Source organism: Myodes glareolus, chromosome 3 (genome assembly GCF_982192425.1).
Source record: "Myodes glareolus chromosome 3, mMyoGla1.1, whole genome shotgun sequence".
Taxonomy (NCBI): Eukaryota; Metazoa; Chordata; class Mammalia; order Rodentia; family Cricetidae; genus Myodes; species Myodes glareolus.
Window position 1 is genome coordinate 94,835,988 of NC_142028.1, and position 135,649 is coordinate 94,971,636.

The 135,649-nt window shown below is 39.7% G+C and overlaps 1 protein-coding gene across 2 annotated transcripts; it reads left to right on the top strand.

The window, feature by feature from the left end:
* Window positions 1-32,277: 32,277 nt before the first annotated feature.
* On the top strand, window positions 32,278-106,871 carry C3H1orf87 (chromosome 3 C1orf87 homolog). Of its 2 annotated transcripts, none has more exons than XM_048453454.3 (12): window positions 32,278-32,411; window positions 34,175-34,311; window positions 49,444-49,678; window positions 62,944-63,084; window positions 63,686-63,949; window positions 68,743-68,864; window positions 72,131-72,320; window positions 79,706-79,803; window positions 90,110-90,174; window positions 96,407-96,480; window positions 99,555-99,762; window positions 103,840-106,871. In XM_048453454.3, the coding sequence occupies exons 2-12, from the start codon at window positions 34,205-34,207 to the stop codon at window positions 103,998-104,000; spliced, it is 1,665 nt and encodes a 554-aa protein (XP_048309411.3). In that variant the 5' UTR covers window positions 32,278-32,411; window positions 34,175-34,204; the 3' UTR covers window positions 104,001-106,871. The 2 variants fall into 2 exon arrangements, with proteins under 2 accessions (XP_048309411.3, XP_048309412.3); XM_048453455.3 differs by having other exon boundaries at window positions 49,444-49,516.
* Window positions 106,872-135,649: the final 28,778 nt, after the last annotated feature.

A 135,649-nucleotide genomic window follows, 5' to 3' on the forward strand; every position in this document is an offset into this window, starting at 1 on the left:
TGACTCTAATTTTGCACAGGATAGAAATCACTTTCAAATAAGTGCAGTACAGACAAAGTGGATGCTTATATTCATTAAGTTCCTTTCTCCTTTGATAATGTATTCAACATAAGTACATCTCCCATCTAAATATAAATGCTGACTTTCTCAGATTCGAAACCTACAAGACAAACATAACATGCTCGTGGAATTAGAATGAACTCACTTCTGATGTTCTTAAATAATGGTACCATAAAACTCATCGGCAGCTTCAGTAATCCCTAATCAACGTTTTCTAACACATTAGCAGTTGGTGTCTGGAGTCTGACATTTGCTGTGAATGAGTGCCTGACGGTGTTTGTTGTGAGTTTCGGCTGCTTTTGCCTAGCAGTTTGCTCCCTGTTGCCTTGGGGTAGGGAACTTTACTTTTCACTGTTACAGGAATCTCTCTGGATTCAGTACTCCACCATCAGTGAGAGTGGAAGAGAGAAAATGCAGTCATTGGTGGCCTGAAGCCAGGGGAGCTCCTGAAAGACTTGGGTTCCAGTCCAGTTTACATTCTCATTCTATACTCTAAAACTACAAAGTGGGGTGAGCAAGCAAGCAAGCAGCCAAGCAAGCAATTGTAACTTTCCATGGCAGGTAATTTTGAGTTGGGGGAGATTTCTATTGGTTTTTCAGAGGCATATGTACAGTTGACAGGTGTAAGCTTTTGTGATCAGGTTGCTGAAGGCAACAACCACCTTGGGATTTAGGCTTGTTAATCACTTTGACCTTTCTCTTCCAGGTAGCAAGATAAAGTCATGTTTGACAATAAGCAGTGCAATCAGTGCTTTCACTAAATAAGTCAGTATCTAATAATTGGTCTTTTCTACCTTAGTCTACTTTGCTGAGCTACCCTTCACAGTGCCAACATCCGCTTTCCCAAGCACCCCAGAGCTCCTCCTCAGGATTCAAGGATAACTACAGTGAAGCCACCTTCATGATTGCTCCCATTCTGTGCTTACACAACATTTCTTCTCAGATATACCCACCAATGTATGCAGAAAGTATATAGAGAACCTTTTCTTTTCTCAGGACCATGAAGGCATGAGCTGGCTCTTTTATGAACAGATGATAAACAGCCTGTGGTATGCATAACTACACATAATGTATATGCGACTACATATAACACACAAGAGAACATACTACTTACTTTCTATACCTCAAAAAGCTTAGTAAAAACATTGAGAATTATGGCTAAGAAAATGAGGTTGCTTGCACCTTTCCTATTTTTTATCATTATCTAAACTTTCTCTCTCTCTCTGTCTCTCTCTCTGTCTTTCTATCTCTTTCTCTCTCCCTCCCTCCCTCCCCTTTCCCCTCTTTCTCTCTCCCTCTCCTTCTCTCTTCTCTCCTCTCTCCTCTCTCTCCTCTCTCTCTCTCTCTCTCTCTCTCTCTCTCTCTCTCTCTCTCTCTCTCTCTCTCTCCCTTCTGGATCCTCTGCTTCTGGATCCCCTGCTTACTTGATATGTCTGTTTTGTTAAGAGTACCTAGTCAATGAGACTTGAACTGAAATTATCTTCACTGTGGAGAATAGCAGAAATTATTCATTGAATTTAAGTTCACTGACCATATTTCTGTGTAACTCCATCACTCTTACTGTATATACATGTCATACACACTAATACTGTATACTTCAGCCATACCATGCAGAGAAAGAATTTAATGAAACACTTGTGACCTTACCAAATAGTCAGAAATGACAAGAGGATATGGATAGAAATGACAAGGATGTGGCCCTCAAACAGCTCACTCCAAATTCTATTTTTTTAAAAAAAATCATCCATTGGTTGAGATCACACTTTGTTGTTTTACATGCTGGTGGAAAATTGTGGGTTTTGTAAGTACAGAAAACCAGAGATAGCATCTTCATTTCACGACTAAGGTACCTAATCCACGTTAGGTTGTTAAATAGATTACATTCTCAATAGTTTAATGTCTTTTCCTTTCAAGTAATTAGTGGGAAATGAATTCCAGGATAGTTATACAAATTATAATGTCAAGAAGCCATAAATACATGTATTGGATAATAGAAGCCTTTCCTGAGCCAGATGTAGGAGTATACATTTACAACACTTGGGAAGCTGAGATAGGAGGATCTCTAAAAGTGGCCAACCTGGGCTACATAGTGAGTTCCAGACCAATGAATGCTACACAGAAAAAGAATGGAGTGAGGGAGATGAAGCCACTCACTCTTAAGGGATTGCATGTTTTATGAATCAATAGAGAAAAAAAAATTCGACATGCCAAAGTAGTTACTGAAAGGCATAACTTGGGAATAATTAGGAAATAAGCTTTTATTTCTATTAAAAGTATAGAATAAGCCAATGTCTGTTAGTGTTGGAAGAGGAAAAATATACTTTCCTAGAGAGAAAGAAAGTGACAAATTTAGGCAGAGACAAGGAAACTATGCGGGTTTTTTTGGTTTTGCTTTTGTTTTTGTCTTTGTTTTGTTTTCTTTTTGAAGTGACTGCACGGATCTGTTTAAAACCGACCAAATTGCAGAACCGTGGACTGTCCTTAAAACCAGCTCCAAAGGCCGTATGATTTGCCTGCGCCGTGTGAAAGGATGAACTTGAGTTAGGTACCTGGCAACTCTAGATTTTCTGTGATACCTGTCCTGCATTTTCATCATGTTTAGTTTCTAGCACTTGGATTTGTATTGATTTAGAATTTGACAAAAATAAATTTTAGTATTTGAATAGAATAGTATTTGAATAGAATAGTATTTGAATAGAATACTTCTATATCCATAGAAGCTTAAGTTAGATCGATATTCAGCACTGTCATGAGGCCCTGTCTCAAATTAATTAACTAACTAATTAAGATAAACATTTAATTCTTGAGAGTAATTCACTATGTTAACAGAGTAATAAATATATCTATTTATTGTCTAAAAATATATTTTCCTAAAATTCCCAACATCTAACTCTGAATTTTTTTAATAGTCATAGAAAGAATATCCTCAACTAGGTGGAAAGTATCTACAAACACACCCCAGTTGGCAGCACTTAATGAATGATAAAAGATCATTTTTTTTTCTCCTAATATGAGAAAATTGTCAAGGGCATTTGTTTCACTGTGTCTGTTGGAAATAAAAGACGTTGCACTAGCTCTTTCTTCTGGAGGGTGTACCAAGGACACAAGAAGACTTTGGAGACTGACACAGTGGTGGTGATGGTTTCATTCCAGACGTATCTATATCTCAAAACTTGCCGAGTATATACCTTAGAATGGTGTTATATAAGTCTAACATATGCCAACCACACACACTTGCTCCACTTGATGGGAAACACTCTATGACCAACAGTCTGATATTCTTTAGGCTGGAATTAACCTGAAAGTTGATGAGCAAAGACAGGCCTGGTATTGTGGTGATGTCTGAGCATCCTCTACCACTGAACAGACCAATTACAAAAGGAAAGGTTTCCAGACAGTGCTTAACGAGCAACAGATGAACTGCAGGTTCTCATCTCACCCAGAAAGAAGAGAGAAAAGAACAAAAGATAAAACGTTTAGGATCCCACAGGCTTAAAAGTAACTTCTGAATAAACCAAGATTTCTGTCCTTGTATACATTTACTATACTCGCTAGTTTTCAGTCCTTGCTCTATCAAACGAAAATGATACATCCTACATAGTGCTATGAGAAATCATAAACATATTCTAACTTAGTGTTTTGATGTATGAGTATGCAACATTCAATAAATAGTGTGCAAAATCTTTCCTAAGTCTTCTAAATCTCAAATTACAGAGATAAAGAAACTGAGGTTTGGGCTAGCAGTTAGTACAGATTCATGACTAGTCACAATACTGAAAACAAGAGACTGTTGAGTGCTCAACATTAAAGAAGAAAACCCCATCATTCCCTCTAAAAACCAGAGGACATTGCAGAAGACAGGACTAAAAGAATAAAATGCCTCAGAGACAGGATGAGGGCTTCAAAAACCAGGGGTTCTGTGTGTTGGTGAGTTGGTTGGTTGGTTTGGCCCCCACACCTATAAACTCACACCATCTGTACTATTAACTACACAGGACCGAAACAAGCCTGAGCCAGTAAATATTCAGTCTTTGATAGGGGAGTGGCTTAGGAGGCCTTGCCCCGCCCACAGGCGTGAACAACAGTCAAGAGAGTCAGGAGCTACTAGAGGCAAGGGAGTCATTCATTGCCTGTTTTGATGCTAGCTCTGAGGAGTCACTTGTGCTTAGCACATAGTTTTTCACCTGTATGCTATTGGGTTTGTTTGTTTTTTAATCTTTTATTCTTTGGAGGCTTGCCACCCTGCTTCCAAAGAAATCACATTGTGAGTTATTATTACTTATGAATGCCCACCCTTACACAATATTACATGGGATCCACACTCCCTGTGTGTTTTGCATCTTACATAATGTTTTTTTATATTACTTTTACTGTATCTTTAAAGAGTTTATTATTTCTAAAACTCTTTCTTTCTATGACTGTCTGTGTCCATATTCTTTATTTCTTAAGCCTACACACATTGTAAAACACACTGAAACCTAGAGTTTTGTCTTTTTTTCTTTCTGAACCTCTTTTACTGCATATCGATAATCTTTTTTGACCTTGTGAGAAAACTTTAAACTGCTAAACTACAGCTGGGTCCTCTAAGCTGTTTAGGTTCCAGGCATCAGGTTTCAACCACTTCTCAGGTTGTGAAAGCCAAGCCTAAAGCTCATGGCCATGTCTGAGGTGTGTGACCAGGTACTACATTCAACTCCCCAGTAATGGAATTCTGGTACCCTGTGCTGTGACAGATAACTTTTACTTAGTTTTTAATTTCTATTTAGCATGAAACAAAAAAAAAGCTGTTTAAGTGTTCTGTTATAAAGCAGCACTTTGTAAAGGAACCAAATTCTCTTTGGCTTTTTGGTTTGGTTTGGTTTGGTTTGCTTTGCTTTGCTTTGCTTTGGTTTTGGTTTTCACCTTTCTCAGGTCCTAGGGATAGTCAAGAGCCCTACATTGAGTATCAAAATGTTGGGCTTTATTTTTCATTTTTTGATTCTTTTACTCTTTGGGGATATGCCACTCAGTTCACAAAAAAAATCACATAGAGACTTATTATTATTTCTGAATGCCCAGCCTTAGTTTGACTGTTTCTAGACAGCTTTTCTTAATTTAAATTATACCATCTATACCTTTTGCCTCTAGGCTTTGGTATTTTTTTATTTCTGTCTACCTTTCCTCTTATCTATGGCTTGCTGTGTCGCTGAGTAGTAGGCCCCTGATGATTCCTTCTCCTCCAGTTCTCACTCATTCAACTTCTCTTCCTAGATTTCCCTTCCTTTTTATTCTATTTATCTCCCCGCCCCCCATATACTTTCTCCTGCCTCACTACTGGCTGTTCAGCTGTTCAAAACCAACCAGGTGTTTTAGACAGACAAAGTAACACAGCTTCACAGAGTTGTTTAAACAAATGCAACATAAAGAGTGCAACACATCTTTGCATCATTAAATATAGTTTTCCACACATAAGCAAATGTAACCTATCTTTAAATTATATTCTACTGCACCTATATACATATAAGTGCCCCTGGTCATATTCAGCAAGTCTCAAGAAAAAAATCAGAGCAAAAATTCACAGAACTGGGGTGGGGCCTTACTGGCAAGAAGACAAACAGAAATTGGGGTGGAAGAAGGATAAGAGAGAGTAGAGGAAAGAGACTGGACTGAATGGATCACATACATGTATAAAGTTGTCAAAGAATACATTTAAAGAATGAAAGATTGACACAAAGCCATGAACTTTCTATAAGTCATAATAATCTTACCTGGATATCACATGACAATATATCATACGTGGTTCAAATTTCTTCCTCACATTGACCAGTGTGGAGAGGTCAGGATGCATAGTAAAAGTAACATGGAGGCACAGAGCCTTACATACTTTGTCCAGTTTCTTGTTGAAACAAATTTAGGCTGAAAGAGAAAGAAAAATAATGGTATCTCGTGATATGGCAAAAACATTGGAACAGGCTTCACTGTGCAGCTTTTCTGTCCTAAATACCATGATATAATACCAGCAGTATTCAGCTGGCAGGTAGGTTCCTTCACAGTATTGAGTTCAGCTTTACTGTGCCTGGCACCTTAGCTAGGAGAGTTAGAAACTGGGCTCAGCTGGAATTTTTGACCAGAGCATCTCTACACAGCCTTTCCAGAACAATGAACTAGTTAGCTCCTAACCTGTGTTCCTGGGAACAAGATACAAACTGTACAATATCTACAGCCTGGAAAAGAATCACATATTCTTGATGTGGGATTCCCCACTGTATGTTGTGAATATCATTGGTTAATAATAATAATAATAAAAACAAAACTGTCTTGGCCTGTTGATAGAGCAGAGTAGAACAAGGTGGGAAAAACTATAACTGAATGCTGGGAGGAAGGAGGAAGAGTGAGAAATAAGCCATGGATCCGCTGCAGGAGACAGACATGCTGAAACCTTGCTGGTAGACCACAAGCCTCATGGTAAAATATAAAGTACTGGAAATGGTTAATACTAGATGTAAGACCTAGCTAGCAATACACTTAAGTGATTGGCCAAGCAGTAATCTAAATAATATAAATAATATAGTGTCTGTATGATTATTTTGGGAGTCTGGGCAGCTGGGAAACAAACAAGCAGCCTCCCTACAACATATTCTATTGGTCATACAAACTCACACAAGACAAAGTATAATCTTCACCCTGAACCCTCAGAGACTCACAATAAATGTTATAACTGTCATTTAAAACCAGGACTTTGACCCCAAATTCTTTTCCCTGGATAGGTCCTCTGAAGAGTCCCACACATTTGTATGTCTGCAGAGCATTGAGGGTAACCAAGAAAGAGGTTGTTGGCAAACTCGAGCAAATCTTAAATCACACATTCAAAGGCAGACCCCAAAATGATGGCCCATTCTGTTGAACTACCATGGAAAGCTAGTCATCCATATTTGTAGATAAACTTTCCCAGTTTTCAGTTATTGGTAAATGTTTCAAATTTTAATACATAATTTATTACCTCTAAACTCTAGACTTTATCACACAATTTGAACTTTTCTGTTTCATCTTTATATCTAGAGAGAAAAGCAGGGTAGCAGTTTGCTACAGTGAGAACAGGAAGCGTAGTCAGTATAGTCTGTTCAAGTTGGGAGGCAGGCTCGGATTCCAATACAAGTTGTGTCACCCTGCCTGCTACTAAGTTACTTGAGACCCCTGAGTCTGTGTCCTCACCCATAGACTAGGGATCATCATAATCAGCCTGATAAGATAGGCAGTAGGGGCAAAATTGTACAAGGGACATAAGGAATCTCAAAATGCATGGAACATGGCAGGTATTCAATTAACCGTACTTGTCATTTTGGATCAGCAACTCCTACCGAAGCTGAATTTGTAACAGTAGCACAGCTTAAAGCAAAAAAAAAAGGCCCAAGTCCTATTTAGACTCCACCTTTGGTTCTCGAATTTCATCTTTTCAGAGTCTCAGTTACCTCGTCTGTAAAATAGGAATGAAAATTTCAGCCCCAACCTCAATGCTTGTGGGAATCAACCAACTTTATGCATAGAAAAGCTTCAATAACTTCTGCCAATATTTATGGCACAAGCTATCATGGACTGCTGGACATTCTGTTTGACCATCAATATCTGACCAGAAAAGCAAATAGCACATCCACATGAAAGCTAGTCTACCAATCAGAAAACAGAGTGACTGAAGTCAGAGTCTCCTGCCAAGCTCACTGTTTCAAGCTGTGACTGCAGAGCACAGTTCATGTAAACAGAGACCTGGTCCTGTGTCACGACAGAAGGACTAGCACTGTAACCACTGACTAAGGCAGGTTATTGCTTAGATGAGCCTGGGACTCCCATATAATGTCTTTGAAGCTTGCTTGAATTTCTCTTGAATAACACATAATCTAATATCCTCTTTCAAAGATTATTGGGAAGAACAACTGAACGACTTTGTGTGAATTATCTGACACACTCCTTGAGTGACTGTTTGTTGAATATGGTGCTGTGTCATGTGAGAGCCAAGCACTGAAGATGTTCTTCAAATTCAGGGACAGGCCAGGGATGGATGACAATGCTTGCCTACCATTCACAAAGCCCTGGCTATGCTCCATGGTAACACAAAAACTTCCAGAAATACCAGAGAGAAGATGAAATATGGAAACTTAGAAGTTAAAGATCTCAGCTATACAGAAATCTTGAAATCAGTATAGAATATACAAAACCCTGTCTCAACAAGGAAAAACCACAGATGGACACACATACACACACACACACACACACACAATTAATAAAAACATAGACCAGCTCCATAGAGTGTAACAACGCTGCTTTACTACTGTGAGTGTTTTCTATAGTTATGCAAGAACTAGAAATCAGAAAGATGCATAAAGACTCTCTATCTACTTATATCTGTGTGAGGGCAGGAGGAGAACTTCATGTGACTCTACAAGATTCTCCACTTGCTTCCAAACAAAGAATTTTAAAAAGGAAAGCCAGGAGAAACACTGAAATCTAACCAAACAGAGAAAGATACAAAGTGCAGCAAGACACTAGATCAGAAGCCAAGACAAAGAGGCCTGTCACATACAATAAGAGGCAACCCACGAACATCCAAGGACAGCTAAATGAAGCCCATATTGAGTCAGCCATTGCCCTTTATGTCTTGTCTTGTTTCTACTCTATTGAGAACAAATATCACAGAACTAAGTAGAACCAATGAATAAAGAGAGAAGCAGGCATATAGGAGCATGTAACAAGAAAGAGATGAGACACTATGGAATAAATAGGGGAGAAGACAGAATAGTGTCCAGAGAAAGCATCACCAAATGTGGATTAGTTATTGCAATGTGTGTGGTTTTATGTTCATCCAGGGGCTTGCCCTAAGGCAGTCTTAAATAGAATATTTAGCTTTCTTGCAAACTAGAGATCATTTTCTTATTTATTCAATCTACAGAAAGGTTAATTATGCTTATGACTGTGGTTGGGAAACAATTCTTAGAAAACGCTTTGGTAACAACAGGTTGGCAGTATATGGAAACCATCTGCTTCCCACAAATGTTAAGGTAAACTTTCAAACTTGTGGGGTTAGCAGTTACAGATTGTAGAGTAGTTTAGTGGAGTGAAAATACATGCTGTGTTGATGTCAACTTTCTGAATCTTCTTGACATCCAGCCTAAAAGATGAACCATGTTATAAGAAGAGTGGTCTCTGGGCATATCAAAATTGTGCACATATTAAGGCTAACAGAACAAGAACATCACACAAGGGAATAGAGTATTTATACTGAATGTCTTCTACGTAAATTAAGCTGCTGTGGTTTGCTCTTGCTCTGACCTACTAATGGGAACAGGATCATAGAGGGAGGATTTGTTTCTTATAAAAATATTCAGTTTATTCTACAAAGGAACATAAAATGCTGCTCCCCTGACCCCATGGTGTGAGTTGCTCTCAAGGGCTGAGATTGCCTTGGTACCAGCTGCTTCATCATAGACCTGTCCTCTCCTCCCTGGATTGCAGGGATCCTTATCTCCCTACCTCCTCTCTGAAGGGCAGAGAGAAATGGAAATGGCTAATGTTCTCCAAGCTTAGCAAATGCTGCAAGGGAAGCTAATCAATCACTTATGTGCTTCTCAAAAAGACAAATTCTGTGAAAATCACCCAGCTGAAACTGAGAAGGAGCAATTTAAGCAGAGAGAAATTCAGAATTATGAATGGCAGTAAAGAGTGGACACAAATCATATTTGCTAATGGAAGTGAAAAATCTAATTAGTCCCTTGTGTTTCCAGCTTGCATAGCAACACCTTATTATGCTTAGACTCTGGGCCGTTTATGGCTATTACATATTGAGAAATGGTCACTAAAATACCTGTGCCACATCTAGTTCAGATTCAGGGACAGACCTGATTGGGGCCCTGAGTAATGAAGAGAAGACAGACAGATGGACACACAGACTAAATGCTTTGACGGAGAAACCACAGCACCCCCGAAGCTCGGCATTTTTATTATATGAGTTATTGCATGTGGATGAATGAGGAGGCGGGGTTTAGGGTACCCAGATAAACAAAGGAGCAGGGTTTAGGGTATACACTGGATTGAGGAGAGAGATTTGGGTAACCTTGGTAAGATCAGGCTCTGCAGGAGAGCCGTCTTCATGCTGGAAATATCCGAGGGAACCAAGTTGTGGTGGACATTTTCTGCACACAGTATCAACATCCACACATGTACCAGAAGGAAATGCTTTGTCATTTCATCTGGGCATGAGACAAGCGTCCTTGACATGGCCAAGCCAATGTTGCAGCACACACTCATTCTGAGCTTCCTACACATACAAGTTAAAGTTTTAGGTAATCCACTCAGCATCCTCATCTTATCTGAGCACTCTTGATGCTTCTAGTGAAGCCTCAACATGTAGAAAAACAACCATGATGTCCACATTATGTAGATGAAGGTCATGTAGGGACAGCTATGGATAGGGCTCAAAGAGGAAATTTTGCTCAAGTCAGAATACAGAATAAGATTTGGATGAATACAGATTACAGAACATGATTCTATTTTTGGTTGTGAGCCTAGCCTTTAATGGCTGAGCTAGCCCTCCAGCCCAGAGCATGATTCTATATGTCTAACCTTGTGCTGGGTATTTAACATCTTTAAATATTAGAGTTCTTATCATTGAAAACTCACCATGTAATTGTATTATGTTTCTCAGAGGACTTCTCTAAAGGAGAGAGGGCTATCAACCTACTTGGTATTTAAATGTCATTCCTTCCTTATTAATCAAGTAAAATTTACTATCCTTTCTCACCATGACTGAGTGATCAGATAAAAGATCTCTTTTCCAGTGTTAAGAGATTATTATTGACCAATATGTGAACCAAATATTTCCTCTGGCAGAATCTAGTTTGGGGATGGGTATATGACTAATTTCTGGATAAAAGTCAGTGTATGGTGAACCTTTGGAGAAAAGAGACCTCTGGAAAAGTGAATTGTTCATTCTGATCTAGAGCTCTGTAGAGTCAAGCCTTACTTCCATTCATCAGGCCTGTGCCACACAAACGCAACATCTAGGTCTGCCCCTGCTATACAAGCATCATAGGAACAAGGCTCAGAACATCCCAGAGAAGTCAAGCTAGTTCAATGATTGGTCAGTTGTACAAGTCTATGAATTAGCCAAAGAGCCAGCTTCTCTTTCATGACAGAATTGTGATATATAAGCCACTGTTTTACTTTTAAAATTCAGTAGTCAAAGTAATTTTGTGTGTTATAATCCAAGGTCAAATAATTAATAACTCCAGAGACAACATTCTTGGTAAAGAAGAAAATCGTGGCAAATAGAATTATGTCAAAAGGGGAACCCTGATTCAAATTTTCTAAGTCCTAGACTGTGCCATAGTAACCAGTCCCTTACTTACCATTTCAAATACGGGATTAAACCCATTCTGCATAAAATGATACCACTTTAAAATGCCATAAGTTATCATACATAGTACCTGACAAATGATATTCCATAGCAAATAAATCAAAGCTAAGAGTCAGATTTTATAGTCATCAGATAAGAAATCTACAGAACTATGATAATGCAAACAATAAAGAATGCAATCTGAATATTTGAACATGTAAAAATTGAATGAAATTTCTACAACTCAAAATGTACTAATCTACATTAAGAATTTGAAATCTGGCATCATGTACCTATTGTCTCAACACTGGGGATGTTTTTGCAGGAGCCTTACTGTCAGTTCAAGGCCAATCAAAGTTAACAGTGGTTTCTTGTCAAAACTCAGAAACAAAAAAATAGTAATTTGATGTTGAATAACAAAAAACTAGGTATAAGGTCAATAGAAAGTACTCAAACTAATTTTTAAAAGGCACTATTTGCAGTTGATTTGGGTACATTGTAATCTTCTCATACTTTCAATAGGTTTTTGTTGCAGAATATTCCTTTACACTGTATGAAGATGTATCAGTGTGATCAATTTAATAAAGAGCTGAATGGCCAATGGCTAGGAAGAGATTAGGTTGGACTGCTGGGAAAAGACAGAACTTGGAGAAGAAGAAAGGCAGAGTTGCCAACCAGACACAGAGGAAATAGGACATGTAGAAAGAGAGGTAAGAGCCACAAAGAATGTAACAGTACATAGATTAATAGAAGTGGGTTAATTTAAGTTATAAAGGCTAGTTAGAAACAAGCCTAAGCTAAGGCTAAGCATTCATAATTAATAATAAATCTCTATGTTACAATTTTAGGACTGACAGTCAAAAACAGCTGACTACAGAGCTGTATTAATATATTCAAGAAGCTTCTAATCCAGACTACTAAATATTTTCTTTAAAATTATTTATGTTGTATCCTATTGTTTTCTCACTGATGTTTTACTACTAGTATGAACGAATGTAATACATCCATATTATATTTCACAAAACATCACTGTTTCTATATTGCATGACAATATTCATTTAATTTTATCTACTTAAATAACTTCGTCCACTGTCTTTAATTTTACCATGTATTTTTCTCTTTTTTTCTAACAGGGAAAAATTTGTTTGGCTCAGTGAAAAATGGCAGTGGCATTCTATGGGTTGGAGTTCTCTGCTTTTGATGTGTTATGGATTGTTCTGGATTTCTGTCCCCATTTGCAGCAGAAAGAAACTTCCCACACTTGTCTGGTGTGTATATACATTTATAGGATGGAGTTAGAGACTGTGCTGTTTAGGGAGTGCCAGATGTAGGCTTTCCTCCAGTTTTTGGTATGCTCAACCACCAAGGGTAGTTGCCTAAATCTATAGTAACTGGCTGAATACCCTTTTACCAAGTAGGCCTTAAGTCCAAGAGGCAAGAGTGATTTTAAGAGACAGAGATCCATGGCATCTGCATCAAAACCTATATAATAGCAAAGTTGCACTTGTGAAATCTTAAAACTGCGATTGCCTAAATAAAACTTGCACCTGTACTTTTATTCCTTTGAAACTCTAGTTTAATGAGTCTTTGGGCATAAAGGATATAACAGGATAATTCTCATCTCTCTTGCCTTTGGTGTTTTGTTGACTTCATCCTTCTCTTCTACAAAACAACTTCTTAAGACCTACTCTCCTTGTCAACAATCCTCCAGACCCAGCAGACCCTCCTTTTTTGGTTCATATACATTCCACTGAAGCTAATAGCCAGACTTCATCATGGAGCCACTCCAGAGTCATGGAAGAGGACTAGAATGAGAGGGTTATCGTACCTGCTCGGGCCTGAACAAATTCTTCCCCATGGTCACATGATGGTACACAATCGTTATAGCCCTATCAGAAATTATGATATGTGTTCTGGGGAGTGGTAAATTCTTAAGAGTAGAGGGTTTAGATAAAAGTATGCTGGCAATCTGAAATTTGACCTTGGAATTCAGTCCATTTAGTGTCCCTACACTTAAGATTCATGGATTTCTACAGACACTTCATTGAGTTTAGCTGTGTCATTTGGTCTAAATATTCCTACATTCCAAGCCTCATTCTCTTCATCTATTAAATAAGTTACTAAAAAAATGGCTGTTGTAATCAAGTGGATGAAAACTCCCAAGATTCTTATAAATAGTATGTACTTAGTAGTAATTATCAATTATACTAGTCCATAATTCAAAGCCTTGAGATCATAGGCCCAAAAAGGTTGCAGCTTGGCTTTGGTCACAGTTTTGAACTTGCCAATGTAGGACTGTAACAAATACAAGAGATTGGAGCCCCACCAACATCCTTTAAACTCTGGTAGCTGTGCATGTGACCTGCCAAGGATGACACTGGGTCCTCAGAGAGATAAAAGCTTTCTTTAATCTGTGCTTAGGGACGATCTTATGATAAACATAATATCTTATGCTGCATGGTGCTTTTATTTTTCAAAGTATTTCCCATCAATTACATCATTTGACTCTTAATATCCCTATGAGTCAGGAAAGGCATCATCACCACTAGTTGTTGTTCTTATTATTGATTTTTTAAAATGTTCTGCTTGTTATGAGCAAATATAGTCATCTCCATTTTTAAACTGCTTCAAATATATTTTTCAGTGAATTCTGGTGCCTAGATTTCTCTGACAAGTGTGGTTTTATCCAAATTGGAAATGACAAACTTCCTCAACAAATGCACAGCATGACGGCATAGGCAGAAAGCCACTCAAGGGCGAGAGAACTGGAAAATATTTTCTTTCGTGTAAATAAATAAATTACAAAAATCTTCCTATCCTAATTCTAAACTTTTGCAGCACATAAAGTCATAACAATGAAGGGTTCTGTGAACTAACTCTCTCTACAAGTTAGCGTCTGTTCACATGGATCTCACACAGCTTCCAAACAAATATGCCTGCCATTGTAAATAGAACCAACAGAGGTCTGGGCCTCATGGTATCTTGGAATCTGTAGCAGTGCTTCAGTTGCATGTAAACAATGTCTTACCTCCTTTTCTCATTATACAGAATAGATTTTGTGAGATTGGAAGGAAAGGATTTGGGTAGAGTTTCAAGTCCCAGATTCTACCACTCAGCTGTGCCAACAGAACATAGAAGGTTCTGTTCCATCTCTGATCCCTGCAGAGTTGTGAGACAGTGAATTCTAAGGAGAACACAAATGGGCGTGAACTGTACCCAAGGACACACTTAATTTTATTATGAAAGAAAATAAGCAATTATGTGTGTATATATCCTAAAGGTGAAAATAAATTATACACTAATATACATTAATATAGTATATGCTTACATATAAGCAAAATATTTCTTAAAATAAAAACAACTGTATAATAAAATGGTAGGAGTCAAACATTGTATACTGTGTGTTATTTAGGTTTCTTGAATAAATCTTCCTTATTTAAAGTGAGAACCACTCTGTAAAGGGAAGAGATAGGACCATTCTCTCATAGGGTTACTTAAGGGTCATGTGTATAACACCCAGTACCACAGCAGGCATCGTCTCTGTTGAGAGCATAACGAAAAGTAAAGGACTGCTCCTTCCTTGGGAAAGTACCTAGACAAGGCATTTGTGAAAACACACAAGAGGCTCTACCCAAGCTAGACTCAATGAACTTTTGCCAGGATGAGAAGGCAGAAGGCGGCAGATCTAGTGAAGTTGAAAGACAAGCGTGGGCCTAACCTAGGGAACTGATTGCAAGAGGTAAGATCCTCAACTGCTAAGAGAACATAAGTAGCCCTCACAAGTTGATGCTACTAGCAGAACATAAGTCGTCACCATGTGTTGAAGGTCCTTATAGAAGATAAGTGGAGGGCCAGGCGGTAGTGGTGCACGTCTTTAATCCCAGCACTCAGGAAGCAGAGGCAAGCAGATCTCTGTGAGTTCAAGGCCAGACCGATCTGTAGAGCGAGTTCCAGGACAGGTTCCAAAGCTATACAAAGAAACCGTGTCTTGAAACACCCCCCCCCAAAAAAAAAGAAAGAAAGAAAAGAAAAAGTAGACTCCATTTGTTGAAAATACTAACAACATAAGTAGCCCCATGGTCTGGAGGTACTAATATAACTTAAGCAGCCTATGTGTTGACAGCAGAGGTTTCCCAGTGGCACCCTCCTTCTCTAAGATGATCACTATACACAGGCACAAAATCAAAGCAGAGATGGCTCAGCTTCAGAGACAGACACTACTGAATGAGTCCAAATGAATGGATTCCACAACCTAATAGGTAGGAAGTCTGACTTTACCATCTGGCAACCCATCTAACCGTGGTGTTCTTGGCATGTCACCGAATATCCAGACCTCAGTTTCTATACTGATGTGTTGGACCAGGCATAAACCAACTCAATCTTTCTTCCTTCCTTCCTTTCTTTTTAATTGGCAGAATAACATGGGTTTTATGATGATATGCTCATGGAAGCACACTATGTCCTTTGTTCAGATCCCTCTTATTATCTCCCCCCTTCCACGAGGAGTCCCTGTACTTTTCCCAAGTGGCCTCCTTTCTGTCTCGTGTCAGTTTTTGAAATGTAGATTCTGCATATGAGAGAAAATGTGACGTCTGCCTTTCTGAGTCAAGCTTCTTTCATTTAACGTGATGACCACCAGTTTGATCCATTTCCGTGGAAAAAAGGTGATTTCATTCTTCTCTATGGCTGACTGAAACTCCATTGTGTACACATACCACATTTTCCCCATCTTCTTTTCGACCAAGAATACATGATTAAGGCTTTGTCGAGAGTTTGCTTTGCTGACACTTTCTGCCATGTGCTTCTAAGTGTTTATCATCACGGCTGATTTTATCATCAGGCAATAACTATTTATGAAAGAAAATCCCTTGCATAATGATACCCTGTGGAAATAGAAATTGGAGCTTACTTACAAAAATCAAGTAGCAAAACGATTTCGCTCTTGGTTTACTCCAGCCTGGGCTGTGCTTTGCATGCGAAATGAGCTCAGCTTCAAATGCAGCAGATTCTTCTTGTTTGGGTCGTGTTTCTAATCGAGGCACATATATTTTCCCTCGATTGCAGGAAAACAAATTGGCAGCGGCATATTGCTTTGATATTTCAACCATTTGCTCGATTTCCAACCCTCCAAAATATCTTAAACGGAAACATGAAGCATGAGCAAGGCAAACCAGAAAGCTCAGTATTTATGAGCCTATTAGAGCCTTATAAAGATTTGATCAGAAAATACGCCAATTGATACATGATAATGTTTTACAACTGCAGTCGTCCTGGTCTATAAAATGTATTACACTTCTGAAGGGATTTCTACTGTCTGCAGACATTTCTGTTTTACTGCCACCAAGTGGTCTAGATTGGAACTGGCAATCTCGTTGCTGGTGTTTCAAGCAGAGAAAATGAGGGTGGTTTTAGTTTTAATGATAAGATGCAAATAGGCAATGTTGAGAAGAAACTCCCTTTCCTGCCAGGCTCAGTCTCTCAACTTCACCAACTCGCACCCCCCCCCAAGAAACATAGGCACATACATACAAATACACATGGATGTACATGCATACAAAGTACCTAGTCCCACTTGAATATATTAGGTTGCCATATGAATGATCACCTATAACATCAAGTTGGCTTTCTGTCTTTGAGTAACTATTTAGTTTCTCTGGCTTTCAGTTTGGGTAAAGGATATTTGGATATTTTATGTTTGCTTTTGTCTGTCCTTTTTTGTTTGTTTGTTTTGGAGACAGTTTCATCTTGTTGTAGCTCGAGCTGCTCCAACGACTACATCCTCTTGCCTCAGTTTACCAACCTGTAATGGAGGCATATTGAAACTATAATAACCCTCTTTGTTCTGATAACTCTTGTCCACCCACTCCTTAGATCACATGTCCAATATTTTAACATCACAGCATAGTTAGGAGCAAAACTATATTCATAAAATATCTACATATTAAAGGTATAGCCCAAAGAACTCAAAATCTGGCTATGCAGATGAGGATAATTAAGGAGTTAAGCTAATGTGAGGCCCCCAGGCAGATTCTGATCCAACATGACTGGCGATCTCTAAGAAGGAAATGTTTGAACTAAAACACACTAGGGCCATGAGCACACAAAGAGAAGGAGGTTATTTGTGCAATAGAAAGATCCAAAGAGAAATAAAATCTGCCCATACCTTGAAGTTGGGATTCCAGCTTCCAGAACTGTAACAAAAATCTTTGTTTAAACCACATAGCCACATAGTTTGAGGGACATTGTTACGGCAGCCCAGTTAATATTATATAAACCTATGTCACAAGATATAAGAAGTGTTTATTTAGAATTAAGTAACTGATGTCTTTTTTGTTTGTTTGGTTGGTTGTTTGGTTGGTTTTGGGCTTTTCGAGACAGTGTTTCTCTGTAGCATTGGAGCCTGTCCGGGAAATAGCTCTTGCAGACCAGACTGTCCTTGAATTCGCAGAGATCTACCTGCCTCTGTGTCCCTAGTACTGGGATTAAAGACACGTGCCACCACCTCCCACCTGGCTAATATCTTCTTGAAGAGTTTGTGACAAGAAATTGTCTGAATCTCCAGTGCAAAGAGACAAAACCTGAAAGAAATTCAAAACTAAAGCCTCAATCTATGTCTCTATATTCATTCATGCATAGGACTATTTATATTTATATATAATATATCATTTATTCTGTTAAATGTATACATATATAAATATACAAGCATATCCTTATGTAGCACATATACAAACAGACTTAAGAGTGAAGTCAAGTCAAGTTAAAATTCAGTCACACAGAAGCAGGGTGGCATAGGTAAGATACTAACTTTCTTAAAAGAACATGACTTTGTCATAAAATAATCAGTCGTGATGGTACAGAGCAGCAATACATAGAACCTTAAAGGGCCACCCTTTCGGTCTTTCCTTATTGCTCAGATCACAGAGACCAAGCTCTTCTTATCTCCTATCCTTTTCCACCCCCTGTGTAGCCATAGGCCTTCATGAGGAAAAGCAGTTAATGCTGATCAGGAAATGTGGTATGATGATTAATACTGACTATCCAAGTGACACAAGCTATAACCACAGTGGAGATAGATCTACCTTGGGCATGTCTGTGAGAGAGTTTCTAGCTTAGGTTATTTGAGGTGAGATGGCCAATCTTAAATGTGGGCTAGAGATAGGAACTGAATAATAAACAAAAATTACAGAAACCAGCACTCATTTCTCTCTTTTCTGATGGCTGATTTTCTGATTGCTGTGGCCATGCTTTCATGTCTGTCACACTCAACCGTGTCCTCAACTGAGTCAAAACCAAGCCTTGCTCCCTTTATTAAGCTGCTTCTGTCAGGCATTTTGTCACACCAACACAAAAAGTAGCCTGTATCTCTGACAAACATCAGTCCCTATCTGGATGTGGGGACGATGGCAATATCTCAAAGGAAACTTCCACTTTCTATATTACCTTCTGTAGATGCTTGCATCTCTGAGCCAAGAAGCTCTTGGCTAAACACACATACACACATCTCAATGTCTGTTCTAAAGACATGACCATTCCCCAGAAAAGACCTTAGTGTCAGGGAGATCAGAAGGATGCCAGATCTATTTTTATCAGAATTCCGATCTTTAATATTTGCTGAACAGGGACCAAGGAATCAGTGACATTGCAGACCAAAGTTCGGTCTCTACAGAAACTGCCTTGGCAGAGGCTTACTGGCCTAGGAAGAAGGCTGGGTTGTTAAGTGGGGCTCCTGTCTGGAAGATGCCAAGGGCACTAAGCACCAAAGAAAAAGAGAAACCAAGTCACATGTGCTGAGCACACACAAAAAAAGGTCTGTCCTGTAGAAGCTACATGGATCTCCATAGACGCAATGGCCCTCATCCAACACAGCAAGGCTGAGGGCCTTTTGATCAGTAATTGAAGTATTACAACAAATGGTTCACACTTCTGCAAGCTGGTTCGTAGGACCTAGGGATTCTAAATGCCCTGCAGTGCTCTGGACAGTCCATCCCAATGAAGAATGCCAGTGCTGTTTTAGCTGAAATAGTCTTACCCAGACAACAGAGACAAACGGGTATTTGTATTTCCTTCTCTACCCATACTTTCTGAGGGGTGTCATACGGTCCCTCAATTAGAATTGATTTATCTGACAGCAAAGACATTTCCTCTAACAAATCCCAAGCATCCCACTGGATAGCCCTCCCATTTTCACCAACACATCACTGCTGAACCTTTGTGGATTTTCTTTTCCTCTCATGGGAGTATCAAGGGAACCACATGAGAATAGTACTGGCTTAACAGTCTCAGATGAGGAGGAACCAAAGGAGGATATTGGCTCTCTACCAAGGATGTTGTCCAGAGTGCTCAAAATACCAAACCCTTGGGAGATGACTACATAGCTGCCTTCCTTACAAACCTTACAGTATGGAGGCCACACTGGGCCTCATGCCAATGTAGAAGGACATGCCATCCCTTCCCTGTTGCATGACACCTACTGTCTAAAAAAGTATTGCATGTTTTATTTTATTTCACAGTCTTCCACGTATTTTGTGTAGTCATACCTGAGAAATGTGCAGATTGCAGTGCCTTAGATCTAGATTTTAGATAAACACTAATTTTTATTCTACCTCAGCTTTAGTCCTACTCACATAAAACTACTATGTTCTTTTCCTGCAGCAACTCTTCTCCATCCCTGGAGGGGAAATTAATCCTCTCCTGAACTCCCCCCCCCAAGCATTGCACGCCTGTTTAAATTAGCAGATATATGTTAATACCAGATTACAACCATACTGGAATCTCTTCTTCCACTACGTCTGAAGTGATCCAACTATATTTCCTTTACATATGTTGACAACTGACAGATAAATAGATTATGTATATAGATCAACTGTTGATGGAGGAGGGTTATCTGTCTGTTGTATTATTTTCATTGGTCAATAAAGAGACTGCCTTGGCCCTTTGATAGGACAGAAAATTAGGTAGGCGGAGTAAACAGAATAAAATGCTGGGAAGAGGGCAATGAGGCAGATGCCATGGAGCCAGTCACCAGGTCAGACATGCTGAATCTTTTCCGGTAAGCCACCACCTCATGGTACTACACAGATTATTAGAAATGGATTAATCAAGATATAAGAGTTAGTCAGTAACTAACTCTCTAGAGATAATGGGCCAGGCAGTGTTTAAATAAATACAACTTGTGTGTTATTATTTCTGGGGCTAAGCTAGTCATGTGGGAGCCGGGCAGGATGAAAAGCAGGCCTGCCCACAGCTCCTCACTACAAACTGGTAGATAGATAGATGAAAAAGAGAGAGAGGCAGAGGCACCCAAGCAGAGGGCATGGGAATAGTTTAGTTACATGGAAGTCCATTTCAGCTCGAATATGCACTTCCTATCTTCTAAACATGCACTTGATGGTGAGTCTGCTTTACCTGCCTATTCTGTGCACACATACCTCTCTCCATATAACCAATCTAATATCCTTATACCCTACCAGCATTGGGCTATGAGTACATGCACTCCTCTCGGAATAATACAATAGGATTTTCCTCCCCTAACAAAAATCAAACTTAGACAGTTTCTACTCCAGTATATTACCAATGTATCCAGAAACAATCATCCTGAACTGATTTGGGATGAATGAACAATAAGGTAAAACTGAGTCCTCCTATGAACTTTTAAGATCCCTCCCATTTATTATTCTATACTTATAAGTAATTGAGAATGCATAGCATAATATTGTAATAATAATGTATCTAATAGTTCTAATATATGCATATATTTTATGTATAAATTATATAATTATATTTATTATAGTATTTTATTATTATAATATTCATATGTATTATATGTCTTATAATATGTGAAAGTATTATGGGAAGGACATACCCTATAGAAAATGACAATCTGGCATAATCTATATCAACCAAATTTTTCCTGAACCCTATAATAAAAAGTTTCAAATAATAATTGTGATCCTTGAGGATCTTCACTCAAGTGACCCACTGTCAATCTTGGCAGTATATTTCTGACCTGTACTATTGCTTTCTTTTACATAAGCTTTTCTTGCTATTTTTGCAAATATGTGTAAGTCTTTTTGTTAATCCTTTGAATAATAGACCGCAGACTTTGAAACTCAGCTCAATCGTCTATAATCAGTAACAGGGAGGGGATGAGGAAGAAGGGAGGGAGGGATCGAGGGAGAAAGAAAGGGGGAAGCATATGAGCAAGAAAGTCAAATGTATGTAAGATATGTGGCATGAACTAGATTCTCAGTTTTTGTTAGGATGTTGTACAGCAGTGCCATTGACAAATAAAGAAACTGAGACTCAAGGACACAAGACAATTAGCTCAATTACACAGAATTACACAGAATTATACAGTGTATACTTTTTTTCCTCCAGAATCCAGGAAATTTTGATTAAAGCATGTAAACTCTACACCTTATCACATAGAAAATGAAAGTGTTTTGAGGTAAGAAAGCAAAATATCAGACATCAGAGGCTATATGTATATGAACATGTGTCACATGCACACACATGCTTTATTCTGTGAGCACTGTGTTCTCCCTCATCATGGTGTGATTGGGTAGCTGGATGATCATGGTTAAATCAAGAAGCCTACAGCTGAATCTAAAGGAGGTATCAGCTGTGTGTCAGCAAGGCCCACCTCACATGCAACGCACACCAGTTTCCACCTCTCTAGAGATAATAACAGGCATAGTACAGAAGCGAGTAGGTATCTTTCTTTCAATATGTGCTGTGGGTAGATAAGCAGTGAGTAACATTCCCTTTATTTAAACGTGGTAAATGCAACAGATGGGAAAATTGCTATTAACAGCCTCTTAGATATCTTCATGTCTCCATTCTGTGTGCAATTACATACTTGTTCTGAACCATGGTGAGTTTTAAGCAAGTGGACTACAGTAGACCAAGGGACTCGTCTTTACACAATGGCTCTTTCCGTCACATGGAAACCTACTTTCCAGACCCTCTCTCTTGCTGTTGGGGAGGTCTGACTCACTCTAACCACTGGGATGAAGGCAGAAACTGCATGAGTTTCTTAGGAAACAAACCATTTTCTTTCAGTTGGGTAGCTCTCTAACACATTTTTCTCTGTCCACAGACATCAAAGAAGTGAGAAACTTGGACCAAATATTTCAAAAACACTTCGAGGAAAACTGTCCTAGAGAAACGTCTACATAGTGTGTAAATGAAAACGTGGCTTCCATTTAGTTCTTTTTCTATTATATTTAGTGTGTGTGTGTGTGTGTGTGTGTGTGTGTGTGTGTGTGTTTATGTGTGTGTGTGTATGTAATTCAGGGGACAATCTCTGTAACTCAGTTCCCTCCTTTCTCTAGATAGATCTGAGGGATTGAACTAAGGTTATTCAGCTGAGTAGCAAGTGCCTTTATGTGCTGAGCCATCTTGCAGGCCTGACTTTTACTTTTATAAGCACTGAGATATAGGTAATATATGTTAGCATATGCAATTTGTTTTTTTCCTGACTAACACCATAGAGAAATGATTTCATTCACATATGAAATATGCACCTCTTTTCCCTAATTAAAACAAATGCACTATAATCTGATGCTCAAGATTGTCAATACCCCTCCCAATTCTGTCTCCCACATTTTTCAGATGAAAATAGAGTGTTCCTTGATCATATCACAATTTATGGCTTTGTTATTCCCTCTGTATATTTTGTCTCCTCTTTATCTGTCAATTATTATCTTTTAAAGGCAGTCCTTATATTAACTCAATAAAATCCTCCTTTGTATCATTATTCTGAAACAATTTTCTTGTCTATCAAATTTATTTGTTTCTTGTAACTACCTTTTACATTATATTCTGTAGAGTATTTATTTGTAATCATGTTTTACTTCTCTTGCCCCAGAAAGGGAAACTGCAGTTTGATTCATCACTGTATCCTTAATGACTCACTATAATACCTACTTAATATTATATTCACTATATGTTTGATAGATGTTTCTCCACCAATAAGTTTCATCATAAATATCAATTGATGCCACTTAGAAGTCCTATCAAGAAACATTCCTTCTTTGGATCACTTTCAATTTCTCCCACAGAAGGTTGTGCTTGTTGATGAGCTGTAGGAATGTTAGGTCTCAAAAAGCCCTGAATATGCACACACGTTCTTCCATCAGACCCTGAAACAGTATTAGGAAATAGCTTCATCTTCCCTGTTTTCCTTCAAGTGTTAATGAATGATGTATGACACGGAGACTCCCAGCAGTAAGATGCTGGGACTGACAGCAGCAGGAGCAGTCACGGAGGATATAAGGTACACCCAGAACTATGATGTACTCTGTTCATGTGTCGTAGGCTTACTTGATCTTCGATGGGATATCAAAGAGATGATCATACAAAGAGGAGTCAGTCTCACGTCCTTCTTGTACACAGTGCTTACTTTCTCCCTGCCACTGTTTAGTTCAGTGGGGATGATACTCCCTACTCTAATGATGATTAATATGTTGTTGAGTATACAAAACATCTAGCAGAGTGTCTTTACTTGGTACATATTTTACAGTAACATACCTTCTAAAATAAGAACGACGCAGTAACTGTTATTAGCCACTATTGGTAGGTTACAATATTAACCACAAATGCCCCAGGACATGGCAGAACCACATCTGTGTCCAAAGCTTTCAGTATCAGAATCTGAGCTCTTATTGGTTCTAACTTCTAGATGGCTGCTCTGAGGCTCCAACACTACCAGACACTTCTTCAGAGCCTCCAATTTAAGACTACCACTTTGTAGTGAGCATGATTCAAGATATGAAGTGAAGGGGTATGTTCAGTCTAAAATACTAACTCTGAAAAGCAAGTACCTCTCCCAATACTTCAGGGCAGAGGATGCTTTCTTGGGGTTTCTTGTTCACCTTTCCTCTGACCCTTTTATTGCACTCTATAGTTTATAAACATACTGCTCTGAGGAGGAGGTATAAGCTTTCCACTTCAACAAACAATACTCTGAGTCATGGCTGTACCATAGTTTACTGTTGGCAAGACCTTGGGCAAGTTATCCAACCTCCTGCCAGGTTAATCTAATTCAGCCTTTTAAACCTTAGAAAGAACCTTTGGCTAAGGGCTCTGAGAAATAGTTTTATTTATGAATCCATATTGTATATCTTCTGTTAATACAAGAGTTGGGCAGTTTCGACATTCTCCAAGCTTTGCTGGTCACCTAATTTTGGCCCTAATGTGACAAACTGAGAAGTTTTTGGTTTGGAGTCCTTTAAAAGGAAATGATGTAAACTCATGAACTAAGTTTGGTGATCTTCTTTCCTATTGTTTGAGAGATGAAAAAAACACCAATGAATATCAGAGACAAGAATAGGTACAGCTGACTCACAGAGAAGAACTGATCTGAACCAGAAAAGGGAAATTCTCCTCTAAGTCCCTGACTTGTACTTTATGAAAACTCTCCTTTGGCTAGAGTTGGTGTCAGTGGTCTGTTTACTACAATAATGAGACACTTTGGTTAATCCATTCTGAGAACAGCTTCCTTGCCATCAGAATGTTATTGGCAGCCTATCATAGAAGTGGTGTGGGAGGTCTTTCTGTCTGTGTGTTGTTTTTATTGGTTAATGGATAAAGAACTGCTTTGGACCCATAGCAAGGCTGAACTTAGGTAGGCAGGAAAAGCTGGACTGAATGCTAGGAGAAAAAAGAGTGAAGTCAGAGAGAAACTATGGAGCCACCAGAGTCAGAAGTGCCAAAACTTTGCTGGTAAGTCACTGCCACGTGGTGATACACAGATGAATAGAGATGGGTTAAATTGAGATGTAAGAGTTAGCCAATAAGAAGCTAGAGATAATGGGCCAAGCAGTGTTTTAAATAATACAGTTTCTGTGTGATTATTTTGGGGCTGAGAAGCTGGGAACTAACTATCAGCTCTCTCCTCCTTCCTACTACAGAGAAGATCATTCAGACACTGTCTATAGTCAATTGAAAATAAGTGTAGTACTATTGGCTGGTATTATACTCACATATTTGGGACCCCAGTACAGCCCCAAAAATTTAGAGTAAGGGCTTTTTTAAGGCGAAAACTACAATCTGCTGTCTCTCTAGGCAGCTGCAGGCTGGTGGGGGTGTGGTGTGGTGTGGTGTGCAAGCAAGCAATTTAACAGAAGCTAAGATAAGCAGTTAGTTGAAGGTGGGAGGAGTTTCTGCACAAGCAGACAGTTTAATAGAAACCAAGGTAAGATAGCTGGAGAATCTTGACCTCACATTCCTAGAATAAAGTTGGGTAATTTTTCCATGGGATTCTCTGTTTAGAATACAAAATTCTAGTGAAAACTAAAGTAGCCTCAGCAAGAATGCAAGAGGGAGAAACTTCTGCATTGTCTTATCCTGTCGCAATAACAGGAAATATCATACATTCTTTATATTACTGAAATTTAATGAGGTAATATATTAAAAAATGCCTGTCCAGTAACTCACAGAAAGTAAACCTTGAATAAAGTCTCTATATGGATACTTTGATTCTTTTTTTTTACATATGTTTACTTGTCATATTCTATTACAAATCATATATCATGAACACTGTTTCATGAATCTAATATACATTTGTGGTCCTATGCTGTGTGTCAATACTCTTCATAGAATGAGTGATATGAAAAGAACACAGAAGTTATCATTGATAAAAGCAACTGAATACTAAGGGTAGAAATAATTGCGCAGAAGGAAATAGAGGAAATGAGGAGGTAAGTGGAGGACTAACCAAAACAAAGGAAATATTAAAAAGTTACATAGAGACCTATTTTGCCACCAAATTTAAAATGTACTTTGTATAATTGGTGTAGTGGTGTGTTTGGAGGCCTTAATGGTTAGATGTTGCAGTCTATCATGGCCTGGCAGTTCGTTCCAATTCCGGTGAGGGACTCCCTTCCCAGTGAGATGTCCTGCTCTCTACCTGCTTTTATCTAGAGAGTGTCTCCAGGCCCAGAGGGCTGACTTTATCTGAAAGCCACCTCTAAATCTGGATGCCTGATTTATCTCTTAGTGTGATCCTTGGCACTCTTTCCTTCTAGAAGTTTCCACCCTGTTGCACGTATGGTAACTAAGACTTGTACTAGTAGCTTTGCTACAAAATGCTACTGCCACTATCCCAGCCTTATAGTAGGAGCATGCCACTTAATGCAAATCAGGGTTCTTCTTTTCCCCCTTCCCCTGCCCTGCTCTCCTAGCCTTTATTTTTCCTATGCACTGGAATAAAGTTGAGCTGATTCACCAAAGTCATCTTCCAGATACTGTCTCCATCATATCCACAATTGTCTAAACTTTGTTCACCATTTCTGCTCCCTCTACCCTCACAGACCAACCAGAAGTTACAATCCTGAGGAGGAAAAACCACAATGGTGCATGCCTTGAATCCCAGCAACCATACCTGAAAGGTAGAGGCAGGTAAATCTCTGTGAGTTCAAGTCTGGTCAACACATTGAGTTCTGGGTCAGGCAGGGCTAGACAGTGAGAATCTGTCTCTAATAATACTACTTTAATGTTAAATAATTATTACTATGTTATGTTAATTATAAGTAATTAGTAACTATTAAATAATACTAATGCTAGTCAGTATAAAAATTAGCAATTAGCAGTAAAAATTATTAAATAACTACCAGTTAATTAATATTAATAAACATTAAGTAATTACCATTTTAATAAATAGTAATTTCTAGTTCAAAATAGTTTGAAGAGAGATAGACTTAATAGCCGAAGATAACTAGAGGGACAAAAGCAAAAAATGAAAATTTGTGAATCTGCACAATGGATTGTTTGTTGGGGAGTCTGAGACAGGAGTGAATGTGATAAGAATCAGTGGAAGGGAAGAGTGATCACAGTGTAGTCATGTGCTTGGATGAAATTGTCAAAGAAAACATTTAATAAAAATAATGTTTAAAAAATCAAAAGGGGCAGGGTGGGGTGAATCACTAAAGAACTGATTACAGCGGCAAGAGTAGCGTCATTAAAAACTGCTAGATTACTGAAGAGTGGGTCAACTGATAAGACCCTGGCATAGCTTCTTCAGTGGAATCAAATCTGAGCTAATCTTGCAAGTCAGAAGCTGATTCATGAGGAAGCGTTGCTGTTTGTTTCCCAGGCAAACAAAGGGTCTGCAAAGGTTTGCAGGAATCCCTGGTGCCAAGTAACTGCATATGCAAACAACTCACCAGGAAGAGAAATACTAGACATAGAAGCTTAGGGGCCAAACAGGAAAACCTTACTAAAGAACATTAAGGAGACAAATGTTATGTCAGCAACTTTGTGCACATACTAAATATTTTTTAAATATCTTTTAAAATATTTTATCCTCATATTTATGTATGTGATTAGTATTATCCAAGAACAAACCAGATCACGGAAAAGTAAGGTAACTGTGTGAAGTAGTACCAGTACCATGCTAAGCACTAACTGGGCTTGTTAAAGATTGGCCTGTGTGTCCCTAAATTTGCCAATAGAAGTACTAACCTAACCTTCAGTATCTCCCACTGTGACACTGTATAGACATAGGACAGTAACCAAATAAAAGACAAAGTTATGCTGAGGTGAGAGTCTAAGCCACTATCAACTCACGTCCCTGTAAAAAGGAGAAATGTGGATGCATACTCATACCACGAAATGATACATCATGACCGTCAAGTTTATCAACAAGTCAAGAAATAAATGTCCAGGTGGCCAGCAAGCTGGCGGTGTCTAGCAAAGAGGCCCTTTACCCTCTGAAGGAGCCAGCTCTGCAAAACTGCAGGCTGCCAGAGTTCAGAATGGACTAATGTCTTTTACTGAATTTGCCCATTTTGTGTCAGTTAGGTACTACTGTGTGTCCATCTCGTCTGTATGCTACAGTCTCCTTTCAGAACAGTGAAAGCTCTAAGAAGAGGAGAAGGGATAGCTATTCTCTGCTCTCTTCTAGAAGCAGCCTGGGCTCCTTTGCCTGGCCAGCTGAATACTCCATTAGACTCATGGAGGAAAGAGAAAGAGAGAGGGAAGTTTGTAGGGCAAAAGGAGAAAAAACGTAAAAGACAGGGATGGAGGGAGGGAAGGAGAGAAGGAAGGAACGAAACAGGAAGGAATGAAATCCACATATTTTTTTTGTAAAACAGCTTAGCATTGATGTCTTCTCTGTGGGTCAGGGACTTCACTACAAAATGCCTCATTTTTATAGATCTCTGATTAAGCCTCTCAAAAAGCAGTTTTTATTACTTCCTGTTTATACACTCATTCCTCTTTGACTTATACAGACCAAAGCGAAGCACTGGACCCGATTCTTGTCTCTGCACCTTTGTCTGATGGTAAAAGGAAAGTCCTGACATTTGGGGAGGGGACCTTCTTTGGTTCTCTTATTACAGCAATTCATCTTTCTTTGGGGGAAAGGAGAGAGCTGACATTGAATGGAGACATTTCTGTTGAATCTTTCTCTGGTGACTCATAATCTAAAGCTGCTGAATCCAGGGAAGGAAGCTTTAACCACAGCATTTAATCTTATGGAGACATTTACTGCAGAGCCTCTTGTTTTGGCTTGTTTAATATAAACCACAGGAGAGGTGTTTCTTGGTTATATCATTTCATAAAGCAGAGTGAGAGATGAAGCAGTCCTGCTTCAGAATCACTGTATATTCTGCAATGCTGTAGGCGATCTCAGCCTTGAAATACCATCAACAGGAACACTAACACTAACGACTGTAATGACAACTAAAATCCACAGAGGAACTGTGGGGAAGAGCTAATGATTCCTGGAGTCAGGCATACCTGGACTTTCTTTACAGTTCTGACTTCCCAGTTACATTCCCACAAGCAAGGTGTCTTTGCTAAGCTCAGCTTTCTCTATAAAACAAGAGAATTAATGCTCTTTAGAATGTTGTTATGGCTAACACCATGGAGTGTTGATGGTAAGACTCTTAGCACATGATAAATATTCACACTGTTATTTGCATTATTACAAGGAAATACATAGTCGATTGCATGCCTGGAAATTATTTGGGAATATTTTCGAGTGCCTAGTATGCAACCCAGGAGCAGTTATTATTGTTTGTCTCCACTTTGCAGACAAAATAATTAAATGGCATGCTCCTGCTTATCGGTTCAGAAGTTGCAAAGCAGAACTTCCCTTGGGTCTGAAAAACGTAACAAGTTTCATCTTCCTGCAAGTGTTATTAGTTCCTGCAAGTGTTATTAGTTCCTGCAAGTGTTATTAGTTAAAGTTGGCCATTGTAAAACCTATAAAGTCCAAGGACATAATTCACGGTTCCTTCAAGTTTCACACCAGTTTACAGTGACACTGGAAATGCCATCTTAGTTAGGGTTTCTATTGTTATGAAGAGACACCATGACCATGGCAACTCCTATAAAGGAAAGCATTTAATTGGGTGTCTCACAGTTTCAGAGATTTAGGCCATTATCACCATGGCAAGAAGCATGGCAGTGTGCAGGCAGACATGGTGCTGGAGAAGGAGCTGAAAGTTCTACTTCATGATCCACAGACAAGAAGAAATGAAAGGTGTAGCCTGATCATATGAGACCTCAAAACCCACCCCCACAGTGACACACTTCTTCCAACAAGGTCACACTTACTTCAACAAGGCCACAACTCCTGATAGTGCCACTCCCTAGAGGACAAGCGGTCAGACACAAGAGTCTATGCGGGCCACACCTATTTAAATCACCATACCGTGCAATTGATTAACTGTGCCCCACATTTGAACTTTAAAGGGAATCTTCATTCTCAAGAGAATCAATGGTGATTTTAGGTATAACTATTAACAAAGGTCCATCTCAAAATATCTTCAGCAAATGGGACATTGTTCACGCCTGTTTCTGACATCCCTAAATCCCGTTGCATGCCCAGCAGGACCCGGGCTCTGTGCTGACCTCTCCTTTCCATGTGTTTCATTCTCAGCTCTGCTTCCCTCTGTTGACCAGCTTTCCTGCCAGAGTATTTAAATACAAGCATGCACCAAAAGTCTCAGCATCCATCCTCACTGCCTGATAGTCTCACCAGATGCCAGGCCTCCTTGGCTTCTAAAGTCTGTTGGTCAATAAACAGTCCATTCAGTTTTAAGAAGATGTACTGTTGAAGGAACATTTTAAATGACAGCTTCACAAAGATTATTTGGAATAGAAAATAGCATCTCCAAGAAAGGGTTGATGGAAAAGTTATCTAGGAGAATGGAAATTTATCCTGAGAAACTCAATCCAGGGAGTGCTCTATTCATTAGAGGTTTAATCGAGCAGAAATTGCTGAGCTTAAGCCCAGAATGAGATTGGAATATGCTAGCTATGGGCCTCTGGTGCTGCTGAGAACTTTGAGTCACTAGTAGAGGAGAGGTCGGGTTAGAGCTGGGCCTTGGGAAGGCTGAGCAGAAACGTGAAAACAGGGCTGCAGATGGGAGAGGGAATTGTCTTTCTATTTTGCTCCCATGGTACTCTGTATCATGAAATGTGCCTGTGCCTCCTGACCTCCAGAGAATGAGACTCTGAAGGAAGGACATCCTTCCCTGACTGTAACTGGCAGCAGAGGCCGCAGTCTCTGCCAGCACAGCAGACCAGGGGTCGAAGGCGGGTCCTTGAATGTTGGACCTGATACAATACCATTTGGAATCAACTTAAAGTGTCATTACCTACACTTACAGTCTTTAATCACAGGACAGAGAACTTAGAAATCTGAGTTGGATGAAAAAGTTATTTAGGTGGAGGGATACACTGGGTTACACTGAGTAAGTCAAACTACACTGGGTGTGTTATCCACTTGATCAGATGTTGTCAATCTATAGGTCAAAGAACCCTTTCATGAGGATCATGTATAAAATATCCTACATATAAACTATTTACATTATGATTCATAACAGTTGTGAAGTAGCAAAGAAATAGTTTTATGGTTGGGGGACACCAGAACATTGAGGAACTGTATTAAAGGGCCTCAAAATTAGGAAGGTTGAGAACCACTGCATTAGAGGTTTGTTCGAACAAAAATTGCTGGAATGGACCAATCTATCTTGAGAACAAACTATGCAATTCATGGGCTTCTAGACCTGAAGAGATGTTTGAGACATGATCAGAGAGGCCCTGTGGTAGCTGAGCTCCTTCCCTTGCCTCTGCAGGGTCTTCGTGAGTTCACAATACCCAAACTTCAGTTACTTGTTCTTTAAAATTAAAAAGTAAAATGTTCAGTTGCCAATTGTCAATAATGCAATATCTGGCTCAAATAAGGGTTCTTGCATGTAGATGGCATTCAAGGTTGTTATTTATTTAGTTTATTTATTTTATGACAGGATCTCATGTGCCCAGACTTAACCAGAACCAAGGACCAAGAATGACTTTGGGCTTCTGGGCCCTCCTCGTCTTGGTTATAAGCATTCACCATCACATCTTGCTTATGTAGTGTTGGGAAAAGAACCCAGGTCTTCATGTTGGGGATTAAACACAGATCCTCAAGCAGGCTAGGCAAGTACTCTATCAGCTGAGTTACATCTCCAAGTGTTCTAAATGTACTTAATGTTAACAGATCATCTTGTTTATTTGTTCTTTGCATCTCTGTACCGCAGGACTCAATCCTGGAGCAAAGAAGAGGTTTACCCAAAGCCATGCTATCCAAAGCATGGGTTAATCTACACATCCAACTTTGAGCAAGTTTCAGAAAACAGAAGCCTAAGCGGAAGGGCGGGGCAGCATCAGTTCAGAGGTGAGCAGAACAGACTTGTGGAAAGACTCCAGACCCCTCAGCACAGACTTCAAGCTTCCTCCTGTCAGCAACCACAGCCTGGGACAACTGCTCCCTCCCCAACCTTCAGGGTGGCTGCAGCAGGTGGTGAGGAGAAATCTGGTTCCTGCCCAGCAACAGCCTCTGTGCGTCCTTAGCAACCAGAGAGCAAGGCCCCTGCCGAGAGCCGGGTCCTGTGATTGGCTGGATTCCGAAGCTCCTTGCCAACATTCTGGGTTGCTTTTCAGACAGAAGCACTCGCACCTCTGAACTTCCTGGGTAGGAAGCTCCACTTTGGCGGTAAGAATGCCTGCCCCTTTGGTCCCTCTTTGGGACGGTCTCAAGGCTGATGTCCCACTGTGGGGCAAATAGGAAACCTGATAGTCTCAAATCCCAGTTTTGGCTTTCTACACCCACAGCTTCAGAGTGCCTGAGGTGGGCTGGATGGGTCTCTTCTGGGCTTTAGCGCTGTATACATTAAGTAAACCGTATTCTAGGGAAGGACCCTTCATGGCTGTTAGAGCAGACACTGGAGAGACCTCTACCCTCTCCTTCCCCCTCCAATCCGGAAGACATTTGTGAGAAAGCTTTTGGGTGGCGATGTCTCAATCAGCGAAGCCAGTGTTTAAATTTGAGCAAGTTCTAGATGCCTCTTGAATTTTCTGGAAAGAAGTGATCAGCCGGTCTGGCTTAAACATCCTGGGTTCATCTTCAAGCAGGTTTTCTTTTCTTTCCTTTTCTTTTAAATTTTTAATTTATTTTACATACTATCACAGTTCCCTCCTCCTTTCTTTCCTCCAGTACTCTTCCCCCACCTCCTTTCTACCCCATCCCCACCCACTCTTCAGAAAGAAAGGGTTAGGACTCCCCATAGGGAGTCAACAAACCCAGGAATCTCAAGTTGAGGCAGAACCAAGCTCCTTCCTCCTGTGTCGGGGTTGAGCAAGGAAGGCATCCCACCACCATAGCGAGTGGGTTCCAAAAAGCCAGCTACAGAGTCTGGTTGTTGTGGGTACAGATGGGAGCTAAGGACTCCTCTTTAAAGTAAAATGCTTCTTCAATCACTTTGTCTTCTGGATTTACCAGAAGTCTCTGAGCATAACAGGAATCACAGATGGTGACCAGGAGTATCCTAGTTGATCTTTGATTGGAGTGTTCTAGTAAAGGCCAGCTTTCAACTCTGGCCACAGGACAATCCCATACCAGGCCCTGTAGTGCAGAAAGATTGTAGTCATCTAAGGACTCAGTATGTGTACTTTGTAGTCCTAATGGAATTGACAGCTCTAGCTACACCTACCTATTTCCTCAGTAGTAAAGAAAGAAGAGTGGTGGTTTTTAATAGAACCTCACACACGCTGCCTGGGGGGACTACTTGGCCTTTCAGCCTGAACTCACTTCCTGGGAAACATGGTAGAAGAAAACTGATTGCGTCGGGTTCTTCTCTGAATCACACACACACACACATGAATGTAATTTTTAAAATGTAAAAGGTAATTTTATCAGGAGTAGTGGAGTAGTAAATGAGGTATGGGGTGACATCCTTTAACCCAATCTTCCTAGGCCCTGGATACTCCGAGAATTAACAGGAAAGAAGCATATGCATTATGTAAAGCAAGCTTTACACATTTGCATTAAGTAATACAAGCTTTACTTAGCAGAGAAGCTGCCACCCCATCCCGAGTAAGGAAGAGAAACTTCTTGAGAAAGTGTTTAGAATAAATTGCTTACATCAGAACCAGATAGGGAATGGTTCAAATAGAGCAACTGAATTTTCTGGGGAGATCTGAAGAAAGTTGTTTTAATGAGGTTTCTCAGACCAGCCTTCATCTTGACTTCACATCAAAATTTCAACTTCTGCATTTAGGGAACATCATGGATTGAATGATCTTTCTGTTCCACCTGATGTTTTCAAATACCTTTAACATAGTCCCTGGAGTGGAATAGTCTATATAATCCCTTCACAGGAATAACACCAGTAGGTCCTGATGTTATTGTTGATTAGGAATCCATAACTATCTGGCTGGAAATCAAGAGGAAGGACCTATTTATTTTTCACTCCTAAGGATCTGGAAAGATTTGGAGAGAGAGAGACCATGTCTTCAGCTTCAAAGAGCCCCCATAGATCAGAGCCAATGCCGGAGATCATGGTGAAAATCATTGGAAGTAAATATTTTCGATATCTTGTGGAAAAGCCAAAGATGTAAGTTTCCTCTCTGAAAAATGACTGTGTTTCTTGGATAATAATGAAATTGCTTTTTTTTTACTTAGAAATTTTAAAACTGCCATCTGTGCAAAATTAAGTCATTAAGATGTAAAAGTAGAAATAAAACAATGTTGATAACTCCATGAGCAATTTTTCTGATATTTTCATCTTTATAATTCCCCAATTCTCTTTAATTACTTGGGCTGATTTTCCAAATAGATGGGAAATATGAGCGTTATGACACTTATAAATATTAATGGAATATTGCTGCTTCTTCTAGTCAAGTTTGTAATCTACTACATGCAGTAATTTTGTGTTGGGAGGGAGAAAGGAAGGCAGACTATTAGTCAATTTGTTGTGAATTACAGGAGTGGGATTAATAATGAATCACAACCTGTAAGGTTTTCACTTACTCTTCTTGCATTTGTTCCTTCTCTAAACAAACTTTTCAGAGCATTGCCGACAGGCCTTTCTTCCCTTCCCTTACTGATCGCTCATTTGAGGAGGGACATTCAAACATCTCCAAAGTTAACTAGGTATTTGGCACAGAACAGCATAGCAACCTCTTTCTTCTTGAGTTTTAGTGGTTTGCAAAAGAAAAGAATGCCAATTATACCTATTTTCTTTAGGCAAGTCAGTAGCTAGTAGCCTTTCCCTCCAAAGATGATTTCTTTAGTTCTTTTCACTATTGAATTATTGAATATAGCTACATGAATAATATGCATTAAACTCAAAAGACAATCACCAAAAGCATACTTAAAACTGAACAGCTAAAGTCCAACTCAAGAGAGACTGAGTCAGAATCTTCGAATGCAGATCACAGGACCTGTGTTGCCAAAATGAATTAGCAACATCAAATGCTTTTTTCTCCAGTAGCATTGTCACACCATAGCAATTCCAACATGAATGCTGTCAGGAATAAGGACTAGGATGTGAGCATGTCAAAATGGAGTCCATGATTTTGAGATCTCTGTGGAGCAGAAAGACAGAAGTTTAATCCTATTTCCATTCCTTCCTGGTCTATTGACATTGCAAAAGCATGGTGCAAAGTCTTGCATTCTATACTATACCTATAAATCAGGAATTTAATGACACTTGTCTAGTAGGTCATTGAGGGTATTAAGAAAAGTATATGCACATTTTGCAGGGTCCAGGATATCTTGTATACCTAATAAATGGTTCTGCTGTTGTTATTGAAGCGTATCTTTCCAAGGATGCAAAATGTTTAATGGAAACCAAATACCTTTCTTTGAAATTCTTGCCATTGCTTTTATATTCAATGGCCAAGAAGTAGGTCATTTTCTGTTTAATAGATAAAAAAAAATTGTGGTGAGATAAATGACCATTTTAATAACTTTTACCAATTCCCTTCTACTGTGAGAAAATCAGAGAGAATTAGGCACTGAGCACAGGTCCACCAGGAAGACAACATCACTGCACTTCTAGTTCCTCTTCTTCCTAAGGTTGATTAACTTCATTTTATCCAAAGACTCTTCTTTTGAAGGTGTCAAGTATAACTTGTTTCTAAAAGGAAAATGGGGAGGAACCCTTGATTAACTTAAATAATAAAGGAGTAAAGGGTACGTTAAGTAAATTCTGAAGTAGAAACCATAGTTCCTGTCCCTGAAACATTACAAAAGTGGTATTGCTTTATATTGAGGTAGGTTTTCTGTGAACTTAATTCTGTTGTTGCTGAACTGCCCCAAGATAATTAACATGCTTTGCTGGAATAATCCTCTGCAATTCAAAGATAAACAGTTGTCAAAATCCTGCTTGTTGCTGAACTAAAGGAGATCAAGAGCCATTATGTCCCCCAAGTCCCAAAATGTCTTAACCCAAGGTCACAGAACCTGAAAAGGGTGTAACTTTCAGTTGAACTAATTAGTAAAAATCTGCATAAGAAACTTAACAGAAACAGGACGTGTCATCAAAAAGAAAATCTGAATTTAAAAATAAATCACAAAAGAATAATGAAAAGAAGTAGAAGCACATTTAGCTGAGATTTCCTATAGGACACTTTTGAGAATGAAATATGAAGTCAAACTTGAAGACCAAGTCAAAGTGCAAGGAATCGCGGAATTTATTTTTTTCACAGTAGTGGATGCTGATGGTCTAACTCTTAGGTAAGCATCCAGCTGAGATCCCTCTGGAGGGGCCAGAAAAGACTTTTCAGTGTCCTGTGTGCACTCTTGCTTATCATCCGGCATTCAGTACTATGTAGCTTTTCCATATCTGCACCTTTAATTCCTCATTTACAAGGATGCCAATCAGCTGGGTTATGGGCCCACTACACACACACACACACACACACACACACACACACACACACTCATTAGACACTCATTAGATCAGCAATAAACTGATTTTCAAATGAAGCCATATTCGGAGGTAAAAGACTTGAGACTTAAACATAGTAATCTCAGTGGCAACACAATTCGTCCATATCAACCAGCCATCATCTCTGCCACAAGTAAAATAGCTGAGGGCACTGAGAGCAGCTAGTATAATTAAGATTGCAATAAAGTCCCCACTCCTCTTTCCTATAAATTCAAACTGTTCCGATGTTATTAGGTACAAAATACTCAAGACCTACTTAATATAATTACTTTTCACAAAGAAGATCAAACTAAGACCTTTGAGAATGAAGCACATTTCCTGTGGTTTGTATTATCATCATTTTCTTTTGAGACTCCATCCAAACCTTCAGAGTCAATGCTTTGCCTCTGACCTTTCTTGTCCCCTGGTGGACTGTATGAAGCCTTGCTCTCAAGGTGTCCTGCATGGGCTACTGACCCATCTCACTTGGAAACTTGAACAGATCCCAAGCTCCCTCTGCAGGTATACTAAGTAAGAATTGAATTTTAGATGGATTCTCAAGTGACTCCTACACATTCTGGTGTGAGACTCCCCATCTTACACTGTGGTCATCAGGGTCTTTCTAAAATATAAACCCACTGCACCTGGTAGCACCCACAAAACCCCCAAGGATCTGATTGTGTTGAAACTTCCTGTATTTCTGTCTGACCCATTTAACTATGAAGTCCTATGTGTAAAACTGTATCCTTATCAGAAAATAGAAAGTCCTGTACATGTTGAAAGCTGAGTAAATGAATTAGAGCAATGCAGTTACCAAGGAAGGTAAAGATTTGAACGACAATGTTTAGTAACTTTAAAGGATTGCAGGTCTGAGATCCCAAGCTTTCAAATAGCATGCAGATGTTTCTCGGGATTCCTGAATAGTCTTTGATAGCCCATTGAAAGGAAAATATGCCTTTATCTAATTTCAAAAAAAACAGTAGAAAAGAATGGGGAATGAAATTCAGAGGCTTGTGAACAACCCCTGGACAAATTAAGGCCAAACAGCCAAATATATATCATTATGAGAACAAAACATAAAGTGATGATCTCCAAGGGTCAGCACATGCTGACAAAAAGCAGATTCAGTTGTGCTGTTCATCCCCTTACTGATGAGATTGTGCAGCCCACATGAAGGGGATGAAACAACGTGCTATTGTCAGTTCTGATGGATCATCTTTCTCACAATGACCTGACACAAGGCATACTACTGAGGCAAGTGATATCCTGCTATTCATATGCTGTTGGTAACAGCACAATCCCACAAACCAGACAAATCAGAGAAAAGCAGGCTAGTTTGGGCCCACTGTTCTGGAGGTCCTGGGATGAGGATTGTGTCTGATGATGGCCTTCCTCTTGTCAGAGTCTTAAAATGGTGCAGACACGCGAGGCAGTCAAATAAGAGTGTGTGCGTGTTCATCTCATCTGTTTTCTCTCATTCTTTTTACATCCCAGGATTCTATCACAGGGTTCTGGTCTAGATTTTTATTTAGTCTAAATCATCTCATAGAGTTCCCACTCTAAAAATAATGGCTTGGTTAAATTTTCTCCCTCTTAGTATCTCACATGGGGATTAAATTCCATCATGAGTTTTGGAAGGCACAGACCATATTAAAACTACAGTGCACATCAAAATCGCTGCTCTTAGGTGACGGAATGATTAACAACTCCACCTCCTGAAGTGGGGAGGTTTTGTGTGTGACAGTTTCTAACATACAATCAAGGAAAACACACAGGTACTCATTGGAGTAAAGAGGCAAGTGGCAAATTCCTGAGGGGCCTTGCCAGGAAAATATGCTAACGACCTAATCAACATGGTGCATGCAAAATCTACCCTTGGTGAGAGTTCACAGTCATGATTAGAAGGGCTAAACGCTTAGGTGTTAGCCTGTGTTTGTGGTGAGCATGCACTAAGGCACTCAGTGGAGGATTGTGTTAGATTCTAGATACAAGGAACCCCATCATGGTAAAGATGAAGGCCGCAGAGAGTGTTAAAAAAAAAAGGCCTTTATGACAGAACTATAGTAAGTAAAATATGGCTGGAGTAGAACATTAAAGGAAAATGGGTATTGAATTGAAGAATAAAGTCAAATGTGCAAATTCTGAGAAACCTCTTTCAGTAAATAAAGTTGACCTCTATAATTTCTTCCAGTGCCAAAGGCTAGTGACAAATCCCTTTGGTCTGTAGCTAGGGTTACCAGCAGAGCAGTGTTAGATTCCAGAAAAGCTGCCTGTAAAGTTTTAATGGGAAGGAGGGTAAACACTTGTAACCGTTTACCTCAGTATTATAGGTTCATGTTTTCTCTGGTGTTTTCTCACAGGCGTCTCTTAGAGCACATAATTGTCACGTTTAATCCTCTGAAGTCATTCACAATAATAAATTTTGCATGACTTTTCTCAAACTTGTTGGAGTGCCAACAGATTTAGCAATCAATGTGCTGCGTGAGATACTACCATCATCCTTTCCAGCGCTCTGAGTGAGCACCAACCGATGACTGCACCTTGGGGATTTAGTGGGACACATAAAGCGCTGGTGGCGAGAGACACAAAGCAAGCAGTGACTACTCAGATGAGAACAGTACAATCAGAAAAAGAGAAAAGGACTGCAGAGATACAAAGAGAATTCTCAGAAGGCCTCTCTGAGCAGGGACCTTTGCCCGAGTCTTGGTGGAAACACACAGGCAGTGGCATACATGAGAAGGGTCCCAGGTTAGCTGGTAGTGAGAGGGCTGGGACTGACTGGCTAGAGCTCCAGCAGTCACCATCCTATTAGATTCTCATTTACTGTAAAGACATGTGCATCTTTTTTCTTCCTCTGTTTCAGAAGAGGAGGTTGCGACTTTCCACAGGTCAAAGTTCAGGTATCAGTCAATTGGCCTTCCTAGCAACTTCCACAAACATAGTACTACTAAGCTGACTGCACAGAGCACAACAACAACAACATCAACAACAACAACAACAGGAAAACAACAAAATGTCTGAAAGCAGAAAGGCCAGCAGCCTCGGATCTGGGGCTGTGTGACCCATGGCGTGAACTCTGTTTTATGTAGGATGAGGAACCACTGGAAAACTGAGACTAGTGGATAGCATATCATGTTTACACGTTCCAAAACATGGTGCTGGCTGGAGTGGTGGATGAACTGGGAGTAACAGGGGAGAGAGAAACAATTTAGGGCCCTGTAATGATAATCTTGGGAAAGTGAAATTATAGCTTCTCAATAAACCCTGAGTAAACTTCATTATGTAAAATATTGACATCAGTGAATGATATATGGATGGGTTGGAATACTAGAGGACTGAGAATAAAACTCAGTGGCAGAGAAGTTACGTGGTATATACCACACTGAGGGTTCAATTACCAATACCAGGAAAGAGGGAAACATCAAGAGAGGAAGAGAATATTCAGGAAAATAAAGATCACACTATAACTATAATCTTCTCAGATGTACAATTGGGGGCTGGGAAGATGGCTCAGTGATTATGAGCACTTGCTGCCTCTGCAGAGAAAACAGGTCCCCATAGGACAGTTCACAACTATCTGTAACTCCAGGGAATGGCACCCTCTGCTGACCTCCAAAGGCAGCGAGCACACAGGTGGTACACATATGTGCATGCATGCCAAACACTCACACACACAGACATAAAGTAAACAGATCTTTAAAAACAACTGAACACCAGTGATGTCTGTTCTCTCACGTTCAAATCGATGAATATGCTAAAATCATTCTTTCCTGTGCTTTTTATATTCCCTTGAGTTACTTCTTTCTCACCTGAAGAGGTTATCAGTTAACTTCTGCTTGCTATGACAAAACACATGACCAGAAACAACTAAAAGAAAGAAGGGCTGACTTTGCCTCTGGTAGAAGGATTGACTTTGGCTCTGGTGGAAGGCTTGCAATAGGAACAATGGACAGCTTCTCACACTGCATCCACAGTCGGCGCACAGAGCAGCGAGTGCTGGCACTTAGCTTGCTTTCTTCTTTCTCATCCTGTAACTCCAGTCCAGGAGGTAGTAGTGGGTCCCCCCTCAGCTCTTCTAATCTTGAAACTCTCATAGGCGTACTCAGCAGCTGGCTCCTAGGCATGTCTAGATCCTGCCAAGTTGCCGGTATAAACTCTCACCATAGTTTTGTTGATTCCCTGTGTTTGGTTTTGCTTTTATTTGCGTCATTATGAGAAGTGCAAAGACATAAGGTACTGCTGTTGTGAACGCATGCGCACAGTATAAGGCACAGGCGTAAAGCTTCAGTTTATGGCATCCTGTAGAACACCAAGGAAAAGGTTTACCTCCTGATCCCAGACGTTGAGCGTATATGGTAAAAGTTTTCATTTTACCGTTTAAAATTACATTTTTCAAAAAAGGAAGGAAGGAAGCAAGAAAACTTCAAATCAAACACCAAGCACTATTTGAGATGCTGGTGGTCCCAACCCTTCACAAAATAAGCCTCTTAGCATGCAGGGCTCCTTCAAGCTCATAAGGAAAATATGAGCAGTCCAGCTCCCAAGCTTAACAACACACCAGACAGGCAATTCACAAAAGAAGAAATGAACAATCAGTATTACCTGGAAAATTCAGCCTGTAATGTATTACAAGAAATTCATATAGCAAAGAGATATTATTTTCACAAATCAAATTAAAAGCATTTTTAAAAATAAAAATATTCAGAGTTGACAAGGCTTGGAGAAAGAATGTGTGTCTTTTACAAGAACTCCCTTGTCAAACCTTTAAATGTCTATATACCTCCATATAACCAAAGCCTGGGGTCAGATCCTGTCTTAGTTAGGATTCTTAGTTTTCTGATAAAACCATAAACAACTGGGAAAGCAAAGAATTTCTTTCAGCATGTAATTCTCAGGTCACACTCCATCACCAAGAGAAGTCCAGGCAGGAACTCAAACAGGGCAGGAACCTGGAGGCAGGAGCTGATGTGAAGGCCATGGAGGGATACTGCTTACTGACTTGGTTTTCACGACTTGCTTAGTTTGTTTTCTTATAGAACCAGGACAACCAACCTACGGTTGGCACTGCCAGCAGAGACCTTGGCTCGCTCACATCAATCATCAATAAAAAAATGCAGCACAGGCCAATCTAGTTTGTGGGGGGGGGGATTTTTTAAATTGCAGTTCCCTCTTCCAAATGACTCTAGCTTGTATCAAGCTGACCAGGACAGATCCTCATCACTAGAAATATAATAGTACATGTTATTAATAGTAGTATATGCCTTTCCCAGGCATCTGCAGAAGGGGCAGAGTTTAGTACCTGCAGAGGGGCAGGGTTTAGTACTAGCTGTCTAAGGCTATCTTTTGGCCTTCCTGACAACCGTTGTGGCAAAGCAGATACTGTTGAGCTGGACAATGATGGTTATGCTCTGTGAGGACATCAACATTACTGGAAATTTCTACAGAAACAAGTTAAAGTAGTTGGCCTTTCTCTGAAAGCAGATGAACACCAACCCTTCTCCAGGCCCCTACCACTTCTGAGTCTGGTGTCATATAATTAGGTGCACTGTGTGAGACAAGCTGCCTCATAGGATCAGGTGAGGCCAGAATGTCTTGAATGCCTCTCCCATGGTCCTCATCCTCCCAATTTACTCAGGAGATCTCTTTTTTTTTTTCGTCTTCCCATGTACATTAGATCCAAGTATGTCTCTCTTAGGTTCATCTTCGTTGTCTAGGATTGCTGGGATTGTGAATTGTAGGCTGCTTTTATTTTTTTATTTTTATGCTTTATGTATAAAAGCCACTTAAGAGTGAGTACATATGATATTTGTCTTTCTGGAATAATAGAAATGAGATAATTACAGAATACCAAATAGACTGGATAAAAATCCTACAGCCAGTAGCCTTTAAGTTACATGCCCACTGAAGCGTGGCCTCTTATGCTATTTATGCTGATGTAAAGCATGCATCCGGGCTCTCTTTTCCAGCTAAGGGATTCAGTTGCTGTTCTCCGTTTCAGCAGAGGATATTGAATTGTGAGTCTACCACTAAATAAATAACCAACTATTATTCTCAATTCTGAGCTAGTGTGGAATTTCTTTAAGCATCTTTCTTTAGGTTGGAAAGATTTTCTTCTATGATTTTGTTGAATATATTTTCTGTGCTTTTGAGTTGGACTTCTCTTTCTTCTATCCTTATTCTTGTTAGGTTTGGTCTTTTCATGGTTTCCCATATTTATTGGATATTTTGTGTTAAGCTTTTGTTAGATTCAATATTTTCTTTGACCAATGAGTATTTCCTCTATTGTATCTTAAGTATTTGAGGTTCTCTCTTTCATCTTTTGTATTCTGCTGTTCATGCTTGCATTTGTGATTCCTGATAAGTTTCTCATAATTTCTGTTTCTAATATTCCCTCAGTTTGTGTTTTATTTATTGTCTCTATTTTGGTTTTCATGTCTTGAATCGTTTCTTTCACCATTTGATTTCTTTTTCTTAATTTTCTTTAAGGGATTTGTTGATTTCTTCTAATTTTTTGTTTGTCTTTTTCTTCATTTCTTGAGGGAATTTTTCATTTCCTCTTTAAGAGTCTTAAACATTCTTTTAAAGTTATTTTAGGTCATTTCCTTCTGCTTCATCTATATTTGGTTGCTGAAGTCTTGATGTTATGGGCCCACTAGTTTTTGTTGGTTCCCTGTTGCTCTTTGTGGTATTGAGTGTGTTCTTACCTTGTCTACCCATCTTTTCCTCTCACTGATGTAGTTAGGGCTGTGTCTCTGGTGATCCATATTCCAGGTGCCGTTGGATCCAAGGCTCAGACGGTTGCTCCTCATGGTGCAGTCAGGGCCATGGTTCCAGTCACTCCAGAGGTCACTAGGTGTTCCCAGAGGTCACTCAGAGCTCCCAGGGCTTTCTCTGCTCTGCAATCCTGGGAGTCATTTTGCTCTGCTCCCAAGGAGGTTGCTTGCTTGGGGCTGCTCCTGCTGAGGTCACTGGCTTGGGCCTGATCCCATTGAGGTCCCTGATTTGGGCCAAGTCCCCCAGAGGTCGTTGGCTCAGGCCTGCTCCCTCAGCTGTTACTCCCTTGGAGGTTGCTCCTGTGGAGGTTGCTGCCTCAGGCCTGCTCCTGTTGATATTGCAGGCTCAGGCCTGCTCTGGCAGAGGTAGCTGTCTCAGCTCTGATATCTTAAATTATATCATTTCTATTATTTTATATTTACCATGAGGCTCATGGTTTACCAGTATCAGCGTGCAGATGTCTTTCTCCTCTGGTGGCTACATAAGATCTCTCTGACTCCGCCTACTTTCTCTCAGCATTCAGTTTTGTTTTTCTGCATAACTCCATTCTCCCCTGATGTAGGCCCAAACAGCTTTTTTATTCATTAACCAATAAAAGCAACACATACACAGAAGGACTTCCTACATTGATAAGGCTACTTTATCCTTTGAACCTCCTCTATGGATCCATATTTTTTAAATTATTTAGACTTTTTTAATTGTCAAGCTGCTAAAAGTTTAATGTGTACTTCTTTTACTTAATGAGTTCTTCAAGATAACATAGTCTGAATACAAAGGCTAGAGTTGATACATGTTTATACCATCAGAATAAGGAATTAATTATATATACCCAAATGACAAACAGAAGACAAGGCCCATGATACAAGCATATCTATTACTACCAAATTGTATATAATGAAGAGATATTTCAGGAGAGCTAGGACATTGAGATAGGAATAGCACCATTTACAATTTAAAAGTAAACCACAGCAAAGAACAATTGCTAATGGGGTTAGTAACTAATTTTATACCCTCTATGATCATACTAATTTAAGAAATTTACTGTATTCTCCAAAATACTATAGTATAAGTGTGTCAAAACACACAAACTTTGGTTATTTTCATTAATACCATAACTTAGTTAAATGTTATAAAGAGTTGAGCTACTTTGGGATTGTAGCATCTCTGTCTCTGAGTAAGTACAAACAAAGGCTGAATGACAACTTTGGTGCTCTACAAAAGCACTAGATTAAAAGATAGAATAGACTTCACTCTAAGTTAATTTTTACTAAAATTTGTATCAACATTTTAAGGACGAGAGATTTAAAACCCAGTTTAATTATCAATAGTTTGAAAATTACAGGTGTGAAATTGAGGCATGCAGTCTTTGGAGCCATATGGGCCTGGGTTAATGTCTCTACTGACTAGAAAGGCAGTAATGTACAACTTTCTTAATCTCTTTGATCATCTATTTGTACCATGGCAGTATATCTGCTTCGCAGACCATGAATTCAGCATGAAGGAATGTATATGACTTTATGTGTGGTAATATATATATATATATATATATATATATATATATATATATATGACACTGCTAGTGATAGAGAGGGGATTTGATTTGGGCATGAGTACAGGAGTAAAATTAACATAACTTTAACAAATTTCTGGAAATTAAATCATTTATTGCGTTCTCATAGCTTAAGAAAGGAAAGAAAACGTTTAAAACCATCACAGGTTTTTACAATAACATTTTCAGCATACTTTATCATAGACTTATCCTTCCGTTTTTGAATGGAGTTTGGAGATATCTCAGGTGTATTTCCTCCCTATTGCTATTTTACATTTAATATCCTTCTAAAATGATGATGATAAGGACCCTGGTTGTGCTGATGATATTTCATAACTTTAAATAAGAACATTTTACTAAAATTATAATTAGATCACAAGTTCCTCTACCATTACTGTCCAAACTGTCTACTCCAGAGGATAGTTGGCACATGGTTGGAAACTGGAAGCATTGATTGGCTGACGAGGCTGGCAGACTTTTAGGATGCATCCAGTGACCTTTTGCTGATCCCTCTGGGTCCCTTATTTGAGATCTTATGTAATGCAGATGAAATGTGTGATCTGGTAGGGTGGAGCTGCATGGGAGACGCATCAGGAACCTTCCAACTCAAAGGAAGCTGCTACCCACCCTGCAGTGTTTCTCTCTAACCCCAGGACGCTGTCTTTTAGCAGTGGGGATTCCTAAAGATCAGGTTGCAGCAAGTCTTCAGTGTGGGAGCAGGAACTGTTGGGCAGCTTCCCTCCTTTACTTATCACTCAGTAGCACTGCAATTGGCCCTCATTGCTCTAGTATGGGAAACCACTGAGCTCTTCACGGTGCCCTAAGGATCAGAAGCTGAGGTCAGAAGTGCGCGTCGGGAGACTGATTGCTGGCCTTCCAAGATACTGCTGGTGGTGTGCTTTTCTCTTTCTTTTAAAAATGACAAACTTCTATTTTCAGTAAAGTAGGTAGCTAACGCACAGCCTAGCAGAAGGAACTGTGAGTTTGTGAACAACACAACAAGAAATGTGTGTTGAGGAATTGTTTGTGCTAAGCAGAGACACATGTCGTTTCTCAGCTGGAGAGTCTACTTCATGTTCATTTTTAAAGTGCTATGTTATTTTTTTTTTTAAAAGTTTTTACTTGAAACAAACCTAACGGGTTATTTTTGGTTTCACTTCTAGTGTAGTTTTTCTAAAAGTCAGACAAATAGATTGCAGAATTTCTTGGGCATTTCTATCTTGAATCTGCCAAGAGAAGGATTTTATAGGTGTGTAAAGCAAAGATGATGTAAGTTCTTTGCCTTCATCTAGGGCTGTTATGTCTGCTCTACAGCCTTCAAAGTCTGCACTTCCTGCTTTGGCTGTCTGCTCCTTTATTTTCAGATCCTTCCACAATCCCAAATATCCATGATCTCTCTATGACTCCACTGCCTGCAGGATGTAAAGCTGGGCATTCTAGTAGATAATTTAAATCAAAGTATACCATCGAACATCTGTGTTGTCATTTAAAGTCTCTGAACCTTAATTTCGTCATTCGAAAATGAGGAGAATCTGTTTTCTATGGAACTGATTTGAGGAGCAAATAAACTAAGACATGGGAAGAGCTACAGGGTCGCATCATGGAAGTAAACAATCAGTAATATAATTATTTTACTTATTGTCATAGATCATAGTTATGCCTCTTTGCTCTGAACACCAAATAGTACTAATTCTTTGTAATGCTCACTAGACATGCATACGTCAGGTAGATTTATTTGTATGTTTTTCACCAATTTCCCTAGACATTTCAGAGAACTATAGCTGCACCGACACAAAAGCACATGTTCTTTGTCTGCCATTCACTGGATTTTCACAAATATCATACTGTCATTCAGCAAATGTCCTACTCAAGAAAAGGGAAGATACCAGTACCCCAAAAGTCCCACACACTCCCTCTGTCCTCTATATTAACTCCCACAGGTAGCTGTTAGCCTGACTTCTAGAATCAAATCTAGATCAGTTCTAAACTATAAGTTTCCGCACTTAATAGCATATTATTATTAATGACAAATTAAATACTAAGACTAAAGAAACCAATGTATTTTTTTTTCTCACGATAGGAACTATTTGTCAAATCTGCCCTCTCTCTTTCTAGCCTTTCACCAATATCTTTGGGCTTTCCAAATCTGGCAAAGGCCTAGTCCTTGGTGAACCCCACTGCTTTCTCCACATCCCCATGAGGGATACTGAGGACCTGGAGAAGAGAGCATCCATACTCCCAACCTGATGTTACCAAAGTCCATGTTCTCCATCTTAACTGGTTGACTACCTGTCCTCATTTCCCATCCAGCTACCAGGTCTCTTTTTCAGTCTTCATACCAGATAATGCAAATCATTTCTCTTTATTTCAGCCTTTCTATTACATCTTTCCAGTGAGACCTGACAAGCCTTGCTTTCTGGGAAAAAAAAAATCAAGCTGTTAGCAGTTATCAACCTTTTGTCACCAAACAAAAACTTGACCTCACACGTCCCTGATTGCATCTTCCCTGGTTTCCTTTCTGCTCTGGGCCTCTCCATCACAACATCATACCTTATCAGGTTCACTGCTCTTCTCTAGTGATACCTTCTCCTTCACATTAGTATTGCAACGTGTGAAAATCTTTGCCGTCTTTAAAGACAACAGTAGGAAAGAGTTGTCTGAAAGCCCAGATTATGTGCCCGTCACCACCACCTTCCCCTCATAACGACTTCTTCACACCATTCTTTTTACTTTCTGTCTGTGGTTCCTCATTGCTGTCTTCCCTTCACCCACTCAACTCTACTGTCCACTTCCATTAGCTCTCTACCGCCTACATCCTTTGCTAAGATTCCTGACAGTGTCCATATGGCTAAACTAGAGACACTTTGCAGAATATACTGGCATTTGAATATGTTGTCTGAGTCATTTTCTGGAAACATGCTCTGTTTTGCTACTGAATTTATGCTCCTGGGTTTTTCCCTGACTCCCTAGGAATTTTCTTTGTACTCACCTTTTAGGACTCTTCTCCATTCTTTAACATAGATGCCAATCTGAGTTTTCTCCAAATTCTTTTTCATTTCATGCAACATTACAAAAAGGTAACTGCAAAATCTACACATTTATTCAAAATTCAAAGATCTGACTGTAGCTTAACTTGAAACAGATCATTAAATACTAAAGCATGTTTCATGCAGACATAAGTCATATTTTAAAGCAAATCTTCACTTTTAATAACAACTACAGTTTATAGAATGCTTTCTTGACACCAAGCATAACTACCTTGAAATTAATCATTTTTGATGATAAGCAATAGTTTCTCATAGAGAAAACATAAAAACAACATAGCATGACAGACTGTGACTTCATACAGCTGACGACAGCCCAGGTTTCTTACCCAGAGATGCTGGCTAACTTCCGGCAGACTTTTTAGACTTGCTGTCCTTTCATATGGTGTGCGATACATTTTTTATAGTTTAAATGGTATTTCCTTTCCTTTATACTTGGACATTTGTGTAATTAAAATTATTCACAACTGTTCTAATAGTTTCATGTATACAGTCATAAAATAGAAGTATTCATTATATCCATATATTACTAAATAAAATTTTAAAGTCTTTTGCATTTTCATTAGTATATATAAATTAGAATGTGCCTATGTATTAGAAAGTTTCAGCTCTTTAACCTTTGGATGCTCTACAAGGCAGTACTTTAAGACCTGTATCGGTTTCTGTAGTCACTGACATTTTAATTTATTTTTTGTTTTTAATTATTACAATTATTTACATATTTGCATCTGTGGGAAGCAGACATGTACAGTAATGGAGATCAAAGAACAACTTGAGAGGATCAGTTTTCTTCTACCATCTTGGCCCTAGGAATTGAATTTAGGTTATCAGAGGTCAATCGTTTTGCCAACTCTCGATTTATTTGTAAAGAAATTTTCTACATTTAAGTGATATCTTTCTATTTTTATTCATAAATCCTTACTTATTAAACAAGGCTGACTTTTTGCTTATTAGCGACATTTAAGTCATTCCTATAGTTTTTATTCTTTTTTCTAATTAACATTAAAATGAGCTGAAGGATTATTGAGAGAAAAATAAGTCTCTGGGTAAAACTGAGGAGAGAAAGAGCAGGCCTGGGCCTGGCAAAACATTCTGATTTTCTTCCTTTTTTAGGTGCAAAGACTAGAAACACCTATTTGATTTATCAGAGAGCAATACGCTAATGGTTCCTGTTCAGTTTTGACTCTGTTCATTTCTTATAGTAAGTGTTCTGGAGCAGATAAACAGATTATTCAGAAGTTGAGTAGAAAAAAGTCTGAGAAGGCAGAGAGTAGCATGGTTTCTCTCTGGTGCACGATGCTTAGATAGACAGCCACGCTAACCACCACATCCCACAGGGCTGTTACTGCTGTTCACGCTTCCAGACTAACACCTTCTGTTTCTCATGCCAGCGTCGTGCATGATGAGCGTTCCCTATGACTGACAAGGTGCAAACTCTCTTCACAGCAATCAGAATGAAAAGTCGAAGACAGAACCTCAAACCACACTCCAGAAATCCAGGGCTGATTATGCAAGGCAGGTGAGCAGAGACCTGCCAGGACCCTCCAACCCTTCTGATCAGAAAATCACTTCTAACCCTGCTGAGAAGGAAGACAGCAAGCACCCAAGCAGCAGTCAGAAACCAGAGAAAAACCAAAAATTCTTAACAGGCGTACCTAGTAACAAATTCCTGGATGGCAGGGTGAGTAACAAAAAAGAGCCAAGCTTTTCATGGTAATTCATTAGGAAGATACAGAGAAAAACAAATGCACACAAACATATACAAATAGAGGTTAGTACATTTTTATAGAATAGAAATTATAAATGATACTTTTCAATTTGAAATAAATTTCAAGGGGATGTTATATAATACATATGTCTGTACCGAACTGAGTTGGTCAACCTAACTTGCCTGTGGCAAACTCCATGATACTTGGTAATCAATACAGTAAATAAGTGTCACCAGCCATGTGTCTTGGTTTGCTTTTTATTGCTGTGGAAAAACAGCATCACCAAAAGCAATTTAGGGAAGGGAGAAGGGCTTGCTTTACCTTGTAGTTTATAAACAACCATGAAGAGAAGTCAGGGCTAGAGCTGAAGCCAAGAACCTGGAGTCTGGAACCGAAGCAATGACTGCTGAGGGGTGGTGCTTACTGGGTTTCTCTCTGTGGCTTCCTCAGTCCACTTTCTTATATAATCCAGGATCACCTGACCAAGGGTAGCACCATCCAAAATGGACAGGGCACTCCTACATCAATCACTAATCAACAAAATGCCTCACAGACTTGCCTACAGGGCAATCTGAAAGAAGAATCTTCTCAACTGAAGTTCCCTCTTCCTGGATGACTCTAAATTTTGTGAAGTTGACTAGAATATTATAACCAGCACACCATGTAAGGTTTCAGTCTGTTGGAAAAAGAAAGTCCGTCTGCTTTCACATTACAAGAATAGATTAGTAATTTTCAAAATCTCATGCAACCATGTTTAATTATAAAAAATGTTCCCAAAACTGTCTTGATGGAAATACATATCACTGGACTCTGTTAGTGGCCATCCAAACAATCCATAAAAGCTGTCTTGAGAAGGATAAATCTAAATGATAAGTAATTTGAAATTAAAAGCCAAATATAGCACCAGTTGAAAACTGGATCCAAATCAAGACGAGACTAATGATTCATTGATAACAAAATGCCATTTCCAAAAATTACTGAAATTTCAATTAAATGGATACATAGAGTGGGCGTTTTGCAATGCTGCCAAGCATTAAGTGACAGCCAGATATTTTAGTAGAATACTGATTAAAGTCTGCATAAAACTCAAACAGAAATATTTTTAGCTTATAATTTTAATAGGCCTTTTAAAAACCACTGGGATGCTTGCTAGTTTTTCTCCATATGAGGAAATGAATGCCTATGGATTCCAATCCTCTGCGCATAAGAACCAGACAAAAGACCATACATTTGGAGTGCTTGTCAGCCCACCGGTGGATTTCAGAGTGTATTTTGAAGGTTCCAGCTATGAACCTTTTGTTAAAGTAACTTGGCCAGTAACATAGTGTTATAACTGAGGCTGAAGCTCAAACCTTCTGACTTCCATTTAGTATATTCCATTGACTTTCCCAAGATGTGGCCTCGAAGTTATGGTCTGCGGTAGGGCAAGGAAGAATTAATTAACAAAACTAAAATAACATTGTAAGAACATCTAAATATCAATGAGTTTTCCTCTCATTTTGATTCTAGCATTGATTGATTTATTTTGTCACTCTCTAAAATGACTCTGGTAATAAGACTATGTTTTTTTTTTTAAAGACACTTTATTATAAATGGGTTCTATCAGGTATATCTTTTATGTGCTTTTGGTGTGTTGTGTTACCTGCTGCAGGTGCCACTGTTGTTTCTATGACTATAATAGATGACAACCTGAGGCCCCAAAGTTGAAGCGACTCAAAAGTGTACAAATAATATGCCTGATCCACTTTTGCCACTGCTTTCTGCCTCCCTGCTGCTCTTCCTACTCCTCCTTGTTCCTGCTCCTCCGTCCTCTGCTCTTCCTCCTTTCTGCTCTTTATCCTCTTGCTCCTCTTCTCCCTCATCTCTTTTTCTAGACAAGTTCCAATGTATCCCAAGCTGTTTTCAAACTCTCTATGTAGCTGAGGACCAATTTCAACCTTTATACTCCCATCTTTCCCTCTTAAGCGCTCAGATTACAGGCATGTACCACCGTGCTTGGTTTATGTGGTGCTGGGGATGGAATGCAGACATTGTGTATGCTAGATATAAACACTATGCTAATTGAGCTATACCCTCAGTCTTCTATTTTCTGTAAATTTTAATTGATTTTCCTAATCACGAAGTATTACATAATTGCTAGAAAGCAACATAATACAAATAATCAGAAAATAAAACCTAAAATAGAAAATCAGTGTCTTTTTTTCATTTTTCTTTAATGGTTCCACATTATTTATTGTTAGGAGCATACATTGAGGCAGCCACTGTAGTGTGGGCTTTGCTTATGTCATATTACAAAAATAAGTTTGGGGACTGTATTTCAACTACAATATCACCATTCTGGAAGAAAAAGATACCTTCAAGTAAATGCTGCATAGTCAAGAGAGGGCTCATAACTAGTTTCCAAGATTCCTTGTTTCTTGACCCCTTGATGCAAGGAGTGTTCTCAGCCCCAAGAACAAGAAGAGCAGCGGGAGTCCCAGGGATTTTATGTGACACTTCATAGACAGAACATATCTGATGTACCAAAGAACCAAACATCCTTCTGGATGGCGAGGGCCAACCACAGCTGTCTCCAATTCCCCCACAACTCAGCAGCGCTAAGATTCCAGCAAGATTCACACTTAGCAGCCTAGCACTGGAAGAGCTGACGCCCCAGGGAAATAACAGTAATGCACCTGAATGACAGTGCCGCAAGTGACAAGAAAAACAAAGAGGTTGATGACTTTCAACCGCTGCTGGCCACCATCAGGTCCCTTCTGAGCCCAGATTCTCATCTCAGAATCACACAAACTGCAAGGATATTGTTGCACAAATACTTATGTCGCAGGATCCAATATCCATGACAGGACATGCAAGTGATAACATTTTCCAAATACCCTTTGCCCCATAATAAAATAATGTTAATTAAAGCCTAATTTAAAGAAAGCATCAGAGTCACAGTTGTAAACTATCAAAAGTCAAAGGCTTTCTTGAAGAATCATCCATGTCAGTCCTGATTTACTGATGGAAACTTCAGTTACTTCAGAGTCAGAGGAGCTGTTACCACTTCTCCACACTTAAGTGTCCCTGGGTAAGAGCTGACAACCTTACTGCAGGTGGTATGGGAGCCTCCTGAGAGAGGTCAGAGGAGGCCAAAGTAGGGTGAGGAGGACTTTATAGGCCTAGATAGGAAATCAGTGTGATAGTGCACCCCGACAAAGAATGGGTGATCTAACTCTACAGTCTCCATCTCTTGCCTTCAACTTCTTGAATAATACACTTCTCTTGCTCTTTGAAGCACTTTTTTAAGAATGAATTCACCTCAGACTGGTGACGGCGACTCTCTTCCAAGTTGTCTGTGTTTCCATAGAGTTTCCTCATGACTGAGTTCTTGGTCTGGAACAGGGCTCTCCCCTTGCCCAGCAACGTATAGAAGGTAGAAGATGAAAGTCAGTTCTGGTTGCTTTCATTTTCTTCTACCCTCTATATGTTGACACAGAGTGAGAATCATTCTGTATGTATTCTTTGCTCTCCTGTTCAATTAATTTCACATCAAGGATTCTTCCATTAACATGAAAAAAGTGTGTCTTATTCCATAACTGTAAGAGCTCTTTCCTCACATTTAAAGCTAGCAGTCATGATTTGCTGTGTGTCAAATCTTTATATATATTAACTAATTTCTATCCCAAATCACCCAGTGATGCCAGAAACACTTACTTCTTTAGTTCACAGAGAAGGGGACTGACAGATGAGGTCAGTTGTCTTGGCAGTATCATGAGGCTGAGAAGTGTCAACTGGGATGATGCAAGCTCAGATTCTAGGCCCTGTTGTTCCCAGACTGAGTTTACTCCTTTGGTTGAACACAAAGCCCTCATAGCAACAAGCTAATTCTAACTTTGATGTTCCCCCTACATATAGCTCCTCACTGACATGGAGGATGCATTTATCACTACCACCCGGAAGAAGTTTCCTGTTTCAGCAGTTCAACTCATGGACTTCCGTGGTTTGGATTCTTTGCTGGTTCTGTGATACCAAAGGGAAATGACTTCCTTTCTCCACTTAGAATTCATAATGGGTTTATCAGAGTCTCAGTGTGGGACACCAGTTACCAAATACAGCAAGGCCTCCTGGGATGTGTGGGGACTGACTAATTGGTTCTGTCTGCCAGGCAGGCATGTAATGCTGGCTTGCCAGATGGCAACCACAGTTGCCTGGTACAGAAACCCTCATTACCACCTTGACTAAGTGGTAAATGGAATCCTGCTGTAGTTATAGAAGCACACCAATCAAAACAACTTCTAGATCTTTATCACTCACACACAGATAAAAATAAGCCTGGGATGTAGCCCACAATCTGGACAGATTAATTTGCTCCAAAAGAGAAGTTATTGATAAAGACCGGTACTGCAGGAAGGAGGGCAAACAAACAGCAAATAGCAGATGATGGTCAAAGGGTAGCCTTAGTAAGAGGCAAGGCTTAACATGTTATAAGAACACAACACTTTATATGCTTAGGAATAGTAAAACATCTAAAAATCAACAGGACAAGTCTTAACCTCCCACATGAATGAGACTCAGAGATCTTAAAGGTCTTCTAAGTTGAGAATTGGACTATTATGTAACTAATCTTTTTCTTCCTACAGATAGACCCTTGAAAATGTTTCAAACACACACACACACACACACGACAGAGACAGACACACACACACACACACACACACACAGAGAGAGAGAGAGAGAGAGAGAGAGAGAGAGAGAGAGAGAGATTCTCAGAAACATCAGTTCTGACTTCTCTACTAAAAATTTGTTTAAAGAATGTATGACTAACATCAAAGGCAGTAACATGATTTTAAAATATGAATTAGAGTGCTTATAGCATCTGGCAGTATGAAAATAAAAGTGTGAGTGCTTTCATTTTAATAGCTATCACAGCCAGTTTGTTACAGTGCTCTTCAAAGCCCCGTTGCAAAGTTGGCATTCAGTTATACAGTAGAACTCTATGATTTTGCCTTCACTGTAGAGGTGAATAAACAGATATGTTTGTATTTTTAGCTCAGTTCTTCATGTTCAAAGCAGACTCCTCAATCGTGTTCATCTTCCTCTGACCTGATTTCAAATGGGTTCTTCTGCACTCCTTCAGTTGCACCGACAAGAATCTAGACATACTTTTGTCTTCTCACTCCATAATCTGATGTCCAGTCCCTGATTTCCTTACATTATTCATTTCCAGTGTCTCTTTCCTTTGTTTCTTCTGTTAAGAATATAGTTAGCGACCCATTCTCTCTTACTATACAGATTTTAAAGATCTTCACACTACTGGATGTTTTTGTTTGCAAACTCCCTCTTTGTACAGGCCAGCTATGACAAGAAATGTTGCCATGTAACACCTAATGTGTGGATGGTTTATGACAATTACCATGTGCACTCACATCTCTAGGTGTGAACTAAGTCAAACTTAATTGATCCCAGTTGGAATTGGCTGGACTGTCTCCAAAGTATAAACTTGTTTCAGGCCTTTTTTTCTCTTATATTTTGGCTTTATTGGGTTTTCATTTATTGTGCTATGTATTTTTCTTACTGTAATATATATATATATTATGTATAATATATATAAAGAATATATATGTATTCTTAAAACTATACATATGTATATATATTTATGCATATATATTTATGCATATATACAAATTTATGCACAGATAACATCAACTAACTTTTAAAAAGAGGCCCTGTATTTGAAAGAGCAAGGAGAGATACATGAGTGGGCTTCAAAGGAGAAAAGGGAAAGGGCAAATGATATAGTTTCCTTATAATCTCAAAAAATAATAGTAGTAAAAATGTTTATTAATGTTAATTAAATAGTGTGTGTGTGTGTGTATGTGTGTGTGTGTGTGTGTGTGTGTGTGCTTGCCACATCTTTTAGGAAGAACTTCAAAACCTATCAGCTTTAGCTTCGCCTCCAAACATTTAAAATTCATTGCTAATCTTTATCTCTCTGTTATAAAACTCAAACTTCTCCACCTGATTCTCTCTATTTTATTTCACTAAAATAAAATTTCACCCCATCAACAAAATTCTCTTATTCTTCCATAATTTTCTTATGCTGTTCATTTTTTTAAAATAATTTATTTTGGGGGAACTTCATACATGATATACTCCATTCTGCCCCATCTCACTCTTTTTCCATCTTTCTTCATGTCTTCTCCCTCTCAAGTTCATGACCTTATTCCTAATTACATACTCTCATTAACAATAGTCTCAAAAATATTAGGAATAACCCTAACTAAGGAGAGTGCTACAAAAGCCCACCAAAGAAATTTAATGAATATTAAATCTTTGAAGAAAGAGATTGAGGAAGACACTCGGAAATTGAAATACCCACCATGGGATGAGCTGGTAGAACTAATGTAATAAAAGTGATCATTCTAAGAAAACAATTTTAGTATCAATGCACTTTCAATCAATATCCCAACATTTTTCACAGAAATAGAAATATCATCCGAAAATTCATCTAGAGCTATGAAATACCCAGAAGAGTCAAAGCAATTTTAAGTAAAAAGAACAATTCTGAAGGTACTAGAAGTCCAGATTTCAGAATATATTAAAAAACTGTAGGAATAAAAACAGCAGGGTGGTAGCATGGAAAAAAGATAGATAGACAAGTGAGCAATAAAAAAAAAGACTCAAACATAAGTGCACGTAACTACAACCATTTGATATCTAACACAGATGTCAAAAATGCACACTGAGAAAAGAGAGCATCGTCAATAAATGGGAGCTTGAAAAACTGAACATCCATAAGAATGGAATTAGACCCATATAGAGCAATATTTAAGATTTATTTGACTTCCAACATTTCTAATAACCCCAAGAAAACTTAAGTGTGTGTGAAATTCTTAAGCTTAATTTTTCACAATTCTTACAGGCACATGTAACAACACTAGCATTGACTGAAGTCACTGCACTCTGTTTTGCCATCTAAAAGCAAGATTTTGTGGTTGCCCTTGGATAAAGCACAGACCCTGGAAGTCCTAAAGGGAATTCATGACCTCCCTTTGGTCTCCCTCTGCGGCTTTATCTTTCGCCTGTTCCAAAAGTTAAATTAGACTGTGAAAAGATCTCTCCCTCTTGCTAGTACACTGTGTACTCCTTTAGCATTTTCTATATTCACTTCCATTTTTCTGTCATCTTTCTGCCCTTCCCATTCCTACCCCGTTGTTAGCCTATAAAGCCTAACTTCTTTTTCAAGAGTAGACTTAGGTGCCATTGCCTGTTGACCTGGTCTCCTAAGTCCTTGTTAGGTGGATCTATGAGCTGTCCTAATAGGACTTTTTCTACCCTCTATTGTATTACTGTTGTGGTTCTTTACTGTGCATCTCACTCTTTGAAAGTTATAAGACAAACAACTGATTCTGCTCTGTTCATTCTAGAGCCTATCACAGTGCCTGACAGAGACTAAGGAAACTTTTATATATACATACACATATCATACATACACATACACACACACATGTGTGTTCTGTAAACCTCTGCTTTCTAGTTGTAAAAAGCAGCTGATAGCATCTATCCACAACATTGATATAAGAGTAAAATTGATTGATGTAAGTCCCCAATATGGTATCTTGTTCAGAGTATGTCACAGAACAAATAACTCTTCTTTATGTGAATACTCTGGGACTGATATTCTTGTGTACTCTGTAGAGACTCTTGATTATGTCTTAAAATAATTCATAATTACAAAGCACCTCTTGGTTGCTGTCATGTTGATGATTATTTGTCACCACTGTCAGTTGACTGAAAACAGTAAGTTGCCACAGTTCCTTTGATAATATCTCCAATTGCCTAGCACTGAAACTAACTAATCTTTGAAATCCAAAGATCTGGATTTTTACCAGATTTAGTTGGAATCAGGTATAGTCTAGACTATAAATTAATTAATGTAAATAGTGTGAAACAAATGATTGCTTTTTCTAAGGGAGAAGAAGACATGTTGTCCTGTTGTGGGATAATCTTTTTGTACACTGCGAAGATGTGTCTTAGCCAAGGCACTTTCTGATTGGTTTAATAAAGAGCTGAGTGGCCAGTAGCTAGGCAGGAGAGGATAGGTAGGATATCTGAGGAGAGAGAGGGAGAAAAGGGAATCTAGGCCCTCAGAATATGCCAGTGAGATGCAGCAATATGGTGATAAAGAGAAGTAACTGAGCCATGTGGCCAAATGTTGATTAATAAAAGCAGGCTAATTAAGTTATAAGAACTAGTTGGTAAAAAACCTACAGTAAAGGCCAAGCTTTCATAATTAATATTAAGTCTCCATGTCATTATTAGGGAGCTGGTTTTCCCACAAAGGAAAGTCTGGCTTTATTTGAGAAAGCTTGTTACATATGGTACTCAATGTCTGGCATGTAAATCCACATAGGGCCTGCAACTGCTGAAAATAAACATTCTGAACATGGAGTCAGATATGGCTTCTGGGTAACCTTGGACTCTCAAGCAGGCCTGGTGTTTGAAGCATCCAAAGAAGCAGCCCCTTTAATGTAGCCAAACACTCGAGAAGCCTGTGTCAGGAGATTATTTAAAAACAACATGGCCTTACATACTTCCCAGGGCTAGGACAGATAGACAAGGCTCCCAGTCTGTTGGGGACCATGGGCATGAGGCTTGGTGTGTGTCCACCAGAGCTGGGGTAGAGCCAGCCGCCAGCAATATGTGGTAAGTGGAGTTGTGGTGAAGTTGGTGTGAGAATTTAAAGTTTTACTCATGTAGTCTAAAAAATACTGCAGATGCATACACACATAAACACATACATGATCACACACATACACACACACACACACACACACACACAGATACACACACACACAGAGTCAGGTCAAAACTGAGAAAAACTCTGAACAGATAAGTTGTATTTAAAAATGTGTGTAGTTGCTAAAGAAAGAAAAGAAACAGGGTGTATACAGTCATAAAATGAATAGTTTTTAAATAAGTAAATAAAGTCTTTAAAGAGAGAGTAAAGTAAATAATTAATTAAAAAATAAGCAAGGATGGGAAATACATAAGGTTCCTAGATCCTGTAGGTTGCTTCGGTAACTTCAAAATTTTGAATTCTATTGCTTCTCAGCCATTTGGCTAAAATCAAGAGTAAATTTTTGAATGCTAATGAGCAAAGGAAAATGTTTCTGAGAGACATTTGATTGTAGAAAACATGTTATATTGAAGCAACCTATATATCCCCTTGTTTTCATGACAAAGGGTGAACTCACCAGGATAAGGCAGGAGAGCTTACTCTGGTGGTTAGGACAAAGAAGAGCTGGTGGACTGACCAACCCTGCAACTCCCCAGGCCCAGAACTAAGGTAATATGTTGGCCCAACCCAATGTCCATCACATCTGTGATCTGCTGGAGGATGTGAAGCGACTGATACTTGCAGACCCAAAGCTTCAGGATTTCCATAATCCAAGACAACAACAGAATAACTTACAGGAATTCCAGTGAGGGCCCAGCATTGATAGTGTAGTAGAAATCAGAGCCCTTGAACCAGACCAATGAACATTTGCAAATAAAGATATATGGATGGAAGTGTTTACTGTGTTACTCAATGTGTCACACTACAGCTTCCATGATTAGATTCAATTTCTCTCTCTCTGTCTCTCTCTCTGTCTCTCTCTGTCCCTCTCTCTCTCTTTTCTTATTTTCTTATTTTTTTATTTTATTGGGGGAGTTGCAAAGGCAGAGGGTGGATGCAAGGGATTGCAAAATGAACAGGATGGAGATGCATGATGTGAAAGACACAAAGGATAAATGAAAAGAAGAAATACATTAAAAAATAATGTCTTAACTTCAGAATGGAAGTCAGAAAACATGCTGCTTTGGGGGAGAGGTTTTACTTTTGTTTCCACAGGAAACAAAAAGCTACAGGTTTATTCAAAATTAATAAAAATCTAATTTGGTTGTGGGAGATCTCTTGAAAATCTCAGCTACAAACATGAAGGAAAAGAACAAGAAAAAGTACAAGATAGGTGACATATAAGCTGATCCCTTGATGTGGGACCATCTCTGAGACTGGATGAGACATGGGTGAATTTTGTTGTTTACAGAATCCTCATAAATTATTATTACATGTCATCCTTTCATCAGACATCTCCAGAGATTTATATTACAGTTTGGTTATGCATTTCAAACAGAGTTATAAAGTGACAGATGCCTTTTACCTGCTCAAACATAAAACTAAAATAATCATCTTTAGCTAATTTGTGAACACCTCAATTCCATACTTGTATTAATGTAAAAGTTTGTATTTTCCAGAAAAAAAAAAGACCAAACACCAATGAAGGTAAGTAGCTCAGGTGATCCAATCTCTCAAAATGACTCTGTTGCAGGTTTTTCAAAATTCTACATTCAAACAACTGCAAAGCTGCTAACAGAGATGGTCCAGCCTCATAGACTACTCCAGCCAGAACTTCAGATAAGATTTACACTTTCCCATCACACAGAGACTAAAGTGAAAAAAAAATACAGCTAGGTCTCCCAGGACTTGACCATTAGTGTAATCTTCTCTGGGCCTCCTAAAGGTGCTGTCACTCCCACAGAACAGGAAGCAGTCTAGAAAACATGGTGTCCACATTCCTCAGAAGTGAGGTGGAAGCTTTTGGGCCATTCAATAAATTATGGATGTTTGTCATTGTTTAGGATGGAGGTTGGTGGCAAATTGTTATTGGTCATGATGGGGAAAAATTAAGCAAATGAGGTTAGATTCAAGAAACTTGTTCTGAAATTTTAAAAAACGGTGGGATATAAAAATGATAGGCTAAAATGGTAGATTATTGAATCTATTTTTAAACTAAAAAGCAACTACTGATCTCAAATATTTAAAATTTATAGAGAATTTTGTATATTGATCCAAATTAAGGCATTTTTTTCTTCTCTTGCTTAAGGTATTGTACCTATGCATGTAATGTCAACTTCTAGTTCTTAAAGGCTATTTAAGTTTAAAAATGTTTAAGATAAATAAGGAATGTAGGTTAATAGTTAGTCATTTGTAACAATCAGACTTATAGCCATGGTAGGTATGTTTTCGGATCAAACAGAGATGTATTTTTAAATAGAGTCTTCAAACACATCAGACACCTATAGAATATGAGATTTAAAATGTTTTCATGACAGTGAGACACATCTGCTCCTGGCAGCACAAATCTACTTCAAAAAAGGATGATGAGCATCAAAGATACTTAATATACAGTTTGCTTTCTTTGTGACAAAGTTAGCCACTGGGCAAAGAAACTGTCCCTGTCTCAACTGCTGACAGTATGCTGTACAAATTGGACACAAAACAACATTATCAAAGGTCACTATCAATCATTGCCAAACAAGGTAGGACAGTGCTTCAAAAATTCTTGCTTAACAGAAAAGTTTGTCTGTCAGATATTCTAGGCCTATAAGTTGAAGATGGATGCCCCCAAGTTGCAAAGAAAACTTGGGTGACTGTCCAAGGAGCCAAATGTCTCTATCATTTCTATAGTTTTGGAAGTTGTTTGCTATGAACTTCCTACTTACTCAGGTAATATTATATCCTTCTTCACTCTTTGGTGGGGTTGAAAACTAGATAGTTACATCATTTTATTACTAATTTTTAAAAAGAAACTCACAAAAGAGATGTATTGTTTATAAAGGTTGAGGGACATAAAAGCTTAAGTTGTTTTATCTAGAAAATGTTTTAAGATCTAAAATGTTAGTTTATGTTGGCAACACAACTTTTGATAAAATGTGGTTTAGGGATAAAACTTTGAATTCTTCAAGATATGATAGATAATAAAATATCTTCTCTAAATTTTCCAAATACTGAAGTGCTAGACACTGTGAAAATAATTCTTACCAGACAATTGTCCTTATTTTATATAGCTTTTATTGTGTTGGAGTTAAAACCTTTCCTTTTTATTTAGACAAAAGGGAGAAATGTTGTGGGATAATCTTTTCATACACTGTGAAGATGTATCTTTGCCACGGCACCTTCTAACTGGTTTAATAAAGGGCTGAACAGACAGTAGTTAGGTAGGAGAATCTAAGCAGAATTTCCTGGAAGAGAGAGGAAGAGGAGAAGGAATCTAGGTGCACAGATTAGGCCATCGAGATGTGCAGCAAGTCAGACATTGTACAGAGGAGAGATAACCACACCAAATGGAAAAATGTATATTAATAAAATCTGAAGTTTTAAGCTTATAAGAGCTAGTTGGAGAAAATCCTAAGCTAAAGGCCGAGTTTTCATATTTAATCTTAAATCTCCATGTAGTTATTGGGGAGCTGGTGGTCCCACAAAGGAAAGTGTGACTACATTTGGGAAAGCTTGCTACACTGTCCCATTTAGGGCATGTGGGAAAATACCACTTCACTCAAGGGGCTGAAGGAGACTAGAGGGAAAACAGAGGCCAATTTGTGACTTTTCTCAGGATCATCGAGGCAGGACTCCACAAACAGCTTACTGGTTAGGTTGAAGAATTTCCCCCAACCTTGGATGGATGGATTGCTCCTGTGTATCTGAATCATGGTACTAGCTAGTCATTAATTTAAAGTATGAAAGTTACATAAAGGCAGCATCTAGTTAGCTTATGGAACATGTTTTCCAAGTAAGTCATTTACTGTCCTCAGGATATAGCTATCTCTAGGCAGATCAATCACCCCTAGACAACAAGGCCCCAATAGTTAATATGATAAACCAACATATAGAAAAAGTATGAAGAATCAATAATTCACCATATTCTATGGCACAATAGATGATATATTAACCTTGGCCCTAAACCCATTAATTTTTTTTATAAATTTTAAAAATACTTTTGGAGAGTAACACTTTTAGTTTCTTTCATTTTGGGCCAAGTTCACAATTATCTCTACCACCCTTTATAAACTTGCTATTTGAAACATCCTACACAGACTCCTATTTCAGATAAAAGCACACATTTGCTTATAAACACCTCCTGTTCTACCTAATTTCTATATGTGTCTATCAGAGACACCTTTCTTGCCTAGAAAAGACAATATATTGTTAACATTTTTGTTCAACATGTGTTAATTGTCTACTGATAAAATTGGTGTAGGGAATGCCTTCTTCACTGGAAATTCAGGACCTCAATATTTGCGTGAACTGAAGTCCCTTCAGAACTGCTATTTGCTGAAAGGAGCTCCTTGGCTCACTCCTGTTCCCCCTCCTTGTTTTCTTTTCCTTTCTGCTTTTCTGCCCTTTGATTATATTTCTCTTTGTTTCTTTAAGACTTCCCATGAAGCAAACGTCTACTGCAGCTCTGTACCAACTGGAGACCAGTCTCTATCCTATATACACTGTCTCCCCAGAAGAAATTCTAGAGACTTGTCTGTGGAACATATAACCAAGAACAGAATGGGCCAGCCTGAGGTGTGTATACTGAATTATTGTCTTGTTTCCTACAGCTGTGCAGATGATGAGCGTTACTCATGGGCAGTGTATTTTCATTAGAAATATTAATTAGAAACTTTGAGGATGGACTGACATGTCATAATCCACATGCTCAGCAGATTGATAGAAACAAATCTTTCTTGAGGACTTTACAGGCAACCCCATAGGTCTCAACTTTTTTCACTCCAAATTTCCCACTAGGGCTTCTGCAGTCCTGTTAATCTAGACTCAGCTTTCATCTTTTGTTTTACTCTTAGCACTAAGCTCGTCAATCTGGCAAGTCTTTAAAATGTATTGTTCTAAATTTTTATTCAAGATGAAATGTTTTTAAGTGCATTGGGCAAGACAATGTTAGGTGTTCAAGAGCCTGTGCATGTATTCTCAGAAGGGTTGTTTCCTTCCTTCCTAAGGAACAGATCTGGAGCCCCTTAAACTAATGAAAGTACCATCTTGTCTTATCCTAGGCCAGCTCTGCAGGTACAATCTGTGACACCTACCTCAGTGATTTCTGCTTCCTCCTTAGGCTTTTACTGGTCTTGTCTCAGAGCTCTGCTCACATTTTTGTCCTTTGTCGTGTTAGGAAATTGTTCAAAGGCCAAGTATTAGGACAAGAGAAGATGCTTTCCTCCTCACTTTGGTCAGAAAAGAACTCAAGTCATACCTACGGAGCTCCAGTCTGTGGGACAAACTTCTGAAAGAGTTGAAGACACTGGATCCCATCTCTTCAGGGTTTCTCCTCCAGTCACAGCTGAGCCGCCTTTTCGTAAGGCTTGAAGTCCCTCTACAGTTGCCAACAGTCAAGCTACTCTGTCAAAGATTTTCTAGAAAAGATTCTCCCGAAATGGTACGGCTATCATGTGATCTGAGTAGTGTGTTCCTTTTATGTCTCTGCCTTTAACCCAACAGGGTAATAAAATAAGAAGGCAGTTTCATCTTTGACCATAGTCTTTTATATGGACTTTTAAACTTATTCATATTCATGAATGGGAGTCTTCATTGGAAAACACCGGAATAAAAAATAAAGTTAGAGATCTCAGTTATGTTCAATTTCTCTTTAAAGAGCTCTTGTTTCAACTTTCACCATCTGTTCTAAACATATGAAGCCTGTACTGATTCAAAACAATGGATCCGGTGGTGAGCTGACTTGGTCTGCAAGCCTCAAGGTAAAAGTAGAGGGCTTGACCAAGACTTCTTTAGTATTGTAATAAATATATTGAATAAGTATCATTGACCACAGGGTCTTAGACTAGACCTCAAAAATTTGGTGCTGACGCAAATGCCAGCAACTGCAACTCTGTGACACATGACAGTTCTACTCAATGTCCCTGGTACCTCAGTGATCTTGTCTAAAAAAATCAGGTCTCATGGGTATCATATCATGATTTAATGATATGACAAATGAAAAACACTGATGTTGTATCTAGTGCTTAGATGCTGAAATAAATTTCTTTCCTCTCAGCTGTTGTAATTGAACTTTTTCTATCCTTACAAGAATTGTTTAGTGGTATGCTGACAATACATGACACAAACCACATGGAACTTGAGTTTAATACAACTTTATGGCTTAAGACTTACCTCATATGAGACTTTCCACAACTCTCTCTTTAGTTGTTCCTCTTTTCTCTGGAGGTTCTAATAGCCACAGTCTCTGGGTGGCCTCTGTCTTAGGAGTGGAAAACAGTGGCCATCCTTCAATCCCTTACTGTATTGGAAAGCAATCTTGACTTTTTATCACCTAGCTCAATAAATTATTGTCTCTAGAATATATGAATACATGTAAACTTATAAGCACATATTATATACAATAACAATTCCTGTGATGTGAGAGGGGAAAAGAGGCTAAACACTGTTATTCAGCAATAACAACCCCAAGTCCTCAGTGGTTTAAAACAACAAATGCTATTGGTTGATGTTTTTAAACATGGTCTGATGTAACCCAAGCTGGCATCTGAAGGCACCCGTGTAACTGAAAATGCCCTGATCCTCCTACCTCCACCTTATAAGAGCTATGATTATAGGCATTTGTCACCATTCCTGGTTTTATTTGATGCAGGAACTATGTTTCATTAGGCACTTTATCAATGGAGGTACATTGCCAAGTCCTGATAGTTGTTAGTTTTTAAATGCACATTACAATAGTAGGCACTAATACTGTTTGAGCTGCTGGACCCATCCTGATGAAACAGTTACTTCGGAATACTTGATCCTGAAAGGCAAAAGTGAGACTTCCAAGGAAGTCTTTTATGTCCCTCAACCTTTATAAACAATACATCTCTTTTGTGAGTTTCTTTTTAAAAATTAGTAATAAAATGATGTAACTATCTAGTTTTCAACCCCACCAAAGAGTGAAGAAGGATATAATATTACCTGAGTAAGTAGGAAGTTTATTAAACCTAAAATGGTTCTCTTTATTTCTTTTCATATAGTGCCTTAGCCAGAACTAGCTGCAAAGCTCTCCCATGGTTCTGTAAACTTCATCACCCCTGCCAATTTCTTGCCAAAGAAATATTTTTGTTACCTCAGATATACAGAGAAATAAAATAGGTATATAAATCAAACATTTACTGATTATGGATCACAAAGAACTTTCAAAAATAATTTCATGGCATATATAAAATTTCAATATTTATAAAAGATGAAAGCAAGCTTCTATACTAATGAGATAAATGTGTCTATTTACTTAATTATTCCTTTTTAGATTTATTTATTTATTTATTTTATGTGTGTACATATTTTGCCTGAATGCATGTATGTATGCCATGCCTGGTGTCCATAGAGGTCAAAAGAAAACATCCGATACCATAAAATTGGAGGTCCAGATGGCTGTGAACCAGCATGTGGTTACTGAGAACCAAATTCAAGTCTTCTGTAAGATTAACAAGTCCTATTAGCCACTGAATCATCTCTTCAACCCCTTATTTATTTTTTTAAATTAAAATATAATTACATCACTTCTTCCTCTTTTTACTCCCCTCCAATGTCCACTCAAACTGATTGCCTCTTTTTCTTTTATTATGATTATTATTGCATATATAAATATGCATAAATACAACTTCTAAACCAGGATTTGTTGCTTGTGTCTATATGATTAATTTCAGGGTTGACCATTTTGCATTAGATAACCAATTAGACATCTCATTGCTAGGAGAGAGTAATTCTTCCTCTCTCTTTTTTTTTTAAGTAAATTTTATTAAATTACAAAAGTTCCCATCAATTCTTCCTCTCTTAACAGTCACTAACTACCTGTAGCTCTTTGTCTAGGTGTGGGATCCTGTGAGATTCCCCTATTCTGTGTTAACATGTATATTGGTATTGTCATTGATCAGGTATTATTTAGGTAGCCATATTATTTAATACTCACGAATGAAGTTTTCCCGTCATTTCTAGGAGAAAGCAATCTCACAGCATACTTCATAATTCTCTCACTCTTAAAATCTTTCTGCCCCCTCTTTGATGATGTTCCCTGAGCCTTATATGAGTTGTGTTGTAGGTACATCCATGGGGACTGGCTTCTCCATTATCAATTGATCTCTGCATTATGGTTACTAATAGTTTTCTCTGATGGTCTCCACCTATTGCCAAGAGAATTTTCTTTGATATGGAAGGAGAGCTACATTTATCTGTGATTATAGGGTGTGGTTTGTAATACATTTAGGAATTATTCTAGTCTATTAACTGATAGCTCTACTGTTCTAAGATCCATAACCTAACTAGTCTTGAGTAGCTAGATTTCTCGTACCAGGTGTGATTTCCTTTCTGTTCAGTAGGCCTTAAGTCCAATTAAATAGCTGTTAGTTATCATTAAGATATGAATGTCGCCATTGCATTTTGCAGAACATCTTGCCATTCTGGTCATTCCAGGTATGATACATATATATCCTAGCTGCATAAAAGTATTGATTGCTTCCCTCCCTTGATGACTGGCTTGGCACTTTCTTATACTGTAAAAGCTAGACTGCAGGAAGAAGCTTTTTGTTTAGATCCAACACATATTTCCCAAGTCCTATGTTTGCAGTGTGCAGTCTTCAGGAATAGGGACTTATTTTCAACCTGTGAGAAGCAACTAAAGACAAGAGCAATAGGCTATACTGTTCAGGGAGTCACACGGACTATCCAGACCTACAAACTCAAATTGAGGTTTTGCATGCCTGATTCTGTGGTTTAGCTTTCAATAGTCTTCGGCTCTCATGAAAACACTATCAGACCAAGTGGCATAACTTCATTTAAGATGTATAGCACATGTATATTTTCATGTATTAGTTATAATTTTAGGTAAAGATAAAATAATACCTTTCCTTAGGCTTTGTCAAGCTTCCTTATTTGCAAATTTATTTGCTATTTATTTGTTTATATGTTATTTATGTAGAATATATATACATATATATATATAATTTATAAGGAACTAAGTATTGGGGTGGGGAAATGGCTCAGGAAGCAAAGCACTTGCCACACAAGAAAGGAAGACCTGAAGAATGAGAGTTCAGAAATCTAGCATCCACATTCATTTTATAGAGAAGTGGCATCCCACCTCTAATCCTAGCCAATGGGAGAGGAGGACAGGATTCCTGGAGCAAACCAGTTAGCTGGACTAACCAAATCAGCAAGCTCTGGGTTCAAGTGAGAGAATCTGCCTTACTACATAAGGCAAAGCAGAACAAAGGGAGACACCCAATATCAACCTCAGCCTTCCACAAGTAGACACACATGCCCATATAAACATGTGTATATATGTGGATACCACGACATTCATATACACAACCAAAGAATTCAGTCTTGGTTACTGCAGGAGGTAAAGCATCTTCAACATTTTTCAGATGTTGTTTGATTGAAATTAAACAATACTTTGATATTTATAGTCACCAATACTAAGAACACCTCATCACAAAAAAAAAATATGTGCTTCACAATTGCAGAAGCCTGTTTCAAGCTATTTCTGAAGTTGAAAATTCTATCCTAATCCCAAGGCAAACTTCACTGAATCCATTTTCATGAAACTCAAGTTAGGAATTCAAACATCAACTTTGAAAACCACACATTCTAACAAAATATAATCCAAAAATACACTAATTTGATATATTCTGAGAAATGATTGTATAAAAATATCAAAGTCTCTGTTTTCTGTAACTAAGTCCACTATTTCTGTATGAGCAGAAAACTCTACATACAGTCAGAACCCTGCAGTTCAGAACACACAGCAGTCTAGAGTGCAAGGCCAAGGTTGCAGACAGGGCTCATTGGTGTTGTATATGATGCAAGTGCACCGTTAATGCATATGTTGTGTGCTCTGACCAAGGTCGCAGTGAAGTAAACATACATGAGAATATCCAAAAACGCCTTGCAAGTTGGGTTTTGAGTGAATATTATTGCACATTCAAAAACTTATAGTGTGTTATAAGGTTGCTGCCCAGGATTTTAGTAGTTGGGCTGTACCCAACCACCATGTAACAATGAGGATGCACTGTTTTGCTATTTGTCCAGATAAGACCATCTAACCCAAGCCACTAATAACTATGGGCCTGAATTGTTTACATAGGACTTTTTAAAAATATCAGTGGCAAACATTTTCCAAGTACATTGACTCTCTTTCCCTTAAATGCAAATTAAGTAAAGATGTTCTATCTGATATTTGATTTTCAGGTGAATTATAGAGAGCTACTCTGGTTTTTAAAAGGGGCAAGTTCAGAACATTTGCAGAAAAATGGAACTGCTGTATACCCTGACCCAAGGAAAACTCCAAATCAAAGCAAACACAGACAAAGGTATTCTCTTCCCTTGTGTAATATTGTTCCTCCATATCTCAGGCCATACTGCTATAGTAAATTGAAGTATTGTTGCTAGTTAAATTTGAAAGTTCAAAGTTTATGATGAAAGATGCTTAGGTTTTGGTTTTTAGATGTCGCTTCCTTTCTTGTCCTTACACAGTAGAAAAAAGTAGAAAGAAACCCTGTAACCTCTCCTATAACAGCATTAATCCCTTTCCTGAGGGCTCCAGCCTCATGAGCAAAGGCTCCAGAGTTTGAATTTGTGAACCTAACATTTAATCCATTGCCCTAGACTTCTGAATGGAGCTTTAAGGATAGGAATGACATATTCACTTTAGTAACCCAGTTCACAAATGCTTGACTTGTATGTTCAGTCTCTCCCTCTTTCTCTCTCTCTCTCTCTCTCTCTCTCTCTCTCTCTCTCTCTCTCTCTCTCTCTCTCTTTCTCTCCTCCTTTCTCCATCGCTCCCCTTATCTCCTCACTCTCATTTCTCTCCCTCTCAGCATAGAAAGTTATTTGACTTAACTTTATTTACTTCTTAATATCAAAATATCTACCTGCTTGTTTATGTTTGAGAAAGAAAAAATAATCTCATTACAAAATAAGAAAGACTCATGTAGGGTATAGAACTCACCTATAAAGTATGAGGCTAGAAGTAGGTTTTATTAACGAAGTACTAGATTATTGGTATGGCAAAGGGTTTCAAATATAAAAATCAGTAATTTTCTGTTTAGTTGCAAGCAAAAGAAATGACAGAACTTTTTTTTAATCAAAGTGTATGTGAGAGATATATTAGACAGGAAGCAGAATGAAGTGTGAAATGTTTGTGTTTCCTAAGAATGGGGAGGGCGTTCAGTTGTCAGGAACATGGGCTTCTTTGCCAAAAACCTGGTTTTAACTTCTTTACTATAAAATAACTATGTGACTGTAGAATTTACCCACCTCTGCTGGGCTTTCAGTGTTCAGTGGGAAACAGAGACTCAAATAAATTTTTCTTTCATTGATTTTTGACTGGTAATAAAGCCAAGATGAGTAAATATCATAAATTTTACCTTTTATGAATATCATTTACCTTCAATTTAAAAGTGTCTGTATATGTGCTTGTGTTTGTGTGCATGTGTGTGTTCATGAGTGTGTGCATGTACATATTTATTCTTGTGTGAATATAGGCCATAAAAGTAAAAGGACACCATGAAAGAGGAGAAAGAGCTAAACGGGTAGGGAAAAAAGAACAATGAAATCCATGAGTCCTGAAGGCAGATTTTAGGTGGGCGGAGGACATTCTTGGCAAAGCAAGGGAACCAGTCAGAGGTATGCAGAGATGGGACATAGGTAACAGGATAGTTGAGAACTAAGTATAATGAGATGGGTTGCAAAACTGTCATAATGAAAAGCTTTGTGTTCCGTTCTACCACAGAAAGTTAATTTTAAAAGAAAGTAACAGAGGCAGGAGGATAACTCTGAATTCCACATCAGATTTTTCTACACAGTAAGTTGAAGACAGGGAGAGGTATGAAGTGAAATTCTGTTATAAAACAACTAAAAGTAAAATAAAATAACATAAAATAAATGGATAAGCACAAAGTTGTTTAGAATAGTACCCGATACATGGTTTTCATTATTATTATTATTATTATTTCTCCTTTCAGATAGAAATAAGGCTACTTCATAATTAGAAGCTGTAGCACTGGGGATGAATGTCCCTGGACCAGGCAGTGGAGTTGATTCTGTTCTAGAAATGTTGGAAAATCCCACTGGAGTTGTTACATGTACCAGGAAAATTACAGTTTACCCTTTGAGTTCTTAGTCTCATTAATAAAACAATTTATGAAGAAACTCAGGAGAAAGCTCAAAGACAATTTTATTAGAAATAAAACCCCAAGGCAAACAAGATGTAAACCTAGGCAGCTGCCCCACCAGACAACAAAGATGAAGAAGAGGAGGAGAGGAGTCATGACACAGTGACACCTGAACTGAGCCAGCAAAGAGGTCAGACATATGACAGGCAGGCAGCCACATAACTGGGAGGTGAGCTTTGGGGAAAATGGAACCCCAAAGGGTTACAAAATTCATGCTTAGGAAATAAGTAGAAAGAAGAAAGTCAAGTTATGCCCTCCCGAATAACTCAGAATTATGGAAAGACTTACAGAAGCTAATATGGCTTTGTCTCAGTAACTGACTGCACAGGGAGTGAAAAAGCACATTGTCTCATTAAGGAGATACTTTTTTCCATCTCTTTAGTATGGCTTATTGTGAACTTGACTTTTTTAGAGGTGGTCCCTTGGCCAGGTGATTGACCTGCCCAACTGGATTAACTCTGAAGGGAGAAACCATGGTATGTCTCTCTATCCACAGGTAGATCCCATTCTTTGCTACAGTGATACTTCCTATAGTTCACCCCTTAAGTGTGATTCATAAATTTTACAAATTTCTTTGCCAAGTCCACTCTGCTGGAAATAGCAAATCCCCAAATTCAACAGGCTTATTCTCTTTCTGACGGGATCATAATCTACAGAAAATTACATTAGTACGTGGGTACTGCAGCTAAGGGTGGCTCAAGAAACGGCTATGCTACTAGGAGCCATAGGAAATGTAAGTAAGCAGCAGCCAGCCTTCATGTACTATAGACTGTGAAATCATGGTCCTGGGAGTTTACTGGCCATCCATTTAGTGTCCGGTTACTGTTACCATTCATCTATTATTTAAGGAAGAAATAGTCAGGCATGACTGTCTTAATAATTATACATTTGCATGTAAGACTATAAGTAAATCTTATTCCCAAAACACTAGGTCTTTCCCAAACAAAGAGGAAGGTTAGAATCCTGGCAATACATCTGCCCAATAGAGGGTTTCCTGTGTAAATCACCCATTACAATAAGGCAGCATCTGTTTGGCTTTGCTTGTGGCAATCAGTAGTTTGGACAGCTATTAGTAATTAGCTGAATTTAAAAGCAGAATGATTAAGTAGGTTAAGAATATCATTTACTATTTGTTGCAATTTTCCTCTCAAATGAGAAAAGAGAGCTGGAAAAGAAGATTAGGTGCCTAGGTCTATGTAGTAGCCCAGCTGGTTTGTTCTCCCTGAGAAGAAATTGTCGAGCTCATTTCTGTGAAAAAGAAATGTGTTAATCTATGAACACTGCACATACAGCCGATGTCCATGTTACTAACCTTTATGTGGATCCCAGGGAATAGCTGAACCAAGAAACACAACTTGAAAACACAGAGACTTTTAGCAAGCCAACTTTTTTTTTTTTTACAGTCTTCGATTTGCCTCGCTAAGCAGCACACCCCCTCAAGGTTCTGGCTTACTGTCTGATGTGAACAAGAGCTTGCTGGAGATTTTGAAGATGGCACTAAGAACATGCCAAGGCAGAATCAACATAGACAACCTCAACCTGAGCTTTCGCAAAGAAGATCAGTCATTCTCTGGCTGCCTTCCCCTGCCCAAGGTAACCAAAATTAGATTTTAGATTTGGCAAGAGCCAACAGAAGTACTACAAATATTGAGTTTATATTAACAATAAGGTACAGCTATGATTTGTATTCTCCCCGTGAATTACGTCACACCACTGTTTTGTTGTGTGTGTGCTTGAGAAGAGAAAAACAAAATAGAGAAGAGATTCTTGAAATGTGCAGAATTGGTCCAGTAATTACGTAAATGGTGTATATTTAATGTTAATAATAGAAAATGTGATAATATCCAAATAATACTTCACAATGGAAGCAAGTACTTTTCAAGGCCAAACTCATTTCTCACATCCTCTCACAGCTTCTACAGGGGCCAGCATGTGGCATCTCATGCCTTGGGAACACCATATTTTAGGTTTGATGTAATTTATGGTGCACAGAGCTCAGCATGCTGATTTGAGACAGTAATTACCAGTGCAGATGTGTTTCATGGAAGAGGACCCAGAACTGTATTAATTCATGAATCTTCCGTAGCCAAATAAACTGATCTCTCAAAGCCACGTTGGATAGAGGTGGGGTGGTGATTGCTGCTATTACTATAACTGCACTGATAAGACCTCAGCTTCACACTGCTTAATTCCTACTAGGTGCTAATCACTGTGCTAAGTGCTTAACTGACATGATCTCATGTAACATCAACCAAGTTAACTCCTTACACAATATCATGAAATACAGGGAGGTGTCGTTACTGGCATTATCACTTCATCAGTGAAATAAATTCTGAATTTTGAAAAAGACAATTGAACTAATTCCTGGGTCACAAGTAACAAGGAAGCAAAGTCAAGATCCGAAGCTAATCCAAGCTAATCCAAAGCTAATCTAATCCAAGATTAGAAAAGGTTGGAAACTGGTGAGCAAAGTGAATTTAACAAATAGTTGATATCCAGAAGATTTTCCTGAGAACAATATTCAAAAGATAAAAATTGGAACATTAGGGAAGGCTGGAAATTATAGGTAGAAAGGCTCTATCAAACACATTGCCACATATCCTTCATTTTGGGCATGCAGGGGTTAAAAGTGAGGGAGTCAAAGTAGTTTCTGATATTTACGAAGAAAGCAAAGATACAACACGGTGCAGGCGGGTTTTTATTTCCAAACAAAAGCTACCATTCTCTGAGACTGCATTTGGCATGCAAAGCAAGGGTTATGCTAATGTCTGTATGTGCATGTACCTGTGTATATGCGTACTGTACATACAAACATGTTTCAGTAGAAAGAGAATAATGCAGGGCAGTCTGAACTTCATGAGTTGCCTGTTTTGTATTCATGAAAAGACTAAGAATAAACTAAGAAGCAACAGTTCTTTATTCGATTGAAAACCACGTAATGCCACCAGTGAAGCCTTGTGTTCTCAGACATTATGCATAGACTATAACACAAATAACTTGAAAATTAAAACACATTCACTTAATCTATTTTGGTCTCAAATTTTCACCTGGAAAACGTAGGTTCCAAATAACATCTCCTTTGACTATTGTGGAGATTAAATGAGACTAAATATGGAAAAGTATTTGTGTATAACCTCATACACAAGGCTTTAAATAAATTCTATAACACACACACACACACACACACACACACACACACATACATCAGTTTTCTGAGGTTTTGGTCCTGTGGTCAGATGATACAACATTAAACCTTGGCTATCAACCTGTCTTTAAATGTTCTCGTCTACAGCTGGCCCTGAAAGCTTAACTTTGTGGTTCAAATCCAAGGAAATGGGGTGTATTTTCCTTAAAGCTGGTCTGTCTTTCATGAGCCATCTGGCATCTCTTAAGACATCTGGAACTCACTCAAAGACTAATACAGTTCTGGGAGGCATGTTAAATAGAATTTGGTTTCCTCAGAATGTGAAACAAATTTAGGCCCAAGGGATATTTGATACAGGAAGCAACAGGGTGCAGCCACACCACAACTTCCTTTCTCCAGGACCCCTTTTTGAAAGCAGAATGTAAAGACTGTGCTTGTACTGGAGGCATTGAAGCTTTGGAACTGTAAGTCTAAACTTTCTTAAAGTGCGAAGATAGAACTTTCCTAAGTAGTCCATGACAGCTATACACTACCCCTTTCCAGAAGAACAAACAAAAATAAGGATAAAGTGGGAATAAAGTACCCAAAGTCATCTCAGTTCAAAGTGTTTGCAGACCGCTTGTAGCTCCCAAGAAATCTAAACATTGTCAAAAACAATTTACAAATCTTGTCACCCACATCAATTGAATTTTGATCAGTGACAAAAAAAAAAACCACCATAGAAACAAATTTGGTATCAGTCATCTTTGCCTATAGTCTCCTTCATCTTGCTCTCTAGCACATCTTCAGTATAATGATGATTTGACAAGATTGCAAAGGCCATGTGAATCCACTTGTATTTCTTTATTAACTGTTCCACTGTCTTAACTACTCTTCTTGTTGCTGTAAAAAATACCTAGCAGAATCAAGAAAGGAAGGGCTTATTTTGGCTCACAGTTAGAGGGTACAGACCACCGTGGCAGGAAAGTTAAAGCAATAAGAGCTGGTTACATTGCATCAAGGTCAAGAAGTAAAGAATCATGATGAATGGTTTTTGGCAGCTCACTTTCCTCTTTAAGAGTCAAGGATCTCACTCAGGGAATTGTTCTACCCACAATGAGGAGGTCTTCCCACCTAATTTAAGAGTTGTCCCCTGAGCCCCATCCCTCAGGTTACTCTAAATCTCATCTTGCTGACAGTTGAGATTAGCTATCACACCTGTATGTTGGGGACTGTGAACTCCCAACTCCCACACCCTGAATTTCCTGTGACCCCTGCCTGCAGGAGTAAACAACTTGCTTTCCTATGCTTGCAGCTGCTCTGAGCAAACAACTTATTTTGCATCTGCTCTGAGCATGAGACCCTCAGGGGTTTCTGATGGGAGGGGGTGGTTTCTGGTGGGCTTGCAGCTGAGAGTTAGGGCATGGCCATTAGTCAAGGAGACCCTATATAAGCTGCCCTGGAACATAATAAAGAGGAACATTCTTGGGGCATTCTTAGTGTTACCCATGTCTCTCTATGTATGTGTGTGTGTGTGTGTTTCAATCTCCAGCCCCTTGCCTGACTCGCAAACCTTACCATAGCATGTGGCACATAGAGCATGCATTGCGCTACACCTGTCCATTTCTTGAGCAAGAAATACATTCACCAGGAATGTACAGACTTGAGCATGCAGTCTCAGTTTTACACGTTTGGAGAACTTCTAAAATTCCCCTTTGACTGTGGGCTAGCATGTCAGATTCCCTAGCCACCCTCAGTCATCCTTTTCATATTTCATTGTTTCTATATTTCTGTCTTAAAACAGTCAAAATATTTCAACTACTTCTGGATTGTTCTCTGCCTTCAATGCAATGATTATATTTCTGATCAATATTATTTAATTGACTTTCACTTTTGGATGCATTAATTACTGTGTGTGCTAGGCACTAGTGACAATAATTTGAAATTTTTTTGTTCACCAAGAAGTTAAAAAAAGGCAAATGCCATCAAAATTCTGTGACAAAGTTAGGGATAGCCATTACCTTGAACATAGAACTAGACACCTGTGTAGCTTATCTGAAAGTGGTCCAGAGAGCTTCTTGTCAACATATAGGTTTGACCAACAACAAAAAAGAGAAGATAAAATGATGAACAGTGTGAATTATCTCCTGAATATGGACTTGGGGAGACCATGGCTAGTTAAAGGAATAGCTTCAAGTCAACTGTGGAATAAAAAGTATGAGCCAATGTATGAAGGGTCTTTCCAAGGAGTTTATATTTTATCCTATAAAACCCTTGCAACCACCAAAGAATTTTAAATGTTCAAATGACATGATCATATTTGAACATTTAAAGGAATATTTTAATATAATTTTTCAAACAAGCAAAACTGAAAGGAAAGAGAGCCTTATAGGAAGCTGTTCCAGTAAAGCAGAAAGCAATCATGATGCTTCAAGTAAGGCACTAACAGGAAGGATGGAGACAGTAGGAAAGAGAAAGCAGGTTTGGGTGTGTCATTGAATGTGGGACAAAACTAACTCCAATTCATCAACTTGTTCAATGATAAAGCTATTCACTAAAATAAGAAACTAAACAGGAGTAATGTGAAGGAGTAGAGTATGGGCTGATGGACCGAATTTTGAACTTGTTGGTCTACCCAGTAAGACCGAAATTATATAATGATTTGAAACTCTTCAAGGTGGATGGGACATCATAGGAGCACTGTAGACTACTCCAGAACATACGGGAGAGTGAGACTGTAAGCAGACTGAAGAAGGTACTCCTTATGGAGTCAGTAGGCAAGAAAAATCAGTGGAAAAGATTAGCATCAAAGGAGATATGGGAGCATTAAAGACAGCAATGCAGGAGAGTTTGTAGGAACAGAGCATGACCCTCTAATCCCATGCTGCAAAGAGATCATCTTTAAATAGAACTAAATTTGATAACTAGAAACCCATAGAGGTTCCTTGTAATTGATGATGGTTGAGCCAAGTAATAATGTAAAACACAAAACATGGGAAAAAGGAGCCTGTAACAAGGGTCCAAGCTCTCGAGGCATTATTAACATAAATAGTCCCTTTTTCTGTCACTTGCTAAACAATATAGTGCATTTACTTACATTGAAATAAATGTCTTTACTTCTTTATTTCGTCTTCTTTTTGTTGTTGTTGGTGGTGGTTTTTCAAGACAGGGTTTCTCTGTGTTAACAGCCTTAGCCATTCTGGAACTGGCTCTTGTAGATCAGGCTGTCCTCGAACTCACAGAGATCTGCCTGCCTCTGCCTCCCGAGAATAGAGATTAAAGGTGTTTGCTACCACTACACAGCTTAAAGTATTTACTTATGATTGAAACCATTTCCTTATTGAGATAAAATTATTAAGCATTTCTTACGAAGGGTTATCAGTTTTAATATTTATGCTTTAAAGTTATATTTTACTGGTGATCCTGTGTAACACTGTCTTAATTAACTTTTCTGGTAGGCGTTTTCATTGCTCCTCATGACTGCCAGTCAGTTTTTAGCAGCTATCAATCACCCTGTGTCTAGGTACAATGATGTACTCTTTCTAATCTGCTATTCATTTTAGCCTACAGCAAAACTCAACATTGACAGAGTGATCTATTTTGAGAATAGACTTTCAATATAGGTGTTCAAAAACACATCAGTATGCTATAATCATGAGGCTAACCATTTTTATTTATTAAATAAAAATGGCAAAATGTGTGATCAATTTTGGTATCTCTTTGCTTTTTTGCTAACCCATTCTATTTGCATTCATCTTTGACTTGAATCCTTTATTTTCCAAGACTGCTAAGTAATAGTGGTAATAAAATAAATGAATAAAGGACCATCTCTGGTGTGAGAGAATTATCTGTATTCTGTCAATCATATTTTAAATAAATGCTGATTGGCCAGGCAGGAAGTATAGGCAGGAAAACCAGAGAGGAAGTAGAGGTGGAGAAAAGAGAACAGGAGTATTCTGGGAAGCAGGAAGCTCCCTCTGCAGTTCTGCCCAGACCATGGGAGAGGCAAGATGTAAGCTGCCCTGCTGAGAAAGGTACTGAGCCATGTGGCTAACATAGATAAAAATAATGGGCTAACATAAGTTATAAGAGCTAATAAACAGCCTGAGCTAATGGACCAATCAGTTTATAATCTTATGGAGTTCTCTGTGTGATTTTCTTTGGGGCTTGCCAGCTGTGGGGTACCGGGCGGGACAGATACCCCAACAAGCAGGTCCCCTCATGTTACACATCTCACCTTGGAAAAGACACTACCTCACAAAGAAGCTCAGAAGAGTGATAAGATTGCTGCCCTGTCAGGAAGAGGCATGAAACTACAGCAGAATGGGCAACACCAAGATACTTACCATTCTACATAGCACTGGAGTTTTGTTTTGTTTTGTTTTGTTTTTCATCTGCTATTTATATCCCCTTGTCCTCTCCAGCGTTCTCCTCAACTCCTTATGCTTTGGGTAAATTCCGTCTGTTGGTTGTTTTGTTTAAATGTTTCGAAATAATCTGTTATTTATTTTCTTCTACAAGTCCCTTTGAGTTTAATTCCTCTACACCTAGAAAGTAGAAAGCAAGTATTAAAATTTTAGAAAAGTAAATAAAGATGAGCATTTTTGCTTTTGCTTGCCTACTATGTGTGGAGGGTGAACCTTAGACCTTGCCTAAGCAAAGAAAATGTTACAGAACTAAGCCCTTCTCACTGTTTTAAGATGCAAATTCCATTACTATTTGGCTATGCTGATACTAACAGATCAGTAGACAATTGCTACTGAAAAGAAGACACCACGCCATGTACGGCTTCCCAGGGAGGTGCCATTGTGGCATCGTGGTATAGGACAAGAGGGGAAGATTGGCAAGAGCCCTTTATTATGTTTCTTGCTTAATAAATGAGCAAAGCAAAGTAAACAAACTCAAGATTAGTTGATTTGTACAACTCCTTCAATGCTGGGATTTGAAGGTTGTCCCTGGTTTCCTGGTTCCTGTCCCGGGATGAAAAGTCAAATTTTAGTGGAGCCCTGCAGGTACGTATGAAGGCCTTTGTTTAATTGTGTCGCTCACGTTCAGCTGAGTTTTCTACTCTCTCTGGTAATGAACTAACCTAAGGAAAGCAAGATTGCAATGATTAGTGTTAATTGTGAGTTTGATAGAATCTACAGTTTGGGAGATCTGCTTTTTGCCAGGTCTGTGAGGATTATCTCGATTATGTTAATTGCTGAAGGAAGATTATCCTTAACTTAAAGGAAGATCCTTCTCCAGGCTAGTGATTGTAGACCATAGAAAAGGGAGAAGGAAGCTATGCCCTAGCATGCATGTGTTTCTTGCTCTTTGCTCTGACTATACAATCTGGCCAGCTGCTATGTGTTCCTGTTGCCTTGCTGCCACCATGATGGACTGAACCTTGAACTGAGTCAGTTTAAACTCATTACTCCTTAAATTGCTTTGGTCAGGGCAATGTCTCACAACAACAGGAAAAGAAAACGAGAAAATGGCATTAACCATAAATACAACACAATTGCTTTTACAAACCAAAGTACATGATACAAAATTATCAGCATGAGGAAGGGAAGATCCTTCCACGGCCTTAATCACACATGAGTTGACAAAAATATAAGATCAGTAACAGAATGCCTAGTGGCTTCTGAAAAATATACTACACCTGACCAACTGAATATACATCGACCAACTGAATATAAGTTTGTTACCCATAAGGATGGAGTTGAAAAAGCGCACGCTGACCTCAATGACAGAATCTACTCCTGAGCAACAAATAGCTCCTTGCAGAATCATATGGGCTATAAAAGTGGGAAGAAATCCAAACATTCATTTCATTTTACTAAAGCTTTAAATCCTTTCTCATTTCTAGGTCAGAGCTATATGTGGCAAGCATGGATTGTATCTAACCTTGACCCTGCTGGAAACATTGCTTAACCACCAAGATTTGGGTTACCAAGGTGAAATAAAGTAAGTTGAATTTTGAAGATTGTGCCCCACCAAAATGAAAATATGGTAAAGTCCTAACTCTCAATATGATGATTCTGGTTACTGGGGTCTTGGAAGCTCACTCAATTTAGATGAAGTTGCAGCACCCTAGGAGAAATAGTAACTTTCCAAGAAAAGGCCAGGAAAGCTTCCTTCTCTCTCTACCATAGAAAGAGACACCTAAAAGCCTGAACTAAAACTTTTTTGTCATCTCAGACCCATTAGAAAAAGACGGTGTCTGATGTTAGACACTTTGGCATCTGTGCCCTGCTATCTGTGGAACTATGGAAACTCCTTAACCCTACTGCATTCTATTGCCAAGCACAGACATCTGCCTTTAGAGAACAAGTTCCATGAGACAACCAACCAATTTCAATCACTTGCCAGCTAGGCTAAAGAATGTTTTAGTAATACCAAAGGAGGCTGGCAAAATGGCTCAGTTGGTAAAGGCCTTTATTGCCAAGCTTGATGACAGAATTCCACACTGCAGAATGAGAGAACCTGCTCGCAAGGTCCCATCGGACCTCCACACATGTGCATGCACATATATACTGAAGAAATAGATGTAATTTTTAAAAATATTTAAGACAAAGAGTTCTCAGTAGTCATAGAAGCACAAATGTGGAGACCTCTCCTTTCAGCCCTTAGGAACCACTATGGTCTCTGCTTGCCATTCCTCCTGAAACAGCTAAATAGTAGGACCAGACAGATGAAACAGTGTTTCAGAGGTTGAGGATCGAGCATTGTCATCAAACTATGATGAAGGCAGGAAAGCAATGAGACTGGCTTGGCTTGCTGCTGAGGAAAGAAAAAAAAAATAACGGGCTAGAACCTTCAAAGAGTTGGAATGAGATAGAGTTGAAAGTTAGGAAGAGTTAGGAGGATATAGCATACCTTACCAGGTATGTAAGTACAGGACATACATCCCCACAGACATTTCCTGGAGATTTTAATGAGTTGTCTCCAAGGATTTTTATAGGTACTATCTTATGAATGAAATTAGGAAACTGCTCATAACACTGGAAAAGAAAATATAGAAAAAGTCTTAGGGCACACGTAATCTGGGTGGGCTACACTAATTGCTTTATGCAGAATTCTAATCCTCTATTCTCTCCCCCTTTATCTGCTTTGCTTTCGTTTGCTCTACAGACCTGCCAACTTCTTGTTTAAATGTTTCATATAAATATATATATTCTATACTAAGCATAAAAATCCCTTAACTTCCAATAAATGAAATAACATTGATTTAGCATGCTATATTCATTGCCATATTGTGATAAATAGTAAACTACAGTACCATAAGGCAAGTAGATACTTTATTTAGGTTTGTATACTAAATGTCTAAAGCAGTAGATATTATGATGATAAATGTTTACATGCTTGAATCAAATTAGGAGAGAAGTTATCTCAAAATAGCTCATGGTCAAACGGAAGAGTGCCTTTCCCCCCATTGCAGCGAAATCAGGTACACAGTATTAAGTGCTCTAATATCACCTAGTCATGTTATTCCCTAGTCATGTTCTCTTTAGAACCCCGATTTTAGTTGTGTGTTTTCTTAATTTATGTCTATACAGTGATCACCCTACAGGAAGAAACATAGCTGCTTTCTTCACATTCAATGGTCATAACATCTAACCTACAGTGTAGTACACTGTAGTTGCTACAGTGTAGCAACTACAGTGTGTATTTGCTGAGCTTGACAATTCCTTTATTTAACAAACATTTGCCAAGAACCAGCAATATACCATTATTCTAGACACTGGGAGTAGATCTATGCAGAAAACAAAGCCTGTTCCTCATGAAGTTATATTCTACTTGGAATGAGAAATAATTTAAAACATATGGCATAGCCAGATAGTGGTGGTGCACACCTTTAATTCCAGCACTTGGAAGCAGAGGCAGGCAGATCTCTGCGACTTTGAGGCTAGCCTGATCTACAGAATGAGTTCCAGGATAGCTAGGACTTCACAGAGAAACCCTGACTCAAAATAAAATAAAAGAAAATATATGGCATAACCCAAGGTCATAGGGGCAATAAGAAAAAATAAAGCAGGTTAAGGTTTCTCAAAGAGCATTAATAAGTAAATGACTTCTAGTCCAACCCAGTGGATGAATTCCTATGGGCCAGTTTTGGATTTGAGCATTTCCTTAGAGATGGCTAAGCTGCACAAAGCAGATAAATGAGTTAGGAGAAGACTAGAAATCTAAAGCAAGTTTTCTAAAGAAAAAAAATCAAGCACCAAAGTTTGCATTATACATAGGATAGAGTAAAGACTCCATTGCTATTGTTGATTAACAACTAATTCAGAACCAGTACTGCAGGGATCTGGAGTATAAGAGCAGACAGTTGCTTTCTTTGACCTTAAAATATCCTAGGATTTCAAAACCATGAGAATCAAAGAGAAAATATGTTTACAAGAGATAAACGTATTTCATCTTTAAACAGTCATTGGCTAAAGCTTCTTCTGTGAATTAAACCCATTCCATTATGTGCTTTGTATGCAAACCTATATCCTTAAGAGATTAAAGATGCAATTTAGACACACATTTTAGGAGCTGAATACTCGAATCATTATCTTAGTACATATTGTCCATTAATCTGCGTTCAATTGGAAAGCCATTTGGAATGTGGCTGTCTGCTAATTAGCAGGATTCTAGTACTGAGCTGCTTCCTGATTAAATGTCCTTTAGAATCAATAAAACATCAGGAGGGATTGTGGTGATGTGGGATTAGCCCCATCTAGCCAAATAAAATGAGCTGTGTTCCCGTTTTAAACTAGCATGTTGTAAGCTAACAAGAGGGACAATTTTGCCAGTCCTGAATCAAATGTGTGTTCTGTTGATGTTGTTGTTTCTTAGATAATTTTTTTAAAATCTGAGATTTCATTTTTATCTCCCCATTTTCCTAACAATTAGCAGAGACATTAGTGAATGACTGCCAGGATAAGGCGATTGTGAGGAAGACTTGATTACGATTTTTAATCTCCACTCTGAATCACCCTTATGTAAAATGAGCTCAGGTTGTGTTGGATGGAAATTATTATCCCTATTCTTGGCCGGGAAGATGGAAGTCAGAATTCACATTTAATGTTTCTATGTGACTTTGTAATAAATGGTAATTAAGGAGGGCAGAGCAAGAACAGGAGGCAATCTAATACTCGAAAATTATATTGGCAAAATTAAATGCTTCAAACCAGTTTAGAACACACGTGCGCAAGCCAAATTGTGTTGGGGGAGGAGATAAATAATGAAGCTGCTATGGAAGCTTCCTGAATGGCGTCGACCAATTGACACAGCCACAAGGAGGACATACGTAGCATACACATCTGGCCCATTATAGCAAATAGAGTTAGGTTGGAAAGAACTTTTTGCAAATCCTGGGAATGAGCAGATAGTTTTAGGAGATAAAGGAAGCATGAGGTATCTCATTCAACAGTCACTGTTTAAAGGGAATAGGAAAAGTGTTTCACAAAGGACTATTGGAGATGTGCTGTGTTCACCCATGGGCTCAGAGGTAGACAACAAACCCAGCTTGCTAGTCTGATTTCTCATAATGATGGCAGTGCTGATAAAGTTGTCACTGCTTATCGAGAACATGTGTAGAACTTAAACAATTCCAAGCAATATTTCAGGTGTTCTGTTAAATATTAACCTTTTTGATTCCTGCAACAGCTCCATAAGGTAGGTACTATTTTAGTTTTCAAATGAGGAAATGGAAAACCTCCATGTCCCTGATAAATGAATTTATCAGGAAGGCTGAGTTGTTTGCAGGTTTGCCAGCTCCAGTCTTTGGCCATAACCACATAATGCAGTGACTTTCCTGCAAGGCCTACAGTTCTGAGAAGTTTGTGTGTGACTGGGCAATAGGCTGTGGATAAACTGTGTGCTGGAGTTCATCCTTCGGTTTGGTACTGGACCCAGTTTGGAACTGGAGGAGTCTGTCTGGAAGAACTTCCCTCCGCTGGCACCTAAACCTTGGATTTCCATCCTAGGATCTGTGGTTTTTGTCATGGCAGCTGTTTATAGTTTATACATGCTTCTATAGCACATCTGCATGAGCCACAGGTACCATTTTCTCGCAGTCCTGGAGGCTGGAAATTCAGTTTTCTCACTGTTACCTCGCACGATAGAAAGGATGAAGGGGCTGTTACTAGAAAATCAGTCCAATTCCTGATGATTTTGCCTCAGGAGTTAAACCTTCCAAAGACTCTCCCTACGAATATATCATGTGTGAAGATTTCAATCGAGGGATACATAAATACAAATATATGAGATAACCCTAGGAAACATTGCATCTTGCTTGTCAGATGTCTCTTCTGACAGGCACATTTTGTGCCCCTCAGTAAGAGTTAAGATTCCAGGAAGACTGAACTTCTCTTATTCAGGAGCGCCGTTTCTACCTGGCAGTCTGGACAGAGCTGCCTCCTCTGTGCCCTCCTGGCTGAGCATAATTGGATCTGCAGTAACTAGCTTAGTGAGCAATGACAAACAGAAGCAACCCAGCCGTACAGGAAGTACAATCCTTGCAAATCTAGTTCCCCACACCCTGGTGCTAAGACCAAAGTGAACAGATTGAAGAGTGAAGAAAGACGGCTGGCTCGGGTGGATACCCAGAGTTCCTTTTGATTATATGAAGTTTCCAGGGGAACTCTTCCCAGAGTTAGTTCTATTGAGATTACAAGGGTGCACTGTAAAATAGCCCTATTTTAATTTTTTGGTGTTGTGGCTTAATGTCTTTTTAAATATCAAAGGTTATTATTATATAAAAAGGCATCTGTTTTATAGTCTCTAAATAAATGGACAAAAAGTAAGACAAACCCACTGATATTACTAAAATGTATGGGCACTCCTTTGATGTATCAGAATCCAGAGTGAATTGTCAGCAGTCATAATCTAGTGGGATGTGAGGGAATCCACAAGCTACCTGACCTGGGCTTTCTAAGAACTGTGCCAGGCAGAAGATGCACTGCTGTCTCCTGCTTGGTTGAGAGACCACAGACAAGTCTTCCCACACTAGAAACAAGAAGTAGTACTGCTGACAATGTTATCCCCCCATTCCTGCCCAAGCACAGGTGTGTGGCTGCTTCCTAACACAGCCCTCATCGATAGCTATTCGGAGAACACATCTTTGAAATAACAGGAAAGATTTGGGCTGAGCAAGGTAGGAGGTGGAAAGCCTGGGCTTAGTGTTTGCCTCTAGCAGTGCCATCCCCGAAAGTTAAGTTGTGTCAGCACAGAGACAGATGGTAGTTGTGTATGCTAAGGAGAGTATGGATCATGATATATGATACCCATATCTTGTATCCAACAAGTATGGTGAGAATATCTAAGAAAGGAGAATCTGAGATGCCAAGCATACACAGGAATTGTCACCTGTCCCTTGTCTTCAGGCCTATGGGAACAGTGAGCAGAACCAGGAAACCAGGACAAACTCTCATTTAATGGTGAATACAGAAAAAAAAATCAACATATAAAGCCTACTTTAAAGGAGTACTGCTAACATAAAAGAAAATTTTAAAAAGAAAATTTTAAAAAAATCCCTAAAATAAAATAAAATAAGCATGAAAGAACATGGGAAAGGAAGCTTAATCTTACATTCTCTAAACTTCAATAGCCTTTGAAAATATTTCTGCTCTTAAAAAAAAGAAAATATTTCTGCTCTAAAACCTACAAAATCTGTAGTTCTCTCAAAGATGCAAAAGCCATCTTGATATGAATTATAAAACAATAAAGAGATAAGAAGAGTGAGACAAACCAATAATAAAAATTGAAATTTAAAAAGTATTGAAGATTATTGGATAAAATTATGAAAAACTTTGGAAAGAATGGGTGATTTCATGGAACCCTCAACTTCTCAAGAGAAATAAAGTCACTAGACATCAATAAAAATAAATAAACAAAAGGAACACAGTAGAAAAATCTAATATGTTATGTCAAACTTAAGGGACTCCTACAGAATCTATCCCCCAGGAAGTGTGGGAAATATTGGGGGGAAAAGATAGATCGATCATATTAGACATAAGATGAGAATACTAAATTGACTTGGCATCATTGGAAATAAGGAACAAAATAGAGAAATGAAATAAAATAAAACCAAAGTTCTCCTATGGTAGCTCATTTTTTTCCTTATATAACAAAATTCTGAATTTCTCTGTTGTAATTTTAAGTATATTCATTTGAAAGCATTAGAGACTGAAAATCCAAAATCAGGTGCTTCATTAGCTTGGCCTCTGGCTAGAACCTTTATACCTGAGTCACAATGTGACCAATGGCATGTGGCAGAAATACACACAAAAGAAGATATTGCGTGGCAGGACGGAAAGCCATTGATTTGGAAGACCGGTATTGATAATTTTGCAACAACTAATTGTAAGGGAATTTACCAGAATCCCTTGAGAACTATATTAATCTCTTCCAAGGGTAGCAGTCCTGGTACCCTAATAACTTTCCTTTAGACTCGACCTTGCAAGGATCTCAATGCCTCAATATTGCCATGCTGCAGAATGGAGGTCTAGTATATATTAGGTGATCGACACAAACCATACTCAAGGGACAGCACAAACTAAAGAAAGTTTACAGAGCTAGTGAGAAAGAGCCCCGTGCATACAAATTGAAAACTCGCTACAAGCTAAGCTAAATTAAGAAAAAAAAATGCCCTTGTGTTTGTGTATTACAATGAGAAATTTGTATTATAAAGACAAATAAAATTTGTCCACGATCTTTACTGAAAAATAAAGGGGAAATTAATTAACAATGGATAAAAATCAGACTGACCACAGACGTCTACAACAGTAAATGTTAGTAAACACTGAAAGAATGCCCATAATAACAAAGTGGAAAATATGGCCATGAAGCCAAGTTGTATGACCTGCCCACTCGTGGATCTTGAGTCAGATGAAAAGGGTAATAGTTCATCCCTTCAACCTGTGTCTCAGAGTGAGTAGTTTACAATAATGAATAAAAGGTACCTAGAACACTCTACGAATTCTATATTAAGTAAAAAAAATTGAAACTTGTTGGTGTTTGAGAAAGGACCTCTTGTAGCACAGGCTGGTCTAGAACTTGCTTTGTATCTGTGGATGACCTTGAATTACTGATCATCTATCTCTACTTCCCAAGTGTCATCATAAGTACACAATGCTATACTCCCTAGAAAGTGAACTCAGGACTTCATTCCTGCTAAGCAAGCCCTCCACCCACTTAACTACACTCCCAGTCTAGAATTTGAATGTGAAGCTGAATCTTCCTGAATCTAGAATCAGGGTCCCAGTTTTTGTTCCCTAGCTGGAATAAGAAAACTTAGCACTTACTTTTGTTATTATAATTACAAAATAAATAATTGTTATTATATTTTGTTAAAATATTTTGTTATTATAATTATATTGTTATTACAACAGGAACCTATTCTTACACTTAAGTTGAATACTTTTTTGAAGGTCTAAAAATGAGATATAGAAATGAGAACTATTTTGTAGAATAATCATAAGAAATGTATAGATCACACAAGTCCCTTATGCCTTTCATGTGAGACAATGCCCAAGCCAAAGCTGTAGGACTATTTGCTACCTTCTCTTCCCCCTATTCTCAACATGTAATCAAGAAAAAGTGGAAAACTTTCTAGTAGTGTTTTATCTAGGGCCTTGTCTCCTATAGTTTTTTTTTTCTGTTTATGTACTCATTACTCACCAGTGTGTGTGTGTGTGTGTGTGTGTGTGTGTGTGTGTGTGTGTGTGTGTGTGTGTGAGATCGCGCACATGCCTGTAGAATTCAGAGGAAAATTTTGAGAATCAATTGTCTCCTTCCATGGTGGGTTCTTGGGATCAAGTGCAGGTTATTGGGCTTCTATAGCAAAGTCCTTTATTCCCTGAGCCCTCACTCTGGCCATTCTCTCTTACTTGATATCTGACAACATGGCCTGACATTTCCTGACAGCTCTGAAAAATAAATGGAATATGCAATCTGTGACTATCAGTAGATCTAGGCTGTTGGTTGTGTTTTATTGTAAAAGTTTGGAAGGTGGCCTAAGAATATGCCTGCTCTTCCAAATAGTGTCTAAAATGAAGCAGTGAAGAAAGCTGCAGTCTGTTTCCAGGGCTGAGCTAATACCTGATGCTTATATCATAATTACCCTATGAGAGCTTTCTCTCCTCCAGCTTCTCTTTGCCATCCTAGGCCTACTGCATCTTTTACATTCACCTGGTTTTCTGGTTGCATTATTACATCAGGATTTATCTCTTTCTCACATGGAGCTCTGGAGGCCACATGTTCAAATCTCCTATCAGAATCCACATGCTGATCAAAGACTGCTTCTGATACACGATCCATGAATAGGAAAAGGTTTATGGGATATAAGTGAAACAAGCTGGTTTCATTGTTAACATATCACTTCTATTTAAAGAGAATAAAATTATATGATATTAGAACTCCTTGAGAAAACCTAAGACACATTTTTGTCAACTTCCTCTCCATCTCAGTTGGTCTTCTGATGGGTAAACTAGAAACTAATCTTCTCTCCATTTAATCTGTTTGTTAGCAGCAGACACTGTCTCTCCCCAACATGAGCAAATGTCAATTTTTTCATTTGTCCTCATTTACTAGTTCTTTGAGAACTTCATATAATACATTCTGATCATATTCATTTCATGTCTCAGTTATCCTAGATTTATTTCCCCATTCCATCCACCCAACTGTGTCCTGTCTTACATTGTATGGATTCTAATTTATGCTGCCTGTATACTCCTGAATGTGTAACCTTCATTAGCTCTCTCTCTCCAGAAACCATCAACTGCCAGAAGCTACCTCATTAGAGGGTGGGACTTCATGCCTCTGCCCCTCTCCATGCTAGGATGTGGTCTGGGTTGGACTTGGGCCAGCCGTGTGCATGCTGTCACAGTGGCTGTGGATTTGTACCTGCAACTTCTCCATTGGACCTACAAAAACAGTTTCCATTTAGTCAGCCACTGCCTCTGGCTCTTGCCATTTTTCTAACCCCTCTTCCACAGTGACCACTGATATGTGGGAGGAGGGTGTGACTCAGGTGTGCCATTTAGGGCTGTATGTCTGGCGGTCTATGTACCTTGACCAGGTGTGAGTCTCTGGGTTAATAATATGAATCAACTCACAATATTAGGAGGAAATAAAAATCACAGAGGACCAGAAACAATTGAATGACAGAGATAAAAGCAGAGACAGAGGTGGGACAGAAGAGAGGAGAAGGAATAAAGTAATTCATAAACAGGTGGAACACCGTCGTAACTGAGCAGAATATGGATATTTGACTATAGTCCTAATCACACTATATCCAAAATGAAGCCAGGCACCTATTACTGCCAGAGGAGCATGTTTATGTAATATATAAATGAGTTCTAGGCAAGCAAGTATAAACAATTTACGCTACCAAAATTTCGCTGTATTATTTTATGCTTTAATTAACTGATTTTTCAGTTGTGACATACATTTCTTCCAGTACATTTTTTTTATGGGAAGTCATTAAATGTTAAGTCCAGCACAAGTAATGTAATTATCCTATTTCTATGTTTGTTGTGTGTTGCAATCCTTTTGACACTCATGGCAACAAAAAGGGACATTCCTGATAACCATCCGAAATGAAGATTCCATGCCTGATTTAATTTATATCCCTGATAGGTAAAGGTATAAGATTGTGAGGTGGAAAAGAGGGCAGAATAATGCTAACACTGAAAGGTCATGGACTTATTCATTTTCCTACGTAACAGTGCAAAAATAATAGCTAGTCATGTTTTTACTGCCATTAGAACAGTAATTGATTTTATGGCTAGAGGTGACTGTGACATTCGTCAGATTTTCTCATAGTTCCTGGTTTCTGGATGCCCTGAGTTTGAAAGCAGACTCCAATCTCCAGTCTGCTGGCTTTGCTGTAATTCATTCATTTGTTTCGGGGTGCTGAATTTTTAACCTATGGTCCAATATTATGTGTTTGTTTGGTTTTTAGACAGGGTACTACTGTACAGTTTAGGCTGGCCTCAACTCCCTAATCCTCCTGCTTTAGCCATGTCCTCTACCCCTGATATTCTGGGATTGATGGCCTAAGTCCCACACTCATCTCTCTCTTTCTGTAAGTCTGAGGACATCTGGTTCCCTGTACCAACACTCTTCCTGGTAAATATACATACCTCAAGTTATTTGTTTCCTGCACTGAATCAAAATCCCTTTCAATGTTGCTGCCAACCAGTAAAACTCAGCTTGGCTGCACATGCCCCCGAGGGAGAGGAAGCATCGCTACTCAATCCTGTCTCCTCTTCTTACGCAGGTGGCAGAATTTTGTTAAGTGGCTGAACAGGGCCTCTTCTGATCTGTTGTGCGATTCGCCTGCAGGTGAGTACTGTTCTTTCTTATTCGTCAGCAAACCTAGCTGGGTTTTATTTCATTCTTCCCAAAAATACTCAGTGAAGAAAAGACAGGACTGAAAATTTTCTTAAGAACCAATTTTTTAGGTTTTTGGATAAGGAAAAGTGTGAGTCTTCGAGCTCCATATTTTAATTTCTGTGGTAACCTTTTGATATGAATATAGCACACATACACATGAAATTGGTATTATTAGCTTAAATTTCAGATGCAGTCTCTTGAATCTAGAAGTCCTTCAGGTTAGCATCTATTTGAGTAATAAATCACCAAATATCATATACAAATATAGTTATCAAATATATGTATATTTGATAACATATATATATATATATATATGCCTAGATATATGCTTAGCGCAGCAACCTTTATAAATGTCTTAAAATTAGAAGTAAGGAAAAGATCCTTCATTTAATTAAATTATACTACAACTGGCTGATTAAATTGTTGAGTTTTAAAACAACACAACTGGGCTGCCACATAATGATTTCCATGACATATTATTAAGTGAGATTTTAAAGATGAATATGGCAAAATATTTAGCAATTAGCAAGTTTAAATATGACAGGTGAAAAACATATGCATTTGTATTAATCTGTTGCTATGATTTCTGTACTTAAACACCCACTAACGACTGTGCATCACAGTGCAAGGTACCAAGTGTGTAGGGTGGGGTGTGCTAGGGGATGAATATGTCAGTCTATATCTAAGTGGGCAGGGGGAACATGGAAAGAGGTATAGGGCATTAGTTATATAAGAATCAGAGACTGAAAAAGTTGAAAAGAAAGTAGGAAGAATGTATTTATGATCCCAGCCTCTATAACAAATTTTTATGATCCTGGAACTTTAAAAAGTAGGAAAGGTTTCAATCACAGTTCTGATGCCTGCAAATATTAAATCTAAGTATCACTGAGGGCCATAATCCCTCCGAAGTCTCTCGGAAATGGCCTCTGGTTGCTTCTTAGTACTTTGAGTAGGAGGTTGAATTCTCCATTCGTCTGTTACATACGATCCCCTTGTCTGCCCACATGTTCCCTTGACCGCCTTCTGCTCCCTCTGTATCTCTGTGTCCAAAGACCTTCTCCTTCCTCTTAAAAAGGTCTCAGCTGTTCTCAAGTTGATTATATCTATAAAGATTGTTTTCAGATAAGACAGACTCACAAGTGCCAGTGGGTAGGAATTGAACATGTAACTTGGGGGACAGAGACATAACTCAATACTTCGCTTTGATGCAGTCCAGTCCTTAGTGACTAAGAAACATTTCCAACCCTTGGGGCTGGAGAAAGCATACTACAGGTTGGCATACTACATCAAAAATCTAGAAGGCAGTATTCTTATTCACCTGGTCAGGTATCTCTAATAAAACTCAGATAGTTAGAGGAAAGCATTCCCCAGGACATCCTGGGACGCTGGGTCTTAAGTACCCAGTTTGGAATGTTGGCGTACTTGTGTTGCAAACAGAATCCCATGTTATAATGCTAAGACCTCTAAATGCTTTCCTGTGCCTGTGAGTTTGCATATAACTCCTGCTGAGAATGAGAAAGAGTGTAATAGCTCAGCCCTTCCTCAGCACCAGGGAGATGCTTGCACCATCTTCCACAGGACTTTTCCTCTGCCTACATGCATCCTGGCACCTCTCTAACCAGATTTCCTTAACTTTTAAGGTCATCAGTCAGATTGTGTTGGTACGTACCCAAACATCCTCAGTTTCATAATCACTTTTGTAGGCCCTATCTCAAAATGCAGCCACACCCAAGCTACCCGGCATTACAGTAACAGTACACAAGGGCTACAGAGACACAGTCCATCCGGTAGCACATGTCACAGATGAAGTACTGGTTTTATAGATAAGTAATAACTTTCTATTATACTATTTACTTTACTCCACTCTGACTTATTCCATTATCTTTAAAAACGAAGAGAAAGAGGGAGAATAAGAAAGTTCATGTGCAAAGGAGATGGATTCTAGGAGGTGTGTAGAATGACTGGAACCTGATAAACAGAACGGACAATATCAGTCACTGTAGAGCAACCAGATGGACAGGGAAGGATGGCAGTTGTTCCTCTGTGTTATGGACTCATGGTTACTGAAAATTAATGTAATGAGAATTTTCCATTTCTAGATCACTGAATCTGTGATGAAGTTTGATGTGCAGCTTGGAACCAAGAAAGACAGTAGTTAAGATAGTGTTAGAGGCTTAGATTAACTGGAACAAGCTCAGAGTTGCAACTGCCTATCAGTCCTACCAAACCAGAGGGCACTGGATTGAGTTCAGTGGTCCTACATTGCAAAATGTAGTTTCTATCTCCAAAGTGGGTAAAAGAAGAGGAGAATCCCCAGAGAATGAGAGAAGGCTGTAAGCTAAACAGCCAGAAGTTAGCATCAGTGCTGAGGCTCAGTCAGGAGATCTTGTAACTCTTAGCACATTTTTTGTTTTGTTTTTCCTTGGGCTACACCTTGCAGCTATTGTTGAATACAGTAAGCACTGCTGCCAAAGCCTTTGCCGTCTATGTAATTTTCCAAGTGCTTTTCCCTCAGGCATTTGCATGGTTTGTTCTCTTGTTTTTGTCTACTGAGCATTCTATTTAATTGTGATTAATTTTTAGGAGGCCTTAGGCAAATTCCTTGGTGCCACATGTTCTTACCTGTGAATCTGTGTCTAGTTGTTATGGCACATATCAGGACCTAACATTGTTGTGTGTGTGATTCCTAACTTCACAACTAGAATGTACACTGTAGGAGAAGAAAGCTTGTCTTGTTCACTGTCGTGTGTCCTTTCCAAGACAGTGCCGACTTCTGGTAAACACTTGACCAGTGTGTCTTCCATGAATGAACGAGTTGGAAGCAGGCTTACAGCCACCTCTGATATTAGCAGACAACCGGAATTTTCATCTTCTTAGTTACGTCATTTGTGGAATAGAGATAATTTCCACCTCACAGAATTATTCTAGATTATGTGGGAAATGCCTACCATTGGCACACTTTTGATATATGTTAGTTTGCTGATCACATAAGCTTCGTTTATTAGAACTCATCAATCCAGAAGCTTTTACTTGGATCAAATGCCCTCAGCTTCGTCCCATTTTCGAATCACCTAGAGAACACGTTTAAAAAGTATTCCCCTTGCCTGAAATCAGAATTTAATTGGTCTTGTGAGTCATTTGCACACTGGTTATTTTTAAAGTTCCCTGGGTTGGGCTAATATACAACAGCACCAAAGAATTCTGATTCCAACAGTCAGTATGTGCGAACAGAAAGGAAGGCTGTATGAATATAACACTCTCCTGGCAGCCTTATCAATTCTGGTCCTTCCCATGCTTGGAAACTTCTAGAAGCCAGTGGGGTTTATTTCCCCAGTGCAAATCTTTCACTGGCTGACTAGACAGATGTTTCTCATTTGCCCTTCCTGCTGTGTTAGGAGGAAGAAAAAGAGATCTCCAGCACAGGTCTTTTAAACAAAGTTTACATATGTAAGTGATTACCTTTGTATACACCATCAGATATGACAAGGGAAAGGGGGAAATTAAAAGAAACTAAGCAGACTTTTCATATATTCTCCTAAGGGAACCCTGAAAGGCTCAGACAGCAAGGAATAGCTAGAAAGAGGTAAGTCCAGGTTCTAGGTCTTATTCTAAAAAGTGCCATGCATTAACTGATGCTCAGGAAAATGCTTGGCATGCTGGATGGTAAATCATTTCCTGTGGGGAAATGAGATTTGCCTAATGTTAAACATCCTCCATTGTTGAATATTTTACATACATGATTTTAACCTCATGGTATTACTGCACGTTCATGGAATTTCACAGGCGAAAGAACTGGTCCAAAAAGTTTACAGTTGGTAGAAGAAAAATACAGGGTTAATGGTTAGGTTTGTCTGACTGTTAGTCAACACTTCTGCCTTTGTGCCATACATGGCTGCTAGAGGCCCTTTAGCTGTCCATCTCTGCTTCAGAGTAAACTGGGCATTTCTTCTTGCGATAAAGAGCAAATTCTTTTCTTTCACAAATGCGATGCAGTGAGTGAGCAAATCTCAGTGCAAGTAGATGTTCATGGCTTCTCGTGATAACTTAAATTCTCTACAGATTAATTCAGATTTGCTTCAAAGGGACTGCTATCACGACCTTCAGTGAGCATCTGTCTTCTTAGGGTTTCTATTGCTATGAAGAGACACCATGACCACAGCAACTTTTATATAGGAAAACATTTGATTGGGTGGCTTACATTTCAGAGGTTCAGTCCATTATCATCATTGTGGGACATGGTGGCATGCAGGCAGACATGGTGCTGGAGAAGAAGTTAAGAATTCTACATCTTTTTTTAAAATTTTTAATTCTACATCTTGATCCACAGGCAACAGGAAGTGAACTGAGACCCTAGGTGTGGCCTGAACATATATAAGACCCCACAGTGACATACTTCCTCAACACGACCATACCTACTCCAGTAAAGCCACATCTCCTAATAGTGCCACTCCCGACGAGCTTAGAGGGGCCAATTACATTCAAATTACCACAGTATCATTTGAAGTTTATTCTATGGTATCTGGGTAGGTTATGAGAGATAAAGAAATACAGAGACACGTCCATGTTTTCAGAGGATTGGAGAAAGGAACTACACATTTAGTGGCTTTATTTTCCGAACTTCCTGTAAAAGTGCATAGTCATTCATATATAAGCAAGCTCAGAGGATCATTCTCATGCTAGGTCCTAAGGCTTCAAGTGAATATGAAATTGCATTTTCTTCTTTATCAACAAACTGAAGAACTGGGGAAATTACTTAGTTTGTAAAGTGTTTGTTGTACAAACTGAAGCACCTGAGTTTGGTTCCTAACACCTATGAAAAAAAAGAGCCAGGTCCAGCAAAGCATGGCGCGGCTATAACCACAGGGCTGGGGATGCAGAGACAAGAAGGACTGCGGCAATCAGTCTAGCTAAATGGTAAGTTCTAGATTCTAGGAGAGACCCTGCCTCAAAAATATAAGATGGTGTAAGACGGAGAGTGTCTCTGGAAGATACCTCTGACGACTAGACACACATGTACTCGTGTTCATAGTGCATCAATACATATGTACACACCAAAACATGTATGCCCACATTTACTATGCATATGTGAACACCAACATACAAAAAGTAATTGAAAAACATAATTCATATTGATCCAGGAATGCAATGCTAATAGAGTATTACGAAGGTGATTTAAGCCTGTTGTGGAAATTTAGGAAACATTCTTCATTTTTTTTAACATTTATTGAATACTTGCTATGTTCTAGCTAATCCCATTTAATACTAGCAGTTACTCAAGGTGTCCTCCCCTCTCTGTCACAGACACACAGAGAAGTTGTTCAAGGTGATAGATCTCATAAGGAAACTATCTAGGATTTAAATCCAAGACTTCCACCTCAGAACTGACATTCTTGCCCACTATGTTATATTGTCCCCTTCCAGCTTTGCTTATTTTGGCTCATTTTTATTAAAAAATAGTGAGACCCAACTAAGAACTAATTTATATTTGTTAGCGACTTATTAAATTTCACTCAGCACTCTGTGCTAGCCACAGGGATTTAGAGTTTGTAAAATCCTCCCTAGGCTGTGGAAGATTGAGCAGAAGGTTGGTTGTTCAGTAACTAAAGCAAACTGGCCTTATCCATGAAGGCAGCAACCGACAGCCTGGGAATGGGATGTATACACGCAGTTGATGGGAAAGGGAGTGCAGAGTCTACGTTCTATAGGACAGAGTCACAGGAAGAGACTGTCAGTCTTATTAAGCTGAACAGGCCTTTCTGGTTCAGGGCCTTCCACAGGTTGTACTCAGCTGGTCCACACCTTTGCTTCACGGGCACCATCACAGTGCCTTTGTCCAAATGACTCCTGCTCATTCCTCCAGTAATCAGTTTGCCTCACTTCCTCCAAGAGTAATCCCTTGCCGCGGCTTCTACTGTTTCTAAATAAACTGAAATGCTTTCCTATGCCCATAGATTTTCTTTCTGTGGTATGTATAACAATTGTTTTTGAATAGTTTGTCTGAGAAACTATGTGGAAATTCACAGGTAGAAACTTGCCTTTTATCCACCAAGGGTCTCCCAGTTGCCTAGCACAAGGCAAATCACCCAGCAGAGCCACAGAGCTGCATTTCCTCATGCGTATGTATACGTTAAATGTGCATGCTGAACTCAACCCTCCTCTCTCTCTCTGTTTTTCTTGTTAGGAAAGAATGAAAAGAAAACCCCAAGGGACTTGGTCGAAGTCCCTGAGAGGCCCCAAAGCAAAACTGAACATGTGGTATGCATCTGGGCATGTGGAGCTCTTGGGAGGGCCTTGAGAACCCTGACTGCATCCTCCCACCTCTTGCTGGGCTGGAAGCCCACCCTCCCCTATGGATTCTTTATTCCTACCCTACACCTTGCTGTCAGACTCCTTTAGGACCTGCCTCACATGGAAAGGAGAGGCAGATTAACTCCTAAAATATGATATGGTTTAGTTCCCACCCTGGTTAGTATGTGGACAACTCTTGCCCTTGATCATTGATGGGCTTGCCATGTGCCCCAAGCAATTGTTTCTGTCGCATGTGTACAAGTGAGCTTCCAAAGCTTATGGCCACCAATTGCCATCAGTCTAAAGGGTGGTCAGAAGAGCATTTTAATAGCTTAGCGCCAGCTTCCAGAACCTGAGAGTGACCTTTCCCTAAGGGATCACTTCTTAAAATTTAAGAATTTCTCTAATTTGAAAAGAAAAAAGAAAAACAAAAAAAATAACAAAAAATAATTGTCTAGCAAATGGTTGAAAATCCATCTTAATATTCTCAGCAGTTAGAGAGGAAATTTTGAAGAATTGCAAAGCAGCATGGGTTTTTCGATTGTTGTTATTTTGAAATGTCCAGATTAGAACTTGATTTGTCTTAAAGTGATGTGAGGCCTCTTCATGCATTTCACACATGGAAATATTTTAGAAAACAGTATCCATTTTGGCAAGCATCTTGCCATGCAAAAAACAACCACAAATGCTTTTCTCCTTGAGTGTTAAATCTGTTGTGAATAAGATTATCAAAAAATACATTTTGCTCTTTTATTTTGCCTCCTGTTGAAGGGGCTTTTTTGCTTTTCCATAATAACTGACTCTTCTCACATCCTTGTATAAGCAGTCTTCATTATCCCACTTTTTAAAAAGGAGGTGAAGCAGGGGGTTGATAAAAACAGCTTTCCTAAGATACCAGAGAAAATATTCATCCCATATGTCCATTCATTGATTCATTCATTGACATATTCATTCGATAAGCACGTGTTGAAAACCTCTGTTAGGCACTACCTAGATTTTTTAGGTTTTTCAATAACTATCTCATATGACCTTGACGATACATCAATCACTACCTCTAGGGCAATAGATACTTAGGCAAATATAATACCAAATCGTGAGTGCCTGCATAGGCAAATGAGTGATGAATAATAAACTCTGTCCATCCTGGTCTATAAAGGAATGCAATATAAGAAATAGGATCTGAGATGGGTCTTGCAAGTTTCATAGGAGCCCCATTATTTCAGATGCGAGCAACAAAAAGGGCTTCTGTAACCAAGGGAATGGCATTATTAAAAGATAAAGACAAAAGGCATCTTCAGTTGTCAGGCTTTGTGTGCCTGGGGAAAAAGATGCCCATGTAAGACTGAAAATGATAAGCCGAGAAATAAGCAAAAAGAACATTAATGTCCACTGGGCCAAGCAAGAATTTGGACTTCTCCTGGCATAGAAAAGTCATATAGGCTATGTTAGTTACTTGCTCCTTCACTGGGCCTGGTTTGGGTTCACACAGTCTCTACTTCTCCTTGTCTTTAATTATCAGAGAGTGGGGAAGTACCCAAAGACATTAAAAGTGAATAAATAAAACTTGACTTTTTTGGTAAAATAAATCCATGTATGCAAGTATAGTAAATGAACAGATCTCTAAAAGTTTTGCCATTTCTAAAGTTGCCCAAATCTTTAAAAATGCATAAGAATCACTATTTTGTTTCTCTATGTGAAAGTTTTCTTTGTCCCAAAGTTAATTTTATCAAAACAGAATTATTTTATACTCATCCTGAAAATTTACCAGTTTCCTGTCAACTGTGTCAGCGCAATTTCACACAGTGTTCTAGTATTTCAAACAAAAAAATTCTTCACATTCCCCAGGAGCGACCTCACCCATGTCTGTTACCCAACTCGGAGGCGAACTTGTTACAGCCATTCCTCTCCGGAGTGTGGGGTGCATACACCACTTACACTTGATAAGTTTGACATCGGAAAGAACTGCAAAGCTTCAGATATTTGAAGGTTAAGGGAACAACCCAGATGGTACAAATCAGAGGTATTGTTTTATGCTGAGTTGTGAATATTTTAGATTGTGATGAACAGAACAAACTCTATAGCTTAATTAACTGAAAAAAATCAGAAAATTTTACTGTGTTAAATATGGACAGAAGTGTAACATGAACTAAACCAAGGAGTAAAATATAAGCAAACTTTTTTATTTTTACTGTGAGCTTCATGTTTCCTGCCCCCTCTCTGCTGGACAATAGGTGCACTAATTGTTTTGCATTGGATGCCCAGCCTCAAACCATGCAATATGTATGGTGTTTCTTCCTATAACCACATGGACTAGAAAGGCAGGAGGTGAGTTTCCTGAAAGCCCAGAGTAGTGCTGATCAGGCCATAGACATTCACAGAAGCTGCCAGGATGTCTGTCTTACTTGGCACCACAGGGTCTCATTTGTCTATTTCATCACACTTCTTTGCTCTGTCATAGGCATGAGATTAGGATATTGAAGTGATCTAGGCATCGCTTCTATGCCCTGCTTATAGTTTTGGGTGTGGTATGAGGCCTGCGCAATTTTAAAAATCTCTTGTCCTTTCTGAGATTCCATCTCCTTTGTTAAATTATAGTCAGAGAGAAACTTAGCTACTCTTGAAACTTGGCCCGCAGGTCTAAGGTGACACTATTATTGTGCCAGTCACTCGTTCACCACAAACCACTGCGGAAGTCGTGGCTTTTTCTAGAATCCCAGTCCATGTAAATTCCTCTAGCACCCTTAGAAAAGGACATCAGATCTGTCAATCAGGTCCCAAGTCCTTTGCCTGTTTCAAAGCAGAAAACTGGACAAAAGTGATGATGTCACTTTCCTCAAAGAGAGAAAAACTCACCATGTTTGCATTCAGCAAAAACTTGGCAGAGAGAGCCTTGTGCTGGCGAATACATGAGACTCTTCCTTGCTTTCCAAAGGCAGACCTTGCAATAAATCTTTCTACTTGTGTGGCCTTGTCTTTGACCAAGAGTTTGGAGCTCCGGGTAGTGAATGTGTGCCAGTGAGATGCTTTTGTTGTTTTGGTAGAAAACTCCAGAAGAGAATCTATGGCCAGAAAACCCTACCAGTGTGATTTCAGCCCCACAAGAACCAGTGAACTCCTTTAAGAATAGGCCAGTGTCTCAGCCTGATTTGAGTCCAACCATGATGAAGGAGGCTGAACAACCTGAGCTGTGGATAGACAGGTTCCGGAAGCTGGAAAACGCCCTCTACTTATGTGACCTGAGCAACACAGGTAAAGTATGGACTCCAAAGTCCATTAGCCTATGTCTATTTGTGTTCTAGCCTACACTTCAATGTCTGGCTTTCTTCCATTGTACAAGTAAATCGAACATTTTATCTAGAAAACAGGTGCCTGGCACAATCAGAAAACACGAAGATAAACCAAAGAATTCCCCATGAGGAGACTGAAAATGGCGTTGTGTTTCTTATTCCTACCTCCACTCGTCCACCAGTTTAACACATGCTTCATTCTTGCCATTCCCCTAAATCCTTCTGCTTTCAAAACTCCAAACTACTTAGCAAGTCGAAACCTAGTGTCTGCACGCCTGAGTTGTCTCCTCTACCATTTTTACTCTTAGCATTCCCTGCAGTCATAATAGGTCACTTGCCTTTCGCCAGATATGCCTTACTTTCCCATTTGTTCAAGTCCTGTGTCTGCCCAGTCTCCTTCCCAGCAATATTATTTAAGCTGGAATCCAATCACTCTTCTCTGGAACTTGAGATGGATCTAGGTCAGACTTCATCTGGCTTTGCCAGCTTCTTTAACATCTACCATTATATTGGTATCGTGCATATGTTACTTGAAGGTTGTTGTTCCCTCACTAGTAGACAGTTTTTTTCTACTGCCAGAAACTGGCATAATTGTTTCAAACAGGTTTTCTTTAATTTGGAGGAAATAAAAGACTATATGCCTATAAATAACTAAGTACAACATACAAGGTGACACAGTCTCTTAGACTGTGCCATGTGGGCATTCAGAGAAAGAAGAATCCTTTTCTGGAATCAGCAAAGGCTTTATTAATGTTAAAATGGTCGCCAATGGTTTAGTGCAAGCATGCCCTGTAAAAACACTTATATGAAAATAGCAATGTCTTTATTCTCTTTGTGTGTTTTTTTCTGTTTTGAATTTCTAATACAATTTTAGATCCCCTGAAATATAATTGTATAATATGCCAACTTTTTTCAATAATTATGTGAAAGGAAGGAAGAAAAAGAAATTTAGAAAGAGCTGAGAACTTTACATACAAGATTAAGCTAACTGAATAATAAAATATGTATTAAAAGTCTTCTAATGACCCCAGCACTGTGTTAGAGTCTAGACCAGGAAGAAAACCAAAGAGACTGAGTCACAGTTTCTGTCCTCAAGGACAGACTTCTAGGACTTGTGGTAGTTAACAGCATTACAAAGGAAAAGTAAAGAGATAATATATAATAAAGGTTTTTGGTTAAAAGGAAAAATTGAGAATCAAGTAGTCCAAAGGAAAGACATCAGGTGCATAGTTACTATTACATATGAGAAAGAGTTCTAATATATTATGTGCTTCAAACAATCTAAAAAGAAGGAATTCTGGATAATTCCCCAAGAAGTGACAAGTATTTGAGATAAATATGCCTACTCTGATTAAATTTTACAAAATTTTATTTTTTAACAGTACAGGGTACTCCATAAATATATATCAATTGAAATTGCTAATATAAAGAAGGAAAGAGCCAAGTTATGAAAGGAAGGTTGGCATATAGTGTGAGCTGAAGTACCAGAGACAGTACTGGGGAGGCATAGCTAGACCTGAAACATGATGTAAGGAATTCTTTGGTGATGTTAACAGGTTATGCTATGTTTAAACCATCTTCTGCAAATGTTAGGAGGTGAGCTGACTTGCGACAGAAAAAAGGGATAAACAAGACAGACCTGGAAGTTTCCATTAGATCATTAGACACATGGTGATGTTGAGACTCTACCTGAATCCTGGGAGCTAAGATGAAGCATCCTCCTTTGCCTGAATCCATCAAAAGATCAACCAGAGAAGGTCATCAATAAAGCTGAGATATATCAGTTAATGAAGATTTCTCTGGAGCAGAAGGGAGAATAAAAAGTTATTGAAGCAACCCTGAGCAGAGCTACACACTGAGTAGTAAGAAAAAGGCATTTCTAAATAAAATATCAAGTCATGATAATGGATAATGGATGCTGGATCCTAAACTTAGCTGCTAAGAAACTCCCCAAAGATTTGAACCTTTCTCATAGGAATGAAACAGTCGAAGGAAAAATGTAGTTTTACTGACTTTGGGGACAGATGCTCAAGGCTGTGAGATGCCTTTTTCATGCCCCTTTCACTGTTTATGCCTGTTTTCTCTGTTTCTATGAAGTTTGCTAGTGGCTCAACAGCCAAAGAATGTATCAGTCAGGTCTGGGAACATCTACTACTGTCTTTTAATGGGAAAGCGGATTAACTAAGGTCACGCTGTTGGTTCATTAGCCACAGTATTTCACAGACCATGGAGGCCTTTATGGATGCGGAGCTGACAACACCTGCTCTGCCCACAGATGACTCACTGTTCTTTATTATGTGCAAGGAGCTAAGTAGGGCAGCGCATTCCCTATCCAGCATCCAGGCAGGCCATCCATCATCAAATCAGTGTTTCTGGGAACCTAGCGAGCTTATTCTCTAATGGGGGTTGTGAAGAAAATAGCCTTGAAGAGAAGAAACAAGGAATGACAAGTATTCTAAAGAAAGAGCAAATGGTATACTAAGAATTCACTTAGCGAACCAAAGGCCAAATAGAAAATATAAAGTCAAAGAGGCAGAATGCTGTAAAAGACATTCTTTCCCTAGGCTGGGATATTTTATGCTTTTCATCTCTAAATTTTCAAATTGGCCAGAAGCTGAACAGTCAGTGCCCTTCTTTCCAGAGGAAGAACTCAGGCTCAAAGTGATAACGCAATGGCCAGTAGGAATCTAATTCATAATTCAAACCTAGGTCTTCTCAATGTCCCACTACAGCTAGTTCTCAAGACTTACTATAAGAAGAATGGGGGAATGAGGTGTTGCTTATTTTTAATCCAGAGATATAGATTCAAGCCCAGACTCTATCAGTCAATGTTCCCCACCATTAACACTGTTCAGAACCACCTGCCCACAGACGGTGCCACCCACAGTGAGGTGGACCTTCCTACTTCAATTAACAACTCAGAAAATCCTAAAGGCATGACTGTGTGCTAACTTGATTTAGATAATTCCTAACTAAGACTCTTCCAAGGTGATCCTAGGTTAGTCAAGTTGAAAGTTAAAACTGACCAGGACATGAGGAGTACATCTTTAATCCTTAAAGATATTGGAAAACTTTTGTTTTGTGGTGGTGGTGTGAACTTTATGGGATAGAGTTCATAGTTCAAAGAACACAAGAAGTAAATCATATGACCCATGTCGAATATTATACCTTAATTTCATGTGATACAGTAGCTTACTTTGGGCACCCTTAAGCAAATGATTGAACAACTCTAGGAGTTGTTTCTCCTAGAGAAACTCAGTTTCTCCTTTTATGAAATGGGTCATGGTTAAGGTCAAATAAATCAATTTTGTAAAATGCTTGAAATGGAGTCTGAGACATGGGCTATTTTGTGGGAAAATAGTCATTGTTGTATTTATTGTTCCACTTCAGTTAATCTTTTTACATAGCTTATCTTCCTAATGGTTTGGAGACTTATTTCCCTGTATCTTAAGTGCAGCAACCAACATATCTAAGCTTCCATTTCGGGCTTATGAATCAGTTCATGATCATCAGTAATACTGTGGCCTGCACTTACAGTCCTATCTGTGGCTGTCACCCAACCTTCATGCAGAAACCATGCTAACATTGTCATCATTGAGTTCTATCACACAGGTTAGTGGGAGAGAGTCACAGGAAATGTGTGTCAAGAAGGAGCACTTTAATGCCTACATGTTTCAGAACATCCACAGGTACTTGGATATGAAAAATAAAACATAATATTTATGAACACTTTTAACAGGCACCCCACTTCTGTGAAAATTTGTCCTTAAATGTATGGATTTAAAGAATGAGCTTAAATTCTTTAGAACACATGTGTGGTGTTACTGGACCCATTTGCTTTGTTCTACCCCAAAGTCACACTCCCTAAAATCTAAAAGTCATATCCAAGACTCTAAATATCTTAAGCCAATTTAAAGAATCTTAGAGTCTTGATACATTAGTGTTTAGCATCTACCTACAACTCAATCAAGCTAACATATCTCTTTCCTTGATTCTTCCTTCCTCATTAAAAAAAAATAATCTACCAATGTCATCACAGGAGTTCTGGAAAAGGAAAGAGTCAGACGCCTCATCCACAACTACAATCTCATTTACAACTTGTCCCTGAGTCCTCTGAGAATTGACCAGGCCTTGCGGAGATTCCGTTCTGGGGAAAATGTAAGCTTGGAGCCAGCACTGCGGTACCTAAAAGAGCTGTAAGAACAAGCATGCACTCTGAGAACTGATGTTTCTTTCATCTCCCCTTTACCTGGACTTGTGCCTTTCCTCAGTCTGCAGGCTGGGATAGAGGCTTTGTCTGAGCTGAGACAGATATCGTTGTTCTATCTACTTTTGCCTTGAATTTGGCTATCAGGAGGAGCTATTCACAATGATCAGAGAAATCTAGTTTTCTCTTCTGATCTAACAAGAGTCCAATCACTTACCTTGCTCTTCTGTTCTTACAGAGCTTATTGTCAATGTGTTTGATGCTTTTTTTCTACATTGCTAACAAACTGCTTTTGTTTGTTAGGAAGGATTTCCACTACAAGAAAAATAAAAGTATTGACACTGAATAGTAATCAGGACAATAATTTTAAGTTAGAGTTTTCTATATAAGTCCAGAATCTTTTCCAGGACATGGGACCAGTGTCTCCAGGGATATTTCCCAGAATCCTTGAGAGAAGTATTAAGGAAGAATGCCTGGACTTAGACTTTGGGACATGTTCTGCTCTCTCAGGGCAGGAAAACCTGGTAGAGTTTCCACCAACTCCAGAGTTCTATCTTGAATATGCTCTCCGGATTTTCCTTTCCTAAGCACAACAGAGATAGCCATAGGTTCAATGAAGACTTCCGAGATAAGACATCCCCAGGACCATCACCAATGCAAACTGATTTGGTTGCTAACCTTGAATGGTATGGGAGATAAGATGAATAAGTTAGACCATGTCAGGAAACCATCGAACAAAATGACCTCTGAGCATGCCATATTGTCCATTTTCTAGTGAGGTGTCTCATGATAATATCACATGAACAAACTTTCAATAACCAAAGGACCTAGATCCAGTAAAATAAACTCTTTACCATCTCAACTTCTGGAACTCCTAGACCTGCCTTACAAATCAAGAGAATAAAGACAGGAATAACTTTCTCACTATGCCTACTTGCCAAGTGAAGAAAATGAGAGATTTAGGTCTAATGGTTCCAGAAAACTGCTAAGTACCAGGAAGTTGACACTTCATTCCCCCAACTTTGATATTTCAAATAAGATGTCTCAGAGGTCCATTTCACAGTTAAGCAAATATGCTTAGAAAAGTAAAACGTAAGAAAGCGCCAGGCTGTGCTAATCACTTGCCAGATAGAGGTGACTTCCATGGGGAGCTCTGGATCCTGGTAGACCTTTTATCTCTGGGCAGGAGCGCAGGAAAGGCAGCTAGGGTAGAGGGACCCCCATATCTGATTTGAGATTAGATTAATAAACTTAATCATAATTGCCAACAGCACAAGTTTTGCTGTTGTTCAGAATTTTCTATCCCCATCCAGCAGAGTTCTTATTCTGTTGCCTTAGTAAACACTGATGTACATGGATGGGGCTCATTTTCCATAGACTGCAGTGTAACAGGTGTTCCCAGAATTGTGTGCCTACAGGTGGAATGTAACCAACTCCGACAGTATTACCTGGATGGATGCTTCTTTATGGGGAGAAACCATGGCTAGCTCATAACTCAGTTTCCACCCTCACCATCCAGACTACACCAAGAATAGAAGAGGAGCAGGCTCTAAATACAGCAAAAAAGCCATTCAATACACAGTAGATTTGGCAGTGACTTGATCTCTCCGAACTTCAGTTTCTTCATCTACAAGAAGGAAGTAATTGGACCTCCTTGTAAGAGTGTGATAAACACTGGAAACAATGCCATTTTTTACAGCTCTTTGCATATAGGAAACATGAACTCTCAGGAAATCTCAAAAAAATTGAACAAATGGTCTGTGTTGTGTAACAGAGGGGAGTCAGGCCATTACCATACTAAAACAAACTTTGATATGCATTTTGTTCTTCTAGTACCAAATAACAATTGCTTTTGAATCACCTCCTGTCTAGTGTTCTTCACTGCTTTATCCCCAAGTCATGTGTGTGTGTGTGTGTGTGTGTGTGTGTGTTTGTGTTTGTGTGTTGTTTTAAAACAAATAGAGACATGAAGTAGTGTGGGAGGAGGGGGAGAGGGTAAATCTGTAAATGGTTACAGGAAGAAATAGGGGTAAAAATGGTCAAAATATGTTGTATGAAATTCTCTAAGAATTAATAGAGAATATATATATTCAAGACAGGGTTTCTCTGTAGCCTTGGAGCCTGTCCTAGAACTAGCTCTTGTAGACCAGGCTGGCCTTGAAGTCACAGAGATCTGCCTGCATCTGCCTCCTGAGTGCTGGGATTAAAGGTGTGCGCCACCACTGCCTGGCTAGAGTGTATTATTTTTAAAAGAACAGTAAGACTGGCTTTACTTAGAACTGTCAAAGTGGCATAGGGACTACTGCAAGGGAGTTTTGCCCTAGAGAAGAGGTAATGGGTTCAACTCCAATATGGCAAGGGGAAATGGGAACTTACTGCTAATGATCAAAAATGCAGGGGGAAGAATATGTGGAAAATTAAAAAGAGGCATCAGAGATGGGAATGTAGATTATAACTAAAGCTACCTGATATGATTCCAATAAAAGTCAGGCCACATAACCATAGGATTGTTAGAGTTATGGCAAGAAGAGAATGTTTTGTGTGTGTGTGTGTATGTGTGTGTGTGTGTGTGTGTCTGTCTGTCTGTCTGGGTATGTATGTGTTATATGTGTATACTCATTACTTTACCTAATTAAAAATTAAGGAAACAAAATTTAACTTCAAAGAGAAGCATATTTATCAAGGTCACAGTAGATTAGTAGAGGTGATATGACGTCTGCTTTGAAGCCAAAATGGACATCAATATGATGTCATTATGCTTAAGAATGTCATTGTGGCCTCTGTGGTTTTGTATTTTTCTCAGATAGCATGTTGTATACTCCCTGCGTGTCATTGTGGAATTCTAATAAACATGGAGAAGTAAAGCCTGATGTCTGTTGATTGACAAGCTTCCTGCAGCGAGTGATGGTGTGTAATAAGCTTCGTAGAGACAATCCAGTGGTGTGTGTGTGTGTGTGTGTGTGTGTGTGTGTGTATTCTTATTTTCCAAGCACTGAAAGCTTTAAAGATAAAGACTGGAGAAGACAAAGGCATTGTCCCTCCAAGGGTGGACTCTCTCATATCATATAGCCTTGAGCAATTCATTACGTAACAGAACAATGGCATTTCATTCATATTAAATGAGGTACTGCATCAATAGCTTAGCACTATATCTTCCACACCTCAGAGAAGTACCACAGAGGAAGAAAGAGTGTGTTTTATTTTTATACAGTATTTCCCTTTATCTTCAAGCAATGGGCATAATCATTAGTCTTTTCCAGATATTGAAATTAATTAGCAGTTAGCTCATTCACAGGGGTCCTTTCTGGTCAGCAGAAACTATATTTTACATTACTCTCCTGCCCGTGATTGCTCTTCTCAATACCTAAAAGAGGTTGGTATTACTATGTCCATCCCACAGTTGAGAAACTGAGGCTCAAGGTATTACTATAGTCACCTAGTTCTAATAGCCCTAGTGAGAGGGAACGAGTCAGGACAGGAGGAGAACTGTTGTGCAAACTCCATGTCCACCAAAGCCGTGTGGACCACAGTGGCAGCAAACAACTTGCAGAACACTCCAGAATGAATGACCTGAGTCTCCAGCAAGCCTGGCAGCAAATCCAAGCTGGAGCAGAGCCTCTTCATCCTTGTCACCAACACCAAGCCCAGATCTGTCACTGAGTGGGCCACTGGTAAACAACCTAGCGAATGAAGCTCACACATGACCCTAAGCAAACCCCACCTGCTTTCCCCCAGCTCCATCACCCCTCTGAACCAGAAACAAAGAACATACTCCAGTCACCGGGGGGTGGGATGTTCACAGAAGCAAAAGCACAACAGAAGCAATAGTACAGTCCAGTACTTAGTATTGCTAAGTGCTCTCTGACTCTTCTGAGGAATTCCAATGATCATTAAAAGCAACAGTAAGGAGGGGTGATATTCTAATTGGAATCAGAAAATGGACAGCTTTGGTTCTGTCTAGAGAACTGTGAAACTCTGGCAACAAGTGCATGCTTTCTTCTCTCCCTCTCTTTACCCCTGTCTTTATGAGCTTTTCAGCTACAGTTCCAATGCTCCTTAGCAACAAAGGCCGGCTTCCCAGAGCTGGGTGCCTCAGGAACGCCAGCCCTTCCCCTCATTAGCATTGAGGGGCCTCATCTGCCTGCACAGTTGGCCCAGAACCATGCAAAAGGCAAAATGGTTTGGGGGAGGCCCAGCGTTTACCACGGCTTGTTGGAAAGTGGGAAGCCGCCATAAAAGTTTCCAAACAAAAGGCATCAATATTATTTGTGGAGCCATCAGGCTGCCTGGGACACAATATGGCTCTGACTTGGCCACATGCTCCCTCCGCAGGTTCTGAGCAAAGACTCGCGGTCTTCCCACAGCACATCTTGGCCTCAGATACCTGTGCGTGACAGTGTTCCCCTCCCCCCTTCCTCTGCTTTGTCACTCTTCAGACTCAGTTTTTCCAAATTGGACAATGGGTAGACTCCAACTGGAAGTGACATTGCCCCGACTAGGGCAGTTGACAAAGGGTAAATGGTCAGATGGCAGGACAATCACCAGCAGATGGTGCTTTCAGGAATGGCGTCCAGAGAAATTCACAGACAGATTGAGTTCTGCAAAAAGGCCTGGGAGATTTATCCTGCGAAGAGCAAACGGCACTTGGTACCAAGCCCTAAAGCACACACGCTGATACCCCACACAACTTTCTGTTCTTCCTCAAGGGAGATTCATACCAAGCTTCTGCCTCGTCAGGATTCCGAAGTACTGACTACTTCAGCAGTCCCCAGAAGAGTGTAGCTGAAGCTCGTTTGCTGCTCGTTCACAGAGCTAGCTCTAAGGAGACATTCTTTGAGCTTCCCTGTACTGGGCCACCTTCTGAGATGGGACTCTTCACTATTTATCTAACCTTTCCAACAAGTCTAATCTGTTCTCCCAAAAGTCATCTCTAAACTCCCTGCGGACGTAGAGATTGCAGACTGGTGACTGTGCTTACCTGTCCCTGACCTTTATTGGCAGAAGGAAAGAACGAAGGGGGTGGGGAAAAGGGAAATGAGGGTCTTGTTTCTCTCCTACAGTACTGACTCAAGTTCAAGGGTGGGGCTCAAAATATGCAGGGAGCTAGAGAAATTTATGTATAAATAAATGCTTTAGTTTGCAAGAGGTTCTTTTTAAATTTTTCTGAGTTTTGAGAATTTTATATATAGATGCTGTATTTACATCCTTTCCATGGACCCTTCTTTTTCCCCCTCTAACTCTTCTCCTGTCTCCATTCCCTTTCAAATCTGTAACCTCTATTATTATTATTAAGTAGGCGTACATATAAAGACATGCACAGACACACACACACACACACACACACACACACACACACCAAATCTACTGATTCAATTTAGTATTGCTTCTATGACATGGGATTATTGTTGATCATTTGGGATTGGATAAACTCTCAGGAGTCTGGTTTCTTGAGAAAACTTATTCTCTCTCTCTTAGCAGCCATTGACTGCTTGTAGTTCTTCACTGAGTGGTTAAACCTTGTGAACTCTCTTATCCACGCTGATGGGTATGATCATTATTCAGGCTTAAGCAACCATACATGTGTTGAGATTTTGTGCGTGCAGCTTCTCTGCCATATCTAGAAGATATTGTCCTTTTTAAAGAGTTCCTTTCATTCATTTTTTGGTGCAGATGACCTGTCTATTGGAGAAAGTAGTGATATTGAAATCACCTACTACTAATGGGTTAAGATTAATCTAAATATTAAATCCAATAGCATGATTTTAATGAAGTTAGTTGCACCGAATTTGGTGCATGTACCGTTAGGTAGTGGCATCTCCTTGCCTAAATATTTTCTCGATTAGGGTGAAGTGTCCTCCTTATCTTCTCTGGTTAGTATTAATTGGAAGTCTAATTTGTTGTGCATTAGGATAGCAACACTTGCTTGCTCTCTGGTTCCATTTGAATGGAGTACTTTTGTCTATGTTTTTATTCAAAGGCCATATATGTCTTTAAAACTGAGATATATTGCTCATTGAAAACAAATAGATGTATTCTTTACTTTGTCCATTTAGTTCACCTATGTCTTTTGATTAGAGAATTAAGACCCATCAAGTAATTGGTAAATCATTTCTGGTACTGAACACCTAGTCAGCTACCTATGGTTAGTAAAGTCATGGATCTTAGAAGAGAATCTGTAACTACCATTTAACTAAATCAGCATAATTTCCAACTGCATGCTAAATGCATATCCTAACACAGAGTGAAAAGTATAGTTAGTCATTTGCCTTCATCAAAGAAATTTCTCTACAACCAATCAAAATGCAGAGGTGTGGAGTTCAGTCCCAGTGAATACATATAAAGCACAAATGCCACACTTAAGGCCCAGGGATCATTGGGGAAGAGTGAACAGGATTGTAAAAGCCGTAAGATCAGTGATGTGAGGTTGTGTCGCCTAAGAATGTCAGAGCTACACACATACGGTTTTACCAACATGACTGCCTAAACACAGGCTAACAAGGACAACAGTAGACATACTTATGTGGCTGGAGGAAAGCCCAGGCTATCAAGAACAATAACAGTAGACATGTTTATGTGGCTGGAGGAAAGCCCAGGAAGCTTTAACCCTACAAAAGAACTATAGGCAAGTAAGGCATACTACGTGGGGAGGGGTAGTCTTCAGGAAAGAGTTAACCAATTGGCTACCCAATACCAAATTGTCAGCAATGAAAACATAAAAATAATATTATACACACTGAGAAAGTTGTAATGATGCATTTATGAATAAATGTGCGTTTCAACTAGTGATGAAAATAAGACCATGGGTTTGAAAAAGAGCAAGGAAGGGGAGTGTGGAAGGGTGTGGAGGGAGGAAAAGGGGGGAGAATGGTGTAATTGTATTATAATTTTGATGTTTTTATTTTATGTATGTGTATATATATCTGTGTCATTCGTGTGAATATATATACATGTCCGTGGTGGTTCAAAGATGGTCTAAGAGTTTTCTGGAGCTACAGATAGTCATTAGTGTTCCAATGTGTGTGCTCCAAAGGCAAAGGAACAGTTAACACTTTTAACTGAGCCATCTTTCTCGTTCTTTGATAGGCCTTCTTTAACTACATACTGCAAGTTGGGAGATTTAAGCAGAAATGTGTTTTTTCAGTCTGGAGGCTACAAGTCCCCAACTGAGGAATAGCAGGGCTAGTTCTTTCTGAGGCTTAGAAGGAGTTTGTTCTATGTCATTTCCCTAGCTCTGCCTAGTTTGCTGACATTTGGCATTCCTTGAATTTCAAGAGCATGACCTTGGTCTCTGACTTTATTTTCCCCTGATAGTTTCCTTGTTTTTTATGCCTATCTCTGTGTCCAAGCATCCCATTTTATAAGCACACTGTCACATTAAATAAATGTCTAGAAGGTAGGACTTCAGCAGGTTTTTTTATGCTGCACAGAACTGAGATTATGACAGGAACATAATTGATTGTGCAGGTGAGTTAAACCTTTTCTTAGACTTACCCTGGAAAAGTGGGCAAAATAGAAGGAAGGAATGCCTCCATTGGAATTGAGCAATGGGCATTTCCTGAGGGAGAAGGCACTTATACTCAGCTGAAGTTCTGAGTAGGATCTTGTTCTTCCCAAGAAAAACAAAAGTATGTATAAAAAACCAAAATAGCAAGTCAGGTGGTGGTGGCACATGCTTTTAATCCCAGCCCTCGGGAGGAAGAGGCAGGTGGATCTCTGAGTTCAAGGCCATCCTGGTCTACAAGAGCTAGTTCCAGGACAGGCTCCAAAGCTACAGAGAAACCGTGTCTCAAAAAACAAACAAACAAAGACCAAATAATGCAAATGAAATTGTATTACTGGGAGAGATTCTATAACGTCTAATTTACTAAACCCTAACAACATAATCCCTAACAACATAATTTCTAACAACAATCTATAAACACTTGTCTTACATCCACAGATAAGTGTAGCCTTCACCCTTATTAAGGAAACTTCTCTTTCTAGCAGACTTACATCACTGCTTACAACCAATCAAAATGCAGTTGAGCTCACTCCCATTGGATACATCTACAAAACACTCTTGCACCTAAGGTTCAGTGAATACTGGGCAAGAGGAGGCAGAAGGATTGTAAGACCAAGAGTTCTCTGTGAGATTGTGTCTCCTAGTAACATCACAAACTACACCCACAAGACCCTGTCCCGCGCTACCGTCTCGCCAGCAAGAACCACGCGGTACACATAGGATACTTCTGCAGTAAAGCTTTAATGCCCCTTGGGAGAGCGGGCATCAGCCAACATGGCGGAGACCCAGATAAGATGGAACCCATCCCTTATATAGGAAACAGACCCTGCTTTGGACGTGTCACTCTTGGATAGGTCCATTGTTCCCAGTCCCAGGTGATGCCTCGGGAGTAGGCGGGGACTCAGTGGGAAATTACCGAGCACATGTGCGTTCACCTGGCGGTGAAGCCGGATGTCAGCGCCATCTTGATAATGGAGAATGTGGCTGCGGCCTTCTACATCTCCCCCTAATTTTACTTCTTTGCAGAAAGGCAACTCCCTAGGAAGGTAAAGATAGAGGTCGCACTTCCCAAAATGAAAACATTAAAATGGGCTTACACGGAAACTGTCCCTAGGCTCATGACACCTGGAGCCTATCCGGCCTGCCCTCTGCCAATTTTCTGGGAAAGGGAATATACGGCAGAAAACCCTTAAGCAAAGCGACTTATCTCTCAGAGAGGGCCATTCTCTGTGCGATGCTCTTCAGCTCAACAACCTTCAGGGCTAGCTAAGCCAAGCACTCCACCCTGTGCAATGGACCACAGTCCTAGGGGTGCAGGAGCTGGTTGGCTTAAACCTTACTGCTTTAACATAGATAGCCACATATCAGTAGAGGCCCCTGTTCCAGGGCAGCCAGCGCTTGTGCAATAACCACTTTGTCCCTACGATTTTGGGATTTGAGTCAGCAGACCATCCAGAGGAGAAACACTAATCCATAGCATAGGACTGTTCCAAAACATTTCCACCCCCACCCATTCTTTGAAGTAGGGGAAGAAAGACACGACCCAGGACTGTAATCCTATGGCCAAGCTTATAAATCATCTCTAGGACGGTAGGGGGAGGGGACCCAGAGTCATATTGGTTGTAGAAAGTCAAGGAAACACCGCCATCCTATGGCTGACTGGTAACAGCTTCGGGAAAGCTGAGAGTGTCCTCCATCGGTGCTCTGTCATCCATCTGCAAAATGGCAGGAGGAACAGCAGCCAGGTCCTCAGGCGAATCCGTGTGTTGTGGATCACTCTTCACTGTTCGGGTCAATCGCTCTGGCAGCCAGAATGGGCTTTCTTGATCCTGTGGGAAGACACAAACAGCTCCCCTGGATCTCAATAAGATGGGATCCGGGCCTTTCCATTCATTAGAAAGCACATCTTTCCACTTAACCAAATCTTTGGGCCGCTGCGAATCCGAACAATGTCGTGTTGCAGCATTTTGGCCATTATCATCCAGATTTAAAAAATTTATGGTGAACAGAGCCATGGCGATGGCCACCCTTGGTGTCGTGGGCAGCTCTGTCAATATTCCCCCTTTCTGTTTAAGTAGATAAGATTTGAGGGTGCGATGCGCTCGTTCTATGATACCTTGCCCCTGGGGGTTATAAGGCAGGCCTGTAATGTGGGTGACCTGCATCTGTGCGCAGAACTGCTTAAACTTTTGAGAAGTATAGGCAGGCCCATTATCCGTTTTTAAAGATGTGGGCTTGCCCCAAGCACTCCATGTCTCAAGGCAATGTTGAATGACATAAGAGGTTTTTTCTCCTGTAAGTGGTGTGGCATGAATAATGCCAGAGCATGTGTCAATTGACACATGCACATACTGAAGTTTTCCAAAGGCAGTGATATGAGTTACGTCCATCTGCCATATTTGCAAAGGCGTAATCCCTCTAGGGTTCACGCCAGTGTGTCTGATAGGAAGAAACTGGCAACAGCTATGACATTGAGTTACAATATCACGAGCCTCTTTTCTGGTAAGAGAAAAACGTTTGCGCAGGGTTTCAGCTGTAACATGAAACTTGTCATGAAAGGTTTTAGCAGTCTGCAACGGGGAGGCAAGAGCTACTGCAGCAAGCCGCGTAGCACGATCAGCCAGGTCATTGCCCAAACTCATTGGGCCTGGAAGCCCCGAATGTGCTCTTATGTGTGTGATAAAAAATGGAGCTCTCCTACTTAATAAGCAATCCTGTATCCTCTGGAAAAGAGCTGCCACTGTACTAGTAGGTTTTATAATTCCAGCGGCCTCTAATAATTTAACAGCGTTAACCACATAGGCAGAATCAGAAACAATATTAAGGGGACAAGGAAATCTTTGAAGAACCTCTAAAACCACCATACATTCCACCACCTGGGGCGAGGTGGCGGAAAAGTTCTTTATATATGTTTTAGAACCGACAACATAGGCTCCCACACCATTCTTGGAGCCATCTGTATAAACCGTTATCCCGTCTTTTAACGGAGCAAAAGATGTAGCTCGGGGAAACACAATGGGATGACATGCAGCAAACTGCAATAGAGGATGTCTAGGATAATGATTATCAATTTTCCCTGAAAAGATGGTGACCAAAATGGCCCAATCGTCAGAGGCAGCGGCCAAAGTTTGTATCTGAGAGGAGGTATAAGGAATTACCATAACCTCTGGGTGCTTGCCAAAATGACTAACAGACATTTTAAGGCCTTTAAGGGCAATTTGAGCTATAGCGGCGGGATACCACTCAATACTTTTGTTAGGAGAAGCATGCGGATGGATCCACAGTAATGGTCCGTCCTGCCATAGCACAGCGGTGGGTAACTTTCTTGTTTTAAACACGCATAAAGCAAATGGTTGAGTCTCATCAATACGGCACAGCTGTGCCTCCTTAATGGATTCCTCCACTAGCGACAAGGCTGCTTCTGCTGCCGGCGTCAAGGCCCGAGGGGAGGTAATATGAGTATCCCCTTCCAAGATATCAAACAATGGCTTTAAATCAGCGGAGGGGATTTTTAAGAATGGTCGCAGCCAATTAATATCTCCTAACAACTTTTGGAAATCATTTAACGTTCGCAAATCATCTCTATAAATTTTTATTTTTTGAGGCAAAATCTTTTCAGGAAGAATAACAGAACCTAAAAATTGGCCAGTATCTGCAATCTGGACCTTCTCAGCGGCTATTTGAAGACCCCATAGCTGTAAGCTTTTAACGAGCAGCGGGTAGGCTTCCTTTAGGACCTGTAAGTCCTCATGACACATAAGTATATCATCCGTGTAATGAACCACGAGCAAACATGGAAACCGTTCACGAAACGGTTTAAGAGCCTCCTGCACAAACATCTGACAAATGGTCGGACTGAGACACATACCCTGAGGGAGGTTTTTCCATTGAAAACGTTTATCAGGCTCTATATGATTAATTGAAGGAACAGTAAAAGCAAAGCGAGGCCTATCAGCAGGATGCAATGGAATAGAAAAGAAACAATCCTTAATATCTATTATTACCAGACTCCAATTTTTGGGCAAAGCTGAAAGCACCGGGAGTCCTCGCTGCACAGGCCCAAAGAGATGCATTTGTTCATTAACGGCTCTCAAATCATGCAGCAAGCGCCACCTTCCGGATTTCTTTCTAATGACAAAAATGGGTGTATTCCACGGAGAGGTGGATGGTTCTATGTGTCCCAGAGCCAACTGCTCATTAACTAGCTGATTCACTGCTTCCAGTTTTTCAGAGGTAAGTGGCCACTGGGGAACCCATACGGGGGTCTCTGTTTTCCACGGTATGGGCCGTGCTGCCCCAGTGGCGCCTAGGAAAAACCCAGGCCCTGTTTGCTGATATTAGGTTTAGGATTTATTGGCTCCCGTATTCCCTGCTGGGAGCGACCCAAGCCCCTTCCTGGCCTATGACCCATTCTGATCATTATATCTTGGGCCTGAGATGAATATGCATTAGATAGGGTCAATCCCATGCCCTGCATCACGTCTCTTCCCCATAAGTTGACCGGCAGGGGGAGGACATATGGTGTAAAATATCCTGACTGCCCTTCATCTGTTTTCCAGGTTAATCTGGTGGAGCTAATGGTGGGGTTTGCACTGTAGCCCAAGCCCTGTAGGGCATGAGACGACTCAGTAACTGGCCAGGACTGTGGCCACCAGCGCGATGAGATAATACTTTTGTCCGCGCCGGTGTCCAAAATGCCTTTGAAACATTTACCATTGACCCAAAGGGGCAGTTTGGGTCGATCTTGAAGGCTAACAACCAAGTAGGCTGAATCCTGTCCTGTTGACCCCATTAATCTATTCTCCGGCCTCTGGTGGATGTCTGCCGGGAGAAACAGTAACTGAGCTATCCTGTCTCCTTTACTGATGGAAAAAACTCCACTAGGGCAAGAGCATAGGGCTTGTATCTCAGCAGTGTGCTGACTATCAACAAGACCTGGGTGGACAATCAGTCCCTGCTGGGTAAGCGAGCCACGCCCTAAAAGCAGGCCCACGCTTCCAGGGGGTAGAGGCTCAGGCAGCTGCACAGGGACAGGCTGCACCCCCATTTGGGGCATCAATAGGAAGTCGGTGGAGGCACACAAGTCCATTCTTGTTCTGCCTCCGAGGGTTCCTTGGTCGTTGCCCTGACGAACTTGTTCCCATATTTTTGGGGGCCCTGGGACCGAGGGCCCGTCATCCCGTTTTTTGGATCACCAGTCTGTGGGTTTCCTAATGGTGGGAGGATCTTACCGTGGGCATCCCTAAGGGAGCGGCAGAGCTCCACCCTATGATAACCTTTACCACAGCGTGAGCAAGGCGTAGGGGGCGCTCTCTCCTTTTCTGATGACCTACAGTCCCTTTTTAAGTGTCCTGGCTTCCCGCATTTAAAGCAAACTCTTGCCTCTGGCCCTTTAAAAGGGCGTTGTTGTGACCGCAAGATGGCTGCAGCCAAACCTGCATTCGTCAGGGGTCCTCCTAGTTCTCTACAGACCCTGAGCCAGTCCTGTAGCCCTTTATTTTTCCTAGGTGCTATGGCGGCACGGCACTCCTGCGTGGCTTGCTCAAAAATGAGCTGCTCAATTAGGGGCGTGGCCGTATCAGTATCGCCAAAAATGCGTCCTGCTGCCTCAATCATTCTTGCCACGAAATCTGAAAAAGGCTCCTGAGTCCCTTGTATAATCTTAGTGAGCGGAGTGCTCCCTTCTCCCTTTTTTGACAAGGCTTTCCATGCTCTTACAGCTGTATCGGCTATCTGGCGGTAGGCGCCGTAAGGGTAGTTTGTCTGGGCAGCGGCATAGTGCCCTCGCCCAGTCAGGAGGTCAAATGTCCATTGCTGTTGTTCTGGAGTTAAGGCCTGAGCGTTAGCTCTGGCCTGTTCCTGGGCTGCCTCGTGCCACAGCGCTTTCCATTCCAAATATTGACCCATGCTGATGAGCGATGCTTTTGCAACTGCTTCCCAGTCCGCTGGAGTCATGGCAGACAAGGCCAATCTGTCCAACTGGGCTAAGGTAAAATTAGCAGTCACTCCATACTTTCTGACTGACTCTGCTAACTCTTTGATTTGGTTGTACTCCACAGGTGCATGTACTCGCCCATTTTCCCCTTCATAAACGGGGAAGGCCAAGTGTAGCTTTCTCTTGACCTTGTCAGGGATAAATGAAAAGGTCTTTGGCCCAAGGCGTTCCTCATAAGGAGGCGCCGAAGGGGCAATTGGGGGAGGGCGTAGCCTATAAGGAGGCGGATGGGCCGTTTGGGATGACCTCATGGCCCTGCCGTTGGCTAATTCTACTTCCTCCTCTGTATCCAGTTCTCCTTCCTCTTCTCCTGAGCCAGAACTTTTGTACTCACTTTCATGGTCACTTTCAAGGTCACTTTCAATCTGCAAATTACTGTTCTTTCCTTTTTTCTTATTATTGATATCAGAAAGCTTTTGGCCTTGTGGGCCAATGTTCTCCCCCATTTTTACTTCCTTAGAATTCCTGGAGGGTCCTCTTTCCTTAATTTTTTTTCTCACGCGCGCGTCTAACCTCCCACTGCATTCAGTTTCTGATATTCTGTCCTGAATTTCCTCCGCCTTTGCAACAACCGCTTGGCAAGATTCATCTTTTAAGCAATTTCTGGCGGAAAATAAGAGAATTGCTAAGATAAGCATCAAGGCCTGTATGAAACCTTCCCAATGCGGAGACAAGTCAAGCTCAAAACCGAAAAATCCAGGAGCAGACATTACCTCTCTGATATGCAGACCCTGCAGTTCTGAATCCTTCCTGAATCCAAGGTGAATCCAAGAGATCCCCGTCGGTGCGGTGGTCAGGATTCCTCGGCGTCCCGGGTTTCGGCACCAGTTGTCCCGCGCTACCGTCTCGCCAGCAAGAACCACGCGGTACACATAGGATACTTCTGCAGTAAAGCTTTAATGCCCCTTGGGAGAGCGGGCATCAGCCAACATGGCGGAGACCCAGATAAGATGGAACCCTTCCCTTATATAGGAAACAGACCCTGCTTTGGACGTGTCACTCTTGGATAGGTCCATTGTTCCCAGTCCCAGGTGATGCCTCGGGAGTAGGCGGGGACTCAGTGGGAAATTACCGAGCACATGTGCGTTCACCTGGCGGTGAAGCCGGATGTCAGCGCCATCTTGATAATGGAGAATGTGGCTGCGGCCTTCTACAAGACCCCATCGGTATGAGTGCCCAAAAGTCAGCTGAACAAGGATGGCACCGATAGGCATGCCAAGGTGGACAGGCAAAAGTGCAGGAGGTCTCAACCCTACAAAAAGAACTATAGGCAACTTAGGAATGCTGGGAGCAGGGCCTCCCTGGGTAGTATACGTCATCTGGCTGTTCAGTGACAAATGGTCAGGCCTAAAAAACTGCATACAAGTAACATCACATGATTGATCAAGTTACATTTAGGAATATATATGTATAAACAAACATGAATTCAATAACAATCAGTGCAAAAAAGAGACCATGAACTTGAAGGAGAGCAGGAAGGTTTGTAAGGGAGAGTTTGAAGGGAGGGAAGGAAAAGAACTGCAGTAATTAAATTAATCTCATAAATAAATAAATAGCAAATATTCCCTCCCTTCTGATGTCTGTCAAGACACATTGCCCACTTTCCCTAACACATAAACACTCTAGGATGCATATCTTTCTAACATATAAACATAGTAGGTTGCATATCTTTCTCTGTGCCCCATTAATGAACTGTGGAATCTGTTTTTCACTGTGAGTACTAGTCTCCAGAGAATACTGACTTGGGGTGTTAATAGTCCCTGGCAAATGATTTAGTTTCAGACATTTAGAAACTTGGAGATGGAAATCAAATCTTCTCTTGTAAAAACAATACTGACAAGAGTTGATGGTGTGACCCTTGTCTGGGTTGGTGAACAGTTCCACTGAACCATCTGATGCCCCAGCCCCAAAAAGCAAGATCTTTGGGTCCCTCTTGAAAATATTATAGTACTTTTCAGAATAACTATTATCCAAATTTTGTTTCTTTCCCCTGGCAGATGATGTAAACAGAGATTGCACTTGCATTTCCTGGCTGCCCAGACCCAAACAATCACATAAAATCTATATTAATTACAACATTGTTTGGCTAATGGCTTAGGTTTAGGATAGCTAACTCTTATATCTTAAATTAACTCATTTCAATTAATCTGTATATCGCCATGAGACTGTGGCTTACTAGTAAGGTTTGGGTGTATTTCTCCTTTGGTAGCTACATGCTATCTCCCTGATTCCACATTCTGTCCTCTTTTATCTCTGCTTGGATTTCTCACCTTGCTATATTCTGCCCTGCCATAGGCCAAAGCAGCTTCTTCATTAACCACTGGTAATGAAACACATTCACAGCATATTCCACATCAGGATGATACTTCCTTCCCTCATTGATATCAGATTTGGCCTGTGACTATTGGCTTTCACCTCAGGGAGAGAAATATCAACTTCATTCTGTTTTCCCCAGTCTCATGGTATCTATCAGTAAACTATATCTCATTATCCATGGCACAGAGGAATCAAAATAAAATCAAACAAGCAAACAAACTTTCTGAACTTTTATTTTACTAAAGCATAGTCCACTGAAGTAGTTTTTATTTCCAAATGACACCTTAACCCTCTCTAAGAACTATGCAAGGCACTATTGGAAATGCTATTCAAAGTGATATTCTGACACCCTTAGTTTCTCAAGTGGCCTATACATATTGAATTAATTGTCAAGGTCCAAAATAGGGCTTGAACCTTGGGTGATACTAAATAAACATTGACTAAGGTCATGTCACAATATAAAGTCACAAATACTGCAAGTATACTTTGTGGATGTTTTAGAAGGAAGCCCTTGTCGGTGTTGTCCATCTATCTGTCCATCCATTCATCTGTTTCACGTTGGGATCCTTTCACATGGTAACAAGTAAAACCAAAGTTCCAGGTTTTGGTGAAAATGGACACTGACCCCATTGACTGTAACAGTATGTTATGTTAATGACATATGAAAGAATGCCAGGATGATCAACTAGCATGCAGGGAAACAGTGCTCAGTATGGTAACAGGAGCATCACTGCTGTGAGAAACGGTTTCGTAGATGAGGACCAAATCAAAGCTAAACAATGGGAAGCAACTGGCCAGAGCAGGTTAAATGAAGCCCATGGGGAGCAGAAATGAATGTACTGTGCAGAGTAAATAAGATGAGTAAAATGTCTGAGTCAGGAATCCACTCTCTACTGCAAATTGTTTGCAAGCACAAATCACAGCCCGGGTGAAAGACAAGGATACAGCACCAGGGGATATAGAGTCAGACCCCAACAAACCCTGAATATTCTCTAAGATGCCACATAAAGGACACAGGGTATCATGGGGGCTTGATTAATGTTTTGATTGCCACTTGAGGTAACAGGTCTGACACGCAAAAACAAAGGCAATGAAAAGCCTACTTCAAGTAATTTGAATGACCTGAAGAAATCAATGTCATTGAATTTTATATTCTTTACCTGGAAATGCCATTTGAAAGTGCCTGCTTTGTAAAACTACCATAAAGGTTGGATATAAGACATGCAAAGTAACGCACACGGTGGCAAGTGCTAAGCAGGTCTCCTAATGGTAGCTATGTGTTTTGCAATACTCATGTTTTGCAAGAATTCAGTCACAAAGAGCAGTGTCTTTCATAGGAAGGGCATGAAGGATAGTTCCAACAGCAGAAATAGCTGCAAGGGAATGGTTGACATCCACCGAGTAAATAATTTATGTCTTTGGAGCATTTTTCAAAGCTCCGTTATTATTCCTTCTCCCCGTTTCACAGAGACTCTCATAGTCACAGTGCATCCGTTAATTCCGTGGCCCCATTGTGCATTTAGCAATATTTCATCCTCTCAATACAAAAGAGTCACTCCAAGTGTTTCCAACTTCACAAATAAATAATTCCTGTCAGAAAATGGAGTCTTTCCATCTGCCCAACCCATTTTCCATCTGTTCCTATGAGCTCATAGCAGGACAGAGCTGGGTCATGAGGCCCTGTTGATTAGTCCTGATGGAGGGAGATGGATTCTCCCAGATGGTTTTCACATTAGTAATAAAGATTGTCCACTGTTATTGGTTACTGTGTAATCAGAGCGGATGGAAAAAATACTTACTAGACAGAAGAAAGGATGAAAGAGTCACAATGCCTTGGATTCCACATGAACTTGACAACCTTCTAGACCTTATTTCCATAGTATGTTTATCATGGCACAATTGCAGCAAACAAAGAAGTACATAAGATGCCCACTTGACAGAAGAAAACACTGAGGATCTGACCAGGGTTACACAATTTATATATGAGAGGGCTCAGACTATTTGTCAAACACACACACTCTTACCAGAACACGAACTGTTCAAGCGCTTTTTGCATGGGAGCCATTGATGCAAAAATTTTGTGTCTTTGGATAACTGTATTGTGCAGGGGTGGAAAACTATCATATGAAATAAGAATAATTTCTGGTTGAAACCTGGTGCTTCCCTGAAGCTAGATAGGGGGAGAGAATCACTTTTGGTGAGATCATAAAACCGGTAGTTTCTGATATTTAAGAAAAGAAAGAGTAGACTCTGAACTTGGAAAATTGAACTTATATTCTGGGTTCTCAATATATTACCACAATGTCAAGGCCAAAGCATTTCACTGTCTGACATCTGCTTCAGTTGTAACGTGATTTTAAGGTTATATTGAATTTGTAAGATGCTTTCCCAAGCTCTGGAAAGGCTGGCTATGAAAATACTAATCTGAGAGCCACATTGTACCACTAATGCAATAGTGGCACAGCTGTTACAAAGATAACAATCTATTTTCTGATTAGATTTGAGGCCTGCTCACCAGCAGGGAGCTCAGACCTGCTACTTCTGTGGAAGTCACAGGCCCTAGAGAGGAAAATACTACTGTCATCTTCTAAGTGGTAACATAACCCAACTACTTTCTAAATAATGTATGTTTGTAACCATATGTATACATCTCTCAATGCTGTTGAGAGAAACTTCTTGCAGTAGGCAGCAATCAGTGTAGGAATGCATTGTCCTGGGAATAAGAGATTGTGATCCTATTTATTCAGACATAAATAGGATATCTCTATTAGCATTCCCTATCCCAAGCTCAGGGAATATCACAGAAGAGGGTGAGGAAGAAGTACCATGAAATACTACCTTCTGAACAAAACATAGGTGTTATGACGCATTAAAACAGTAATAACTCTTGTGTTTCTGACTTAGTGACCCAGGCTCAAGAAGAGGTGAGGTTAAGATAATGTAGACTTCAGGCTCTATTTCTCATGACCATTAACAGCAAAACCTAGCAAGAGGAAGAGGTAGAGGACACAATAGAATAATTAACAGTACTAGCCTTAGAGACAGACGATCTGGTTCTGGGTCAAACTTGCCAGGTTCTCTGTGTTATTGATTAGTGATAAAGAACATGGAACCATAAGATGTTACATAGTAGCAGTGAAATTGTTTAAGGAAAAATAAACACGTGAGGACATGAGACAAATTGTTCATTCTCTCAGTCTAAAGTTCTCTCTCCTTCCCTTCCTTCCCATCTCCCTTCATCTCTCCTCTTTTCTTTGCTTTCATCCTCCACTTTGTCCTCCTACTTTCTCCCACCTCTGTAAATGTGTGTGAATGAAATTATGGTAAAAAAAAAAGTACTTAGGAAATATCAACTGTTTGCAATATTAAATGGGATCAAACATGCATATGTAAATAGTTATTCATAATTAAGACCTCAGATTTTGGAGCCATAGAGCTTTGGTTCAAGCCCCACCTCTGCCTATTACTGTGTGACCTTAGCTAAGTCATTTAATATCACTGATCCTCAGTTTCCTCACCACCAGAAAGGCTACAGTAATATTGCCTCTCCATACTCCTGCTTTGAGAATTTAATATAGTCAAATTCATAACGTACATCCAGACCAGTGCCTAGCTCAAGGCAAGTCTTACATATTGTACCTGCGCCCATTATAACTAACCACACATTGCCTTTCCAGTTCTTTCTAGTGAAGTAGACCTAATTCACTTTGCCAAGAAAGGGCCAAGTTTATTCTCTCAGACTGTGATTGCCTTCTTGCCTAACATAGACTTAAGGATTTGAAGCTAACAGCTCCCTCTGCTGCCTGGAACTGAAACATCACTATTGCCTCTGACAGCTTTATTAATATTCTGTCCTTCGTGCCCTGCCAGTTTTGCCTCCTGAAAATATGCTTCCTAGACTGATGAAATTGCTCTGAGGTACTAATATCATCAGCGATGCACTTTTCTAAGTAGCTGACTCATGTTTTTTTTTTTTTTCAACCAAAAAAAAACTCCCCTTCTAGAGTGGAGTTAGAACTGGACTAGCTGCCTTTCCTTCACACACATCAGGAAGGCTCAGGAGCCTCAGTAACAAAGGGAGTCCTCTCCGCATTCGGCAAAAAACTAGAACGGATTGTTCGCATCTCCAAATCATTTTCACTTTGCAGTGTATAATGTAGCCATGTTTAAGGTGAAAGGATTGATCTTGGAGAGTGAAGAGAGCGAAGAAAGGGAAAAGAGGAAGACAGGAGGAGTAAGAAGGAACACAGAGAGTGGAATGGAAGGAGAGGGACTTTGTTTGTGTCCAGGACTCCATTTTGGAAACTCTTCTCAGATGCGCAGGTTGGCAAACAGACTTTCTACCCAGGTGGGCCTCATAGACTGAGAAAAATGGCTCCATTTCCTGATAAAGGAAGTAGAATCCATTGAAAGCTTACGATGCCAGAGTATAGGGTTTCAGTAGTAGGTAGGATAAGCCTTCTGTTCCTCAGCAACTGTGACTGAGCTTTATATGCATTGTACATTCGAGGGAGAAAGAAGAGAGAACTTTGAAGGTACCCACACAAAGAAGTAATAAATGCTCAAGGTGATGGATATACTAAAGTCTCCCGAATCAGTCACTATACAATTGTGTAGGTAAATTTTTAAAAATTGCATCTTACCTAAAAAGATAGTTAAAGAGAGAGAGAGAGAGAGAGAGAGAGAGAGAGAGAGACGGATAGACAGACAGACAATTACTGTGTCTATCAAAAAATTCCAAAATTACTTCTTACTATGCTGTCAGATATTTTGGAAGTAATCTGTCATTCCATCCTCACAGAACAGTGAGCTTAAGTTCCCACACACAGATACAAAAAGAAGAGTTTCAAGCCTCCTACCACACTATCTCCAAAGACTGAAACTCCATTTGGGGAAACAAAAAAAATGGTGGCCTGAAATTGAAAGGAGAACATCAGAGGTGGTCAGGTGGTGCCTCTTGAAAATGGGACTCTTGCCATGGAGGTTCTCAAGGACCTTCCCTCCCTTCCAAGGAGGAAACTTAGGTCATCCTAAAAGAACTCTCCATCATCTGGGGTTCCCTGGAACATAAAAAACCTTCAAAGTGATGCAGTCTACTGAAAAAGTCAAACAAACACTCAAGACAAACATCAATTCTATACATGTTTTTCTAGTATATAGAAGAGGGAATAGCACAGAGAATACATATTTTTCATCAAAGCCAAAACATTATAAGGAAATGTGCATGCTAATATGTCTTATGATTAAACTTTCAAAATCTTTAACAAAACATTATCAAGTCTAATCCAACAGTGTATATTACCAACTGAGACAGTTCTAGGGATGTAAGGCTGGTTCAACCTTAAAAATTAACCAATGAAAATTACAATGTTAATAAAGTAAAGAAGAGAAGTCACCATATAAACAAAAATGGTGGAGTCTAACACTGGAGTTCTAATGAGAAGATAAAGGACCAGATGTCCTCAGTGCCATAAAGTAGAAATAATCTTGAATCCACCACTGTGGACCACAGAATTTAGAGGACTGCCACTCTTGCAGGAAGCCACAGAAGTTCTTCAGCATAGGAAGGCAGCAGCACAAGTCCTCTGCTCACAGGTCTCATTTATGTTTTTATACTTACATTCTTATTCCACTCCAGTCACATGACACCTTGATCACAATCACCAAAATCATAATTTATTAAGAGTTTTAGTTGTGACTATTGAAAAGTAATACTAACATGTAAGTGTTCCTCTTTTTTGTTTTCAGATAAATTTCATTGGTTCCATCCCTGGAAAATCCCACACCTTCACACCTTGCACTAAACACACAGAAAGAAATGGGGGAGAGAGAAAGGGATGGAGGGAGGGAGAGGGAGAGAGACATACAGAGACTATCTTCCTTTTCTAAGTTCAGAATTCTTTCACGAAGTAATTTAAACTCACTGGTAGCTCTATGACAATCATCAACTGCAAACTATTCTTAGCCTAAGAAATTTCAAAGTGAAGTAGAAATTGGTGAAGAAACTTCTCTGTGTATTCCTCTTCTACTGCACCTTTTGAGTGGGTTTGAATTGTCTTTAAGAATTTTTTTTTCGAGATAGGGTTTTCTGTGTAACAGTTTTAACTGTCCTGAAACTAGCTCTTGCAGACTAGGCTGGCCTTGAACTCACAGAGATCTGCCCGCCTCTGCCTCATGAGTGCTGGGATTAAAGACATATGCTCCCACCACCCAGCCAAGATTTATTATTAAATACTAAAATATTTAATGTGCTACCTCATGTGTCTAATTTACATACAAGGTAGTAGATATCAATAGATGGGATAAGATTCTGCCACTCACCCAGTTGGACATGACAAAAGAAATGGACTTAGATCATACTATAGGGTACACAGAGTTATTATGACATCCAGCATCAAAGGAATGGTGTCACTGGTGGCTTTAAGCAACTATGTAAACAATCACTGGTTAATAACAACCATTTAATGATATTTTATTATGCCCATCCTCATCATCTACATTAGTCATATTTTTTGCTGTTATGAAAAACATTTGAGAGAAACAATTTAATTGAGAAAGGGTATTTGTCTTGGATCTCTGCATTTTCAATGCATTATGGTGCAGAAGAGTGACAGGGCAAAGCAACTCACACCATGGCAGCCAGGAAGCAGAGGAATAATGGCTGTGCCAAGGGGTTCAACCATCTTCTCTTTTTGTTCTCGTGGATATTCCAGCTTAGAGAATGTGCTACCCAAGCTCACAATGACATTTTTGCTCATCCTCTCAGAAAACATGCTCATTTATAAAGAAATGTTCTAGGCATTTCTTTGATCTAATCAACTGATCAATCAAGATCAACTATCACAATCTCTCTTAATTCACACAAGCATCTCTTTGAGTACAATCACCCCCATTGCATTAAAATATGAACAGATGGAAAGATAACTCAACTGTTAAATGTGTTCTTGCAGAGGATCTAAGTTCACTTCCTAGCACCTATGGCAGATGACTCACAACCACCTCTAACTCCAGCTCCAAGGAATCCAACACCCTCCTCTTGCCTCCATATACCCAAACACAGTGTACACATGGTCACAGGTTTAAACATTTTTGTTAAACAAGTAAATAAAAGATTAAGCTGAGACAGTTCATTTAACATAACCAACGTGATAAATAAGGAGTCACTGGCAGAGTTAAAATGCAAACTTAGTCTTGTAACCAGGCTCTGGGCTTATAACAGGAGGCTGTTCTGCATCTTGGAAATTAACGATCCTGAAAGAAATGTATTCCTAATCTCATGGAAGCGGTGTGTAGTGAGATGAACAGGACTGGTATATATTTAAAATGATATGTGTTAGACCCGATGAAATAACAATGACTGTCTTCACACTATGGATGTTGAGAACCCAAGAGTTACTCATTCTGGTGAGCTGGATGCCTCAGCAGTCTCAATCTGGCACTGAAGGTCTGGAGAATCCTTAGAGAGCCACTGGTCTCCCATCCACATTGGAAGACTGAAGAAGCTAGGTTCTGATGTCAGAAAAGGAATGTCGCAGCACTGGCAGCAGCAACAATGTTGGCAGAAGAGCGTACATGCACTAGCAAAGAGACTGATGATGAACTCTCCAGCAAGATCTGAAGACAAAGGAGAAAAAAGCAGAAAAATCATTTTTTTATATGAACCGTCACCAGAAGATATCATGTGCATTTTGAGTAAATCTTCTCATTTCAAATAACCTGACCAAGAAAATGTCTCATAGGTGTGTCTATCAGCCTGTCTATTTGTTGAGTCCAGATCCAGTAAAGTTGATACCTAAGATGAATCATCACAGGTCCACTCTTTGTCAGCCTTATAACTAATCTTACTTCCTTATGCTGTGCTTGTTTAACTTCCAAAATGAAAATAATAACAATCTCATAACTCAATCCAAGATGATATAGTTAGGCCATGCAAAACTGCAAACTCACCATTTTCCCTGAGGATAGGCAGAAAAGTCCCTTAAAGAATACTTAGTCTTTCAGTGTCCCATAATGTAAATATGATAGCATGGACACATTATCTGATTGCCAATGTTTTATTACATAATAAAGAAACAAAGGAGAGAACACACAAACATCTACTTAATATATGTGAAAATATGCACAAACATGTCCTTAACAAAATAGGATGGGAACACTCCTGGTACCTGCAGTCCTCATTTCTATACCTAGCCATGTGTTTTTGGCTAGTATTGACAACTGTCTTCCTCTACTTGGTATTTCCTCTACTCTCAACAAGTCCCTGAGCACATGGTGGCTCAGAGGAGTGGCCTAAACTTTCATTGATGACATATTTGAGCAATCTATCATTTCATCTGGATTAGGTTATTGTAATTTCAATAAGACCCCATTGATATTAATCATAGGACATGGTAACACCAAGGTATGCCCTAAAGGATCTACTGCACCCTTGAAGTACTCCTCTTTCTTACCTCCATTATGGAGAAGCAGTACAATTTCTACCTAAATAGCCTGGATCAGCTACCCTTCTAGCACTGTTATTCCTTTTTTAACCTGTTGTATCAAGGTTATAGGGAGTCCAAAGTGGCTAGAGGAAGTCTAAACTTTCAGTTCAATGAATGTGTATTGTGACCTTCTAGCAAAAGCATTTCCCCTTCTGAAGATAAAACTTTTGGCCAAAAGAGCATAAGGCTGTGAGAATAGAAAGCAATTTTTTTCTAGTAGGTCTTAGAATAATGGAGAGTGATATCATTACCATTTTTACTTTCTGATTCCCAGACCCATGAATCCTGGCCACAGTAGAAACAGTGTCATATATTGGATGCTAACTTGGAGCTCATAAAGCCTTTTAGACAAACCCTACTGAATCCTTCAATCTATTACCACATAATTGGTACTGTACTGCATCTTTAAAAGGCCATTCCACTGTTCTAGCAAGCCAGCTACTTCAGGGTGATGGGGGACATAGAAAGGCCTGTGTATTCCATAAATATGAGCTCACTACCACACTTCTTTGGCTATGAAGTGAGTTCTTCAGTCAGAAATGATATTATTATGGTGGATAGGACATTCTGTAAGTCCATGGATGGCTTTGGAAAAGGAATTATGTGAAAGAAAGACAAACCAATAAAGAGAAGTGTTTATTTTAGTAAGGACAAATGTTGCCCTTTAACTGATGGAACTGGTACAATATAGCCTACTATGTTCCTACCACTATGTTCCTGGCATGACCATCCCCAGGGAATTATACCATATCAAGGACTCTGATGCTGACATATTTGACACTCAGCAGCAGCTATTTCTAGGTAACCTTTGGTGAGTGGAATTCCATGGTGTTGAGCCAAGTATAACCTCCATTTCTGACATTATGACTTTTATTTATGGACCTGTGGACAATGACAGGAATAACTGTAAAAAGAAACTGATATTAACTGCAGAAAGGTAATCCTATTACTTAATTATTGAAATCCTCCCCTGCTAAAGTCATCTTTTGATGAGCATGTGATACAAGTATCTTCATGTCCTGGCTCATTCATATACCTAGACCCATAGTTCTTTCATAATGTCTTTTTAATAAATTTTCTAACCATGTTCTTTTCAAGCCACTGATCATCCATTCAAACTATAGGCTATAGTCCATAAATCAGTATATAGTTACATGTGTGGCCATTCATCCTTTCAACTAAGCTACAAAACCATTTGAAATGCTCAAAATTCTACCACTGTGAAGATCTACCTTTGCATCAGTGTCCTTCAGAGTTGACCAATAAAGAGGCTGTAATGCTGTGTCTGTACTCTTATGGGTGGCGTTTATGTAGTATACAGGACCACATCTAAAAGAGGTCCTAGTCTTCTCTTCCTCCGCTAATCAACTATGATGCCATGGGTGCGGGCTTGGAGACAGAAGGCACTGTAAAAGTAAAAGGAATCGTAGACCTTTGGACAAGCTCTTCATGCTACTTGCTATGTCTTCAGAATCCACTTGGAGGTGATTATATGTATGTATATATATATATTATATATAAACTTTATATATATATAATATGCATATATATGCATCTTCCATTTCGTGATGGACTGCTATTGTGCACTCTCATTATGACTTGGTGGGTCAGATAACATCTCATTATGTTAGCTCAGGTTGCACAATAACTTAATGACTTGATAGCAAACATTCAGTTTCCACAAAAGACCCAAAGTCAAATCAAAAAACTGTTTCACAAAGGTGTATGAATGTCTGCAGGTAACAGAAGACCCTGTTCCCAAAATCCAAAGGGCCTCCATTGTGACTCCCCTGCTGAGGCCCAACAATGCCTTCAAATAGCTTGTCTACCTGCCACTAACACTCTCTGTACCATCTGTTTTCCGGGTCACATGTGACTCGAGTGGTGGCACAGCCTGTACAGGGTCCTTAGCCTATTAGGAGCTTTCTCCTGCTCTGAGCCTCACTCAAAACCTAGCAGTTTTCCCTGTCACTTGGTCTTTACAACAGAAAAACAAGCCCACATGAGAAATGTACTACCTCCAAAATCCAAATAAGTTCACTAAGCATTGTGTTGCTTTCGTGCTGACAGGAGATGCCAGGTGCCTACCAGACTTTTCCTTTTAGACCACCAACTGGTTGCCAAATCATGACACAGAGACTTTTATTAGTTTTGGATGCTCAGACTACTTAGGCACATTCCTGAATAGCTATTTTTACTTAAATTAACCTGTTTCTCTTTATCTACCCTCTGCCTCAGGACTTCAAAGATCTACAGAATATGACATTAAAAATGTTTTAAGAACTTAGACCTTTTTTGACAATGGGACATGTCTGCTTCTGGCAGCACCAATTACTTCAGAGAGGTTGGTGGGCATTGAAGAAACTCGCTATGGAATTTGTCCTCAGTGTGACAAGGCTAGTCATGTGAGCGAGAAACTGCTCTTGCCCGAGTTACTTGTTGGTATGCTGCTTTAGCTGGACATGCAGGACCCACATAAATGTAACTGTTAATCTTTCCGAAAGATGGGATGGTTCTTTAGGGTCCCTGCTTCACAGAAGAAACTGCCAGACATTCTGCTGGACACAGAAGAAGGCAACTGATGAACTTTGCCATTACAAGGCAAAACAGATCTTCAAATTTCCTGTTTTATGGGGAAAAATATCTACTTGATACTATGGGTCTGTAGGCTGAAGATGAATACCCACATGTTACAAAAGAATTTTGGGTGACTGTCCAGGCTGCAAGAAATCTCTGTCAATTCTAGAACTTTGGAAGTTGTTTACAATGCACTTCCTGCTTTATAAGGAGCCATCCTGCAGCTTAGAGGTAAACAGATCCTTTGATGTTGCCCTGTGGGCACCCTCGGCCTGCATTTGCATAACTGAGCCTTGTTCCCTAGCCCGAAGCCCCGGGCTTTAGCTGAATGGTATTCACCAATCAGGACAGCCCCTCCACCCTAGAAAAGCAGCTGCCGCTTGGGCTTCTTTCTCTTTCGCTTTTTTCTCTCTCTCTTCTCCTTCTCTCTCGCTCCACGCTATCCCTTCAACCGAGAGGCTCCCATAAAGTGTGATCAGAGAAGAATCCTTGATTTCGTGGTAGTTCTTGCTTGCTGGTCAAGGAGCGCGCCACACAGCTTACTTAACTAATACTATATCCTTCTGGGATCTTTGAAGAGTTGAAGATATCTAACTGAAATGTATCTCTGCATATCTAGAAAACCTAACTAACATAACTAAAAGTTTGATTATCATATATGACTATTAACCTATGTTTCTTAATTTTATATTACATTTTTAAATGAGATGTTTACAAACATAATACCTTAAATTAGAGTAGAAATATATATATATATATATATATATATATACACAATGTAAAAATTCAACATTAAATTTGTGTCAATAGACAAAGATCAATACCAATGCAAAGGATTCATTTCTATATCACGTATATCTCCCTTTCACTGTTTCTCTATATCTGACTGACTGGTGTCTGCCTGGCTTCAGGCCTCAAACATCTCCATCATTCTCTCCACCTTCTCTCATTCTCGTTCTCTTCTCTCTCGAGTCTAGATTTTTCCTTCTATTTATTCTCTCTACCCACCATCCCAGCCTGTCTTTTCTCTGGCACAGTTATTGGCCATTCAGCTCTTTATCAGACCATTCAGGTGCCTTAGGCAGGTGTGGTGAAACAGATGCAACACTTCTTTATAGAATTAAACACATGCAGCATAAAAAAGTAACACACCTTCACACAGTTAAAGTACTATTCTGCAGCATAGACAAATATAACTCAACTTTGCCTAGTTAAGATAATATTCTACAACACAGGTGTAGTAATTTATCTTTAATCTTAGAAAAGATTTCTCTGCAGGTCACCAAGATAATTCCAAATGCTAGATATAGAACTGTAACATTTAATATTTTCCCTACTAGGTTTAGGGTCTTGCTTTGGCTCTATTTTTCCTCACTATATCTTGTTCCTCCCTATTGGAGTGGGAACGTATGCTCTGCTATTGTTTGTGGAAAGCATGTAATTTTTGTAGATTGCACAGGGTTCACAGTTAAGAGACTGCCTTGAGTCTCAGAAGATACATTGGACTTTCAAACAGTGTAGCCTGATTTCTTACTGGTCTTAATAATAAAAACACAGAGTCAGATATCGTGAAGATAAAAGCTGAAAGATCAGAGAAGCAGAGCAGCCAGCAACTAGTTCTTACCGCTATGAACCCCTCAGACCGAATGGGGTAGCCTGTCTTCACAAGTCCTCACACTAAATACCATGTTCTCCGGTCTTCTCCTGCCTTATATTCCTCTCTCTGCCCAGCCATATCCATTCCAATCTCTACCTCCTTAGTGCTAGGTTTAAAGACATGTGACTCACTAGTACTGGGAAGCCTAGTACTAGAGTACTAGAAGACTCTGCTTCTCTTTTAGACTGGATCAATCCTGTGTAGCCCAGGATAGCCTCAAACTCACAGAGACCAGTCTGCCCCTGCCTCCCGAGCCCTGGGATTAAAGGTGTGTGTCACCACTGTCTGGTCTCAATGACTAACTAGTTAGTGGCTTAACTCTGCACTCTGATCTTCAGGCAAGCTTTATTTGTTAAACCACAAACAAAATATCACCACAGAACCGTGCTAGGATTGTTAGAGTACAGGGGCTTTGGAAGTTGGATAGGAGTCAGGGGTGGAACTTGGGATTCGATTATGAATTGTCCCCTATGGGCTCATATTTTGAATATTTGGTCCTCAGCTGGTGATGCTGTCAGACAAGGCTATAGAGCATTGCTGCAGGGAGTGAGAGAGACACTGGAGTAGAACTTAAGACTCGCCTGCTTCCCCGTTCCCTCTCTCTGTTTCTTGATCCTGCATGCAGTGTAACTAGCCATCCTTCCGCTCCTGCCACCATGCCTTCTCTGCCTAATACTATGTCTTCTCTGTCATGATGGACCGTATCCTACTTGGAAGGCAAGCACAAAGCAGCCCTTTCTCCCTCCAGCTCCTTTTGCCAGGGTATGCTGTCATAGCAATGAGAAAGCAATTAACACAAGGTGCTAAGGAAGCAGTACCAAGAAGGGATCACACGTGTTCGGGAGGGTATGCCAGAGAAATTACGGAGCATTTGAGAAGAAGCATCTTGATTGGCAGGAAGGATTCGAAAAGGTAGAGAAGAATGAGAGAAGGACTGTGGATTTCTAGAGGAAGACCAGGGAATAGGAAAGGGCTCTGTGTATACAGACAGCTGTCCTGTGTGGAGGGAGGGTGTGAGCATTTGGTGTTGCTACGGGTGTCATATTATTTTTCAAGAAATGTGTTCCTGGTTGTAACAAATAAAAGTTTAATTTAGTGTGATTTCCTCTGCCAATTAAAGTCGATTTTTTTCTTATAGCTAACAGGAAACCACCATTCTGCTGAGAAAGAAGTCGAGCAAGCAACAACACAAGGGTAAGTCCTATGAAGACAGCAAGCAGGGCTTCAGCAATTCAGACACCATCAAGGCCCACCACGGATCGAGTTGAGAAGTGGGGGCTGCATGGGTGTTGCTCACCAGACAAAGGAACCTAGTCCTGAGTTGTAGGAACAGCTTGTGCCAAACCAAGACGGGAGACAGACCAGACGCAGCCTGTTTGTGAGGCTGCAGGTGTTAAGTACTGCAGAAGACAAGCGAGCAGGTGGGACTTGATAGCATGGATACCAGGGGCCTACCAGAGGTCAGCGGCTGATGAGACCGTGTGGTGTTAAAGTGAGGATGTGGTAGGGTGCCCTGGCCCTGAGCAAGCATGGGCTGGCTTCCCAGGGCAGTCAGCAAATCAATTACGCCCTCCACCGACTTTCGCCTTGTGTATTTAGAATGCATGGTGTTTCCCTGCCAAACATCTGCTCTCGCTATTAAGCATGCCATGGTAACCATTGCACTCAGTGCGTCAGCGCCACCAGGATTGGTAATAATCACAAGTGTCAAAACCGAGAAAGAATGGGGAAGGGAAGCTGTGCAAAAATCCAGCGGCAAGATGATTGGACTGGAGCGGCAGTCTGCAGCTCGCCAGCTGCGCCTTCTGCTGCCCTGCTGGGGGCAGGGGAGCTGATATGGCTCTGGCCTCCTTTTGCCCCTTCTGTTGATCCCACTCCCTGTATTATTCATTCATCCACTGCTTCCCCCGACGTCGGAAAATATGCCCGGCCTTGCCAGCGCAACATATGTGCCCCTGTGCCATTGTGTATGATGAATAAACCCGCCAAAAGCTCACCAGACCTAGGGGCCTCTGGGTGCAGAACCAGCCTTGACACAGGCAGGCAGTGGCGTGTCCTGGCGGGGGGCCACGGGAAGACACAGGCCAGGCGTGGGCTTTCAGCATGACTACTTCAGAGCCGGGAGACCTTGGCAAATCTCTTAGGTCTCTAAGCCCAGCTTTTGCCCCTTTTGAAAAAAAAAAAAAATGGAGTAGCAGCAGAGCTTATCAACTACATTCGCTTGGACGCTTAAAGGGAAGCAGCAGCCTTTCATGAGAGCTCAGCATAGTCCTTCAGGGTCAGCTATATGATTTCCTTTTTAATTGCGCTCTCAAAAATAGAGATAAATAAAATTGCTAGGCACTATGCCCAAGTCTATATTCTATTTATGGGATCTCCACAGCCGTACTCAGGAAACACGACTGATACTGTTTGACGCGAAGTTTGAGTATAGGAGACGGTTAAAGGTTAAGTGGCTAGTCAAACCCTCAGGTGGTGGCAATACCAGGCCATAGGTTGATCTGGGAACCCCATCTCAGCCCAGCTTGCTGCATCAGCCACCCTGCTGGCCCTCTTACCTTGTTCTTCGCTACAGCGAAGGAAATACTATTTATAGGCCCTTAGTTCGGCTACAGGCGCCATAAAATGAAGTTATTTCCTCTTCCAAACAAAAGCCCTTCAGAAAGGCAGAGCCAGCTCCCACTGTGCCAGCTCCCACTGCCCCAAATCTGTGTTCCTTCTGACCAACTGGTGCCAAGTCCCTGGGCAAGTGCCCCCTTCTCCAATTATTTCCCACTGGTCCCTTCTACCGTGGTGAATGCCTCTCTCAAAATGAGCTCAAACCTGTGCTGTGGGATTCCTGAATGGGAGTTAGGGCTTCCCTTTGAGCGAGTCAGCACATTTAGAGGTTCACAGATAGGCAGGCTGGCAAGGTTGGTGCCACCATCTGGAGCATGCCCCTTTGGATGGCTTCTGAGCATCCCTGGATACTAGTTCCAGCGAGGCTCGGTAACGTGGGTTCCAGCGCCCTCAAGTGGACAGGGAGTGAAATCTGTGAAAAGGACACTTAAGAGAACTAAAGAGAACTCGCATTGTCTCTATTAACAAAGTACGATAAGCATAAAATGCAATTC

Coding starts and splice junctions, on each gene's coding strand:
- C3H1orf87 (XM_048453454.3), top strand. CDS start 34,205: ATGTCTTCAGCTTCAAAGAGCCCCCATAGATCAGAGCCAATGCCGGAG. Junction 49,679..62,943: donor ACAAATTCCTGGATGGCAGG/GTGAGTAACAAA, acceptor TGTTTCTTTAAG/ACTTCCCATGAAGCAAACGT. Junction 68,865..72,130: donor CAAAGCAAACACAGACAAAG/GTATTCTCTTCC, acceptor TTTTTTTTACAG/TCTTCGATTTGCCTCGCTAA.